At 33.5% G+C, this 113,749-nt stretch overlaps 3 protein-coding genes across 4 annotated transcripts; 1 reads left to right on the forward strand and 2 right to left on the reverse strand.

Annotated features, from left to right (window-relative positions):
• Nucleotides 1–15,344: 15,344 nt before the first annotated feature.
• Nucleotides 15,345–35,402, reverse strand: LOC145326979 (U-scoloptoxin(01)-Er1a-like). Its single transcript, XM_080170448.1, has 6 exons — nucleotides 35,335–35,402; nucleotides 34,465–34,502; nucleotides 32,181–32,239; nucleotides 26,528–26,567; nucleotides 17,432–17,559; nucleotides 15,345–16,289 (listed from the first exon to the last, which is right to left on the reverse strand). The coding sequence occupies exons 1-6, from the start codon at nucleotides 35,384–35,386 to the stop codon at nucleotides 16,223–16,225; spliced, it is 384 nt and encodes a 127-aa protein (XP_080026574.1). The 5' UTR covers nucleotides 35,387–35,402; the 3' UTR covers nucleotides 15,345–16,222.
• A 5,220-nt stretch (nucleotides 35,403–40,622) lies between these two features.
• LOC145326622 (cilia- and flagella-associated protein 58-like) lies at nucleotides 40,623–82,918 on the forward strand. Its single transcript, XM_080169992.1, has 34 exons — nucleotides 40,623–40,652; nucleotides 48,926–49,003; nucleotides 49,371–49,454; nucleotides 49,885–49,944; nucleotides 50,724–50,779; nucleotides 52,559–52,628; nucleotides 52,915–52,983; nucleotides 54,235–54,372; nucleotides 56,110–56,121; nucleotides 58,149–58,210; nucleotides 58,504–58,570; nucleotides 61,889–61,977; nucleotides 62,362–62,443; nucleotides 63,088–63,196; nucleotides 64,254–64,401; nucleotides 64,900–65,029; nucleotides 66,430–66,468; nucleotides 66,992–67,066; nucleotides 69,448–69,554; nucleotides 70,839–70,949; nucleotides 72,518–72,589; nucleotides 73,146–73,260; nucleotides 73,802–73,891; nucleotides 74,654–74,725; nucleotides 75,040–75,097; nucleotides 75,443–75,522; nucleotides 75,791–75,870; nucleotides 76,207–76,353; nucleotides 76,900–77,032; nucleotides 77,868–77,941; nucleotides 78,460–78,580; nucleotides 79,111–79,253; nucleotides 79,711–79,752; nucleotides 82,010–82,918. The coding sequence occupies exons 1-34, from the start codon at nucleotides 40,623–40,625 to the stop codon at nucleotides 82,083–82,085; spliced, it is 2,919 nt and encodes a 972-aa protein (XP_080026118.1). The 3' UTR covers nucleotides 82,086–82,918.
• Nucleotides 82,919–99,855: 16,937 nt separating this feature from the next.
• LOC145325587 (uncharacterized) lies at nucleotides 99,856–106,720 on the reverse strand. 2 transcript variants are annotated; one of them, XM_080168556.1, is made up of 11 exons: nucleotides 106,655–106,720; nucleotides 106,089–106,217; nucleotides 104,649–104,728; nucleotides 104,061–104,120; nucleotides 103,525–103,586; nucleotides 103,216–103,285; nucleotides 102,303–102,355; nucleotides 101,879–101,906; nucleotides 101,243–101,319; nucleotides 100,468–100,504; nucleotides 99,856–100,230 (listed from the first exon to the last, which is right to left on the reverse strand). In XM_080168556.1, the coding sequence occupies exons 1-11, from the start codon at nucleotides 106,717–106,719 to the stop codon at nucleotides 100,151–100,153; spliced, it is 741 nt and encodes a 246-aa protein (XP_080024682.1). In that variant the 5' UTR covers nucleotide 106,720; the 3' UTR covers nucleotides 99,856–100,150. The 2 variants fall into 2 exon arrangements, with proteins under 2 accessions (XP_080024682.1, XP_080024681.1); XM_080168555.1 differs by having other exon boundaries at nucleotides 101,879–101,924.
• Between the last annotated feature and the right edge of the window lie 7,029 nt (nucleotides 106,721–113,749).

Consider the following 113,749-nt stretch of genomic DNA (forward strand, 5'->3'; position numbering starts at 1 on the left):
GACGCAGTGGTATGTTGACGTTCATACGATTTTGCTAAAATTAAATCTTGGGGCAGCATCCCTTTTGGGCCGTTTAATTACAACGAAGACCCAGACCTTATATAGTATTTCCCCTAAAATTCCAACATATGCAGACCACACACTCTTTGATTGTACGGCATTTGGCTTTAAGTTAGTTGCTCCAACTTTGAGCTATGGCTTTCCCTCTGTTTTACGCATCTCGAAAAGAAATTGGTATTCAAAAATCAATAGTTTAGGGAATATTTAATAACTATATTGAGGTAGGGTACTGTATCCCACCTGCCCAAAAAATTTTTCATTTTAAAACTTAAATAGAAAATATTGTAGCTATGAATGAAGGCTACAGCTGGATGGTATTTTAAGAATGCATGTAAACATGGTTAAAACAATCATTCTTATGCCAACTAAAATTACACCACAAACTTTTAGTATCCTTGGGGCTTTCATTTAACATACCTAATGAGCACAGACCCCTTCCTCACTTACTTTTGAAATAAATTGAAAATGGGGGGGGGGGTATTTTTTTCTCTATTCTTAATATTTACAGTGGGTCTAACTCAGCGTTGTGATACATGGTATTCAAATAAATCTAAGTATAAAATAGTAAAGTTGGATAAGACAATATTCTTGTGATATATGGTATTCAAATAAATCAAAGTATAAAATAGTAAAGTTACATAAGACAATATTCTTGTGATATATGGTATTCAAATAAATCAAAGTAAAAATTAATAAAGTTGCATTAGACAATATTTATGTGATAAATGGTATTCAAATTAATTACAGTTTAAAATAGTAAAGTTACATAAGACAATATTCATGTGATATATGGTATTCAAATAAATCAAAGTATAAAATAGTAAAGTTACATAAGACAATATTCCTGTGATATAAGGTATTCAAATAAATCAAAGTATAAAATAATAAAGTTATATTAGACAATAAATATTCCTGTGATATATGGTATTCAAATAAATCAAAGTATAAAATAGTAAAGTTGGATAAGACAATATTCACGTGATATATGGTATTCAAATAAATCAAAGTATAAAATAGTAAAGTTATATAAGACAATATTCTTGTGATATATGGTATACAAATAAATCAAAGTATAAAATAGTAAAGTTACAAAGGACAATATTCTTGTGATATATGGTATTCAAATAAATCAAAGTATAAAATAGTAAAGTTACAAAGGACAATATTCTTGTGATATATGGTATTCAAATAAATCAAAGTATAAAATAATAAAGTTACATAAGACAATGTTCTTGTGATATATGGTATTCAAATAAATCAAAGTATAAAATAGTAAAGTTACAAATGACAACATTCTTGTGATATATGGTATTCAAATAAATCAAAGTGTCTTAATGGAATGGGGAAGGGAGTCGCCAACAAAAAGTGTTTCTACATCCATGCAAAAATTTACACATGGCAAAACTTAAAGTAAAATGACAATTATCATATTATGGCTTTGAAACCGATTAATATTCGCTGGATTAGAACCGGTTATCAGCCTTAGGACCATCGGGACTAACAAAACTGGTTTCAATCTTAAAACTGTTCATTTTAATATCTCCGGAAAGCTGTCTATAATACTATGCAATAAATAACTATGATGAAATTACTCTTTGAGTTTTCAGTACTCGATTACTTGAATAAAATCATAGAAAATTAGCTTCTATTGAAAATATCATCCAGCTAAATGTATGAACACTTGCAAAGCGCCATGCAAAATCTGCCACTCGTTTATTTTTGCACACAATGCACACTGGTCCGAAAACGGAGATTTGGGTCAACAATTCGTTTTTAGCCGTATTTTGGCCAATTTTGATGCCCAATACGGCAAAATGGGGGTTTTAGGGGCCAGGGAGTCCATTTATGAAAAAAAGTATATGACCTCGAAGATCAAAGACCGTTAAAATGACCTTTAAAGTCTGATTTTTGCCGTTCTCGAGGTTTTATTGGACATTTAGGACGGGAAGGAGTTGTCAAATCAAGAAGACTCTGAAATACTTTTTTGTAAACAATTGCTTTGGCTAAATATCATGTGAAGTAAAAATTTTTGTAAGTACAACCAGTTTTTCACTAGCTGCAAATTTCAAATTTGCGCGTTTTTAATTTTTAATATCTTGATTATTTTATCTAAATTTTCTTGATTTAATCCATTTAGAAAATATTATATTTTAAATCATTGTTATTTCATCTTACTAAAGGCTAATAAAATTAGAGCATATTTTATAAGGATGCGTTTGTTTGGGTGTGTGTTTGAATGTGTGTGTGTTTCTCCTCACTCTACGCTACGACATAAACAAGGCGCGGGTGCATACAGACACAAACACACACACACATGAAGACTTATAAAGAGTAGGCTGAAAGAATAATATCAATTATATGAATATAAAACAATAAAATTGACATTTAGAAATTTATTTTAACTAATCTACATGAAATATAACAGATTTTTATACTATTTAGCTTTTTCGTATGTTTTCATTTTGTTTCTCAGATATTACTCCGCAAAAATAGATCCTTCCCCCCTCTACGCGTTCGGAATAATTTTAAATTACAACATCGATGAAATTTAATCGATCTAATAGTTTTTAAGATATTGCACAAAACGAACAAAATCGGATGCCATATATATCGTGAAATATGAAGCCAATTACAATATCAACAAATTCTCTTTAATAAACATGCGCGACACTCAGAGAATACTCAATAAGAAAATTTTGCCAAACTTTCCCTTATCTTAAAAACAGAGAAAAAAACCACATTTTTGCATTTTGTACCATTTTTTGTGTTATAAATAATTTTTGAACTTATATAGGACTTATTTTAGTTGGACAATTTCCAACATGCGGATATTTGATTTTATCAGATTTAAGCAAGTATAGCCAATTTAACAATGTCAATAATACGTTCTTAGATTTTAGAGTTCTGCAGCTTTGGCCCAAAATTATTTCAAAAAACATATTATCAACATGGGTTGATATTTAAAATAAAGGTGGCCCAGGATGTCTTTGAAGGCTAGCAGGTCAACTCTTGTCTAAATTGATGGGTAGGAAAAATTGAATTGTTGACCTGTCCAGACTTTTAATGTTGTTGTTACAGCTGGTACGTCAATCGTGTGATATAAATTGAAAGAGCAAAATTAACAGAGCTGGATCTTTAAATCATTTTAGTGGTGAGCCGAATTTCAGCCAATCACAGCGCGGCATTTCACAAAATGCTGTGCTCTCATTGGTGGAAAGTTGGCTCACCACTAAATTGATTTAAAGATCCAGCTCAGGTTTAATTGAGTTTAAATTTTTCTATTTCTCCCTATCTTTCTGGGCGGTTTCCCTCAAAGTGCCTGGTAAACACAGAACCCCCACCCCTCTAAAATTGCACTACCAATGTCCTAACTGTGCCTGATTTAGGTGAAGGTTTTCCCCCTCTAACCATGTATTTCGTGGATCGGACAAAGCAGCAGTAGGAACTATTTTTCACGTCTTTGGTTATGACACTGTGCTGGGCCAAGATTCGAACCTATTACCTTCCCAACAACGAGCATGTCAAGACACAAATGCGGGTCATGGGTCGTCTTTGCTACTGAAATTTTAACAAGAATGACAACATCCATTACAAAAAATAATCATGGAATGGACAACATAAATATTTAGTCATACAGCAGCTGTTTAGTTCTCAGAACAAAAAAAAAAGAGAGAAAATGCAAAAACTCCAAGAAAACCACAAAGTTAAAAAAAATCAATGTATTGATTTAATGCGGATATGTCATAAGAATCTTTACTAAAAATTTCGGCTGTCTATCTTAAATAACAACCAAGAACATATTATTCCCACAAAGCGTTACGGACTGACTGACAGACAACGTGAATTATAGAGTAGCTTCGCTATTAAAATGTTAGTAATGGATGGATATTGCAAATTAGAAAGTGTTTTTATATTATTTGCATATTGAGCATCTTACATGTATTATATTTATCATGGAGAAAAGAATAGATTTATTGCGCTAGATGGGCTCTGCAAGATTTTTGTTTACACTTAGATATGATTTATTTTAATAATACGAAATTAAACGGTATAATGTTCCTAATTTTAGCTTTTTAAAAGAAATTTTACTCATTATAGCAGAATTCTAACGTCTATATAGTCTTTAGGAAACATAAAACCATCCCAAGACTTATATCTAAAAAAGAATAGCTTAAAACCATTACAAGACCCATGTGAAGCTTTCCTGAAAAATAGTAAAAAATAATAGACTTCTCGCACCAAAATGTGTACAGTTTTCAACCAATAATATTGACGGATTGTTCCTTTACTGTCTTCTTATTAGTTTAATTTACAGATTAGGGAAATAAATCTATTGTATTTATTGTAAGAAGGGTCGGACAGACACTAATTATAGAGCAAATATAAATAAAGGTTAATTTATTCTCGTATTCATTTGAATCCGGTGGATAGGAATCGGTTCTCATCCATACGAAAAAACTATGTCTAGCATCGTATTATATCCAGCTTTCTACGAATATAAAATGTACAAACTGGTTTTAATCTTATAATTGTACATTCTATATCCGCGGAAAGCAGTTTATAATACGATGAAAGAAATAACTATTCCTAAAATTCTGTATATGTACATTTAAATTGCAGGTTGATACACATCGAATGTTTTATTTTATTGTTATTAATCGCCTCGTATTACAGACAGCTTTCCGCAGATATTAACATGAAAAATTAGATTTTAAAATAAATAAACCAGTTATGTTAGTCCCAGGGGCCGAAAACCTGGGCTGACAAAACTGGTATTAATTTTATTTTGATATTTAAAATTGTCTGTAATTCGATGCTATACCTGATTTTTCAGTATGGCTGAGAACCGGTTCTTATCCAGCGGATATCAATCGGTTTCGAAGACATACTGGAAAAAGATTGACAACATCCATAAGTAGCAAAGCACAAAAAAATGATAATGGACAAACGGACAAAATAGGTTAGTTATAGTGAAGATTTTCAGTCAAATACCTTTGAAGGTATTCTAACATATCTACATGTATCTGTCTGTTTGCTGCAAAGGATCTCGCTAACCACAGAACTGACATGATTCTCTTTTACAGAGAAGCTTCTAAGATCTAGATAAGGTTTATAACTATTTTGGGGATGGGGGGATGGACCACAGAAAGAAAATTATCTAATATAAAAAATATGATCATTTTGCTTTTAAAACTAAAATTCCCCATTCTCAAAGAGTCTCTAGGTGCATAGCAACTAGATGTTGAATAATTTATGAAAGTAAATATGTTACAACCTCAAATAGCACATAGCATATACCAGTTATGAAAGTGAATATGTTACAATCTCAAATAGCACATAGCATATACCAGTTATGAAAGTGAATATGTTACAACCTAAAATAGCACATACAAGTTATGAAAGTGAATATGTTACAACTTCAAATAGCACAAAGCATATATCAGTTATGAAAGTGAATATGTTACAACCTAAAATAGCACATAGCATATACCAGTAATGAAAGTGAATATGTTACAACCTGAAATAGCACATAGCATATACCAGTTGCAATTACTCATTCTCGCATGCACAAATAAATATGTTCATTTGTTCCTGCTTAAATTGCTACCAGAACAACATTCCTTTAATTTAAAATATAAACACAAAAATAAAATTATTATATAAGGAAGGATGACATGATTTAATTAGCAGTTGATTGATAAACTGACAAAGTAAGTTATAAAGCAGATGTTTAGAGGTCACAAATTTGAAAGAGAGAATCACGAAACCTTAGATACATATAAAAATATGTCTTTAGTAGCATGACCGATAGACAGACTGATCTAGTAAATTTTATCATAGGATCTGTGTATTTTGAATAGCAGCTGAGAAATTCACCGAATCACCATTACCCTATCACGTTTGATGGATTGACAAATTATAAACAAACCTCCCAATAAAAAGAACTAGTTGCTCAATGCTTAACCACTAGGATGGGGGGAGGTCAAGAAACAACTCTGATGTATTTATAAAGCTCCCCTGAACAGGGGCGTCCAAGCTTTTTTTGTTGGGGGGGGGAAACAATTTTAGAAGGGGGGGGGGGGTAATTTGTTTTTGGGGAGGGTAAAATGGCGAAGCGCGCCGCAAATTTTTTTACCCTCCCAAAAACGAATCACCCCCCCCCCCCTTCTAAAATTTACCAAACGGGTAAAATTCGTTTGGGGGGGGGGGGGTTAATCCCCACTTTACCCCCCCCCCCCCTGGAAGACTATGCCCCTGAAATGTAAAATCAATTCTGGCCAGCCTTTTCTAAGATCCGTAGCTTCAGACAAAAAAAAAACTATTATCGCATAGTTAGAATAAACCTATGAAATTATGTGTCTTCAAAAGGCTGAAATTTTAGCTGTACTAAGTGAACGTACGAAATAAAAAGTATATAAAAATGCATCAAAAAGACGAAGAGAAGAGATTGCAAGTTTTAAAATGGATAAAACTTTTAGAAGATTTTATTCTAAGAGTTTTCACGGATTTTTTCGCAGAGCAGCTACTCTATACGATAGAGTTTCAAAGCCTGGTATGTCTGTTGTAAAGACGGAAAATTACCCAAGGAAAAAGGGACAAGAAAATAGCCGATAAATTGATGTACCTCTCAAATGATGATACCAATTAATTATATTTAATAAAAGTCCCCAAAGTTGTTGAGCCAACGAATAAGAATCCCAAATGATGATTAAATAATTACTCCCTTTTAGAAATTTTGAACCAACTACCTAATGAAATTCACATCCCAAAGTCTTAAAGCCAACGGATAAGATATAACGTAGCGTTAGGTACCAGTGTAATTTACAGTCCAATGTCAAAGTATTCTACCACGGGAAAGACCTTTTCAATCATGGATTCCAAACCGATTAATATCCGCTGTATTAGAATCAGTTTTAAGCCATACTGAAAAATCATGTATCGTATCGTACTATATCCAGTTTTCTACGAGTATTAAAACAGAAATCACAATATCAATACCAGTTATGTTAGCCCGGGCCTTCGGGTTAACTGGTTTTAATCCTGAAATTTTTAAATTTCAATATCCGGGGAAAACTGTCTATGATACGATGCGATATATAACCTATAAGTCCTTTTCTTTTTGTCTAAAATCTATTCTCAAAAGTTTGATACAAATATCATTAGTCAAGTGTCCTTTGTGAAAAGGAAAAAATCAAAGGCTTTGATATTTTATGCAATATTCTCAATGTACTTACACACAGGCAGAGATAAAGATGCTACAATGCAATTATCTCTCTGGAAATGAGGCTTTGGGTTCGAGTCCCCTCAACGCAACTTATTTCTAAAAGCGAAGCTTTTCTATAATTAAGGGTGGTCCGTACGTACGCCCGTCCATCCGTGACGGATAGCTTTTTTCGTTAATTTAGGCATGTTAGAATTGTCCTATCGATTTCAAACTTTGCATGGTGATTCCTTTAGTAGTTAGGTACGATTTAGAACGTAGCAACTCTTGAATCATTACCAGAATGACCGTTCGTCCATTTTAAATATATTGATTCTTTACTTTTTTAACAACAAGTTTTTATGCGATCCAATTATCCTATTTATCTGATTTTTGGTATATTGATTCCTGCGACAACAAAGTACAATATTATAAGCAAAGCAACTCTATAATCTAGTCCTAAAAATGAAAGTATTTCCACAAACATTACCCTGTATCAAGCAGTTTTTAAACAAATTTACTTAAAATTTTGCTTTGACTCCCATACATTTATATAATGATTATTCAGTTCTGACACTATACAAGTGTTAATGTCCATTTGTCCTACTGTTTCAGTGCTACGCTTTTATGGATGTTGTCATCGTCAATGCTTCTATTTGGAACCAACCAATTCAACTCAATAATTAAGTGAATAAAGTTTTTGAGCCTACGAATAGGGACAGGTACCAGTGTAATTTACTGTCAAATATCCCATATAAGTTTACCTCACTTGAATAAGTCTTCTTGTGTTTGCCCTTGAAGCGCCTAGTTGAACACAGAATACGTACCCCTTACCCTTTTTGAAAAATTTTTCAAAAATAAGGGACGGGGGGGGGTTGGGAGTTTTTCATTTGTTTGTTTATTTCTTTAGGTCAGGAAAGGTTAGGATATATTAGGTACTGGGTAGTCCTGCAAGGTTATGGCCCTCGCAAAAGTTTGGCTTTTTTAAATAAGGGGAGAGGGTTTCAGTGCCCGATAGGCGCCAAACATTCCTAATTGTTTTAAAGAACGTGTCCTAACTTTTGAGATTTTTTGTTTACCCATTTGTGACGAGCAATCAAAGTTCAAAAAGTAAGGTGTCAAATCAAAGATCTTACTATTTTTGTTCATAATGGCAATTTTCTTCTTTTTTGTTGCGTTTTAGTACCTTAAAACCAACTTAATTTTTTTTAAACTTAAGAGACTTCAAAAATAAGAGGTCTACAAAAAAAAACGATTGCATATCTAAATTCTATGGATAATTTTACATCTACTACTTACTAAAAGCACTGACTAGCTATTTTTAAAAATAACACAAAAGTTAGGACACGTTCTTTTTTAGAACAAATGTTCTTGTCCTTCTATCTTAAAATTTGTATGAAAGAAAAAGAAATTGTTAATGTGAAAAGGTCAAACACTTTTAAAGCCATATTTCAAAGCAATCGCTATTTATGTATGGTGCTAAATATAATTTTTAGGATGAAAAAAAAATCAAAAAATTTAAGGCTAAAATTAAAACTTGCTTGGTCTGAATTTTCAAATCAACTAATTTTTTCTTTATGCCTAACCCCTGAGGAGGATCTTAACCCTGCAGGACCTTACCTTGCGGGGCTTCCCTGTTCTCAATATAACCTAATTTTACCTGAGGTATGAAACAAACACATGAAAACTTTATTTTAATTTTTAGAAAATAAATGTGGAATTTATGTGCTCCACTGGGCACTTTAAAGGGACCCGCGAGCCAACTCTCCAACCCCCCCCCCCCCTTAAAAAAGTGTTTTCTTAATTTTTTACATTAAGTAGCCAATCTTTCAATAACGTTTAGCCTTTTGTGTTTTGACCATTTTGGAAACACGTTGCTTTTTTCGAATGTAATCATTCCTGATTTTAATTAATATTTTTGAAAATAATAGGGGGTATTTTTGTTTATTCCTTATCCATGCGGTGGAACTTAACCCTTCGGGGCAACGCAAAGCCTAATTTTCCTTACCTAAAAAAGAATAGCTCCTTATTTTCAATTTATTTCAAATATAAGAGGGAGGGGGGTTCTCTGCTTTAAAAGGCACTTTACGGTAAAACGCCAACTAATATGTATATAATGGATGCATTTGAAAGAGTTTTATCTTTTGTATTTGTTTAATTTCTATGCTAATAAGGTTTACAATCATACATACCAATTGTTCCCACGGATATAGAGGGATAGCACAATAGCCAATAATTTGATGTACATCCCCAATAATGATACCTCTTCTGTAGATTACAGTTAGTGGTGGAAACGTTTGAATGATCAACTAAATGAACCAACCAATCAAAATTCAATATAAGTCTTCAAGATTGTTGAGCCAACGAATAAGAAAACGTTACTATAAAACTTAAACAGTCCAATGTAAACAAACATTACCATAAACAATATGTCCCCTCCCTTCCTGAATTGTTGCAGTTTTATGCTTAAGCTTAACAACTTAAAAGTTTTAAAGGAAGCCTGCAAGAAATAAGCCGTTCTAACTGCTGAAAGTATACCCAATACCCCAAATTTGAAGCTTTCAGCTTCAATAACAAAAAGTTATAGAAATTTAAAATGACATTTTAATTTTTATGTAGATTGAAAGGCGTTATCCTCTTTATTTTTTCCAATTTTGTAAGGTTAGGTTTTAGGCTAGGGAGCCGAGCGCTGCGGCCAGAGTTCAATGTATAGATTAGATGGCAATATGTCATAGGAATCTTCCCTAAAAAATTCAGCTGTCTGTCTTGAATAGGAGCCGAGGAAATCACGTTTCCTCCAATTCATTAATTACGGACAGACGAAAGGACGGACGGACAGACGGAAGGACGGACGGACAGACAGAAGGACGGACGGACATTCGAAATTATAGAGTATAGCTTCGCTACTAAAAAGCCAGGTGTCAAATTAAAGATCTTACTATTTTTGTTCATAATGGCAATTTTCTTCTTTTTTGTTGCGTTTTAGTACCTTATAACCAACTTAATTTAAAAAAAAACTTAAATTATTTAAAAAATAAAAGGTCTACAAAAAAAAACGATTGCATATCTAAATTCTATGGATCATTTTACATCTACTACTTACTAAAAGCACCGACTAGCTATTTTTAAAATAAATCACAAAAGTTAGGACACGTTCTTTACTACGAAGATTCTTTTAATTGATGAACATCAGCTTTACTATTTTTTTTGTTTATCTGAATATGAAAGTAAGGGAATGGGTTTCAAACCCTGTGCACGAATCTGTGTATTAATGAATGGAGTTTCTCGTATTCATTCGAAACCGATTGATATCCGGTGGATTAGAACCGGATCTCATCCATACGAAAAAACTATATCTAGTCTCGAATTATATCCAGTTTTCTACGAATATAAAAATGTACAATCACAAGATTAAAACCAGTTTTTTAAGACCATGCCTTCGGCATCTTGGGACTAAAAAAACTGGTTTTAATCTTATAATTGAACATTTTATATCCACGGAAAGCTGTTAATATTATAATATGATGCGAGAAATAACTAATATTTGTATTTTATTATTCATTTGTTATTTATTTTTGAATTTTTAGACCATGCCTTCGGCATCTCGGGACTAAAAATCTGGTTTCAATCTTATAATTGTACATTTTATATCCGGGGAAAGATGTTTGAAATAATGTGTGAAATAATTATTAATATATAGTATTTTATAATTCATTTCATATTTTTACGCTTTGTAAAATTCTTTTTTTATGTTGTAATCCTTGTTTCTATTCAAATGGTTTTTTTATACTTAGTGTTGTGTTATCTAATTTTGCTACCTTAATAAAACATAACCTTGTAAAATTTGTAATTGTTGAACCTTCATTTAATACAACCTTGTTACCTTGTGAAGAACCTAACTGTTCAACCTGTATATAAGGTAACCTTGTAAAATTGCTAATTGGTCTCTCTTCATATATTACAACCTTGTAAAATTCCTAAAAGGTCTACCTTCATAAAATATAACCTTGTAATAAATGTAAAATTCCTAATTGTTCAACCTTTATATAATATAACCTTGTGCCTAGACTGTAGATATAACCCAGCATGTGAAATCAAACACTTAGCAGACAAATTTCAAGGACATCATACTATAAAATAAAAAATCATATGTTAAGTCGTGTTCTTCAAGTGAAGCCTTCATACACTGAATTTTTTAAAAACCGCCGTTTAATGAAATTTTATAAGCTTAAATTTCAAACAATCTTATTTGCATTCTTATCACTATGTTTTGTAGTTGGGTTTAGAGTTTTAAAAAGATTTTTTTTCTTTTTTTTTAGGGGGGGGGGGGCATTTTGTATTGGGAGAATGAAGAAATCCTCCTCCAAAATAATTTTAAAACCTTCCCTGAACATATAAGAGGCTTCATTGTAAAGGAGAACCATATCGGTTCAGCGGTACCGAGATCCTTCGCTTCAGACAAAAAAAAACCTTACTACTTTGTATAACAGGACAATATTTCTAGACTTTTAGGAAAGTATCTTAAGCATAAAAAGAATCATCTCTAAAAGGTCTAACTACATGTGAGGTCTTTTCAGGAATAAAGAGATATGATAATGGACAATACATTATTCCTTCGCAATTGTTTTAAGTATGTGGGGGAGGGGGGGGGGAGATATTGATAGAGGGGAGAATTTATTCCCCAAATTTTTCTAATAACGTTTTCTTATTTGTTGGCTTAACAACTTTGGGGACTTTAGTGAATTTTGATTGGTTGATTCATTAAGTTTATTGATCAAATGTTTTAAATACTAATTTTGTGTATCATCATTAGGGATGTAAATCAATTTATCGGCCATTGTCTTATCCCTTTAGATCTTTGGGAGGAAGTGAAGATTATTTTAAGTTTCATTGTCCACTCCCTCCTTTCTTCCTGTGTCTTCTTAGCTGATAGCCTGATATCTAGTTGCCGAATGTGTACGCAGTTTCCTGAGTGTTTCCCCATCCTAGCTCAATATTTACTACTAGCTAAAAAAGCTTCAAACTTTAAAAAAAATATCAAAATTTGAAAAATTCAAATTTATAATGTATAAATCGTTTATACATTCAAATTTAGATTTTTTGAGGGAAGTTTGAAGATTTTTAGCTAGTAGTAAATATTGAGCTAGGATGAGGAAACACTCAGGAAACTGCGTACACATTCGGCAACTAATTCGGAGGTCATCTCTTAGCTAGATAACATTAACCATTAAGTGTTTTCATAAAACCAATGAAAATTCTGTGCAAATTTGGCTAAACCTCTATATGTTTTATTCTATAGTATGTTCTTAGACAACAAAGGCAAGAATTGTATAGATACTGTAGGATTAGATGACAGTATATTATTTATTCTGGATTATAAGCTAAGAATAGTTATTTCTCGCATCGTATTATAAACGGCTTTCCGTGGATATAGAATGTACAATTATAAGATTAAAACTAGTTTTTTTAGCCCCGAGGTGCCGAAGGCACCAACTAAAAAACTGATTGTACATTTTTATATTCGTAGAAAGTTGGATATGATACGATGCTAGACATAGTTTTTCGTATGGATGAGAACCGTTCCCTATCCACCGGATTCAAATGAATACGAGAAAAATCTTAGACAATATTGAACATAACAAAAACACAAAAACAAATATGACAATATCCATGTATAGTGAAACAAACAAGTCAGAAAAGTATATACGAGTTATTTAAAGGCCTAACAAAAAGTACGGTCTTGATAATGTATAAATCAATTTCCGAACCAGCAGTATTGACTGATAGAAGGGCATAACTATGTAGATTATTTGCAGGAAAATGTCTTCAATGGCAGAAATCTCGTTTAAACGTAAAACGTTTCTACCGCGGAAAGATAAATGTAATATGGAAATGCATTTAAAACTATACAGTAACTTTGCTAATAATATCGCAATTGTAAAAGCATAAAGCGTTTCTGTTCATTCATAAAAATATATGGTGTCAAAAGCTGTATTGGGTTTTACTGGTTCATTTAATGACTATGGCTGGCGGGGTGACAGTTTAGGGATCTTAAGGAATAAGGCAATGAGCTTAGATAGTATGATAAACAACCCTGATTAAGGTAAACAAAATTACCCTTTCTGATGATTTAAAGTTTGGAGAATGCTAGTGTGTACCTAATGTTTTTAAGGCAACGATGGAGATTTTTTTTAGATTTTGGGTACCATAATAATTTACAGTTCAATTCCTCTATTTCTAGCTTTAACAATTTTGTATTGGTTTAAGATAAAAACTAACAACCTAATTAGTCAAAATAATAGTCTTGTTAATTCTCCGAACCCCCCCGGGAGATAAGTATAGCACTATAAAGCCCCCCGGGGAGTTAACGACATGTTGCAAAACTTTGCATGTCATAAATTCACATTAATTTCAATTAAGTTTGCATAGCATATACCAGGATGTGCAAACGTTTTCGCAAAAGTGTCATACTTGCTAAAGTGATAATTCTGCAGATATCCCGAGAGAGAGAGAGGGGAGAATGGGCTGTTTATTATACTAGTCCCCAAAGTTTTATAATAAGTTTTCATATTTGTTGGCCTAACAACTTTGGGTACTTTGAATGAATTTTAATTGGTTGGTTTATTAAGTTGAGTGTCCAAACGTTTGAACCAATAATTGTAATAAAAAAGGGTAATTGTTTGTATAATAACTGGAGATGTACATAAATTTTTCGGAAATTGGATTAAATTCCTTTAGATATTATTCCAGATATCGCATTAGCAAAGATTAAAAAAAATTTTTTATGTGTTTCAAAAAGCAAGTATTTTAAATTTATGTTTGTGTGCAAATTTTTGCAGTTATAATCATTTGCAGAAAAGATTAAACACTATTAGCAAATACCACCTAACTAGCTAAACAAAACAAGGATAACATTATCCATAAAAAGATGATATATCATCTACTATATTTTTTTTATCTAACATTTATCTAATATTTCGAAATTTAGGACAGTTTTACATTCCCTTAAAGTACTAAGCGAGCACAAAAATAAATAGAAAAACAAACGGGTTGGAATATTCCTTCATCCCCCTTATTGTCAATTTTATCATTTAAAAAAAGAGGAAAGGGGTGCTTACTTTCACTTTAAGGTGAAGCACCCTAAACTTGCTTGACTTGTGGTCATACGGACGTTAAAATATTCCATTGTTACAGAGAGGTTTCGCTTCCCATAAAAAAGGTCTATTAATAATTTATGCTCATCTAAAAAAAGTTGCCTCTCACGGATTCATGGCTGGGATCTAAAGGGATAAGACAATTGCCGATAAATTGATGTACATCTCGTTCATCTCAAATGCATCTAAAAGTCCCTGAAAATATTAAGCTAACAAATATGAACATGTTATTATAAAACATTGGGGACTAGTGTATTTAACTGCCCAATATCCCCTCCATCTATGGATTTAATGCGTATTCATTGTTAAGTGGGAACTTCTTTGAAATGCTATTTTAAAATACTAACTATTTTATTCTATTTAGGTTATCTTCATAATAGGTCCCGTGATGGTTTTAGGCTATATCATCTATAGAGTTAAGTCTTTCGGTGGTTTTAAGCTATTTTTCTATCCCCTTTCCAAATAGAGCCCCTATAATCTACTTGCAGCTACGCACCTAGAGACCTCTATAAACATTTAAGGTTTGACTAAAGATTCAATCTTAAAAGTAAAAAAGTTTTTGACTTATATTCCAACATCTTGTGGAGGTTGATGTACTCTTCTGAACTATATTCCATAGAACTATGTGAAGCTTCAATGTAAAGGAGAACCATATATGTATATATACACATAGACATCCTGTTACTTTTATGTGAGCAGCTGTGTATTTTTTATTGCCATTAAGATCTTGCAAAAACCATGTGAGCTCTGTTTTGATTTATAAATAAGATTAATAAAATTCATTTAAAATTAAATAACATTTATTAATAAATAACAAAAATAGTAAATATAACATAAATAGATAAACAAATAATTGCATTTTAAAGACTAGAAATCATTTGAATTTGACTTTAAAGGTTGTATTGATAAAATAATAATTATAAATAAATAATTCATAATACATAATACATGAGAAAATTGGTTTTAAAAAGCTACTCTATAATTGAATTTGTCTGTTTGTCTGTCCGTAAAAATAAGTTTATATTTTTTTGCTGCTTTTTAAGATTACTGCTGATATTTTTTTCAAAGAACATACTGTATACAACTGACTTAGACCATTGGTCTGTTGGTCATTCTACAAAAGTTTCATAATTTTCAATTTTATCTATGATATAATTTTTTTAAATGACTACATAACATTTGCTTTATGACTCATAGATATCCATAATTCAAGATAAAATTTATTGAGATTTTAAAGGCAGATACTTTTAATTATAGAATAGCTTTGCTAAGATAACGATAAAAGAAATAAATAACAAATGAGACTCAAATATTTCAGTCTTAGTCGACTAGGATAAATGCTCTTGAGATTTCTTATGGTTTCAAATAGTAAAATGGTAGAAATGATATTTACAGCTAGGGCATTGAATGAATTAAAGTGTATTAGTAGAGATTATTTTAAAAAAATTTAATAGATCTTTGTTTAATAAATATATGATTCCCTCCCCCCCTACTTGAATATATGGGGGTTATTTTTTGTCAAAGTAATATATGTTGTTTTACTCTTGGCTGGGTTAGTTTATACAAGGTACAGTTTAACCCCGCATGTTTTGGGCCCTGATGGTTTACGACCCACAGGGCTAGCTGGGGCATAATTATTTCTATGTTGATTAAAAAAATAAGATAAACATTAAAAAAATATTATAGACACTTAATCTACTTTCCACAATAATTCATTTTTATACCTTACTGATAATTTACAATTTAGTTAACAAAAAGTGGCATTGTTGATTACAATTATGATAATTTCTGCATATATTTTTTTGCATTAATGCCTTTTCTTTTTCTTTTCCTTGGGAGGGTCTTCTTTGTAGGTTAAATCATTCAAATAATACCTAAAATTTGAAGTTTATTATCGATTTTGCCTAGTAGATCTAGAAATCCTCATTTAAAGATTAGTAAATCTTATTAATAATTTTAAAGACTATGCCAAACAAAAAGACTGTTGAGTCTAAAATGCTTAGACTGCAATTTATTTCATATACATAAATTATAGACTGCATAAATACTGTAGGGTTTATATAAACTGTTTAGAGATACTAGTTTTTTAAGGTAACAACCAAACGGGTGTACGTCTATTACCAACCAATATACAGTGTGTTTTTTTTATGAGAACTTTTTTGAAAGCAATTTTACCCCACTTATAGTTATCAGAATTTAATGATTAATGGCTCATTTTCTTCGTTTTTTAAGGCAATTAATAGAACAACAAAAAAATATTTCAGTTTTTATTTAAAAAGTACAGTATAATCTAAAATTCAAAACTTAGGTGTCAACATCTAAAAATGGTTTTAGTGCATTTTTCTTATGCTCAAATAATCAACCTTTTGCAAGAATGGCTGCTAAACACTTCAAAGTTGAGATATAGAGCTAAAAATGTATACAGATACTATTAGGGACATGTACTAGAACATATTAAAGTTTGAAGGTCATATCTCAACCAGGGAGGGAGTACTGGCCCCTAAAAGTCGACTACAGAAAATCCATTTTTTAAAGAAAAATGCGCTAAAACCATTTTTATATGTTGACACCTAAGTTTTGAAACTTAGATTTTACTGTACTTTTTAAATAAAAACTGAAACATTTTTTTGTTGTTCTATTAATTGCCTTAAAAAACAAAGAAAATAAGCCATTAATCATTAAATTCTGATAACTATAAGTGGGGTAAAATTGCTTTCAAAAAAGTTCTCATAAAAAAAAACACACTGTACATTGAGGATTGGGATATTGGACTATTTTCACACTAGTACCAAAAGTTTTATATCCACATTTATTATTGATTGGCTTAAAAACCTAAATTAAAATTTTATTGGTTGATTTATTAACCAGCAGTATTCAAAGGTTTCAACCAATATTTATATCCTACAGAATGGGTAATTTTATTTATCATCATTGGAGGTTTAAATCAATTTATTGTCAATTGTCTTTTTATCCCTTAAGATCCCTGACCAAAACAGCAATTAAAATGTCGTCTTACCAGTCAGGAGAAGCCTCACAGTTGACATTGTAGTTCCAGTCACAGACGCGGTATTTCTGGTTAAAACTGGTTTCATTGCCGCACATGTACGGGATCCTTCGGCCATCTTCATCACACAGGTGGAATATCTAAAAGAAAAATAAAGAAAAAGCGGGAAAACATACATGTGACAACTATGGACGTACTTACATTTTTAGGACTTGAGTATAGAGTTGCTTCTCTTATAATATTGTACTTTGTTGTCCCAGGAATCAATATACCAAAACTCAGCTCAAACGGATAATTAGATGACATAAGAATTTGTTGTTAAAAAGTAGAAAATTCAACGTGTTTAAAATGGACGTACGGACAATCTGGTAATGATTATAGAGTTGCTACGCTTTCTAAATCGTACCTAACTACTACAGGAATCACCATGCAAAGTTTGAAATCGATAGAACAATTATAACATGCCTAAATTAACGAAAAAAGCTGTACGTACGGACCGACCCTTATTATAGAAAAGCTTCGCTTTTATAAACTGAAATAAATTCTGAGAGGATAATACCGATTTTTAAAACCCAATGTGGGTATTGAAACTTTGTCAAAATTCGTTCATGGGCGTTAGTATTTGTTTGTCTATGTATGAGAGAGGGTGTTTATTATTGTTCTCTAAGAGTTGAAGGGATTTTGCCCAATGTCATATTTTGCTATCTAAAAACACGGAAACCCTGACAAAGATGAACTTTAGATGCAATAGTGCCAGGGACAAGGATTTGCCAACGAAGAAAAAATTATTGTGCCTCCAGATTTTCTACAGGCTAAATTACTATTTCTTTAGGCCATAGTTTTATTTATATCAATTATTAACAGATTTTTGTGCAATATTATGCATTACTAATCGATATATTATTACTTGGATGTTTCACCAGATTTTCATGATACTCGCAGCTAACTAAAGTAACGATACATCCCCTTTACACCATTCCCTCCCCCCCCCCACCTTGATGAACGAACTGACCAATAAATAATGTCCATGTTACCAACCTAAATTAACGTCAAATTTTCCCCTGTATTATATTTATCTTCTATATCATTAGGTTATGCTTGGCTTTAAAACCGGATTTTTTCCCAGGAACCATATCCCTGATCCCTGTAAAGATGTCCTCTCCTCTTATGTGTTGCTGCACGAATTATTTCTGTTGATAGAAAAAGATTAAACACCACACATATCACTTCAAAACAAGAACGGATTTTTTATTCCTGGATCTTACATCAGATTATCATGTACTCTAATAAAGTAAAACTTGTTGCTGGATAAAATAACGATACCCCCCCCCCCCATCTACGTCCTTAACCCATCCCCTCTCCTCCTACTGGAGGAACGAACCAGTAATGATTGTCCATGTTGAAATATTGAAATATTGATCGAATTGGATTCTTCACCCATAATAGCTTATAATAAGCATAGAAAAAAAATAAGATTAAATATTGAACTAAAAACTTTGTTCCTTTATCTCATACCTTTTCTATGACTAAAAAGCTAATTGAATTCACAAGTTAGGACTCATGACCTATATTAACCTTATACAAATTATAACACAATCCTATTTATTTACATTTTGGAAACAGGGATTGGGTAACAGGAAAAAATCTTTGTTCTCCAACTTTTCTCAGTTAAAACTTGTCTATAATCCTCGAGTCAATCGGCGACTAAGGGGCAAGTTTTTTTTTGAAGTTTTACATTCGGATCATGGAAAGAAAACAAAGTCATTCCTAAATTAGGACAGAAGTCACCTTCCTAGGAAGGACATAAGTAGCCTTCCTTAAGTGAGAATTTGTTAGATGAAGGGCATAACATGCCTCCCTTAACAAAGATTTTGCAAGATTGAGGACATAAGTAGCCTCCCTTCACCTCACAAAACCTAGCTTTTTGATCCTTCACATAGCAAAATCTTGCAAAAAATTGGTTTTTGGTCATTCACATAGCAAAATATTGGAAAACTTAGCTTTTCTGTCCTTCACATAGCTAATTCTTGCAAAACATAACAAATTCTTACAAAACATAGCAAATTCTTACAAAACATTGCAAATTCTTACAAAACATAGCAAATTCTTGCAAAACATAGCAAATTCTTACAAAACATAGCAAATTCTTGCAAAACATAGCAAATTCTTACAAAACATAGCAAATTCTTGCAAAACATTGCAAATTCTTACAAAACATAGCAAATTCTTGCAAAACATAGCAAATTCTTGCAAAACATTGCAAATTCTTACAAAACATAGCAAATTCTTGCAAAACATAGCAAATTCTTACAAAACATAGCAAATTCTTGCAAAACAAAGCAAATTCTTACAAAACATAGCAAATTCTTGGAAAACTTAGCTTTTCTGTCCTTCACATAGCTAATTCTTGCAAAACATAACAAATTCTTACAAAAAATAGCAAATTCTTGCAAAACATAGCAAATTCTTACAAAACATAGCAAATTCTTACAAAACATAGCAAATTCTTGCAAAACATAGCAAATTCATACAATGAGGGTCCCAAACTCAAAAACAAATTTTCAGTGCGATCCGACCACCGGTTCTCGAGATACGGTGACCTGGTGTCCTTGGTACCAACGGTAAGATTTGGGAAATGGTTCGAATCCTTAGTAAATTTGGCTAAGTCCAAAAATGTTTTGACACTTAGAATATTTTCGACCTGGTGTCCTCTCAGTAGGTACGCTTGGTGTCACCTGGGTATTTTTTCTTCAAAAATTTGACTAAGTGTCAAAATATTTTTGGACTTGGCCAAATTTACTAAGGATTCGAACCATTTCCCAAATCTTAGAGTCGGTACCAAGGACACCAGGTCACCGTATCTCAAGAACCAGTGGTCGGATCGCGCTGAAAATTCGTCTTTGAGTTTGGGACCCTTATTGCAAGAATTTGCTATGTTTTGTAAGAATTTGCTATGTTTTGCAAGAATTTGCTATGTTTTGTAAGAATTTGCTATGTTTTGCAAGAATTTGCTATGTTTTGTAAGAATTTGCAATGTTTTGCAAGAATTTCCTATGTTTTGTAAGAATTTGCTATGTTTTGCAAGAATTTGCTATGTTTTGTAAGAATTTGCAATGTTTTGCAAGAATTTGCTATGTTTTGTAAGAATTTGCAATGTTTTGCAAGAATTTGCTATGTTTTGCAAGAATTAGCTATGTGAAGGACAGAAAAGCTAAGTTTTCCAAGATTTTTTTTTGTTTTGCAAGAATTTGCTATGTTTTGCAAGAATTTGCTATGTTTTGCAAGAATTTGCTATGTTTTGCAAGAATTTGCTATGTTTTGTAAGAATTTGCTATGTTTTGCAAGAATTTGCTATGTTTTGTAAGAATTTGCAATGTTTTGCAAGAATTTGCTATGTTTTGTAAGAATTTGTTATGTTTTGCAAGAATTAGCTATGTGAAGGACAGAAAAGCTAAGTTTTGCAAGAATTTGCTATGTTTTGCAAGAATTTGCTATGTTTTGCAAGAATTTGCAATGTTTTGCAATAATTTGCAATGTTTTGCAAGAATTTGCTATGTTTTGTAAGAATTTGCTATGTTTTGCAAGAATTAGCTATGTGAAGGACAGAAAAGCTAAGTTTTCCAAGAATTTGCTATGTTTTGCAAGAATTTGCTATGTTTTGCAAGAATTTGCTATGTTTTGCAAGAATTTGCTATGTTTTGCAAGAATTTGCTATGTTTTGTAAGAATTTGCTATGTTTTGCAAGATTTTGCTATGTGAAGGACAGAAAAGCTAAGTTTTCCAAGAATTTGCTATGTTTTGCAAGAATTTGCTATGTGAAGGACAGAAAAGCTAAGTTTTGCAAGAATTTGCTATGTTTTGCAAGAATTTGCTATGTTTTGCAAGAATTTGCTATGTTTTGCAAGAATTTGCTATGTTTTGCAAGAATTTGCTATGTTTTGCAAGAATTTGCTATGTTTTGCAAGAATTTGCTATGTTTTGCAAGAATTTGCTATGTTTTGCAAGATGAAGGACATAAGCAGCCTTCCTAATGTAAGAATTTGTCAGACAAAGGACATAAGTCACCTCCCTTAAGTTAGATTTTGTTAGATGAAGGACATAAGTAGCCTTCCTTAGATCAATTTCCAGTGACTTCTGTCCTAATTAGGAATGACTTTGTTTTCTTTCCATGATCCTTACATTCTAGTGGCAAATCAACAATTATTACTATTAGAATAAATTTATAGTACTAAAAAATCTATCCAAAGCTTTTCTCTTTATAAATAGCGCAGCTACCTTATAACCCCTTCTCCTTCTTTCTGTCCGTCTATATGTACGGCTAGTGGAAATATGTTTTTCTCGACTTCGCCCCAAGAGGTATTGGAAAATCCCTCTCCACTATAATAGTTATTTCTCGTATAGTATTATAAACGGCTTTCCGCGGATATAGAATGTACAATTATAAGATTAAAACTAGTTTTTTTAGCCCCGTGGTGCCAAAGGCACCGGCTAAAAAAACTAGTTTTAATCTTGTGATTGTACATTTCTATATTCGTAGAAAACTGGATATAATACGATGCTAGACATAGTTTTTTCGTATGGATGAGAACCGGTTCCTATCCACCGGATTCGAATGAATACGAGAAAATAGTTTTAAACCTTTCAGCCTCTTGGGGCTTTGCCCAAAGAAGTGATAGGATATATCGCTGTATTCTGTGTGTTTCATGTAATCTGCGTAAATTTTATTTAATACCCTATTTTATACTTCTCAGAAACTGAAGATTACTACAAATTACTTCACAGTAAATGTATTTTTAAAAATTAGATTTAATACCTATATTTGTGACAACCTTTATAACACAGAGACTTTAAATTTTTAACAATTATATTTAATACCTATATTAGCAACAACTTTTAATTCCTAGAAATTTTTGACAATTACATTTAAAAACTATATTTACGACAACCTTCAAAAATAGTTATTTTGCTTTTTTTTGGATTGGGATGGTTGAGTTTGATAAAAAAAAATTTTGAGTTTGGGGTTGCTTATGATGAAAAAATATTTTTAAGTAATGAAAGAATAGTTATTTCTTTCATCGTATTATAAACGGCTTTCCGCGGATATATAATTTTTAGCTCCGAGGTGCCGAAGGCACGGGCTAAAAAAAACTGGTTTTAATCTTATGATTGTACATTTTTATATTCGTAGAAAGCTGGATATAATACGATGCTAGACATAGTTTTTTTGTATGGATGAGAACTAGTTCCTATCCACCGGATTCAAATGAACCCGAGAAAAAATTTTTTATTTGAAAAGAAATAATTATTTTTTTTTTTTTTGGGGGGGGGGTTCATTGGAGCTTTGTGCCAGGTGCGGTGGTGGTTCCCTCATCCCAATTACTGGTTTTTGTTTTCAAAAAAATAAAAATAAAAAAAAATTTGGGGGATTTTTTTTGTTGATTTTTTGGGGGGTGGGGATGTCCCACCCTCCCCCTGAAAAATAGCCTAAAACCACCGCAGGACCTCTAGGCATATTCCCTGAAGAGTAGAGCCCAATCAGTTTAGCAATTACTTTTTGCTTACAAAAAAAGAAAAAAATATGTTATACTGTACGTTTACTGAAAGTTATTCTTGAAACCAAATAAGTATGTTATGCTGTCATTAAATGAAAGTTATTGTTGCAACCATATAAATATGTTATACTGTACATTTACTGAAAGTTATTCTTGAAACCATATAAATATGTTATACTGTACATTTACTGAAAGTTATTCTTGAAACCATATAAATATGTTATACTGTACATTTACTAAAAGTTATTCTTGAAACCATATAAATATGTTATACTGTACATTTACTGAAAGTTATTCTTGAAACCATATAAATATGTTATACTGTACATTTACTGAAAGTTATTCTTGAAACCATATAAATATGTTATACTGTACATTTACTGAAAGTTATTCTTGAAACCATATAAATATGTTATACTGTACATTCACTGAAAGTTATTCTTGAAACCATATAAATATGTTATACTGTGCTGTACATTTACTGAAAGTTATTCTTGAAACCAAATAAATATGTTATGCTGTACATTAAATGAAAGTTATTGTTGCAACCAAATAAATATGTTATGCTGTACATTAAATGAAAGTTCTTGTTGCAACCATATAAATATGTTATTCATAGCACATCTCTTGTCTTGGGATATACAACACTTTAACACTCTAACAAATGTAATAGGACGATTGCATCCGATTGGAATAATATTTCCAGTATGGCTTCGAAACCGATTAATATGTATTGTATTGTATTACTGACAATTTTCCACAAATACTAAAATAAAAATTTTGAAATTAAAATGATTCATAATTAAACTTAAATTTTTGCCCATAATATTTATCTACATTTGCCAATAGCCAATTAAAGGTGTATTGAATTTCACAGTGAAATATACAACACCCAATACACACAAAGACAAACACACACACACACACACACAGAGGCCTTAAAAAAGTAATTCCAAGTCTCAGCACTTACTTTTATGCTCAATATTCAAAGAGACATTCCAAAGAGATGTATGTACATATGCATCTGTTTAAATAACCAAGTTCTTCTTATCATGCAACCAAATATTAGATATATAATAAAGGTTAGAGTATAAATAGAGGGAGGCTTTATTGATACTCAAATGCCTAGTGAATAAGACCAGGTATCTAAAGGTATAAGACAATGGCCGAAAAATTGATTTACATTCCAAATAAGGATACACAAAATTAACCCATCTGTAGATTACAATTAGTGGTTGAAACGTCTAAACACTAATCTTAATGAAGTAACCAATCAGATTATAATAAAAGTCCCCAAAGTTTTTAGGTCAACAAATCAGAAAACATTATTATAATACTTTGAGGACTATCATAATAAACAGTCAGATTTCCCCTCTCTCTCTAATAAAATACCAAAAAATATATTTTTTTTAAAATTTTTGTTTGCCTCTAAACTTTCAGTCAGTCAAAAGTAAGATTTTGTTTGAATTTGTATATTTTCTTTGATGATAACATTTACACTGTCAATCAGGAAGCACTGGAATGTGTCATGTATGACATCATAAAAATATGTCTAAAAAGGAGAGTTGAGAAGTGGGAAAGGAAACCCCTAAAAAAGAGATGGATTTTGACGTATTTTTATGATGTCACACATGACCCTTTCCAGTGATTTGTTAATCAGAATATCAATGTCTAAATATAAGTTTCCTATCTGATAAATAGAACAGGGGATGTCCAATTTCAAGGCTTTTGTTAATCTAACAAGACTTTCTGAATCTTGTTTAAGGCTTATATGACTAATTCTATAGGGGTTAAAGCAAAAAGCGAAAGGCTTAAGTTCTTTTCAATAAATTATTGCATTTTCTCTAAGCCTTTTTTTTCTTTTCAGCGAAACAGCAAAAAATGTTTGCAAATTTTGGCATCAGAAATTTTTTATAACATTATGTATTTGTAATAAATGATTACCAATCTTTAATAATTTATTTGAAACCACCCATAATATATAAAAAAAAAACTTTTGGTTAATTGACTGTTTTCGTAGCAAGGCTGCTTTTTAATTCATTGTGTCTGTCCACCAACGATTTTTATCTGTTTGACATTGTATGCTTATGTCCTTCTTTCCTTTTCTTCTCCTCATTTTTTTTGTCCACCAGACACTTAACTGTTTTATTTTTGTGCATCCCTAGGTATGGATGTTGTCATCCATTATGATTTTCTATACTTTTTTTCCATAGTAGAATGTATGAAACCAAAGAAGAATTCATGATTTACTTCTCCAGAGATGGGTTCTTAAAAAAGAATGCCGCGTTTTTTTCGACATTTTTTTAGACATTGATTGATTGAATGAAGACGATATCGTTATACAGAGTATACAACTTAAGAATTCAAAATTTTAAAATTATTATTTTAGCCATTTGTATAACTAGCTTTTGTTGGTACGGCCTTCATAGAAGAAAAACAAATTATCTTCAATTCATTTTTTCTGCATATTAAATAATGGATCTTTTTAGAGCTGTATTAGACATTATACAAATGACTAAAATAATAATTTTAAAATTTTGAATTCTTAAGTTGTATACTCTGTATAACGATATCGTCTTTGTTCAATCAATCAATGTCTAAAAAATGTCAAAAAAATGCGGCATTCTTTTTTAAGAACCCATCTCAGACCAATAGTAAAATCAATCCTAACAAAAACATCCTACATGTGTCACAAAGTTGTAAAGTGTCATGCTTTGTTGTTGTATCCTCCATCACCGCCCAAGCAGATGCACACGCGCCCAAGAATGCCGCACTCAATTTTGTCGACACAAGTGTTGGCATCATCCAATCAGATTTGATTAATGATTGCGCAAGCAAGGGAAGGAAAGAATGACTTCTCAATGTTGAGTTTATGTGAATACAATAGACATGTTTTTTTTAGATTGGTTTAAATCTTAAAAAAGGTAAATTACTTTTTCTAATCAAGTACTAATGACAAATCATTTTGTGTGAATTCTGCCTTAGAAGCTGGTAAATTTTTGTTGAAAAGAGAGGTTGTAAATTAATTAAAGTCTAAAATTTATAACCTATACTTGCAAAATCTAGACTAAAATTTGTAGACTGACACTCTTTATCTATTAACTCTATAATTTTATTCTTTCTAAAAAGGATATTTTAAATGCTGCTCTATAATTTAGTTATCTAATGTATGCCAGATAAAGACACTCTTTATCTATTAACTCTATTATATGTTTCTCGCCAGACAAAAGACAAGAAACTAACACGTCGATTCATCAATAGTTTTTCACACAATTTCTAGAGAAGGAGGAGACATTGGGCTTATAATTACACTAGGCCCAAAAGTTTTATAGTAAAATTTTCTCATTCGGTGGCCTATCAACTTTGGGGACTTTTAATGAATTTTGATTGATTACTAATTGTGATCTACATAATGGGTAATTGCATCCTCGCACAAAAACTTTAATATTTAATTATGATGTATAGGCAGTAAAAAAAAATTCTGCATCTTTTATACTAAAGTTAAACCCGTGTAGAATAGCTTCACCTTTAAAAAAAAAGATTTGAATGAACTTACCATGCAATCAAACTCCAAATCCGCGTAAAAACCAATAGACCTAAAAATGTAAAAGTTAGAAATTTATCAGGTTTAAAGATAACATGAAACACTTACTTCAATTGTATACATTGTGCAATTCCTCTCTTTTTTAAAATTCCTGTTTTTTTGGCCCATTTATTGCCAACAACATACCCAACCTCCCTTTAATTAAGTTTATACCATACTGCTTAATCATCCTAGCTACCACATTTATATACCCTGAAATTAGCTACGTCTGCTAGAAGTGCACCTATTTTGCGGCATTCTGCCAAACATTAATCGGAGTTAGGTGTACACTGTACATGACTTTAATGTGATTTTTTCTTGTTGTAAAAAAAAACTTTTCTCAAAAAAATTTCCCTGTAAGTGATTCCCAAGGGAAAATAGAATTCCTCTCCAATTATATTAATATTGGAAATCAAAACCAAAGTGAAAACAAACAGAAAAATTGACATAATCGGTTATTTCGCCAATGGGGCACCAATGCCCCTCTCCCCTGAGGACAAATTCGCAAAAAAATGTATTTGTCATGCTAAGGGAGGGAGGGGACATTGAAATTTATATTTCACAGGTACCCAAAGTTTGATAACCACCTTATCTTATTCGTTGGCTTTGGGTACTATTTTGAATTTTGATTGTTGTGTCCAAACCTTTTTACCCAAAAATTTTAAAATATTTTATTCATCTTCATTGGAGATATATATCAAATTATCTTCCGTTGTCGTATCACTTTATATCCTTGCGATATGTGACTTATTTTCAGGTTGAGCTTTGGGTACCTTTATTTCTAGTGTCCAAACTTTTCAACAGATAATTTTAGATGAATTTAGTAGTGCAACGCGATTGCTTTGTAGAAATACGACTCTGCAGAGATTAGAAAATTGGAAATAGTTCCTTTCGTGGCAACACTTCTTAAGGGGCGATTCGTCGTATTTTTAAAATGGCTTTTTATAGGTGATTTTATTTTATTTTAGGTTATATTGGGTTAGGTGATTGTCCCACAGGGTTAGGCCATTAGCCCCGCAGGGGCTAGAAATAGGAGAAAAGCTACTGTGAAAAATACGTTATAATTAAAATGGGGTAGGGGGATATTAGAAGTTTTCTAGCGATATATGTCATCCAACCGGAAAATTTTATTATACATGGAAAACAAGAAAACAAACTAATTTAAGAAGAAGGGTGAATAGTTTATGTTTAAAGTGGTAGCGCAGTAACTTACATTTTTATAATTTTGAAATAATATGTGTTTTGCCTCAAAGTTCTTATAAATAACTGAACCCCTCCCTCCCCCTCTTATTTTATAATTAAATGAAAACAAAGGGCTGAAGTTTTTAAAAATGTTTTTCTAACCCTGCGGGGCTACCAGTATCCAGTACCCAAAATTTACTGAATAAACCTGGCCTAAAGTGATAAACAAAAGTGAAAAACTTCCATCCCCCCCCCCCTTGTTATTTCAATTTATTTTAAAAAAGAGGGAGGAAGGGACCGTTCTTGACTAAGCAATCAAACTAAATATTAACAGCAACTAAACAGAAGCTAACCAAAGATAAATAAAAGGCTTCCCTACAATGCTTCTTTATTTTATAAGAAAAAACTAGTCTTTTTGTGTCGGGGGAGGGGAGAAAGTATTTTTTCTTGCGGGTTGTCACCCCTTTTGTGTATTCATTTACGAATTGCATATTTAGGAGGACCAAATCGGTTCAGCGGTTAGCGAGATCCTTCGCTACAGACAAACAAGCTAACTGCTTTATATAGTAGGATGGAAGACTAATCTTTTTTTGTTGGGGGAGGGGAGAGAGTATTTTTTCCTTGTAGGTTGTCACCTCCTTTGTGTTTGCATTTACTGAAAAGTATAGCCAAATCAGTTCTTTGGTTACCTAGAACTTAACTTCAGACAGGCAGACGGACAATCTTTGTTTTACTTTGTATTTTAGACTAGTGATCAAACCTAAAGCTACTAAATTATCAAACTTTCCTGAAAGGAAAATTCGTTAGGGCCTGCCATTTCGGATATCTAATCCTGCTATATAATTGTAACTAGCGGCTCCACCCCTAACCTGCAGGGGCTTTCTTTGCCCCAAGAGGTTTGATCAACCTAACTTTTCGTATCTTAGATTTAAAAAGAAAATTAAAAAAATTTTTTTTGGGGGGGGGATTTTTTTTTTTTTTTTTTTTTTGGGGGGGGGGGGTATTTTTTATATTTTGTGGGGTGAGGAGTGTCCCACCTCCTAAGAAAATAGCTATAAACCTTACCGGGGCCTATGAGAAGCTACCATGTAAAGGAGAACCCTATTGGTTCAGCGATAAGCAAGATCATTCGGTACAAACAGACAGACAGAGAGACATCGTTCTACTTTGTATTATAGATTACTTGTTGTTTGAATTGAAAATATTTTTACAGCTTTCTACCTATCAATGAAATAAAACCCGTGTATGTTGGTTCGATAACGTATCAATACGTTGTTACTTAGACGGGGGAAACAGTAAAAACAAATCAGTGGGAAAGGAACAGCAAGGGGGATATTTCAACAGAATATAAAACTTTGTTGCATACACTCAAGGTGCCTCTCAAGTACATACTGAACGCCCCCCCCCCCCCTCTTTAAAAAAAGTAATTAACAAATAACATTATACTACTCACTACTGGCTATGCACTTTGGAGGCCTCTAGGAGCACTTAAGGTGGTGGGAGGAGTCACCCCTCACTTTCAAGTAAGACAAAAATTGAGGGGAGTGGGGACTTTTTCTAGAGGTGATTTAAAGTTGCGGTAACCACCCCTAAGATATAAGTTGTATACCTTCTAGGACCCATGAGAAGCTACATTATAAGGGAGAACCATATCGGTTAAGCGCTTAGCGAGATCCTTACCTACAGAAAAATAAAGACTACTACTTTGTATGATAGGATAATGGACAAAAGAAAAAATTATTGTAAATTAGAAAACTATTGTATTGTTATTTACAAATTACAACACATTAGAAGAAAAAATGAAGCTTAAAGTCCTCCATTGTACACCCATATAAAAAAGAGGGATAACATATATATCAGGGCTCGGCAGCCGCGCATTAACCGCGCATAAGCCTCATATTAAAACCCTCCAGTGTGATAAAAAAGATGGATCGTATGCTTGAGAACAGTTTAAGACGAAAAGTTTCAATGAAACGATTTCACTAAGGCTTACACGCGTCTGACGCGCGGCTGCCGAGTCCTGATATTTATGAATGTATGTTTACAAAATTGCACTTCTTAAGATATTTAGAAGAGGGGACATTTTTAAAGACGAAGCTTTTCTGCAACAAGTACTTTGTTTGCCTGTCTATCGACTATCCGCCAATACTATGAAACAGTTGTTAGCTACAGACATTTTTAAATTGTATTTTTTTATTTCATATAGCTTTAATATAAAAATATTTTTAAATGCAAAGCTTTTCTATAATTAGGGTAGGTCCGTCCGTACGTCCGTATGTCACTGATAGTTAGCTCTTATCGTTGATTTAAACAGGTTAGAATTGTCCTATCGCGTCCAAACTTTGCATGATGATTCCTGTAGTAGTTAGGTACAATTAAGAAATCAAGTCTATAATGGTTACTTGAATGTCCGTACGTCCATTTTTTACATGTTGATTTTTAACATTTCCAACGACTAATTTTTATGTGATAAAATTATCCGATTGTTCTGATTTTTGGAAAACTGATTCCTATAACAACGAAATACAATATTATAAGCGAAGCATCTTTATAATCAAGTCCCAAAAAGGTAAGTATATCCTTAAACAATATCCTGTGTTTAAGCAGTTTTTCAACAAATTTACTCACAATCTTCAACTTTTATTATTAATTTATAATTTACTAGCGGCTTCGCCCCTAGCCTCTAGGGGCTTTGTCCCAAGAGGTGATCAAAAAAAAATTGAGGTGAAATTCGTAAAAGGACCAAGGAAATCTTCTGCAAAAAAAATAAAGGACCTAGGAAATCTTCTGCAAAAAAAAATAAAGGACCTAGTAAATCTTCTGCAAAAAAAATTAAAGGACCTAGGAAATCTTCTGAAAAAAAAAAAAAAAAAAAAAAATAGGGGGGGGATTTTTTTGTTTTTTGGGGGGTTGGGGGTGTCCCACCCCCCAAGAAAATAGCCTAAAACCACCACAGGACCAGTAGGTATATACCCTGAAGAGTAGAATCCAATCGGTTCAGTGGTTACCGAGATCTTAAGGGACAGACAGACAGACAGACAGACAGACGGACAGACGGACAGACGGACAGACATCAAGCTACTTTGTATTATAGATATTGTGATTATTCAGTTCTTACACTCTACAAGTGAATATGTCCGTTTGTGCTACCGTTTCATAGCTTCGCTTTTATGGATGATGTCATCCTTGTTTATTTTTAGTATTGGCTTATATTATTAAACTTGCGTTATAAGCAGTGGCGTGCACAGTGAATAACTAGAGGGGTAATAACCATTAGGGGGGGGGGGTGAAAAAAGGGATCGGTGGCCCCACCCAATTTCAACTAAAAGAAAGAAGGGTGTATTCAACCCAACTGCAAGCCACTAGTTCTATGTGGTCAGTATGTTAAATGAAAATTAGCCTTTTCAATGCAATGTCCTGACTGCTGAGCATTGCTATTACTGATGTTGTCATCCTTGTTATAACAATTTATACGTTCTTCAAACTTAGGGGAATCTATATCATTTACATGCAATTGATTTTTGAAAAGCGAAGCTTTTCTATAATAACTGTACTTGTTATTATAGAGATTGTTCTTATCGTCAATTTAGGCATGTTGAATTGTCGTATCGATTTCAAACTTACCTATATTTTTATTGAAAATACGGCGACCATAATATTTAATTTGTTGTAATTATCCTATTTTTCTGATTTTGTAATATATAAAAACAAAGTAGAACGATGTCTGCCTGTCCGTCTGTCTGTCTGTCTGCCTGTCTGAAGCATAAGATCTAAGTAACCAATGCATCGATTGTGCTTAAACTAAAATTTAAAAAAGGGATTCGACTATTTTTTTTTCTTTTTAAATCTAAAATACGAAAAATTAGGTTGATCAAACCTTTTGAGGCATAGGCGTCCAAGGGGGGGGGTAATGGGGCGATTACCCCCCCCCAAACGATTTTGGGGGTGCCGTAGGCACCCCTAAAAATTTTTTTCATTTTACCCCTACCCTGGGGGTGCCGTAGGCACCCCCAACCATTTTGGAGGGGGTATTTACCCCCCCCAACCAATTTTGGGGGGGTAAATACCCCCCCCAAAATAAAAAATCTCTAATAAAAAAAAATTTTGCGCGCTTCGCGCGCATTTTTAATACTATATATTTAATAAAATTTTAATTACCCCCCCAAAAAATTTTACCCCGGGGGTAAATTTTGGGGGGGGTAAACTAAATTTACCCCTGCCAACAGATTTCAGGGGGGGTAATTACCCCCCCCAAGCAAATTTTACCCCCGGGGTAAAAATTTTGGGGGGGGTAAAAAAAATTTGCTGCGCGCTTCGCGCGCCATTTTACCCCCCCCTTACAAAAATGTTACCCCCCCCAAAATAAAAAGCTTGGACGCCCCTGTTTTGAGGCAAAGCATCTAGAGGCTAGGGGCGAAGAGGATGAATGAAAAGAGTAACTAACCTTCCAGTGCAGTCAAAATTAAATGTAACATTCACAGGAAAGTCTACCCAACGTTTCATCTAAAACAAATAGTTGAAATTAATATTATGTAAAGATGTTTTTTTTTTTTTAATAATTTTTTTTTTTGGGGGGGGGGGGGGGGCGGGTAATTTTTTTACGGGGGCTTCGCCCTATTGTGCGTAGGGGTACTCCCATTCCCTTTATTCAGTAAATTACACTGGTACCAAAAGTTTATTAACAACAAGAAAACAAAAATTTTAGGCGCTATTGAATTTGAGTGTCCAAACTTACAAAAGAAGGGGTAATTTTGTTTATCATCATTGGGGTTGTTCAATTTATCTTCTATTGTCATTTCCCTTTAGAACCCTGTTAAGAATGTTGATATGTGAAAAAGATTGAGAAGATGGAACTATTTCTTTTCCTTTTTTGGATACCGTGTACTGTCATTATAAACAGGGGTCGGAGGGAGGGGACATTGGGCTGTTTATAACACTAGTCCCCAAAGTTTTATAGTAATGTTTTTTATTAGTTGGCTTAGCAACTTTGGGGGCTTTTATAAAATTTTGATTGGTCTATTCATTAAGATTAGTGTCTAAACATTTCAACCACTAATTGTAATCTAGGGAAGGGGTAATTTTGTTTATCATGATTGGGGTATGCACATAAATTTATTGGCTGACCATTGTCTTATCCCTTTAGTTCCCTGCATTATAAAGGTACAACAATAGAGGTACAAATTACTAAGATATGTTTTATCAGAAGAAGATCTATTTTGCCTTTAACTTTTCCGTCGTTAAGATTAATCCTCCATAGATTTAAACAAAATCAAAACCTCATATAAAAGTAACAGAATGCCTATCTGTGTGTCTGTCTGTCTGTGTGTACAGAAGGATCTCGCTGAACCGATATGGGTCAGCCTTGCGTAGGTCCTGGGAAGGTCTACAACTATTTTGGGGGAGATTACCACCATCCTCCAAAGATAAGAAATCCACTCTAGAAAAAAAGGCTCAAAACGAATTTTCTCACTTTCTCTTTTAAAATAAAATTAAAATGGGGAGGGGATGACTTATTCTTCTCCCTCACCCAACCTTAAGTGTCCCTAGAGGCCTCTAGAGGCGAAGCCGCTAATATTAAATAACGCAAATAACAATTTAAGAGAAGCAGCGACTCTAAAATATTTTTATCTTGCAGCTCTGAAGTGAGCACAAAGGCACAATGCGTTTAGGACAATGGACGATAAATTTATCTTTTTACTATTTCTGGTCCTAACCAGTGTTATTCTGGAAAAGAAAGGGTTGTAAATCTAAAATAAGCAAAATATATACGAAGGAATCTCAAGGGGTAAGATAAATAAAGATTAATTGATATAAAGCCCAAATAATGATAAAAAAAACTAACCCTTCTGTGTAGATTAACATTATTGGTTTAAAAGTCTGGACACTGCTAGTTTAGAACCAACCAATCATAATTTGATAAAAGTACCCATAGTTTTTGAGTAACCGAATATAATAACATTGTTATAAGATTTTGGGTACCAGTGTAATTTAAAACCCAGTGTCCTCTCCCTTCCTGCTAAAATGAGTCACCATAGGGCTATAAACATTTAAATGCATGAAACCCAAATTTAACCAATACCAGGATAACAAAACCAAGAAAATCGCAGCTAAAAGTTATTTAAAGCGAGAATAAATATCATTTCAGCGTTTTGTCGTCAAAATAACAATCTTAAAAATATTCCAGAAGCTGAAGTAGCGATGCACAAATAAAATTAAGGATGGACAAATGTACATACAATGTGATATGACTTTTGTAGCAAGACTGACAGACTGGGTCCATGGATGCTCTTTGAAACGGTCATAATCACAAAATCACCCTGGGAAATATCTAAAGCTCATCTGAAAGGTACAGCTTATTTGAACCAGCAATTTCTGAGATCTTATTCTGTAGACAAAAAAAATTATATTTTATATTATACTAGTTCCCTCTAGGGAGATCGAAGGAAAATAGCCTGAAACCACCCAAAAACATTTTTGAAGCTTCAATGAAAATTACAATTAATTTGGTCAACCAGTTTCCGAGATGTTTAGCTTTAGCTAAAAAATCTTTTTATATACTAGTGACTGTGGCCCTTGCACCAAGGGGCTCTGTATTCTAAAGCCATCTCAAGACTTGAACGTAAAATTAGAAAAATTGCTTAATTGGTTCAGTAGTTTTCAAAATCTTAAGCTGCAGACACAAAACCTTACTACTAGGATTAAACGTGTTGATGAACAACAAATCTTACCCTGTGGTGTGGATTATCAAAATTGAAGGAAATTACACCTAGAAAAATATTTCATTTTTAGTATTTTTGTATACGTGAAAACAATTTTTGGATCAACTGCAGTTCACGGTATTATATTCCTGGTAACGAATATTTCCAAAAATCAATGAATTTTAAATTCTGCTAGCTGCCAAACGGCTGAACGTACATATCACGCCCGCACACTGTTTTAAGCGACATACGAAGGCCTACAAATAATATGGAATAGCCAAAAATCAATTATGCATAATTATCTCGCAGTGCAGAGAAATGCGCGAAAAAGACCTATTTTACGCGTTTTTTCTTGCATCATTGGATCTTGGATATTCCAGATTATTTGTAGGCCTTCTTATGCCGCTTAATATGCTGTGCGGGTATGATCTGTACGTTCAGCCGTTGAGCAGCCTTTAAAATTAATTGATTTTTGGAAATTTTCGTTACCAGGAATATTTTACCGTGAACTGCAGTTGATCCAGATTTTTTAACAATTTCAATTTATTAGATTCTTTATACGTTTTTCTTAAGGAGTGGAGTTTAGATTTTTCCCCTGTGGGGAGCCCTAAGCCTACTGGGCTACCCAGTACGCATCTACAGACATGATTAACCAACACTAAAGACTATCGCATCTGATTAAAGACAGCTTTCCGCGGAGAGTCCAAAGAAAAATTAACTAGTTTAGAGGCACCGCAGGGCCGAATTAGTGGGCAAACCAAACCTTTATTGTTAATATCATTATTCAATACAATACATCATTTTTCAGTATGGCTTAGAACCGGTTCTAATCCAGCGGATATTAATCGGTTTCCAGGCCATACTGGAAAGAAGTTTATCCACTGCGAAAACCAATTTTACCTAATAGTAAAACTCCGGATAATAAAGAGCTTACAAATATCTTATGTAACATTGTTCGATGTGAAATCATTTCTGAAAATTAAATCATTTTTAAATCTAAGGGAGTTGTATAATTCAAAGATCTAAATCTGCCATAAAAATTGTTCAAAAATTAAAATAGAGGGGAGGGAGTTAAATAACTGTATTTCTGTGGACCCTGTGCCGACTTTTAATTGGGTCTTGGAATATTAGCCAATAGCGTCGTTAAGATTAACCAAGTCAAGTCGTTACAAAAAAGCGGAAATAAATTTTCTAGCAGACGAAAAAGGACCCCATCATTGGATACAGGTAGTTGTCTGGGTGATACATTTATACTTATACATTTATTGTTCATGGAAACGTAAATTTTAGTCCACATTAATTTATTATTGGCATAGACCTTTGTTCTTACAGGACTATTTAAGTTAGGTTTTGACTCAGGAAAGCCCCACAATTTTTAAACCAAATTCAAATCATAAAGATACCTATTCCTTTTATTATTGAAAAAAAGTCTTCTTATTTACCAAAACCTTATTCAACTTTTAAAACCGAAAAATATTTTTGTAATATTTTCATAATAATTCGTGTTAGCTAAAAATGTTTACAAAAGTGCTTACAACCTTTTACATGTCTTACAAACAAAAGCAAAAAGATGTCTGTCTGAACGTTTAACACAGCAAGAAAAAGTCTGAGCATAAAAGCATCCAAAAGGGGCACCACATACACTTTTTATCAAAGCTCACGACTCATTGGAATGGTTTTAGATATACTGAAGTAACATGTAGCCTAGTGCGAAAAAACGTATATGAATATGCATGTACATATACAAATATGTATGCGTAGATATCAGGGAAGAAGGGGATAATGGGCTGTTTATTACACTAGTCCCCAAATTTTTATAATAACATTTTCTTATTCGTTGGCTTAAAAACTTTTATTGCATTTAGATTGGTTGGTTCATTAAGTTTAGTGGCCAACCGTTTCAACCACTAATACAGAATAAGTAATTTCATGTATCATTGTTGGGAATGTAGACCACCCATTGTCTTATCCCTTTAGATCCCTGTATTTAAGTAATGTTGAAGTATATGCAGGAAAGAGGAAAATACCTTATTAATTTGGGTATCATCATTGGGGATGTACATCAATTTATCGACCATTTTCTTATCCCTTTAGATCCCTGCATAAACAAATATGCATATATGTACATGATATATGTGTGAGTGTGTGTGGATGTACAAATTTGTGTGAGCTAAAAATTGTTTCACAAGGATCACTTTTGTGTACTGAGATATTTTTGTGTTTTTACACTACAAAATGTATGAGAAGTAACATTTACAAAAGAAACATAATGTCTTTTTGTTTGTAGGTTAAGATCTTGCTAACCACTTGAATGACATGGTTCATGGTTACAGTGAAGCTTTTTATAGGTCCATAGAATGTTTTTACTATTTTGGAGAAAGATACCTCCACCCAACTTAGATAAATCGGATTGAAAAAAATTACTAATCTTCCCTAAAAACTATAGACTTTGCAAAAATAGTGCAAATGTACCAAAATATATTCTTGCTATTCTATAATGTTGCTTCACTGCAAAAACCACTGCCCCCCCCCCTTTTCCCTAAAAAATCACATTGAACCCATGTCTTTCTCGTGCGCTTGGCAATAGCTTTTTTTCCACCCGCATTTCGCGCCTTGGAACGCGGCAAGCGCGCGTTCTGTACGTGCGGTGAAGCTCTTTATGGACGGATATGTCCTTTCTCATGTCTTGTCGCTGCTTTTGGCGACGTTTTGCATCTTCGTGTCTCACACTCACTAGAAAGTGTGCAGACAAAGCAACATCAAATATTTTCAGCAAAACATAAAAAGCATAGAATGAAAAAGTATACAAATACAAAAAATATGGTAGGATAGGTAATTGGACTAGGATATACGTGGATATATTGACACGGGAAAATTTATCGTCAATTTAGCTTGCTGATAATGACTAAATTTATTGGCCAGTTCGTTCATTCAGTAGGAGTCGAGCGGATGGGGTAACGTGGGTTGAGTATTACCTTATCAGAATACATGAAAGTCTGGTGCAACATCAAAGTAATAAAATACAAGAAATATTTAAAAATGACTGAGTGATAAATGACATTATATAATTTGTATTATTCCTATTTTTTTAACCTACTTGTTGGAACACCCATACAATCAACTCAATCTTGTACCATCTTCTTCCTTTGTAGGGTGTATGTCAACCCCCCCCCCCCCGTGTAACATTCCCCACCCACTCACAAACTTAAAGAAACAAACAAACATGTTGGTGAAGGAAGTTGTCGATCATAACTATTTTAGGATCTCTTAAAATTTGAATTACCCTCTCTCTTTATTCCTTTCCCTATTTTGTACGCCGTTCTTGAGTCTACAAATGTGCCAATTTGAATTTTTTTTGTTTTAAATGACATCTGTTTAATTTTCCTTTGCAATTAAGCTTTTTTTAGGTACAGGGAAGGCTTTTAGCTATTTTGGGAGAGCGTATCTCCACCCTCCCAATTTAAAATCCCCCCCCCCAAATTTTTTTTCTCAATATTTCTTATTAAAACTCAAATTAAAAAGTAGAAGGGCGGTTGACTTATCCCCCTCCAACCTTAAGAACACCTAGAGGCTTCTTGGGGGCGTTCGTTGCCCCTAGTCTAAAATAAAAGCTATGTCCTGCATTTTTTTTCAATTAGGTGTTTGATCACGAATTTCATATGATAAAAATATTTTTCTTATTTAATTGTTATCCTAATAAGATAAAAGTTGTGCTAAAAAATTGTTTTAGTAGCTATTATTATATGTTGCATTTTTAGATAAACGTGAGAATAATGATCAGAATTGGCGTATCATTTGTACTCTTTTGCGTCATTGCGTATTTTCAGATTTCTATTACCCTTCATCAAACAAACAAGCACTATTATCTTAAATAGTAGCTTCGCCCCTATCTCTAGGTCTCTGTATTTCAAGGGATAAGAAAAGGACAGAAAAATAACCTACAACCAACCCGAAACCTATATGAAGCTTCCCCCAAAAAGAAAAAGTCAATTAGTTCAGTAGTCAATGAATTCTCAAGCTTTAGACAAAAAACTTACTACGTTATTCAATAGGACTAGTGGCTGCGCCACTAGCATCTTCGAAAGCATTTTAAGAAACTTTTCGCAAAATAATAGTTATTTCTCGCATCGTATTGTAAACAGCTTTCCGCTGATATAGAATGTACAAAAACCAGTTTTTTAGCCCCGAGGTGCCGAAGGCACCGGCTAAAAAAACTGGTCTTAATCTTATGATTGTACATTTATATATTCGTAGAAAGCTGGATATAATACGATGCCAGACATAGTTTTTTCGTATGGATGAGAACCGGTTCCTATCCACCGGATTCGAATAAATACGAGAATAGTTATTTCTCGCATCGTATTATAAACGGCTATCCGCGGATATTCGTAAAAGCTGGATATAATACGATGCTAGACATAGTTTTTTCGTATGGATGAGAACCGGTTCCTATCCACCGGATTCGAATGAATACGAGAAAATAATTTATAAAAATGATCTAAATACAGGATGCATTGCATAATAAAGGACAGATTAATATTTTATTCAGGGGCATGTAGAAGGGGGTTGTATCCCTTGAAAAATTAAAGGGGGGTTAATACACCACCTTGTGGTCATTTCCTCTTCAGATACCTTTAAATCCCATGATTACATATCATGTATTAAGTAACACTTGTTATTACAACCAAAAAAAACAAAGATCTAAAATTGTGTCAGAACTTAATAAGCAGAATATTAATTTATAAGCATAAACCAAGTTGCATATGAATTTGCTGTAAAATTGCTTAAACTGAGGATACTGTTAATTGACGACATACTTAAACATATTTAGAAGTTCATTATGGGATACTTATGTATTATATCTTTTTTTCCTAGGAATCATAATTACAAAAATCAGATGAATAGGATTATAATATCATACAATACTTGTCAGTTGCTACGCTTTTTAAATTGCACATAATAGTTATAAGAATCATCCAGCAAAGTTGGAAATATATAGGACAATTCCAGCATGCACAGATTAACGATTTGAGTTATTCGTTTCAGACGGACAGACAGACAGACGTAAGTATGGACAGATAAAAAATGTAAGTAAAATATTTTGGTATAGTCCCTTTCGTGATATCGCACCATAAGGGGCGATTCTTCGTATTTTTCTTAGTAAGTTTTTTCCTATTTCTAACCCCTGCGGGGTGGATCTAACCCTGCGGGGGCAATCATCTAACCCAATATAACCTAACCTAACCTAAAATAACCTATAAAACGCCATTTTAAAAATACAACAAATCGCCCCTTAAGATGCGATGTCACGAAAGGAACTATTCCCGAATATTTTTTCTGCAGTGTAAACACAGTAACAACGGATAAAGTTACATGTTTCAGAAAGTCCAGAAGTGTATAAAAGGCCTTGAGTGTCGACCAACCAATAAAGGTATTGAGAAAGAGGGCATATATTTATCGGCAATGAAAGAACGATGGCCTTTCTACTCAAAAGATTTCCCTATAAATCACACTTGCTGGGTAGGCTTGGTCGAGCAGGCTCCATCATGTTGAGGCTAAAAGGCTGGGGCCTCAGAACTTCTGGCTTGGCGATGTTGTTGGGTTGCACAAACTCCGGCCCCAGGTGGTTGAGACTGAAGCCCAGGCCAACCCGGTTGATCCTAGCTGGAACGGTCCCAAACTGCGGCATCCCGTCGGCTCGGCCCGCTGCGTTGGGGGCGGCTGCTTGCTGCGGTGGTGCTGGGGGCGCGCTCCCTTCCATATGGGCCACTCTGCTGGGCTTTCCTGGGGGAGCACCCTTGTCTGCGGTGCGCCTGCGGCCGGCTACCTGGTCCCAGTCAGCTCTGCACTCGGCCGCCGTGTGGCCAGCATAGTGGCAACGCTCGCACTTGGCAGAACGGTCACGGCGTGGCTGGGTGCGTCTCTCCTCTAGGCTGACTTCCATAGGCGTCGGGCAGTCTCGAGCTCGGTGGCCTTTCCCTTGGCAGCGGAAACAGCGGCCTGGAACCTTGTCATCTGGAGCGACCTTCCCCATCTGGTGGAGACCCGGAGCCAAGGCGCCAATCTCCATTGGCTCCGACTCGTCGTATTGGGGCAACTGGATGCTGGCTGATCCTGTGAGCCCGTCGGTAGCGTCCACTAGGCACACACCCTCCTTCAGCTGCTTGGTAATCATTGTGACGGTGAACATGGCTCTCCGTGTGTACTCGGGTACACTGGTGATCTCATGACTCATCATTTCACGTTTCACATTAGCGTTACGAATGCCACGATTTAATTCGTCCACTAATAATTCGAGATCCTCATGGCTGTAGGCGTCCCTATACAAGGCACACTTTGTTGATATGTATGCTTGTATAGGTTCTGTCGAGTGTTGCCTGTAATCCCTAAACGCTTGTTTAAGCGTCTGGGATTCGAAGGCGGGACGAAATAACATTTCACACTCGGCCTTGACCTGTTCGTAGGTCAAGGCTTGGCCTGCCTCGCCAAACAGATGAGAAGCCATTTCCGCCGCTTGCCCTACTAGAGACAGTAAAAGGGCGTTGCGGCGGTTGAGGGAGTCATGGGGCGGCACGCGGTAAGCCGCCCATGACATCTCGAGTCTGCGGATGTGGGAACTCCAGGATTGCTTGGGCGGTCCTCTATACTCCGGCAGGTTACTCAGCATCAGCTTGCGGTACTCGGCTGGAGCCGGCTGAGGGTCATCCTGGAGCCATCCTGGGGCTTGGTCGCCTCCTGGCGCTTGCGGCTGCTCCATCGGGTCAACGGTTCAACGGCGGGACACAAGGTTATAAGGCAATATTATAAATGGTTTGTCACTTGAGGCTTTCTAGCCTAACAGCCAACACTGTTTTATCACTAGGTTGGTAGTTTAGTTACAAAGATATAACTTAGCTGTACTTATCACTAGTTTTTATTCTGAGGTTGTAGAGTAGGCTGGTAGGGGTAGATAGTTGTTGAGGGTCTGAACTGCTGTCAGGAACTGATTTGGTTTTCCCTTATCACACTATAGATAGGAGGAAGAAGCTTGTAATTCTTTATTTTCTAAAAATACCTCTGTTAGATGCTATGGAGTAGCTCCGCTCCGGTGTGTGTGTGTGTGCGTGAAATCTCCTGTCCTTGCAACGCGCTTACGCACCGTCAAATCCGCGCACACAGGTAAAACGCGCACTTATCCCTCAACTCGCTCTCTCATTGGTCCGCTTTGTCCGTTGAATTTTATGATATTTCCGCACTTCGTTGCGCGACCCGTAAATGGCGCTCTGTGTTCCCGGTCGCTAGCCCCACACCGTGGGCGGACTTAGTCAAGTGTGGGTAGGAGGGGGGAAGCGTGTGAGGGGACGGGGTAAATCCGTCCGTTCCCCCTGTGAGGAAGGGGGAGTGCTGTGGGTTTGAGGTAACTGTGTGATGAGGTAATGGTGCCCTTTCTCCTTAATCCTAGGCTTATCTGTTATGTCACCTTGATTGTATTTCCTTCAATGGAGAGTGGGCCCCTCCCCTTCCTCTGGAATAAGGGGTGTATTTTTGTTGTGCTGTAGGCTTGGGTGGTTAGATTGTTTATCAGGGCATTGTTATATTACATCTAGATTCTATTTTTGGCCTTATCACAATACATAACAGATTTGCTTACCAAACCTGTTCTATTTTTAGTTGTTATCACAATACACAACAAATCCAAGCCTGTTCTATTTTTAGTTTTATCACAATACACAACAAATTGTTTGCCAATCCTTGCTCATAAATCTATTGTTTAACCATCACACTAGGGTGGTAATCCCTACAATGTGATATAATATCTGCTTTTCTAGATGGGTGGCTGCGCTGTAGCCTCTCAGGATACTTGGAGTTGATGTAGTTTTCTCTGCTTTGGTGCACTACACTCGTATGTTGGCTCGCAGCTCGCAGCTATGTGGCGTGTTTCAGCCTATCGGCGGCAGGGAATGTCCCGTCCTGCTAGCGCCGCTGATCCAAATCCGGCTGATGGCGGCAGGGAATGTCCCGTCCTGCTAGCGCCGCTGGTTCGGATCCTGCTATCTCTTGCAGTAAAGGTTGGCCTATTTTCAGCCGTTTGCACTTATTTGGCTTGTTTCAGCCAGTCCGCAGGCCTGTTTCAGCCCTTTGAGCGCTCAATTCTCCGTTAGATGTCGGCGCTTCTCGCGGTTCTCCGTCAGGTTTCGCTGTTTCACTTCCACAACTGCCGGATGCAGAGTTAGACCTTGCTGTCCAGGGTGGGTAATTCAGGTTGCTTGTGTCAGTTTTGCCAGTTTCACTGCTGGGAGTACCTTAGCCTCAGCTGCGCGTCTGCTCTACACTTGTGGTTTGCCGTAATCTCACACAGCTGTCACCAAAAGTTGTGGTATCCGCCGAGGATAAATGGCAGACACCGGAGTTCAATTAGATTACGGCAGTGTGAACAGACGTGGACACCTTACTATAGAGAAGCTACGCTTCTCTAGCATTCACTAAATAATAATCAACATCTATTTCAGTTGTCACTTTATTGAAGGTCTAAAGAGTACTAAAGCTATATACAACAAACAATAACTACACAGATAGGAATAAATAATCATAACATAAAAGCATTATAATACATATACAATAGTCAGTTTGGGCAATAATGATCCCCCATCCCTGGAAAGGGTGGGGGAATTAACAATACAGTTTTAACCATAATAAAGCTTGTCAGATTCAATCATTAATTTTAGACATAGGGAGGGGGTCGGCAGACCCCTTCCCCAGGACTCGGGGGAGGGCCGTTGGCCCTTCCCCGAACCCCGGTCAGGGGTGCCATAGGCATGGCTCACGGTTGCCGAATACCACAATACATCTACTTTTCTAAATTAGCTTCATTTCTGTGCTTTCTTACTTTGTCAGATTCTCTTGAATAATGTACATATTATTACTTGGATGTTACACCAGATTTTCATGCTCTCTAATAAAGTAAAACTCGTAGCATGCTAAAATAACGATCACCATACATCCCTTTCTGTATAAATTTTTTGAATCTACAGGGTGCGCCACATAAAACCGGACTTTTTCTAAATTGTAAACAAATGAACATAAAATCGTCAATTTTAAAGATTTTAATAAATTTTAAAAACTGGCAAGCAAACTAGGTATATGACTATTAGATCATTGAATAAAATCGCCGCCAGCATCAATCACCGCCTCTACCCGCCTCCTCAACCGCCGGCAGTCCCAGGTCAAAATGTACCTGTACAAGCTGGCGAAGTTCTCCTTGATAGTGGCAATGAGGGAGGTCTTTGTGGTATGAGCACGTCTATTGGTGCATGCTTCAAAGTAGCTCCAGGCCCAAAAGTCCATTGAATTAAGATCGGGCTGCTGGGAGGCCACATTTCCTTAGGATTGTGAGTAACCGCAGGATCCAAATTCACCCAACTTTAAGCTACCCTTTGACACGGAGGCCTTTATTTGTACCAGAGTTGAGCTAGAACGACGTTTTATACCTTTTTGGAAATGGCATGAAGATTCAGCTAGGGTTGTCAGCGTAATTCATAGTCTAAAATGAGTTTTTAAGTTCCATATGGGTCTTTAACGCCGAGAACCGAGAAATTTTCCCGATTTTTGACGTTTTTGACATCTCTAAATCTGCCTTGTTTCACTTTGCCGGAGTACTACAGCCAAGCCATTTTAGATAGAGAGCTCTAGTCTTTTCTAGTGTCTTACGGATGTATCTAGCAGTATCCCCAGCAAGTTGCATAACTCTACCTCATCTACAGATGGGCTGAGGTCTGATTTAGTGGGCCCTAGTCGAGATTCAAGATTATATCATCAGCGCATTTCGAATCTGCCTTGTTGAACATAAGCGCGGCCAGCTCGGAGTACGAGCCCATCTTCGTCCAAAGATTTTTTTGTGCTAAAAGGTCATTACCTAAGCTTTTTATAGTGGGGTCAAACATCCTGATTGGTCCAGTAGTTTTGAGAAAGGTGTATTACAGACAAAAGAGGGGTGTTATTTTATTGTCAGGGGGGTCCACCATCCTCCATGTTCAACAAACTGAAAAGTAAAACAATATCCTTTGAATGGAATTTTTTTCACACCCCTCTTAAAATTAGATGTGTATGACTTTTTTTTACCTTGACACCCCCCTTAGCTGTTCTAGAGGGTTATATCAGGGAGGTGTTTGTCGCTCGTCTGTTTTATGTACAGATATACGGGAGGAAGTGGACAATGCACTATTAATTACAAACACGTAAAAAAGCATTTCAAGTACGTTATCGTATTCATTGGTACAAAAATTTTAGGTATTTTCATCGAATTTTAATCTAAATAAGTAGTGTCCAAAGGGGTAATTCTATTAATCATCATTAGTGATGTACACAATTCATTGTCTTGTCCCATAAGATCCCTACATAAAGCCATACAGACAGACATACAAAGTATAGAGTAGCTTCCCTATTTACAAACAATGTTTAAAGATTTATGATTAATCTGATGATAATTTACTTCTCATTACGTTGATTTATTATACAGGGAAGAACAAGGATGACATTATTTATGTCAGCCCAACATACAATTGTAATTCTTAGAATAAAGTAACAGGATGTCTGTTTGTGATTAATCTGTTGATTTACTCTTCATTACGTTGATTTATTACACAGGGAAGAACAAGAATGACATTATTTATGACAGCCCAACATACAATTGTAATTCTTAGAATAAAGTAACAGGATGTCTGTTTGTGATTAATCTGTTGATTTACTCTTCATTACGTTGATTTATTACACAGGGAAGAACAAGGATGACATTATTTATGACAGGCCAACACATATAATTGTGGTATGTCCTTAGAATAAACTAACAGGATGTCTGTTTATGATTAATCTGATGATAATTTACTCTTCATTACTTTGATTTATGTCAGGCCAACTTTACTTTACTACTTTACAACAAAACTTTGTTGCTATGTCCGAGAACAGTCATTTATCGCATCGTACTATAGACAGTTTTCCGCGGATATTAAAAAGAAAATAAATGAGACTAAATTCAGTTTTGTTAGACATAATGTGCCATAGGTCCGGTCTAACAAAACTGGTAATAGTTATATAGTTCTTATTTTGATATTTGCTGAAAATTGTCTACAATATTTTTCAGTGTGGCTGGAAACCGCTTCTAATTCAGCGGATATTTATCAGTTTCGAAGAAATACATGCAAATATAAAGCTGCCTTGAATACATTTGTTTTAATTAATTGTTAAATTTACGAACTTTAGTTTGAATAGATTATGTTTTCAAGAAAATATTTGTCCTTACTTCCACTTTCATATTCTGAGGCAACGTAATACTATTACAATGGATATACAATACGTGGAAATTATGACAGGTGAATTTTTGTCGTCAATTAAGATCGTCAATATGTTCCTCCATGGTCGGGGAGGGGATGGGGTAATATGCTAAATGGAGGGGGTTATATTAGCCATTTTAAAGAAATATTTTAGCAGGGTAGGCAAGAATCGCTTACAATATCCACGTATTCTATATCCATTACAATTACTATACAAAAGTTGTATTCCGGAGTTTTTACAATGTCACACGCAGGGCGAATTTAAAATCGCAATAAAAATCTACAAAATTGGAAGATACAGAATTCGTTTATCACAAATAAATATTGTCTGTGAGTTTTTACGCGATGGTTTCCCTCAAAGTGTATAACGAGCACAGACACCCCTTATTTTAATAAAAATTGAAAATATAGGGAGGTGGGGGATATAGGGTTTCGAAATTAGCTTAGGTTATTCTGGTTACAGGGTAGTAATCCTGCTAAGTTACGACACAGCATGAATAGGACCTGCAGGGTTAGGGCATCCGCTAAATTATGGCATAACGAAAGATTTACCAAACCCTTAATTTATTTCAAAATTAAGGGAAGGGAGGATTCTTTGCTCGCAATGCACTTTCAGGATAAGAACCGACAAAGCTATAAAGCCCTAGAAATATAAAAGATACAATATGAATTTTTTTTTAGCTATAACCAACCGTTTATTAGCTACATTTGGTGAACATATATTTGTTTATTTAGTAGTTATAGCAACGAAATAGATTCCAATATCTAAATAGTTGTTACCCAGACAGTAGTCCAACTTTTATACTTAGTGGTGGAATATCTAAATTGTTATTGCTATTAGTGCAGCTACTATGTAACTAAGTTATGTTTGTCTGTCCGACGGGAATGATTAAAGTTGTTATTAGTCAGTATAGTCTAACTTTTATACATACTTACAGTGTAGCTTTTGAATATCAAAATTGTCATTGCTATTTATTACTTATCGTGCTACTTTTCCATAAAAAATGGCATGTCCTTCGGTTCGTCTGTCTGACTGGATGTCATTAAATATCGATGTGTATCTTCTTTGTCTATTGGCAGATTTTCAAAGTTTGAAACATGGGATAAAATTATTTGAGCTATCAAATGTAAATTTCATTTTCGTAATTTTTAAAAACGTAATTTGTATAAGATTGTGGGACAGCGGAAAGTGTCATGTGTGAAGTCATAAAAATATGTCTAAAATGGAAGGATGAGAAGAAAAGTGGGAAAGGAAACCCCCTAAAAATGAGAGGGATAATAGACCCATTTTTATGACGTCACACATGACACTTTGCCTAAAATTGTCCTTTCTTATTAAGAATTGTGATAATCAGTGAAAAAAAACATACAACGATGACAATATCCATAAAAGCAAAGCTCTAAAATCAGACGGTAGGACAAACGAACATTAACATTTGTAGAGAGCAAAAACTTAATAATAATAAACAGAATTTAAGTAAACTTGTTTCAAAATTATTTACGTTAAGGACACATTGAATTATTATAGATAAGTTTTGCTTTTAAAAAAGCTAACAAAATTTTATTTTTTTTTGTGCTAAATCTGCAAATAAGGCATTACCTTTTTTAAAATTTACAGTGAAATAACAGATGAAAACATAAAATCTTCTTTTTTTATTTTTACATATAGAAGTAACAGGATGACTATGTATTCCGAAGGATCTCGCTAACCGTTGGGACAAACATGGTTCTCCTTTACAGTGAAGTTTCTCAAAGGTCCATCTGTTTTGATGGAGGGCACCTCCACTCTCCCAAAATATAACTGAGAAGGACCCCAGCCCCTAAATCTTACCCTTTTAATACTAAAATGTAAATTAGAGTGTCGATTCCCTCTATACATTAAGTGCCCCTGGAGGCTTCAAAGGGGGCGAATCAGCTAATATTTTATATTTCAGAGAAGTTAAAGCAAAGCAGTATTATAGCAACAATGGGAGAAGATAAGGAATCATAATCTATTCTCATAATATAATCGTCCTATTCATTTCAAACTTTCTTTGAAGCCATCAGACGTACGTCTATGACAATTTAACAAATACATAAGTTGCAAAGCTACTCTTTAACTTTAGACTGTTTGTATATCACATAGTCAACCAGAAAAATTATTTCAATGAATATACAATGTATAGTGCAGTTAGATTTAAGTAAAGCCTTTAATTTCGGCTAATGAACTAGATTGACGAATTTTAAAAAATATTCAATTTTATTGTATTACAAGGCATGATGTAAAATTGTAATTTATAGCATCGTATGATAGACAGCTTTCCTCGGATAGGAGAAAAAATCATAATACTAGTTTGGTAATCTCCGTGAGAATCACTAAACTGACATTGATTTATGTTTTATTTTTATATTTTACTACTCGTGGAAAATTTTCTATAATGCGAACTATACATGATATTTCAATATGGCTGAGATCCGTTTTTAATCCAGCGAATATTAATCGGTTTCAAAGCCATACTGGAAAATGGTTTCCAGGATAGTCTACCCAACAAAATTAAAATTTATTATAATGTTTATTTTCTTATGGGAATAAATAGAATCCGCATTCAATCAAAAAGTAATTATCTTGTATAGAACTGCAGTACGGGACTTAATTAAAATATAATGTATTGGTTTAGGGGGGAAGAAATGTAAACAAGAATGATCAAATCAAGTGGCTAAGCTCAAAAATCAAAGATGGCCAAACGGACAAAGTTATTTAAATACAGATTTTAAAAAATTTGAAGATAAGATATCACGAAACCTTTCTTTATGTTTTAATAATTACAGTTTTGTTGCATTACTAACAGACAAACTCAATTGGTTCAGAAGTTATTCAGACAAATAAACATTACTTCTTTATAGAAAGACATACTAAGTGAATTATAGAGTAGCTTTGCTCCTTATCTGTAATAGCAGCTTGAATGAAAATTTACTCTCTTCGACAGTAAATACTAAAATTTTAATGTATTATGTGTAATAGACTATCTATATTACTTTAAATAAAAGTTTTCATAAGTTTTTAAAATAACATTATCATAGAAGTGTTTACTGTTAACAAAATATGAAAAAATATGACACTGTAGTGTTAGCTTGTTATTGCTGTGCTATTTATTTTTGACAAAATTGTCTTGATTGTTGATGATTATGATACCCGTGACTCCCAGGAAGAAGGAGATGCTATTGGCACAGATGATGCAGCTTCTAAACCTGCAGATCAGGAACAGAAAAATAAATCTGATCAGGCAAAGTTTGATATGCATTTCATTAAATATTTATAATTAAAAATAAGTTGGTTTTAATCTACATAAAATCATATAAACCAGTGCTTTCTTTCAATATTCCTATCGAGCACTATCCTGCACCCGCCTTGTCTATTAGGAAATATAGTTAAAATAGGGGGGGGGGGTAGGGGAGTATTTTTCCTATTAATTACCCCTGCGATTGGCTCTAACCTCTGATTTTTTGAGTTTTTGGGAGGGTGATAATTTTTTTTCCAGAAGCAGTTCCTCAAACAGACAGACAGACATCATGTTACTTTATTATAAGGATTATTAGCTTATGATAGATTTTCTGTATTAAAACACATGCAACAAACTTGTTGTTTGTCAGGATAAATCTGGTGAGGGAGGAGAGAAGGATGATGAAGAGCCAGAGATTGAGAAAACTGAGGACAGGGCCAGTGAACCTGATGAGGTTAGCCTTTGTTGTAACACGTAGCGTATCCGCAAGTCTTTGGGGTGGGTGATGAGTTCGAATCCTGGCCCAAACCGAGTAATAACAACGGACAAAGATGCACATACTGCTGCTATGTCAGATGCGCGACATAAAGAGAAAAATATGGGGAATGTCTTAGCAAAAAAACAGTTTTAACTAATTACCATACCTAGTTAAGATTTCCAGACAATAATTGTGAAATCAAGGAGTTTGTTGTCTGCAATGTTCGGTATTAGTTTCTTATAACCTGCTGGACTCACTAGACAATATTAATTTCTCTAGTGCAGTGGGCACTTTATTTGTATAAACACCATACTTCCTTTATTTCCTTAGGCTTAAAATAGTCATCCCTTCACATTATACAATATACATATTACATATTACATACTATTTACATTTATTTTAACAGGAAGAAGATCAGTATAATTTCGGAGAGGATGGAGAGGATCAGTTTGAAACTATTCAGCAGGTACACCATAATTAACAAGGACGATCTATCACGTGTCGTTCTCTGTGAGCTAATTAAAAATTGTTAAAGTAAAGATTTCCGAAAAGGAAAATGAAAAGCTTTTTGACAGTAGAGAAATTGGCAATGAAAATATATTTAAAAAGAATTACAAGGATGAAAACACCCATAAGTAGCGAAGCACTAAAAATTTATGGAAGGACACAGACAAATTCAATTATAGAAAAGAATACCAGTTAATAAATGTGCAATAATTCTTAGTAATCACGAAACCTTTCTGAAATATTAATAAAAATATTTTTATTATTTATTATGTCTTTTATGCATAACAGACAATATGACAGACAAAGTAAATTATGAAATTGATGCTCATTAATACAGGGAATCTTCACGAAAAAATTTAGCTGTCTATCTTAAATAACAGGCTAGAAAATCGCATTTCCCTTATAGCGTTATGGACGGATTTGCGGACAGATAAAGTAAATTATAGAGTAGCTTCGCTATTAAAAAGGGGATTAATTAAGTAGAAAATAAGACAGAAAAGGACAGCTAGACCAACATGGAGAGAATTATTAGTTATTTATCGCATCCTATTATAGACATCTTTCCGCGGATAGGAAAATGAAAATAATATAGGAGTAATTCCAGTTTTGTTTGCCCCGAGTGACTGAAGGCCGGGTCAAACAAAACTGGTTTTTATCTTATGATGTTTCATTTTTATATGCGCGGATAGTTGACTATAATACAATACGACAAATACCTATTAGAATTAATTTATCCAGGAATTTCAAGAAGTGTTGGCTGAGCTGGCTAAAGACAAATCTATGGATGCTTTCAGGTACAAATCTTATCTTCTAGTGACCCATCCTTCTTAGTTTATTGGCAAGTTTTAAAAGTGAAAAGTAAACTTAACTATTGAATCGAGTCTTAAGCATTAAAGGCAAGGAGAACTTATATATTCAGATCATTTTCATAGCGTTGCCAAGCTATACATTATAGTATCGGAGTTACTCAATAATTTACTTTGTCAGCCTGTCCTTCCGTCTGTCCGTAACGCTTTGGGGGGAAATAATCTAGTATGAAGTGCTCCAAACGACTAAGATATTTTTTTTCTCTCTTTCTTAACATTTGCTTTCTTTTTTTGCTTCGATACTAATGAAAGTTGTCATCTTTGTTATTTTTTTTTTTACAAATTTTGTAGTAATTTGAGTAATTAAGCTCTAATTTGATTTAAAAAATTATGTCATACTGACCTACCATTTGTCAATTAAAATGTATACTGGCCTGCCATTGGTCTATTAAAATGTATACTGGCCTGCTACTGGTTATTTGCTTTGTGTATAGGTCTTTCATTGGTCATTTGTATTGTATGACGTCATTTCTTTTATAGGAACTATAAAGAGCTTCTTCCAGGGATAAGGGATAGGAAACCTGGCCATAAATTAGGTCTCGGCCTGGTTTTGAAAGGGATCATGCAACTTTTACCATTTGCCTAATTTAATGACCTTACTGGCGGACGGCTCATCAAATCACAGATGGCGGAAATTTTAGAAGCAGACAATTATAGAAAAAATAATGATTTCGTCTGCTACGAAAAAATAAATATAAATGGTGTTAGATCACATTAGTTTAATTATTAAATCTGCTTAGAGTTAAACATTAAAAAAGGGCCACATAGAAAAAACAAAAATAACGGGATTATTTTTTTGGAAAGAAGGTAGCTACGAATTTTCATTTGGTAGTTTATAAATTAGATGTTGTATTTTGAATTTTAAAAATTTAGTACGGATATGATACAACACCTTCACCATAATTTTTGTACAATACAACACAGTACAGATATATCATTACATTATAGCCAGTATAGTATCCAAAGAACTTGATAGAATGTTACCCAAGTGCATATTTATTTATTTATTTTTAATTTTAATTAGCAATGAAATTTTCAAATAAAATTTTTACTCATTAATAAAAATGCAAATAATACAAACTAAAATCTGTCTGAGGGAAACCCAACGATAGCTTTCTGACAGTTCAAATTACCAAAGTAAAAGATAAAAAATTTTGGGAGAGAAAAAACTTCATTTTAACAAAAGCTATTAATATATAGGTTTATAAAAAGTTATGTTTTTTACTTTAAACTGGCTACCTGAATTTGATTCTATACTTTATCTACACACACACGATAGCCTGATATCTAGTTGCCGAATGTGTACGCAGTTTCCTGGGTGTTTTCTCATCCTAGCTCAATATTTACTACTAGCTACAAATCTTCAAACTTCCCTTAAAAAATCAAAATTTGAATGTATAAACGATTTATACATTATAAATTTGAATTTTTTGAATTTAGATTTTTTTTTGAAGTTTGAAGCTTTTTTAGCTAGTAGTAAATATTGAGCTAGGATGAGAAAACACCCAGGAAACTGCGTACACATTCGGCAACTAGATATCAGGCTATCACACACACACACAGCTTTTTCATTAGCATTTTATACGAACCACTGCGCTATCCCAAAACTGGTTTATTAGGCTAGAAATAGGCCTAGGCTTGAAATAGGCCTGAAATAATATTTTCCTACGTTTCCCATCCCTTATCCCTGGCTTCTTCATTTTGCAGGGGTGAATATGAGAAACTATTCAACACTTTGGAGAAATCAAATAGAAATGAAAAGAGATTGAGAACTAAGGTAATATAAAATGATTCCAATAACAGCTGGGTACGATTTAAAAAGCGTAGCATTTCTATAACAGATACCAGAAAATCCGTCCAATTGAAAAATGATGATTAACTTGAACAGTATCCCGTTTCTTAATCAATTTGCAACAAATTAAAATCTAAATTTATTTAAACTTGTAAATTATTATGATGATCTGTTAAGTTCAGACACTCTACAAGTGATACTGTTCGTTTGCCTGATTTTATAGCTTCGCTACTACTGGTTGTCATCCTTGTTAATCTATGTTTTATTTTAGTGCAAAGAGTTGGTATCTGAGATAGCGCAGCATGTTTCTATGGTCGATCTGGCTAATGACCAATCTAAGGTTTGTTTTTAGACTAGGATTATTCAATCCTTATAATAAAGTAACAGGATGTTTGTGTGTTTGTATGTTTGTACCGAAGGATCTCGCAAACCGCTGAACCGATCGGGTACCCTTAACAGGGTAGCTTCTCATAGGTCCCGGGAAGGTTTATAACTATTTTCTTGAGGGGTGGGACACCCCCAACCCCTCCAAAAATTGAAAAATCCCCCCCCCAAATTTTTTTCACTTTTTATTTTAAAATCTAAAATAAGAAATTTAATTATTAAACTCGACTCTCTCCTCAAGTCCCCCTAGAGGCTTCTAGGGGCGTAACCGCTAGTCTATATATTATAGGAATGGATAAAGGATATACGTGGATATATTCACAGGAAAAAATCGTCCTAAATTTAGCATCCTATTGTGGACCTTATTTATTAGTCAGTTTGTTCATCAAGTAGGAGGGAAGGGGATGGGGGGTATCGTTATTCTAGCCAGCTGCGAATATCACTTTATTAGAGTACATGAACATCTTGTGCAACATTCAAGTTATCGATTATTTTGGGATTAGGACGGATTACCATTACCTCGTAAGGGCGTGATTCCCTTTCGATTTAAGAGAGCATCATCTACGTGTAAACATCCATCAGACAACCAGCCCTTTGATTGCACGACCTTTGTCTGAGAAGCCCTGGTTGTGCATGGTAGTGAGTTGCGCCTGTTAATGTTCCAAGGCATTCCTTCCTCCTACTCTTACTATTTATATCGCGCACCTGACATAGCAGCAGTAGAAACAAATTTTACTGTCTTTAGTTATAACGCAGTGTCGGCCCGAGATTCGAACCTATCACCTCCCCGGCGACGAGCGGATGCGATTAGGACGGATAGTCATATAATTTTATTTATTTACCCTCATTTTCCAGGGAGGTAGAGGACATTTGGGCTCATGTTTATTAAAGTTCAATAAATCAAATTTCAATAAAGGGAAAAGTAGGTTGCGGGTAAAATCTGTAAAGGTTGTGTGTTTCAAGTTAAAAACAGTAGTAGAACAAAAAAAATTTATGTTAACTTTTTATAAATTTTTTTGTCTATAGTTCTTTTCAATAAGAAATACACATAATTAGTGAATATTATCGTTCTACTAAAATTTTTAAGCCTTAAAACACACACTTTTACGGATTTTACCCGCAACCTTCTTTTCCCTTTAAGAATTTTAAGGAGGCAAACAAAACTATAATTCTAAACATTTTCTAAAACAATCCTATTTAATTGTAGGAAGATCAAAAGACGATAAAATCTCTGAAGAAAGAGATAGAGAAGGCGTGGAAGATGGTGGACACAGCCCAGGAGGGAGAGGAGAGGGCGAGGGAGACCATTGAGACCCTCAACACGGAAATTCAAAATCTTACAAAGGTATTAGGGCAGATAAATAGTAGGTTTGGACCGGATATCCAGCCATTTTCAATATCCCGCCGGATACCGGATATTGTAGCTATCTGGATACCGGATATCCGGTTTGGCCGGATATCCATCCATTTTCAATATCCCGCCGGATACCGGATATTGTAGCTATCCGGATACCGGATATCCGGCTAATTTCAAATACGGATATCCGGTTTTCTGGCTGGATATCCGGTAATTCGCCGGATATCCGGCGTTTGTCAGATACTCGACCGGAGACCAGATATCCGGCATTATAAATCAGCCGGATATCCAGTATCCGGCCAAAAAAGTATCCGGCCCAACCCTAATAAATAGTTTCTTTTCCTCAAAAAGCATCACAAGCAAAGAAACCCCTCCTATTTTGAAATAAATTGCAAATTAAGTTGGAGAGGGGGATATTATTTTTTTATTATTACCTCATGGGTGGGAGAGGGGTACACAAACCCTGCAGGGCTTTCACCTGTGGTGGCTTAAACCTTCGGGGCTACTCAGTACCTATTGTAACCTAATCTAACCTATCGAAAGCAAATACACGAAAAACTCCCCATAGGTGATTGCTAATAAAACAGAAAGATTAAAACACATCATTAACATAGGAAAATAGAAAAAAATACTTTAAAATATGAAAAATAATAAAACATTTTTCATATACCAATTTATTTTCAAATAATTAGCAGGTAAAATGTTAATAATTTTGTGTAAGTCAAACTACAAAATACATTTTTAAACACATTTCTTTTATTTATGGAGAATAAAGAAATTTACTTTATATAACAACAGGATGGCTGTTTGTCTGTCTTTGAATACCTAAAGATCTCGCTAACTAGTTTTAAACTATTTTGGGGGAGGGTTCCACCATCCTAGGAGAAATCGCCCAGAAAAAAAACTACCCACATAATTTTTTTCTCTTTTGGTTTTGAAAATGGGGTTGGAGGGGTTGCCTTCCCACCTCTAAACCTCAAGTGCCCCTAGAGGCCTTTAGGGAGCAGCCACTAGTAGTTCATAAAATACCAAATTTCTAAAAAATGGTAAGTGTTTTTATTTAAATTTTTTTTATAAAGATATTATGGGCAAATAAAAACTATTTTTCCATTAACATTTTCCACCTGTCAAAAGTAACATTTTCTTTATCGATGACATTTTAGTATGATTATGTGATAAGATGCAAATGATTATTTATCGCATCGTATTATAGTTTTTCATAGCTTATAGTATTGCTTAGATCTGGTTCTGATCCAGCGGAAATTGATATTTTATGGAGCCATCATTGAAAAAACGACTAGCAATTAAGACAGGTGGAAAATGTAAAGGTTTAATATATTTCTTCTAATTTTATCTCTGAATTGTATTTTGAGCTTTTTTTATATTAGTTACTGTAGCATTTTGTTTTGTGAATTTGGGTTATTCCCTTAAAGTGGCTGTTGAGCATTGAAACACCCCACCCCCCTTATAATTTAAATAAATTGAAAATAAGGGTAGGTAGTTTTTTACTTTATAGCAGGCTGGGTTAGGTCGCATTATGTAAAAAAAATGAAAAATTACCATACCCCTTTATTTTCAATTCATTTAAAAAAAGTGGTGGGTTTCAGTGTTCAACTTGCACTTTGAGCGAATATTATATATATATTATTTGGATGTGTGTAATTGTATGATATTATTAAAAAAAAGTCTACAAAAAATAATCTTAACTCTGTTTAAAATTGATAGAGGGCAGCACAAGTAAGTTTTTTAGTAATTTAGATTAAATATACTTTGAATATTATTACATTGTAGAGCTACATATTTACATATTATAATATTTATACCATAGTTTATATAGGTTTATGATAAAGTAACACTCATTAAAAATTTTGAATATTTGTCAAGCTAGAAGCTCTTTATAGTGCCTTTTTAAAAAATGACGTCATACAATACAATGATAGGCCAATACACAGACTAAATTATCAATAGCAGGCCAGTTTACATTTTTATTGACCAATGCTAGGCCATTCTGACGTCAGTTTAAAAGCACAACAAATTTTTCCCTGTCAGAACCACATTGTAGATTCAGATTTAAAATTTTCTATGAGTGTTTCTTAATTATCTTAGTTAAAATAAAATTATTTTTGAAATGCTAATTATTTTGAATTAATCTATGTAGATGAATGAGGATGAGGTACAAAATACAAATGATACATATACAACTATAGAGTAGCTGCGCAATACTAATAAGAATTACATAGATAGATAGATAGATTGGTAACAAAGGGACATTAAATAGTTCAGTTTTTTATATGAAACATATTTTTATACAATGTATAAGCCTTTAAAAAAGTATGATAAGATAATGGTTGACCTTAAACTTTTTCATAATGTTTACAAAAAAAATATTTTTTTTTTTATAAAATTGTAGTAGTTATTCATCGCATCGTATTATAGACAGCTTTCCGCGGATATAGGAATGAAAAATCATGAGATTAAAACCAGTTTTGTTAGCCCCGAAGGGCCAAAGGACCAGACTAATAAAACTGGTATTGATTTTATGATTTTTAATTTAATATTCGTGGAGAATAGTCTGTAATACGATGCTTTATATGATTTTTAGTATGTGGCGGATAATCGGTTCTAATCCTGCGGATATTTATCGGTTACGAAGCCTTACTGGAAAATTGTTGTTTATTGGCGAAAAAGTTTGGGTGTCAATTTATTGAAATTATCAAAAATAATAAAAAAATATAGATTTTTATCTTAGTGATTTTTAGCAACATATCAGTAATTAAAATATTAAATATTTATAAATGTTAATTGTAGTTAAAAATTCATGAAATATGCTACATAACAAAAAGTTTTGGAAAAAAAATATACTTTGATACAAAAACAAAACAAAAAGAGTTTAAAACCTGATTAAAATAAGTAAAAAATCATAAAATATTATTATGAAAAATATATATTTGTTAAAGTTTATTATGAATGAAAAAGTTAAAGTATTTAGAAACATACAAAATAAATGGATATATACAGGGTGTTTCAAGAGAAATGTCTTTTTTAAAACTTAATTATGCATTGAAAATAAAACAATTATATAAAATGCTTTTATATATTTGGAAAACTGATTCTGGAACATTTATGTTTTGATTATTTAAAAACGGTTTAGTTAAATTTCGAATTGCACAGCTTGTAATAATAGTAGAAATATGTTATGCATACCGTTAGAATTGTCATAAGCTCAAGTTTTTGGAAATGAGGACCATTCTTGTGCTATGTATAGTATAGAAGCTAAATGGTAAATTGTTCCAACTCACTTTAAACTTTTTAACCCTTTTCTCACATTTTTTTTCGTAGCTCCTAAACTACAAATAGCACAAATATAGTACTTATATTTAAAACTAGAGTTTTTGACGATTCTAACGGTATGCATAACATTTTTTTACTATTAATACAAATCGTGCAATTTGAATTTTAAAAATTGTGCGTATTTTTTCCTCAACCTTCAAACCAATAAATCTTCAAAAATAAGGCCTTTGTAAAAACCAGTTTTTAGGGCATAATTTTTGAAATAATCATTTTTAAATATTTGAAACATAAATGTACCATAACAGATTTTCTAAATATATAAAGCATTTTATATGATTCTTTTATTTTCTATGCATAATTAAGTTTTTAAAAAAAGACATTTCTCTCGAAACACCCTGCAGAATAGTTAAATACATAAAAAAACCTAATTGTAAATTTAAACAATTAATGTTTAAATTTTTTTTTAAATTCAGGTTATTGAAGAAAAAACTTTGGGGGCTGAAGACAGTAACATTAATGAATTGAGAAAACTTAGGTAAAGCTTATCACATTTTTTTTTATATGACACTTAAAGTTTAAATTGAGGATCTTAATGATAATGACAATTAATTAATGTACAGTACACCCCTAATTAAGATAAATAAAATTATTCCTCTGTAGATAAAAATTTTTGGTGTAAAAGTTTTGATACTGTTAGTCAATTAATATTTTTTTATGTCGAATATAAGAAAAATGCTGAAAATTCTGTTTATACTTATATTAGGTTTAAAAGTTTTTTTTTAAAATTCCATCTAGTTTTAAATAAGGTTATAAAATATTCTATTTTAGGGATGAATTGACACAACAACGAGATACTCTTCAGCTAGACTTGGCAGAAATAAAACAGAAATTTGAGGTAAAGATAACTCAGTTTTTTTAGAATTATACCAAATAAATAGTTATTTCCGCAGATATTAAAATGAAAATTATAACATTAAAAACTGTTTTGTTAACCCCCGAGGGGCCGAAGGCCAAGATTATCAAAACTGGTCCTAGTATTATGATTTTTATTTTAATACCTGTAAAAAACTGGCTATAATACGATATGATACATGATTTTTCATTATGGCTTAGAATCTTATCCAGTGGATAGTAATCCGTTTGGAAGCCATACTGGAAAACTTTATTATCAGTGGTAAATGTTTTTCAGGTGATATTCAGACAATTCCTATAAAATTTCCTATGGTAGCCTAGAATTAAGGTTTCTTAATAATAACTTAGGATGAACCCTAACTTTTTATAAAAATAATTTAGAATAGCATAAAAAATTTCATAATGTTAAGCAATAGTCAAAAACTAGCCAACACCCTATTTTTGCTTATTTTTTACAAACAGAATGAAAAGTCATGATGTTCTAAAAATCTAAATTATAGAAATTTAATTCCCCTTCATCCTTTCAACTGACGATGAAAACAAGAATGGTACATCAATAAAAGCGAAACTCAAAAATCAACAAATTGCTGTATGTCTCGATCGACCAGACTCTCATTAACAGTGAATTTTCATATAGGTCCTAGATGGTTTTTAGCTATTTAGGAATAATGTATCTCTAATAAGGTTCCGAGAGAAATAGCCCCTAGAAAAAAATCCCTCCCATCCCACTAAAAAATTCACCGAATTGGAGTTTGGGGTCATTAACCCCTCCCACTTTAAAGTAGCATAAGAGCCCTCAAGAGAATGTGTATATCATTACTTGGATCTTACACCAGATTTTCATGTTCTCTAATGAATTGAAAATTATAGCGGGCTAAATAGCGTTACCCACATTCAACCCACTTTAACCTATCTCCCCCCTCCTACTGGATGAACGAACTGACCAATAAGAGAATTCTATGTTAGCAACCTAAATTGACGACAGTTTTTCGCCTGTAACAATACCCACGTATATTCTACATCCCTTCTCAAGGAATTAAAAAATTTATACGTCTCTGACGTTTCGACGTACTGATGTACAAACCCTTGACAAGGAGAGGCTTTGCTGGTGGTAAATGAAATATTTTCACTGGAAAACAATTTTGTTTCTACCTACTTTCTGGCTGTTGCCAAATTGTTTCCTATTCCCTCTCTTTCAGGAATCTAAAAGGATAAGACAATTGCCGATAAATTAATGTACATCCTCAATAATGCTACACAAATTACCCCTTGTGTAAATTACAATTATTGGTTGAAACGTGTGGACATGCAACTTAATGAACCAATCATACAAAATTTAATGAAAGTCCCCAAAGTGTTTAAGCCAAAAAATAATAAAATTTATCATAAAACTTTGGGGACTAGTGTAATTAGCAGCACAATGTCCTCTCCGTCCCTGCCTTTCTTATGATGTTTTCTTCCCTATATCAAGGTCAAGACAACCAAACTCTTTTTTCCCCATAAAACACAGTGGACAAAAATATGAAAATTTGCTGCTAAGGTATACTTTCTCAAAAAATCAATGAAATATATAAAAAAACTAATTTATCTAATTATATTTTTAAATTTTTAGGTTTTCAATGATTTAAAAAAATGTTTCTTTTGCAAAAGCCTACTTAAAAAAGTATTAAAGTCCTTTAAAACATTGAGGAAACTTGAGAATTAAAACAAAAAAAGACTATGATCAAACATACATTTTACCATAGGAAAAGAACGACATACAGACCTAAAACAACAAATAAAACTTATTAAAAAGCTTCACTTCTAATTTAGTTAAACTTTCAAAAAATTTCCACTGTGCCAAAATAATATTGGCTACCAAGTTTTAAGAACCTAATTAGATTTAAGTTTGCAAGAAAACAAAACAATTTTCCCCCCAACCAACCCTTAACATTATTTTTTATTATTAAAAAAAAACTTTTTTTTTGATAATGACAATGACATGATTGTTAAAATTTGGGTCGTTTATGGAATTTATGGAAAAATATTTTTTGTAATTTAAGGGAAGTTTTTATTTGGTTTTATCTGGATTTTTTATAATAGAAATTTTGTTGTTGTAATATAATACAGTTTGACCTAAGTAAAGCCGTTAATAATCAAATATATTTGCCTGAATATATAATATACGTGGATTTTTTAACAGGGTAAAAATTGTCGTCAATTTAGGTTGCTAACCATTTAATGGCCAGTTCATTCCTTCAGTAGAAGGAGAGGGGATGGGGTAAAGGGGGTGGATCGTTATTTCAGCCAGCTACAAGTTTCATTTTTTTAGAGTTAATGATAATTTGGTGTAAGAACCATGCAATAATAAATCCATTTTTGCATAACAAAATAAGAAAGATTTCAATTATAAAAATCAAACCCTTCAATTTGGAACGTAAATTATGCATGTAAAATCCTATATTAGTTATATTACTCTGTCAATCTAACATATTTATAAAATGTAAATTTATTACTTTTTTTCAGCTTTTACGTATGTTTACATGCTTATTCATGAAATAACGAGAATACTGCCATCATATGAAATGTTATATAGTATGAAACACCTATTAGTGGTCTACTGAAGTCCTTCCACCCTTATTTTTATTTTAGATAACTATCCAGATACTTTCCTTACGGGGATCTTCTGAACTTTAATTAAATTAACCTAACTTAAGAAAAGCATTAAAATAAAATTTTTTGTTGTTTAAATTCCATATGAGAGCTAAATATTTCAACATATGAAAATAAAAAATCTTTTAAAGTTCCAACATTTTGTAAGCAGGTGAATCATAGGCTCATAGCATACCTAGTAAGAGATATAAGTTTTCCGGAATTTTAATGTAGGGAGTAGATTTGAAACCTGCATCAAATTTTAAGGATTTTTTATAAAATTCGTTTTTTGTAAAATTCTTTATCTAAAAGCGAAAATAGATTTTAAGTTAATTAATTTTGACCAATAGGATAGGTGGATTTTAAACTACCTGCGCTCTAATTGGTTGAATGATGTACGACATCCAATCAGAGCGCAGATTTTTTAAATCCACCAATCACAGATGCCAAAATTAACTAACTTAATTTGTATTTCCGCTTTTAGATAAAGAATTATACAAAAAACGAATTTTATAAAAAAAATCCTTAAAATTTGATGCAGATTTCAAATCTACTCCCTACATTAAAATTCCGGAAAACTTATATCTCTTAATACCTAGCCTAACATTTAATACTTTTGATCTAGCTAAGAGAAAATGATTACCCATTGCCTAACCTAAACTTTGTTAAGGCTAACCTTGCGGAGGTCGAGGTAATCAAAGGTGACAGGGTTAAACTTGAAAAGGAAATCGCTGATCTTCAATCCGAAGCTCAAACCAGGTAAAACTAGTTATTTACTGCATTGTATTATAGACAGCTTTCCGCGGATATTGAAAAAATATTAGATTAAACCAGTTTTGTTAGCCACGAGGCCTAACAAAAAAGGTATTAATTTTATGATTTTCATTTTAATATTCGTGGAAGGTTGCCTGTAATGCGATGCTATGCATGATTTTCAGCATGACTGAGAACCGGTTCTAATCCAGCGGATATTAATCGGCTTCGAAACCATACTACAATATTAAGTAAAAAACTTTTTAATTCTTGCTATTAAAGGAAAGCTCAATTTGTATTTTTTTTGTAACAAATCAAAAATATTTTATGTACTCATATACATACCCTAATTTAAGAAAAGCTTCCTTTCAAAATAGTTTATTATCCTAGGAATAATGAGATGAACCGAGAAATGCGAAGAAAAGAAAGAGCAGAAAGAGAGTTGAAACAGCTGAAAAATGATATATTACAGGTTAGATTTTTGGGATAATAGATTTCTAACCCAGATGGTTAATCAGATGAAAAATCCAACCATCCAACTTAAAATGGAACTTATAGCAGACGAATTTCAACTATTTATAGCTAACTTTTATGAGAAGGAAATGAAAAAGTACAAAAATGTATACAAATGTATACACGACGTACCGCGATGTGCAGCGATGTTTATCGGTGAGATCGGCAAAAAAGCATAGATTGTTGGCGGCGAGCACCGAAGTCAGCTGTTTAAGTATGTTTAGTCATAGTGGGAGTACAAATAGACGGAGGACAAAATTTTCAAAGGGCTTCGGTCTCGTTGCCACAAAAATAAAATATTCCTAAAATTGAATAAAAATAATATGACTGACTTTATGTTCTTTTTTGCATTATGATTAATTGTAATTGTTTTTCTTCTATAATCCACTTACATAAACGTTGTCATATGTATAATAATTGAATTTGAAATATACATACAATAGTTTAAGGTTAGATTTTCAAAAATCTAAATTTGTTTTCCTTGTGGACAGTACTTTTAAAGTTTTGGGGATCTAGAATTGTTGTGTATTAATTATCTGCAAGTATTTAAAAAGACTGTTTAGTCCATTTGTAAGAACTCATAGAATTAAAATACTATTTTAGAAAGAGAAAAGCTTGGAGGAACAGACGACCATTAAGAACCAACTAAACGACACCATTGCCAGCTTGGAGACTGTTGTTAAAGATCAAAAGGACATCAACAGCGGATTAGGTAAGACTAATTAAACCATTCCAGACTGTAGAAAGTTTTTCATAATGTTATAAAAAATGACGTCATACTGGCCTACTATTGGTCAATTAATATGTATACTGACCTGCCATAAGTAATTTAATCTGTGTTTGGCCTATCATTGGTTATTTGTATTGTATGACGTCATTTTTTTATAGGCACTATAAAGAGCTTCAGACTGTAAATAGTACAGAATTAAGAGAAAAGAAAATGTAATTTTTTTAATAATAGGTTTTAAATCCATCTTTAAAATCTTTGCATTGCCTAGAGAGACAACCATGGAAAAATATAATTTAATTATTTATAAGGCTATTTTAATGTCCATTTTATCAAAGTAGGATTTTTTATCCGAAAACTTACATTAGAAAGTGTTTATTTATAGCATATTATTCGATTTTTATGATACTTGGAAAAAGGGCTAAAATCAAGTAGAATTGTCGCAAAGATTTTTTTTTATATTTTAAATCATATTTATTTAGTCAATTATTTAGCAATTTTTTTCTTTATGTAGAATAACTATTCTTTAGTGAATCAAAAATTGATAAAAAATTCAGTTATATATGCAATGAAAAAAAATAAGTTATTTTGACAAAAAAATTTAAATTTTTATGTTATCATCATAAAGTAGGCAATAGGAAATTAGGTAATTTTAAAGCAATCATAATACATATAAATATAATTTAAAAATGGCGGAATACATATTTAAAATAACTTGCTTATAATAAAAAAAAGAAATATTGAAAAAAAATAATATAGTCAACTATGGATTACAAACTTTTAAAAAAGAAGAGTAATGCTTTATGATTATTCTTTTAGGTTAGGTTAATTTAGGGGGTTAGAGCACAGGGAAAGTAAATTGTGAAGAAAAAAACAGAGCGAGGGGGGGATTTTAGTTTTTTTCTTCTTCAAATTCAAGGTAGTGACAGTGAACAACAAGGTATTTTGTGTAAAAGTGGCAATTAAACTCTATCTTAAGATTCTTAAAATTGTTAATTTTGGTGAAGTGGTTTTGCTGAAGAACAAATTGTAAATAATCTAGAAAATGAACTGAGCAACCTGACCGACAAATGCAGCCGGCTGCAGCAGGACTTTGAGAACCAGCTGTCTACCTGCCAACAGCTGGATATGGAAGTGGCCAAGAAAACTACCCAGCTACATGAAAAAGAGGATACGGAGATTAAATTAAGGTAAATTAAAGGAAGGCAAGGAGGAATTAAACTGTAACCAAAGTTTAATAACCATATTAACTTATAAATATGAGGGGTAATTTGCTTATCACCTAAGGGGGAAAATATCAATTTATCGTCCATTGTCTTATCTCTTTAGATCCCTGGTTAAATTTAAAAACTATAGGGAGAGAAAATTAAGAGTCAATTTTAATTGTTAGAATCTATGTCTTAAATTACAATGCTAAATACTTACTATTGGAATTTTAATGAAACAAATGTAAAAAATATATAACTATCAAAATAATTTAAAAAGCTTTTACGAAAATTTTGCTCTTGAAGGGGAGGGGGGGGGGGGGATATTTCGGAGCCATAACTTCATAACTTCATAACGTATCACCAAGTCAAATATTTTTCAACTCTAGACCAATACAAAGCTTTCCTGAAAGTTATGGATTGTTGGTTTAAACACAAACAATTTTTCGAACATTTTCATTGCTAGAAACTTTCTAATTTTAGGACTGATATATCTAAACAATCTAAAGATATAGAAAGCCTGAAGAAGAAGATAGTGAGTTTGGATTCTGTGAAACAAGGACTGGAAAAGGATAAAGAGAGATTCAAACAAGATCTAAACAAGAAAAATAAGGTCTATTTTTTTCCATCAGTTTTATCATTTGAGGCAGCTTATAATGCCTAGAAAAAATGACGTCATACAGTAAAAATAAATAATGTTAGGCCAGTATACATTTTTAATTTGGTCAGTTACAGTATACTGGCCTATCATTGGTCATTTGTATTGTTTAAGTCATTCTTATAGGCACAATATGCTGCTTCATCAAATAAGAGTGATAATTCAACAAACATTTAATCAGGAGACATAGAACTGTAAATTACACTGATACCTAAATTATCTTATTCGTTGGCTCAAAATCTTTAGGGAAATCGATTGGTTGGTTCCAATCAGCAGTATCCAAACTATGTACAGGGTGCGCCACATAAATCCGGACTTTTTCTTATTTTTAAACAAATAAACATAAAATCGTCAATTTTAAAGATTTTATTGAATTTTAAAAACTGGGAAGCAACCTAGGTATACGACTATTAGATAATTTAATAAAATCTCCGCCAGCCTCAATCACCGCCTCTACCCACCCCCTGAACGGCCCACCGACCCTGGTCACCATGTCCCTGTTCAAGCAGGCGAAGTTCTCCATGATAGGAGCAATGAGAGAAGGTCTTTTTGGTATGGGCGCGTCTATTGGTTCATGCTTTAATGGCGCTCCAGGCCCAAAAGTCTATTGGAGTAAGATCGGGGCTGCTGGGAGGCCACATCTTCTTAAGAAGTGAGTAAAAGCAGGATCCAAATTAACCTATCTTTAAAGCTACCCTTTGACACGGCGGCTCTCATTTGGGCCACAGTTAAGCTAGAACAATGTTTTATACCATTTTAAAAATGGCACGAAGATTAAGATAGGGTTATCAGCGCAATACATAGTCTAAAACGAGTTTCAAGGTTCCATATGGGCCCCCGAAGTCAAGAACCGAGAAATTTTCAAGATTTTTGACGTTTTTGACATCTTAAAATCTACCACGATCCACTTTGTCGGAGTACTACAGCCAAGTCAGCTGGGATAGAGAACTCTAGTTTTTTCTAGTGTTTTCACTAGGTATCTGATAGTATCTCCAGCAAGTGTCATTACTCCATCTCACCTACAGATGGGCTGAGGTCAGATTTAGTAGGCTCAAGTCATAAATCCACAGTAATTTATCTGCGCAATTCGAATCTGCCTTGTTGAACATATGCGCGGCAAGCTCGGCGTACACGTCCTCCATCGTCCAAAGATTTTCATGGGCAACAAGGTCATTACCTAAGCTTTTTATAGTGGGGTCAAACGTCCTGATTGGTCAAGTAGTTTTGGCGCTATGGCCGTTTATAAAAAGTCCGGATTTATGTGGCGCACCCTGTATATAACCAGTGACTTTTATCCATAAATTTATTAAATTTATTAAATTTAAGTTTTGTTAACTTATTATAATTTGTTTTAGGAAGTAGAAGAAATGAGACATCAATCTATTGTAGACAAGGTTCGTTTTCAAACATTTAAAAGTAACAGGATGCCTGACTGTCTGTCACTGTTTGTAGCTTTATAACCACTAGACCGATATGGTTCCCCTTTACAATGGAGCTACTTTAAGGTTTACATAGTTTAAATTAATTAGCTTTGATTAAAAAAAAAATGTTCTGAAATTTGAAGTTCTAGTTTTCAAAGACATAAATACCTTTGGTGTGCTAATGATGGTGTAGATTTTTTTATATTCTATTCGACACAACAATAAAATACAAAATAAAACACATCGAAGTACATGATTATATGGTCAAAACATCCTCTAACTAATCAACCCTTTGATTGTACGACCTTTGTTTTGAGTCATATAAGTGCCTATTATGGGCAAGGAATTTTTTGGTCAATTTTAAAGGGAATGAATTTGCAAAAACACTGCCCCTGAGACGATTCCAAAATCTTTTAAGGAAATAAGAAAAATCTTAAGTAATGTTAAAAATTTCATTCTAGATGTATTGCTTATTTTAATTTATTTATATTTTTAGAAAAATCTGACAATCCTGAGCAATGAGAAGGAGGCTGTAGAACTAAGATTAGAGAGACAACAGCAAACAACAAGGGTAAGCATTTTTAGTAGGTTTGGGCCAGATATCCGGTTTGGTGGGATATCTGGCTGGATATCCGAACATTTTCAATATCTGGCACAATCTTAAGCAATAAGAAGGAGGCTGTAGAATTAGGATTAGAAAAAAAACAGCAAACAACAAGGGTAAGCAATTTTAGTAGGGTAGGGCTGGATACCCGGTTTTGTGGGATATCTGGCACAATCTAAAGCAATGAGAAGGATTCTGTAGAACTAAGATTAGAGTGACAACAGCAAACAACAAGGGAAAGCAATTTTAGTAGGATTATGCCGGATATCCGGTTTGGTGGGATATCTAACCGGATATCCTGCACAATCTTGAGCAATGAGAAAGTGGCTGTAGAACTAAGATTAGAGAGACAACAGCAAACAACAAGGGTAAGCAATTTTAGTAGGGTTATGCCGGATATCCGGTTTGGTGGGATATCTAACCGGATATCCGGCACAATCTTGAGCAATGAGAAAGTGGCTGTAGAACTAAGATTAGAGAGACAACAGCAAACAACAAGGATAAGCAGATTTCAAAATTCCAGATACTCTATAATTTGTCTATTTAAATAGTAAGCTTAATAATCCTCCTTTTTCCCCTCCTTAGAGTACTTTTCCCAATTCGGAGTACTTTTTTTTGAGGGAGGGGGGGGGGGGGGGGGTCAAACTTAGGCCGAAAGTGGTTTGCATGCCAATGGAGCCATTCACAGGTCTTTTTTCTAAATTGGGGTTCTGATCGGACATTGTCTTATACCTTTAGATTCCTGATTATTCTTGTATCAAAGCAGAATAATAATTCTCCATTTTCCCATTCCCAAATGCCCCTGATGTATTATCTATAGAATGAGAGTGTGGAGAATTTCAAAATATAATAATAATTCTCCATTGTCCTATCCCTTAAAGTCCCTGATGATTCATTATTATCCTCAGAATGAGAGTGCCAAAGTAACAAGTATGGAGAATTTCAAAATAGAATAATAATTCTCAATTGTCCTATCCCTTAAAGTCCCTGATGATTCGTTATTATCCTTAGAATGAGAGTGCCAAAGTAACAAGAGTTGAGAATTTCAAAATATAATAATAATTCTCCATTGTCCTATCCCTTAAAGTCCCTGATGATTCATTATTATCCTCAGAATGAGAGTGCCAAAGTAACAAGAGTTGAGAATTTCAAAATAGAATAATAATTCTCGATTGTCCTACCCCTTAAAGTCCCTGATGATTCGTTATTATCCTTAGAATGAGAGTGCCAAAGTAACAAGAGTTGAGAATTTCAAAATAGAATAATAATTCTCGATTGTCCTACCCCTTAAAGTCCCTGATGATTCATTATTATCCTTAGAATGAGAGTGCCAAAGTAACAAGAGTTGAGAATTTCAAAATAGAATAATAATTCTCGATTGTCCTACCCCTTAAAGTCCCTGATGATTCATTATTATCCTTAGAATGAGAGTGCCAAAGTAACAAGAGTTGAGAATTTCAAAATAGAATAATAATTCTCGATTGTCCTACCCCTTAAAGTCCCTGATGATTCATTATTATCCTTAGAATGAGAGTGCCAAAGTAACAAGAGTTGAGAATTTCAAAATAGAATAATAATTCTCGATTGTCCTACCCCTTAAAGTCCCTGATGATTCGTTATTATCCTTAGAATGAGAGTGCCAAAGTAACAAGAGTTGAGAATTTCAAAATAGAATAATAATTCTCGATTGTCCTACCCCTTAAAGTCCCTGATGATTCATTATTATCCTTAGAATGAGAGTGCCAAAGTAACAAGAGTTGAGAATTTCAAAATAGAATAATAATTCTCGATTGTCCTACCCCTTAAAGTCCCTGATGATTCATTATTATCCTCAGAATGAGAGTGCCAAAGTAACAAGAGTTGAGAATTTCAAAATAGAATAATAATTCTCGATTGTCCTATCCCTTAAAGTCCCTGATGATTCTTTATTATTATTCTCAGAATGAGAGTGCCAAAGTAACAAGTGTGGAGAATTTCAAAATAGAACAATAATTCTCCATTCCCTAATTCCCCTGATGATTCGTTATTATCCTCAGAATGAGAGTGCCAAATTAACAAGTGTGGAGAATTTCAAAATAGAATAATAATTCTCCATTGTCCTATCCCTTAAAGTCCCTGATGATTCGTTATTATCCTCAGAATGAGAGTGCCAAAGTAACAAGTGTGGAGAATTTCAAAATATAATAATAATTCTCCATTGTCCTATCCCTTAAAGTCCCTGATGATTCGTTATTATCCTTAGAATGAGAGTGCCAAAGTAACAAGTGTGGAGAATTTCAAAATAGAATAATAATTCTCCATTGTCCTATCCCTTAAAGTCCCTGATGATTCTTTATTATTATTCTCAGAATGAGAGTGCCAAAGTAACAAGTGTGGAGAATTTCAAAGCAGAATTACAACTCAAGCTAAATGATCTGAAGAACAAGGTGGAGAACCAGCGAAGATATATAGCAAGGTATTATAGTTATTAATCGCTTTCCGCGGATATAAAAATGAAAAATTGTAAGATTTAAAACCAGTTTTGTTAGCCCATAAGGGGCAATTGCCCGGCCTAACAAAAAGGATATTAATTTTATGATTTTTATTCTAATATTCGTGGGAAATTGTCTGTAATACTGTGCTATTCATGAATTTTCAGTTTGACTGAGAACCAGTTCTAAAAAAATTAACAGTTTCAAATATTAAATAGATTGACTGCACAAAAAGCGTATTTCCATATTCCTTTCTCTCAAAATGCCTAAAGAGTACAGTATTCTCCTTATAATGTAATTTTTAGTTGTGAAGCTATTTAATAATCCAATTTGTTTGTCCATACGTCTGTCAGTCCATAACGATTTTGGAGAAATATAATTTTTTTTATGAAGATTCCTTATACCAATAAGCATCCTTTGGTCTATTGGTGAAAACATATAAAAACACAAGCGAAAGGTTTCGTGATTTCCTATCCCCATTAAGTTTATTCTTTATTCTTTTATAACCACTGAACATCTATTTCCAAAGTAATTATATCCGTATTTTCATCCATGATTTTTAGGTGCTTTGCTACTTATGGATGTAAGCATTCTTGTTTGTAATTTAAATTAAATTGAATTATTATTTCTAGAGTAGAAGAGGAGAGAGATAAAGCTCTGAATGAAGGAACAACTCTAACTAAACTCTAATTATTATCTCTAGAGTAGAGGAGGAGAGAGATAAAGCTCTGAATGAAGGAACAACTCTAACTAAACTCTAATTATTATTTTTATAGTAGAAGAGGAGAGAGATAAAGCTCTGAGTGAAGGAACAACTCTAACTAAACTCTAATTATTATTTCTAGAGTAGAAGAGGAGAGAGATAAAGCTCTGAATGAAGGAACAACTCTAACTAAACTCTAATTATTATTTCTAGAGTAGAAGAGGAGAGAGATAAAGCTCTGAATGAAGGAACAACTCTAACTAAACTCTAATTATTATTTCTAGAGTAGAAGAGGAACGAGATAAAGCTCTGAATGAAGGAACAACTCTAACTAAACTCTAATTATTATTTCTAGAGTAGAAGAGGAGAGAGATAAAGCTCTGAATGAAGGAATAACTCTAACTAAACTCTAATCATCTCTAGAGTAGAAGAGGAGAGAGATAAAGCTCTGAATGAAGGAACAACTCTAACTAAACTCTAATTATTATCTCTAGAGTAGAAGAGGAGAGAGATAAAGCTCTGAATGAAGGAACAACTCTAACTAAACTCTAATTATTATTTCTAGAGTAGAAGAGGAGAGAGATAAAGCTCTTAATGAAGGAACAACTCTAACTAAACGGATAGAAAATCTTCTGGATGAAGTCAGAGATTCTGAAAATTCTCTTATTATGGCCAGGTAATATCAGCTCATTACGTAGCACAATCCGCTTGTCTTCGGGGAGGTGATATGTTCGAATCTCGGCTTAACACCGCATGATAACTAAAGACGTTCCTATTGCTGCAATGTCAGATGCGAGGCATTAATAGTTACAGTAGGTGGAATGCCTTGGCCAACACGGGCGCAACTCATTACAATGCACAGCAAAGACTTCCAGACAAAGGTCGTGCAATCAAAAAGTTGATTGTCTGTTTCGTGTTACTTATCCTAATACCCGATTAATCTGACAGAAAAGGAGAGAGATTTGGCTCCCCTTAGTTAGCCTTGGTTGTTAGATCTGACTTGAAAGTGCCATGGACAGAAGCCTCGCCCATAAGATGATTGATAGATCACATTTATTTTTACTTGAGGATTCATCCAAAAATAATTCGTGGTTTTTACACTCACGAATAAATAGTTTAAATTGTGTGAAAATATGATTTAGTCTATACAGCTGTTTTAGATATATTAGTAAGTTTAACAGACTGACTACTAACATTAAATTAAAAAATAGAGGGGGCATGAGCTATATAACTCTACCAACGAGGTGGGAACACTTTGCCGACTTTAACTTGGGTCTTAAAATATCAGCCAATAGCGTCAGAAATATAGTACAGCCTTATCGATACAAAAGTACAGAAAGCAATTTGCTAGTAGACGGAAAAGGTCCCCACTAACTGGATTATACATCTTAATTTATACATTTATTCTGATAACAGTTATTTATTTAAAGATATTAAAGCACTTTAAAAATGGCTTGAAGTAAAACTTTCAAGGTTGTCTACAAACTATTAAAAATAAATTTTCACATAAATTATACTTTTCATATTACACAATTTTACATTATTTATTATTAAAAATCAAAGCAATTATTTTGTAGTATATATTCGGTAATTTTCCTCAAAGTATATTGTCGAGCAAACCCAATCCCTCTTATTGTGAACTAAATTGAAAATAAAAAAAGGAAGGGTAGTTTTTCGTTTGTTTATTTATTACTGTAGGTCAGGTTAGGTTACATAATATTGGATACCGCAGGGTTGGAGCCTATTGCAAAGGCTGGCCATAGAAAAAGAACTCCCCCCCCCCCTAATTAAAATTATTGGATGAGGGGGGGGGGGTTAGTGCTCGTAAATATTATTGGTTAGAGGTGTACATATAGGAATGAATCATTTGTGACTAAATATAAGCAAAAATATTAGACTGCTATAAATTACTTTTTAAGTTAGTGACATATGAACTATGGCAATTTATATAGAATATTACGTAGATATTATGACAGGGGGAAAATTTACGTCAATTTAGTTTGCTAACATTGATATTACTTCTTGATCAGTTTGTTCATACAGTAGGAGGGCCGGGGAGGGGATGTGTTAAAGGGGGCGGATGAGAGGATCGTTATTTTAGCCAGCTACAAGCTTCACTGTATTATAGTACATGATAATCTGGTGTAAGATCCAATAATAATAAATCCATTTCTATGGTAAAATCCATTTCTATCCATATTGGAACAAGATTCCAGAGCTGAAATGAACCAATATTATTTTTAGAAAACAAATATCTACACTGAAGAATGACCTGAAAAGAAAAGAAAATCTGTACCATGCGGTCAGAACAGACAGGTACATCTTTCAATTTCAAAATGTTAAACTGTTAACCATTAAATGTCGGACCCCGTTCCACACCTTAATCGGTTTGGAGGGAGGGGTTTGGGGACGTTGAACATTATTTAAGTTAGATGGCTAAAATCTCTCATGCATGACCCCTTTATAATAAATATTTCTGTGTATAAGTCAGTCAGTCAGTCAATGTTATATTTCGCTACCTTCGCCCGTTTTTTTAACAACCTTTGTTTTGGTCTTTTTTATGGCTGTATATTTCTTTAATTTTTTAGAAACTAGAGAACACTATATTGAGAATATGTTTATTTTTATGTAAATTTGGTGACATAAATGCTTTGTTTAAGTTAAAACATAGTTTTTGTTCTTTACCTGGATGACCCTACCAGGTTTGTTATATTAAAAAATTCAATCCTCAGTTATGTATCAGACCCATATTTAAAAAGTCACTTAGTAATAGCTCTCTATCTTTCACACACAGAAAATGAGATAGGAAAACCGAAGAGGGGGGTGGGGTTTAAAACAAAGTTTTCGTTTTCAATGCTAAATATTTATACAGATCTCAACTGAATCGAGCAGTGACCGAGTCCCATGACGAGATAGCTGACCTCAAGGAGAAGATGAAAGTTCTGACACATCAGTTTGATCAAATGAAGGAGGAAATTGTTGCAAAGGTAATAATGGGAAGCTTTTTGCCTATAAAAAATGTCATACTGGCCAACCATTGGTCAATTAAACTGTATACTGGCCTATCATTGGTAATTTAGTCTGCGTATTAGCCTATCATTACTCAATTTTTGTTACAGGCCCTATAAAGAACTTCTGATACTGGATTCATTTAAGAATTAATCAGATGAATGCTTATAGATTTATAGATGTATGTTTTTCAATATGCCTTTCTGTAAGGCTAGTTATCTTTAGATTTCTTGGTGCTTTCCCTCAAAGTACTCACAAAGCACAGCAACCCCTCCCCCCTTATTTTTTTACATCAATAATAAGGTGGCGGGTGGCCCTAAACCTGCGGAGCCTGTACTTTAAGTACCCTAACTCTGTTGGGCTATCATCTACCTATTTTGTATAACCTAAACTGACACAAAATTCCGAAGAACTGACAAACCCCCCCCCCCCCCCCCCCATCCTATATGAATATGGCCATAGAGGGTTCCTGTGCTTGGATAGAGACTTTGAGGGAAACCGCCAAAATATTTTGTTTAGGAGCAAGATTTGATAGCAGAACAGCAGACTAAACAGAGAATATTGAAGGAGAAGGATAATGTTATGAAAGATATTGAGAAAATGCACAAGGCACAGAATTATTAACATATCATTTTATCTAGGAGCCGTGCAAGATTTAACAAATTTATTCCATTTGAATTTTTAAAAAGAGAGGGGTAGGTTTCTAGTAAAATCCGTAAAAGTGTGTGTTTTAAGGTTTAAAAATAGTAGTAGAACGATAATATTCACTAATCTGTGATTTCTTTTATTGAAAAGAACTATAGACAAATTTTTTTTAAAAAGTTAACATAAATTTTTATCGTTCTACTATTGTTATTTACTTATAACACATAACGTTTTGGGATTTTACCAGTAACCTACCCCACTCTTTATTTTTTTTGTGGCGTAATGTTGGCGTAAAACTTGTTTTGTGCAATAACTAAAGGGAAGTGGGTAAGAAGGGTGGAGTAAAGAAGGAAGTGGGTTGTGGTGAAATCTTCACTTAGAATTGTTTGTCAGAATACTGGATTAATACCTCTGGGAACGGATGATAGAAACGTAGGGCCATACCTTTATACATATTAAGTTTAGAGGCACTAACTGACAAAAACTAATGCAGACAACCAACCCTTTGATTCCAAGATTTTAGTCTGAAAGTAATTTCTGCATATTCGGACCAAGGAAACCCTCTAACTATTGATGTCACACATCTGACATAGAATGGTTTTTCTTTACAGTTAAGCTTCTCTACGGTCCACGGAAGGTTTTTGACTATTTTAAGGAGAAGAAAATTATCCCTCTCCCGTTTGTGCCCCTAGATGCTTATTTAATAATTCTGTGTGTGGCCCTAAGGACCTGAACCATGCAATCAAAGAAAAACAAATAGTGGAGAAGGAGTCGAAAAAGATGTCTGAGACCACAAGAGTAAGTATTATTCCAGTAAGACTTTGAAACCAAAAATATCCGCTGGATAAGAACCGGTTAAAGGTTTTCAGTCAAACTCAAAAATCATGTATAGCATCGTATTGCAGACAATTTCCTACAAATATGAAAATAATAGTCTTAAAATTAATAATAGTTTTATTAGCCCGGGCCTTTTTTTTTGGTTTCATGTTTTTTTTGTCTTAGAAATATCGACCATTTTTATCCATCCCCTAAATATTCATTTATTTTGTATCGTTTGTTAAACCTATTCTCGGCTATACTTTAAAATTTATTTATTATGTTTATGCTTTTAGAAATTAGAACTCGAGATTAGCAACCTGAAGATCGATCTAGAAAAGTCTACATCACATAAGGAATCAACTTTCATTTATAAATTGAAAAAAAAGGTGTAAGGGGGGGAGGGTTCAATAAAACAAGGATGACATCATCCATAATTAGCAAAGCTCTTGAATGTAAAACAAACAGGAAAGCAAGTAAAAAAATAGGGTGCTAAACAAACAGACGGGCATTGTAAGTAAGATGTCATACAAATCTCTACACAAAATTTGAGATGTTTTTTTTTATAGCAGCGAGGAAAATTGTATTTATAGATTAGCCTTCTTAAAAAAAACAGAAGGACGGACGGACATTTCGAATTATAGACTAGCTTTGCTACTAACAACAAAAATATACTTAAATGAAAATTGATAATGAAACAGGAGGTTTTAAATTCTAAACTGTCCCAGAAAAACAATGAAATAGAGGTTCTAAAAAGAAAGACTGATGTACAACAAAAGGTTACAATTAAATTCTTATATCTCTATCTTCTATTTCTCTCTCTCTCTCTCTCTTTTTAGTAATTTATCTATCTTTTATCTATGTCTTTTTTTTTTTAAGGGGGGGGGGGTTATATTTTTCTAGGAGCGATGTGTCTTCGGTGAGTGAACTTATGAGAAGCTTTACTGTAAAGCAGAAACAATTGATTAGCAATATATTAAGTACACACATAACTACACACACAGACAAACATCTGTTACTTTAAATTAGAATTGCTGTGTAATTAAGGTGCTAGAAAGAGGAGAGAACAGCTACTGTGAACAATCTGAAGATTTGAGAATACTTAAAATTGAAATTAGAAGATTAAGGTATAAAATTGTTGAAAGGGTTCGAATAGTGATAGGACAAATCCCATAAAGTTTCTAAGGATAGCCTAGGAGTTTCTTTAGTCTTACTGTTACATATTCATTTATATCTATGTATTGTTAAGGAAACTAGCCTAAAAATTTCATTGATATAGTATACGTGGGACATATTGACAGTGCAGTGGAAAATTTGTCGTCATTCATTGGTCAGTTCTTTCATTTAGTAGGATGGGATAGGGTTTCGAATTGGGGGGGTATCGTTATTTTAGCAATCTTTCACTTCATTAGAGTACTTAAAAATCTGATGCAACATCCAGGTAATAATATATCCATTAATAGGGACGAGTTGGATATGTATTCTAAAGACAGTGCCACACTAGCACAAATGAGAAAAGAAGTGCTCAAGCTGGAGAGAGAATTAATGCAAGAGAAAAACAAGAACAAACTTCTGCAAGAAGAGCTGGAAAATCCTTTAAATGTTCATAGGTGATAATAACTTAATAATTATCTATAAAATTAATGTTATTCTTAGCTCAGTGAAGCCTAAAAATTAATTAGGAGAGAGGAAGGTGATCTTCCATTTACATTTAATTAGAGAAATCCTTTTTTTTTGGGGGGGGGGGAGATGAGGGGTTTTATCTTGGTTCAATGGTTTGCAAGTCTCTTAGCTACAGACATATAGACATCTTGATACTTTTATACAAGGATAACAATTCATAACATAAAAGCTTGTTTTAGCTGCTCTACTCATCAGGAATTAATGGATAAGACAATGGCCGATAAATTAATGAACATCCCCAATAATGATACACAAAATTAGCCCTTCTGTGGATTATAATCAATCGTTAAAACGTTTGGGCACTCAACTTAACGATCCAACCAATCAAAATTTAACAGAAGTCCCCAAAGTTGTTAAGCCAACGAATAAAAAAAGTTATTATAAAACTTTGGGGACTAATGTAATTAACAGCCAAATGTCCTATACCTCCCTGACTTTGAATTAACAAACTTGAACCTGTCTAATTATTATAGGTGGCGTAGACTGGAGGGTAAAGATCCCGAGACATTGGAGTTAATACACAAGATCAACAACCTCCAGAAGAGATTAATCAGCAAGCAAGAACTTATCATTGAGAAGGATATGAAGTTTGAAGAAGTTGATAAAGTAGGCATCGTTTTTTTAAAAGCGAAGCTTTTCTATAAATAGGGTCGGTCCTTCCGTATGTCCGTCCGTACGTTTGTCCGTATGCCCGACCGTACGTCCCTCCGTACGTCTGTCCTTACGTCCGTCCGTAACGGATAGCTTTTTTCGTTAATTTAGGCATGTTAGAATTGTCTTATCGATTTCAAACTTTGCATTGTGTTTCCTTTAATAGTTAGGTACGATTTAGAAAGCGTAGCAACTCTATAATCATTACCAGAATGACCGTACGTGCATTTTAAACATGTTGATTTTTTTACTTTTTAAATAACGAATTTTGTGTGATCTAATTATCCGATTGATCTGATTTTTGGTATATTGGTTCCTGGGACAACAAAGTTAAAGTATAATGTTATAAGCGAAGCAACTCCATGATCAAGTCCTAAAAATGTAAGTATGTCCATAAACATTATCCTGTATAAAGCAGTTTTTCAACAAATTTACTTTCAATTTTTCTTCGACTCTTATACATCTATATTCTGCTTATTCAGTTTTGACACTATACTAGTGTTAATGTCCGTTTGTCCTAACGTTTTAATGCTTCGCTTATATGGATGTTGTCATCCTTGTTTTAGTAGTGAGGCTACTTTATAATTCAAAATGGCGGTATGTCAGTCCATAAGGTTATAGAGAAATTTGATATTTTTCGGCTGATATTTAAGATACATTTATTTTTTAAAAATCAAGATACCCCTTTCCAAAGAACATTTAGCAAACATTTTAATTGGTCTGTTGTTCATCGGTCATGCTTCAAAACATTTTTTTTGAAGGTTTCGTGATTTTTTATTATTTTTTTTAGTTGTACAAAGAAGCCAAACTTCAGCTATCAAGACAACCTGCCTACGATGTTTTTGATGAAATTAGAAATCTAAAGTAATAATTTTTTTGTTGGTTTCCCTCAAAATACCTTCTCAAACAAAGAACCCCCCCCAAAAAAACAAACAATTATTTTGAAATAAATTGAATAAAGTGGGGTAATTTTTCTTGTGTTTGTGTGTTACTTTAGGACAGGTTAGGTTACTTTTTTTGGGTGTGGCTAGCCCTGGTGAAATAGGACAACGCAGGTATAACCTCTGCAGGTTATCACCTCTCGCGGGGTTTAGGAAAAATAGATAAATTAGGGAAGGTGGGGGGTGGTTCTGTGATTGCTAGGCACTTTAGGGGAAAGCACCTATTTAATTAATGCTGCAAACAGTAGAATGTTTAGTCGAGTAAACGTCATTAGCAAAAATTGGTTCAGGGGAACCCAAAAATAAGACCAAATAATGTATTCCGTCCTCTTGAGGAAAATCTCATTAAATTTAAGCTGAATAATAGCAATATTGATTACTTAAGGTTTATTAATATATTTTTTGTAATAAAAAAGAAATAAAATTTTATATCTGTTTTAGAGTTGAATTAAAAAAGAGAAATAGCCAAATAATTTTACTGAACACCGCTAGTAATGTTTACAAAACTGAAACTCAAACTGCAATCCAAAATCTTGAAAATTTAAAAGAAGAATTAAATCAGGTAATTATTTGTTTAAAGGGGTAATTTTGTTAGCAAAGCTGCTCTAATACTTACTTTGTACATATGTCCGTCCGTCTGTACGGCTGAGATAAGACTTGTTTTTCTCAGATTCTATTGAAATTTTTGTTGAATATTCTAAAGACCTGAGCTGATGTAATTAGTATGGTTTTCTTATTTGTCCGTTAAAATATCAGAACCCACTGAAATGATTGAGTTTTCAAGTTTAGGTAAGATTCACATAGGTTCCGGGATGATGGTTTTAGGCTAATTATTTTTTGTTGATAATTTTAGGACTTTTTAGGTAAAATAAGTCAATGAAAGAAAAATCAACCTTTCCCATGAAAAAAATATGAAAATTAAAGCAATGACTTATTGGTCAGTTCGTTCATCCAGTAGGGGAAAGTAGGGTGGATTGGGGCGATATTATTTTAGCTTCTACAAGATAGATTTTATTAGAGAACATATAATCTGGTGTAAGATCCAAAATATAATATATCCATTTGGTTGTAGACAAATTTTTGTTCAATTAGACAAAACTGCGACTGGTAGAAATGCAACGACGGGAGAGAAAGAACAAGGAGACTATAGATAAGCTTCGCTCCATGGAGAATCTATCCACGACACACAACGACTCAACAACCCAAGAGAACGATGAAGAATTTACTGGATTGAGGTACTGAACAATCCCTGAAAATTTTTCCTCCTAGTTTAAAAATAAAAGTCCCCTTAAGTTTAAATAGAGACCTAAAAATAAAGGTTGTTAAATAAAAAGTGTCAAGAAAGCCAAATTTACTTATTGATATCGTCTAAAAAATAAGTTCTTTACAGTGAAGCTTTTCATAAGTGCTGGGAAGGTTTAAAACTTATTTTTTTGGGAAGAGTGCCCCAACCTTCCCCCTCCCCCCCAAGAGAAATAGCTCCTAGAAAACAATGAACTCCCCCCTGTTTTTTTCTTTTTAAAATTTTAATTTGAATTAGGCGTAACCCCTAGCCTTTTGGGGAGGGCTGCTGAAGAGTTCAATAAATACAGCCTAAAGCCTCCCTAAAACTTATAAAGCATGGAAAGTAAAACCCGGATTAGAAGTTTATGAAATCTCTAAAGGATAAAGAATTTGTGTCTTTTTTTTCAGAGTTCGGTCAGCGGGTGCCAGACTATTACAAACACCAAACAGGTATAGGACAACAATTTCATTGATTGATTGATTGATTGATTAGCAAAATTTTTTATTGTTTGGACCCAGAGAGGGAGGGGACATTAGGCTGTTTATCACACAAGTCCTCAAAGTTTTATGATAAGGTTTTCTTATTCATTAGCCTTACATTTTTGGGGACTTATTGAATTTGGATTTTTTAATTAAAGTTATTTGTCCAACGTTTCAAACACTAATTGTAATCTACACAAAGGGGTAATTTTGTGTATTATTATTGGAATATACATCAATTTATCGGCCATTGTCTTAAAGTCTATTAAACTTACAATTACGCGTTAACTTTGAAAATGATTTAATCGCCATTAACCTCTCACATATCATTTTCGGAAAGTATATACTTTCCGGACTCCAATCTTTATGAGGAAGGTATTTTTAGAAAGGGGAAAATGTGTAAAAAACACCCATGTAAATTAGAAAATCCGCAGAAATCATTTTTAAAAGTTATTGGCAAACATTTGCAATGTTAATTTGCAAAATTAATTTTATGCCCTAAATGACATATTCTGAAATAAATCTTTTATGAAAGTTTATTATCTTTGAGTTTAGGACATGCTTAAAACGTAAAAAATATTTTCAGTGTTACTTTTTTCGCCCTACATGTGAAAAAAGGTATTTCTCACATTTTATTATAGAAAATTGCATATAAACAAAATAATTATTTTTTTCTACAGTCAACACAAAAATTGGCATAAAATCTTTCATTTTAAATGTAAAAGTCAGATAAAGAATTCTTTTTAGAGCAAATATAGTGCAAAAAGTAACCAAGACGTTTTAGCAAAGTATGAATATCTAATGAAATAGATAATTTTAAATTTTGATATACATATCAGATAAAAATATATAAAAAAAGAGATCAAAAACTATAAAAAAAGGTATATATTTTTTTCACTCTGTCACTGAATAAAGAGCACTTTTAGGTTTGATTTTAACCAATGCAGCACTTAAACACTCATTTTTCAAGGTAAATAAACAAAATAAATGCAATTATACAATTAAGTCAGTTTAATAATACAGTAAGCCTTTTTGTAGCAATTTTTTTTTGTTGAAATTATTCTTTATTTCTATAATAAATTGTATTAAAATCTAATGATTTGAAAATTCGTAATTAAGAACTTCATTTTTACACTGTTTTGACATATAAATTACAAAGAAAAAGATTAAATCCTTTAAGTTTTAATAAAACTTTATTCATTTACATAATAAAAACATTAAAATTGTTAAAGATTAAAAAAAAAGATAAAAATAAGTAATTTTTAAAATCATTTTGTGTCGTCTTCATAAACTATTTCCCCTTTTATATTTTAGTCTGGTAGAATTCATAATTATAAATAACCTTTCTTGAGCATATATATGTTTTATTGAAATTAATTATAAGAATGTAAAACATTTTTTGATTGATTTAATATTAACAATTCACCTAACATTTTGTTATTTTACTATTTTTTGAAACTCTTTTATTCTTATTAATAATTCTATTTAAAACAAAAAGCTCATAGGGAGTTGATAACCTTTATTTCTTGCTTTGTATTCTAATCAGGTATTTTATTTGACTAAATTTTTAAAAACTATACAGCATGCATGTTTGTGTCAATAATGAAGACATTACGGGTTTTTATGTACAAAAAGTTGTTTTAAAGCAAGAAAAAAATATAATCTTTCTAGTAACTAATATACAATTTCGTAGTTTTATATATGTCTGTATTTTGATGAACTGAAATTAGTTTCCGAATGTGAACACATTTTCCTAGGTGTTTCCCAATCCTATCTTAATATTTGCTACTAGCTAAAAAACCTTCAAACTTCAAAAAAAAATCAAAATTTGAATGTATTAACGATTTATACATTATACATTCAAAGTTTTAATTTTTCAAATTTTGATTTTTTTTTTGGAAGTTTGAAGGTTTTTTAGCTAGTAGCAAATATTGAGATAGGATTGGGAAACACCTAGGAAAATGTGTTCACATTCGGAAACTAATTTCAGTTCACCTGTATTTTGGTTTCTAAAAAAAGTACTAAACCAACAAACATGCATGCCTGAAAATTAGTTTCAATATTCGTATTAAACAGGAAAAAGAAACTAAGTCGTCGTTATAATTATTGTTTGTCATTTTTGGTGTAAGGTTTTTTTTAATGAAACTTTTTTGGATCTCGTGAATTCGATTTCTGCGGATTTTCTGTGCTCTTAATATATCCCTAATCTATTTTTTTGTTAATTCAGGCGGCCGCAGCAGAATAGAAAAGGTTTCACAGGTGGCGGCTTTCATCTATCTACTACAATAGTCAAACTAGAATAATGTCTTAGAATGGATATAAAAAATACGTGGATATTATGCCAGGGGAAAAATTGTCGTCAATTTTATCTTGCTAACATGGAACTAATTTATTGGTCAATTCGTTTATCCAGTAGAAGGGGAGGGAGTGGGGAAAAGGTGGTTCATTTGGGGGTATCGTTTTTTTAGCTCGCTGCTAGTTTCTCTTTATTTACATAAAACATTTAACTCTGGTATAACATCCAAGTAATAATATATCCATTTGTGTGATACATTCTGCTTCTGCTCACTAAAGTATCGGGTACTTCAGATGCACTATCCATCCTATATATTGTGTCTTCAAGTGTCTTATAATGATAAAAAAAATTTATTAAAATCGTTGTAGTTTATGTTTTCTTTAAACTTGTAAACGAATTTTTAAAAAAAAGTTTTACCTTCTTTAAAAAAACCCAGCAATTTCATGAATTATTTTTGGTAAATTATCGTCGTCAGTTGACGGGGTTATACAAAATTATAGAGAAGCTGCGCTTCTTCAAAAAAGTGATTAATTACAACTTGTATTGTAATGTATTTTTTGTCAACAACAAGTTTTGTGGTGAATTGTCAGTATATTTTTTCATCTTTATGTGTAGTGCTTTAAAACATATTTTTTTTCTCTCGTCTGAACATTTCTTCAAAATTCGACTTCTAGTGACGAATCTCTTCTTCAAATATGGTAATACGTTAATAGTGCATATAAAGTTGTATTCAATTTTCTTTCATCGTAAAATGTTCTCTTAAATAAAATCTCCCAATAAAATCGAATTAGAATGAAATGCTCTTGGCAGGTACAGATATAACCAACAACTTAATTAATTTGGAATAATACACGGCAGCGATGTTGAAAAGAGACTATCCAAGGAAAAACACACAGCTCAATTAATTTGAAAAAAAATATATTTCATATTCTGCTGCAGGGGCGTGCAAGCTTTTTATTTTTGGGGGGTAAAATAACGCGCGAAGCTATCTTAGTATTTCCATTAAAGTAAAAGAATAGAGGGTCACGAGCTATATGTAATTTTACTTATGGGGTGAGGACCCTGTGCCGACCTTTAATTAAGTGTTTGAATATCATCCAATAGCGTCGAAAATATGTCGCTACAAAAGATCAGAAAGTGATCAGCCCAAAAAGGGCCCCTACCACTTAGGCCAGATAGTTGTCTGGATCATATATTTATTATTTTTTTAAAGACAGTACCTCCCCAAAAAAACCAGCTGATATTATAAATTTTTCTTGAATGAATATAGTTATTGGTTATATCTATGTCCTATAGTATTGTTATGTTATGTGATCTCTAATTTCTCTAAAACTATTTTTGTAGCTAGTGAATAAACTTTAAACCTTTTTTGTTGTTTATTTTTGCTAGGTATCTAAAGGGATAAGATAATAACATTTCTCGTATTCATTCGAATCCGGTGGATAGGAACCGGTTCTCATCCATACGAAAAAACTATGTCTAGCATCGTATTATATCCAGCTTTCTACGAATATAAAAATGTACAATCAAAAGATTAAAACCGCGGAAAGCCGTTTATAATACGATGCGAGAAATAACTATTACATAATATTTACATCCCTAATGATGATGCACAATATTACTCCTTCTGTAGATTATAATTAGTGGTTGAAACGTTTGGACAATCAACTAAATGAACCAACCATTCAAAATTCAATGAAAGTCCCCAAGGTTGTTAACCCAACAAATAAGAAAACGTTATCATAAGACTTTGGGGACTAGAGTAATAATGTCTCCTCCCTCCCTGGATTATAACACTTTTTTTTTATCTGAAATGTAAGAGACTTTAAGTCAGTTTTATACATTTTCTGTAACTTTATTTTATAATATTATAACGATATCTCTCTATTGGCTTCACAACTTTCCTAAGCCGTTAAAGATATGTAAGACAGACGGACACTCTGTTAGTACATGGTATAACTGAAAGTTTGAAATCTGGATATTTTAATCAAGAAAGCAGAACGACGTCTACACAAAACTGGAAAATAGAATCAGTTAAAAATTAGTTTTTTGAAGGATGATATCACAATTTTGTGCGAAAATGGGGGGAAAATTATTATTTTTTAAAATGTAAATTACACTTTCCAAATATCAATCAGTATAAAAATTACTGTGTTTGTCTGTTCAAGAAACATACATCTTTATACATTTTTGTAATTTTCTAATTTTTTTCATATTCTTTTTCAATCTCTATTTCTATGACCAATTAAAACTTGCTTTACAACATCACTTTGCCCGCCTTTCTATAAACATGTTTGAATTACTCACACTGGTGTCCTGGATAGGAAACAGGTTTTTTTTGACATACATCTCACTAGACCTATGTAGCCATGACCGGGAGACGATGACGTTTCAGTACATGACTTTCGTTAAATCACAGCTGATAATTTTTGTGGATTTTTTTGAAAATTACTTTAATACCCAAATTTTCATAGTTTTTCCCTAAAAAATCACAATTTTCTCACATTTGCAGCTTGGTTAACATAAACTTACGCAAGAAAAGTATAATAAATACAGCTGATCTAAGGACTGTGTTATCATCAATAACAAAATCTTTAAGAATCAATTGAATAATCTAAGATTTGTAGTCTAGAAATGAAATAAGAGTTATTTGAAGTAAATATTTAAATTGATGTCTAAACAGCTCATGTCATATTACATTGTTAAAACATAGTTTCAGGCTGTGAAAAGACCTCCCTCTGAGGTTCCACTAATGAATTAATACAAACATGCTTCAGAAACAGCAATGATTCTGTTCCAATTTATCCTGCTCAATATTGGTTCCTGGCTGATTTGATGTCTCAACATCAAAAAAATATCTGCTTGGGGTATAACAGATGTCCATAACCACAGTTGCCATGTTCAAAGTCATATATTACCATATATACCAGGCTACAATTGAATATACAACCATTCCCTGGTTCAAAAGACCTTGGCAGAAGGTTAATATATTTAACAAGTGGGATTGTCACTTGTAAGTGTTTGACATGAACTTGGAATCCTTGTAAGGACCAGTAAATAGCTGGTCTTGATTGAGTCTCTGCCTTTTGTACACACTGCTTGTCTTTACCACTGATTAAATGTCATAGTGAGAACCATGGAAGACACTCTTGTTCTTTGAAGCAAGAGAGTTTCAAGTGGTTCAAACTGTGTTATTTAGATGAAGTAATAGTCATAATAGTTGTGTCGGTATGTAATTCTTGTATTCCCCGGCAAGTTCGAACCCATTAATCCCTTTTTTCCTTACACCAGAATTCCCCAGAGAATGAGTGTGTTATGCGGCATTCCTAACTATCTCCGCGCGTGGCTTGTAAACAAACAAAAAAGACGCGCACTTTTCCTTTGATGATTCCCATGTGAGGAGCTACGTGAATGAAAATAATGTATTGCTTGAATATACATGCGCTCTAATCCGTGGAAGATCTCAAATAAGCCTTCCTGCTTAGTTTGACATCATATGTGGTAAGAATTTATTTTTAATTCTTGAAAACAAGCGTAGAATGGTACAATTTTATGAAGAAATTTAAATCATTAATTTTTCAACAAATAGACCATTTAACTGCTAAGTTTTGATATACGAATATTTTCCTTTATATTATTGATTATTTTATTCTAAAATTATCAATTTCTGATGCGATTTAATATGTTTCGTGCCAATTTAAAGTTTTTTAGAAAATTCATATTTTTTATTAAATTGAAATCACGCAACCTCGATGTTACAAAATAATAACCATTAATTTTATGTAATTAATTCTTATATTTTTGTTTTAGACTTACTGTTTTCATGGTAATAAATACACATTCGTAAACTTCACTATGTTGGTCATTCGGAGGGCTTCGAGATAAGATTTCGAGAACGGCTAGGCAATGGGTTCCGAAACAATGAAAACAAGACAGAACAGATGCGGCTAAGAAGAATCTGTGAAGTTTTGTGAATGTGTTGGTTGTGATACCTTACCACACATTATTATAGTCGTAATCAGTACAGTTAACTTTAGTGACAATTATGGGTCCTAAAAAGAATAAAGGTGATCAATTGGCAAAGCGGCTGCGCCCAGCTGTTGAGGCCCTAACCAGTGAACTAAATAGAGTGATGAAGTTGGTCAGTGATTCTTCAGAACTTGATGTTAGACATTTCACTAAGGAATCAATCCTTGTCCATGACAAGTTCGAGACATTCGACAGCATCATGGTCGGTTTTAGCAAGCTTGGGTTGCGAATCCAAGAGCTTGATGAGTTTAGTGACATTTATTCTGATATAGTTACTGTGCAAAAAGACTATAGTGCTTTGAAAGATGCTCTTGATGCTATAGAAGAGCTTAGTGACATTCAAAGTGTTGTTGATTTAGTTGGTGATAACTTGCCTGACCATAAGGCTGAACTATATGATCGATGTTTGGCGATTGTGAAAGTTATTAAAGGGTCATATTTTCCCTTACCTGAACCAATTATAAACACTTTGTCTGCTTTGATGAAACGATTGGCTGAGGTTAAGCTTGAACCTGTGAAGCCACCCACAACGACGGCGGGTGCCTCGACAGCATCGCCATTTGTGTCACCATTTGGCACACCACAGTTCGGCGCCGGTTCTATGTTCACGCCAGGATATATGAATCGTGTCGACGAACGTTTACTTCCCTCCTTCGACGGCCAGGAAGCAGCCTACGTAAGTTTCAAAGACAATTTTAAAAAGCTTACTGTAGGACAGGACCCGTCATATTTACAGTTATTGTTGAGCAGTGAAAAGGTCTGTAAAAATAAAGAGCTGAGACTCCAGTTAATTCAGATTCAATCGCATGAATCTCAGTGGGCTTACCTTGATGCGCGTTTCAAGTCCAAGACACGTCAGATGCTCTGCCTTTTCAACCAATGGGAGAAGAAGTCTAAACCGTCGGACTCCAACCAGATTGTGACTGTGTTAGCAGAGTTTGGTGGTGCAGTTAGCCAGCTCGAGCAGCTGACTAAAGATGATGATGATGATGAGGTTACCACAAGCCAGTGGTTGACCGTGATCCTTCTGGAGATGTTATCCAAGAAGTTGCCCCGTGATTTTCAAGATAAGCTCAACCTAGCGTTGGGCTCGATGGATGTCCCAGACGTGCCAAAGTTGTTGAAGATTATTGAGGAACAGAGGGGCGCCATTTTGATGAGGTGCTCGACTGATGTAGACACCCCCTCCAAGAAGAAAGGTAATCCTGCGGCCGCAGCTACAGCCGTAGGTAAACCTGGGTCTCCAGCTAAGACCAAGAAGAAACAGCCTTGCTCGTCGGAAGGTTGTAGTTCTGAACACTTGTTGTTTAAGTGTTCCAAGTTTAGGGATCTGTCTGTTCCTGAACGTAAGAATTTCATCAAGAAGATAGGAGCCTGTTTGTTGTGCTTGCAAAAAGGGCACAGGGTTGCTGATTGCCCCAAGGCCGACAGACTTGGCAGCTGTACCATAGACAGCTGCAACCAGCCTCATAATAGTTTAATTCATGAGTCTGTTGCTAGTGGACAAGTTGCGGCAGTTTATGAATCACAGTTGTTCAGCAAAAACAATTATATGCTGATGTTGCAGCAGCTCCCAGCATTGGCCGGCGATATGGCCGTGACCGCCCTCAGACTCACTGGTCGTATTTTTGGTGGAAGATCCCTGCAGGATGTTCAAGATGTTTATGGATCTGAGAAGATTAGAGGTTCTGACGTTGTAGCCCAGCAAGATGTGTGGAGAGATGTTCAGCAGCCACTCAGATCTGAATTTGTTTTGTATCAAGATCCTCCTTCGGTCAAATTGGAGACTTGTACTTACGTGGATGACTGTTTAAGCGGTCATAACAGTAAACCTGAAGCTGTCCAGCTGGTCCGAGAGCTGGAGCAGATGATTGAACCTGGAAATTTCAGATTTAAATCTGTTATTTATTCTGGAGATGATGTTGACAGTGTGAAAGTTTTGGGCATTGTTTGGGTCCCTAAACAGGATATATTGTTCTTACCTGTCAGAGCCAACCACGGCGCGAAGATTAAGGGTAGAAAGCTGCTGGAGGACCTGGATTTGGAGGATCTCTGGAGAAGTCTACCTGAGACGGTAACTAAACGAGAAGTTTGGAGAATCGTGCAACAATTATATGACCCAATGGGTCTTGCAGCACCATTGCTGCTTAAATCCAAGCTATGTTTGCGCTCAGTCTGCATACATGGCTGTGACTGGGATGATTCCATACCTGGAGAGTTGAGGTCAGAGTTCGTGAGCAGCCTCCAGGACCGGGCGGCACTTGGAAATGTGTCGTTCAGACGTTCGATGGTTCCTGATAAGCCATTGGGGCTTCCAATGGTTGTTGGTTTCTGTGATGCATCAAGCTCAGCCTATGCAGCCATCACCTACCTGAGATGGCCAGTTGCTGAAGGTTTTGATGTAGTTTTGTGTTGCGCCAAGTCACGTGTTGCACCAGTGAAGATAGAGTCTATACCAAGGTTAGAAATGCTTAGTTGTCTGATTTTGGCAAGGCTTGTGGATACAGTTGTCAGAGCTCTACCTTTCAGCATTTCTGGCAAAGTATTTTTTAGTGATAGCAGCTGTGCCCTGGCGCAGTTATCCAGTGACAGTGTTATGCTAAATGTTTTCAACAGTCATCGTGTTTCTGAGATACAACAGTTGACGAGCCCTGAAGATTGGAGATGGGTTCCAACCCAACACAACATCGCCGATTTGGCTACGCGAGGTTTGTGTACAATTGAGGATGTACAACCTGGATCTACATACCAGGAAGGTCCAAGCTGGTTGCGCCTGGAACAGGACCAGTGGCCCGTTAAAACGGCGGGTGAGGTTAATGCATCTATTCCTGAGAGTGAGCTAAATCCAAAGATGGCGAAGCTCAAGGTAATGTTCACACAAGCAGTGGACAATGATTTCTGGAGGTCGCTGGCAAGAAGGACCTACAGGCAGGCAAGAAGGACTGTAGCTGCAGTTATTAAGGCTGCCAACTGCTTTAAAATGTTGCTTGTCAAGAAACGTAGTGTTGCAACAAATGAGGATGGTGTTAGCAACAATGATAGTTCTAGGTATTATGAGAACTATACTTTCACAAACACTTATTTGGATTCTGTTTGTGATCTGTTTTTGACATCCTTCAACCAAGAGAAGGAGACGTGGTGCTGGTTGATGACAGCACAAGTTTGATGAAGAAGTTTAGATTGGGACGTGTTGAAGAAGTGCGCCCAGGTGGGAGGACCGTGGTTGCCAAGTATAAATTGTCAGATGACGCAGCCGCCACGAGTAACGAGACTTCCGCGAGACGACTGTTCAAGATCAATCTACCCAAAGTTTAGTATAAGTATCGTTCTTGTTTAACTTTGATTTTTTATTTTTTTTATGGTAGATTTATCAGATTTTTTCGAAAGACAAAAAACGCAATTTTTGATACAATTTCGTTTAAACTTTCAAATCGACGCAAGATTTTTTCATTTGAAATGCAAACTTAAGTTTTTTATACGTTTACGCAAGTTCTTTCAATGATTTAAGTCTTTCCGGGACCAGGGATTTTTTTCGCGGAAAATTTCCTAGGTACCTACGCAGATATAAATATTTTTATCCTTGTTGGATTGAAATTTGATATGATAAGAAATTAACAAAATGAGATTTTTTTACATCATTTAAATATTTCTTTAAGATTTATTACAATCACATAAATAATTTAATATTACATGCATATTAAAATTATTACTATTACCTTTTAACCGATGTACCTAAAGAGAAAATGCAGATTTTTTTCGCCTTGAATTAAGTAGATTCTTTGAGTATCGAAGAATTAAGCTTAATAAGACCGCTTTACGCCGTACCTAAGCTCTGTTTCCTCGGCCAGGCATGACGCAAAACGGCAAAACTAAAGCATAAGATAATTTATCTAATTTCGATTTGCTTTGATTGATGATTTTAAAAGTTTCTTGAATTATTTCATGATTCTTTTTATTTTTTGATTTGAATTAAACATCACTAATTATGTTTGTTTCAGTTGATGCAGCCCTGCGCCAGAAATCCTGTTAGAAATTATGCAGTATCAAAAGTTGTGATGGAAAGTCATAACATCCAACAGGATAGCTGGAACATGGCAATTATTAATATTTGATGGATATGTTAGTTTGTATCTTGAGGGATTCATTCTAACTGAGGCCCTTTGCCTTTAATTATGACTGTATGAATATGTATATGTTGCTTTCTTCTTAAAACAGAGAGAAATTGCAGATTCAGCATTTTAGAGAAGTTCTTTTCTTATATTGAGCTTTTGTTTTATTTTGGTAAATTTATTTTGCATATTTCAATTGCAATTTTAATTTTACGCAATTTTGATTCACGAAGATTTAAAATTATGAGATTTTAATTTTCCGAAGTTTGATGATTTTTTTACAGTCATATTTTATTTAGATTTAAGTATCTATTTTATTAAAACATGTTTAGATTTAAGGATCTTACTTATCTTATCTGAAAAATGTTTAGATGTAAGCAAGTTATTTTTCTATCGGAGAAAAATTCTAATTATTGAGAAGTTTTTTTTGCAATTTTACTTTTCTTTTCTAGCAAAAAGATTTAGTAGAAGAAATGTCATTATTTAATCTTTCTTTCTTTTGATGAAAAAAGTTTGAGTTGATTATTTAATTATCGATGCGATTTTTAGTATAAAATCATTTACCTATTTACTATCTAGGTACCTAATTGAAGTTTAGGTACTATTGATTATTAATTCATGTATTCGCAATTACATGGTCTGTAATTCTAATTTTATTGAGATTATGAGGCCATGATATAATGAGATGTGTGAGTGGTAAATGTGCATTTCATGAGTGTTGAATGCTTTTCCCAATCCTTATTCCTGTCCTTATGTGGTAGCTGAGGCGGTTTGAGTTATTGTGGTATTCGTAAGTTACCATAATTAATTTTAGGCCTTATGGCCATGACATTTTAAACTCTTGTGGTTTATGTGTTGTGAGATTGTGATTTCGTGGACACTGTCTGCACGTATATTACAAAGATGAGTATTGTGTTCGATTCCCAGTGAATAGACGGGTGTGTGTCGGTATGTAATTCTTGTATTCCCCGGCAAGTTCGAACCCATTAATCCCTTTTTTCCTTACACCAGAATTCCCCAGAGAATGAGTGTGTTATGCGGCATTCCTAACTATCTCCGCGCGTGGCTTGTAAACAAACAAAAAAGACGCGCACTTTTCCTTTGATGATTCCCATGTGAGGAGCTACGTGAATGAAAATAATGTATTGCTTGAATATACATGCGCTCTAATCCGTGGAAGATCTCAAATAAGCCTTCCTGCTTAGTTTGACATCATATGTGGTAAGAATTTATTTTTAATTCTTGAAAACAAGCGTAGAATGGTACAATTTTATGAAGAAATTTAAATCATTAATTTTTCAACAAATAGACCATTTAACTGCTAAGTTTTGATATACGAATATTTTCCTTTATATTATTGATTATTTTATTCTAAAATTATCAATTTCTGATGCGATTTAATATGTTTCGTGCCAATTTAAAGTTTTTTAGAAAATTCATATTTTTTATTAAATTGAAATCACGCAACCTCGATGTTACAAAATAATAACCATTAATTTTATGTAATTAATTCTTATATTTTTGTTTTAGACTTACTGTTTTCATGGTAATAAATACACATTCGTAAACTTCACTATGTTGGTCATTCGGAGGGCTTCGAGATAAGATTTCGAGAACGGCTAGGCAATGCGTTCCGAAACAATAGTGAACCTACAATATGATTTTAGATACATATTAAATTCTAAGCTGGATGGATAATTTGCAAGTTAGTGTATTCTAACATTGTTTTGATATGACTCATAAATGTAAGAGCAGCTAACTGACAGGAAAGTCAGCTTGAAGAAAATAATAGTAGCTTATTACTAGAGCGAGTGTGAATGCTGGTTACATGATCATAAGTGGATTTCATTCATGTGTGGGTTCCAATGGCGACTTTAAAACCCAATTCGAAAATAAAACACAGGCATGTTCTCTGTCCTAAGCAGATCAATACTACCCTTCTGAAAAGCTACCAGTAGTAAAGGGACCTAGGAAAGTGTTAAACAGGAAGACCAAAATGAAGGATTAGCAAAGCAAAAATAAAGGGCAGTTTGTCAATCAAATGGTGTTAAATTTGGAATCATAGACCCACCTGACTTTTGCATATCAATCAGCAGAATAGGTGGAAACCATGGTGAATTTCTGAGTATTAGAGAATGAGTGGACATGAGCTTTTAGCTGAAGTAACTAAGGCAAGGGAGTCTTAAAGACCATGTAGGTAGATGCATGGCAGTCTAGGCTTTCACCCATGGAAAGATATCTCATGACAGTAACTGCTTCATAGGAAACCAAAGGAAGTAAAAAAGTAAGAATGCTTGAAATTTTATTCTAAATCTTGAGGTTATCCCTTCATATGGCAAAAGTCAAGCCACAAGTTCAATAGCAAACAAATACAAAAGGACAGGGATGGTTACTTCAATGTCATGAAACATGGATATAGAAGTTTAACATGTGGATTGATAGGAGAGAATGTTTTTGTGAAAGCAATTTGAGGTCAAAAACATTATGTTGTTTAGTCACAGGCAAAGTCAGATAGATTGAAATTTTAAATCATGTTACAGCCATATGAAAGCCTATGGACGCCAGCAGCAGTTCTGACGTGCAAATTTATTGTTGAACATTAATTCAAAATAATTAACTTTTACTCAATTTCTAGACTACAAATCTTATTCCATTGATTCTTAAAGATCATGATATAGGTGATAGCACAATCTTCAGTACAGCTGTTACTTATTATACTTTTCTTGTATAAATTTAGGCTAACTAAGCAGCAAATGTGAGAAAATTTAGATTTGTTTGGGAAAAACTATGAAATTTTGGGTAAAAAAGTAATTTTCAAAAAAATCCACAAAAATGATCAGCTGTGATTTAACGAAAGTCATGTACTGATTCGTCATCGTCTCCCGGTTATGACTACATAGGTCTTGTGAGACGTATGTCAAAACAAACCTGTTTCCTATCCAGGACATCGGTGCTCAAATACACTTACATTTTTAGGACTAGATTATAGAGATGCATAGCTTAATTCAAATATTGTACATTGTTGTCCTAGGAATCATTGTTCCAATTATAATTATGTTAACAAAAAGTTAGAAATCAGAATTTTTAAAATATTCATACAGACTTTCTCACAGCTATTATGGAATTGGGACACTTTCTAATACCAAACTGTTACAGAAATCCTTATGGAAAATTTAAAATTGATAGGACAACTCTAACTTACGTACGTACGCAATTTTGCTTTCTAGATATTAACTAGCATTAAAAATTGAACACTGAAAGAAGTTTGAATTGGTGAAGTGTAAATAATTTAGTTTATTCTAGATTTAGTTTATTCTAGATTTGAGAATGGCTATGAGCAGATTATACAGTGCAGTTTTAGTTCTTTCATTTCTTAACAACAAATGCACGGTGATTTGATTTTTCTGTTTTAAAAGTAACATTATTTTTGTCTTTGTTTAACAAAGATCTAGTTAACCGCTGAACCGATATAGTTCTTTCTTTACAGTGAAGCTTCTTAAAATACTAACCCTCTATTTGTCTACATATACATTAGGGTGGGTTCATATCGGAATTAGACAAAGCAGGGATATGCAACAGATAAAATTAACCTTAAAAACATTTCTGACCGAAAAAGAATTTTAAAAAATTGAGTTTTAGAACACGACCACTTAAAAATATAATTTATTACTTATTTGTATGCAAAGACAACATTCAAAACAATTTTTCAATCAGAACTATGGCTTCATGGTGCTCCCTGGAAAGGCCTTGAGGAGCTGAATCAGGAACTTTTGTCCGTTTCAAAATATCTCGTTCCTAGCCTTAGAAATCACTAAAAAACAATTATTTTAAAGGTTTATTGAGAATTGTCCAATTTGTAGAGGTTTTTTAAATTTTCTCAGGCTAGGAACGAGATTTTTTGAAACGGACAAAAGTTCCTGACTCAGCTCCTCAAGGCATTTCCAGGGAGCACCATGAAGCCATAGTTCTGATTCAATAAATTTTTGACTCCCATTTACAAATAGCTATACAATTGAATGTCTGGTCGTCAGCGGTTTTAAGACTTAGGATTAATTTTAAATCATCCAGAGGTGTATTATATCTATACTAGTGGCTTCGCCCCTAGCCTCTAGGGGCTTCGCCCCATGAGGTAATGAAAAGTCAACCCTCCAGAATAATTTTATAGTTATATTTTCAAAAATGTTATTCTTTGCCGAATTACTCTTTGGTAAAATTAAACCCAGGTTGTGCGCCGTATGCACAAAAATTTCAATTCGTAAAAATTAAACTCAGGTTGTTCACCGTATATCTCGTACGGGGTGAGCATAAGCGAGTACCCTGTATGCGGCGCAAGCTCTGATAGTCCCACTGATTGGACCACATATACACAAAAATTGAAAACTCTCCTCTGTAAATTTTATTTAATACCTATAATTGCAACAACTTTTTAAAGATGCCAATTTTTAAAAGTTACAAAAAGCCCAAAAAAAATTTTTGGTGAAATTTTTTTTTTTTTTTTGGGGGGGGGGGTTCATGGGGGCTTCGCCCAATGGTGCAGTGGGGTTCCCCCAACCCAATTACTGGTTTTTGTTTACAAAAATAAAAAAAAATAAAAAATTTGGAAATAGGGATTTTTTATTTTTAGGGGGGTTGGGGTGTCCCACCCTCCTAGAAAATAGCCTAAAACCACCAGAGAACCAGTAGGTATATTCCCAGAAGAGTAGAGCCCAATTTGTTCAGCAGTTACTGAGATTTTACAAAAAGTGTTAAAAAAAAATTTGGGGGGGGTGGTTTTTTTTAGTTTTTGGGGGGGTTGGGGGTGTCCCACCTCCCAGGAAAATAGCTTAAAACCATCACAGAACCAGTAGGTATAATCCCTGAAGAGTAGAGCCCAATCGGTTTAGCGGTTACTGAGATCTTAAGCTTCAGACGGACAGACAGACGGACAGACGGTCAGACGGACAGACATCAAGCTACTTTGTATTATAGATAAATTGAGTGCAGATCCCCGCTATGGCCTCAGAAAAAAAATGTCCAAAATCGACCCACCCTAATATACATATGTTACTTTTTCTTTCAAAAACTAAACTTGAAAGACGATAGTCGACTTTCTATACCCGCCTTCTCTTAAGAGTATCTAGAGGATTCTAGGGTTGTAGCCGCTAGTATAATTTAAAGTAGTAAGGTTTTTGTTTGCTCGAGGCACATCCGAAATTACTGGTAGAGTTACATGATGTATTTCAGCGGAGCTTATTATGAACATTGGGATTAAGTTGAACCAAAGAAAATTCACTTTAGGGGCGCAGCTTCATAAAGTTTCGAAAAATAACCCTTTTCTACAAAAAGACTGTTATTAATTATAATTAATAATCAAAAGACAAAAAAATTTCTTTCTTAAGAAATATAGATTGGTTTCCATTGTTAGGATCTTTTTCTTCTTTTTTGTTTCTCTTTTTTTTGAGTTCTAAATGCTTCGCTACTGAAAATACTAATGCCCTTTTTAAAATCCAAAATTGTTAGACAACTCCTGTACTGAGTACACCAACTCTATCTACTTCAACTCCAGTCTCTAGTTCATCACCATTGACAATAACAGGTATATTAAGTTTTTAAAATGTAGCATGCTATTCTCAGTATGGCTTTGAAACCGAGTTATATCTGCTGGATTAGAACCAGTTCTAAGCCATACTGAAAAGTAATGTTTCGTATTGTATTATATCCAGTTTTCTACGAGTATAAAAATGTACAATCATGATATTAAAACCAATGTTGTTAAACCCGTGCCTCCGCCATCTCGGGGCTAACAAAACTGGTTTTTTATCTTATAATTGTACATTTTTATATCTGCGAAAAGCCGTTTTTAATACAATGCGATAAATAACTATTTTTAAATGTAGAAAACTATTTTCTTTCAAATGAGTATCTACTCCATAAAATTTTTGGTCTGTTAGTCTGTCTACAAGGCTCTAAAGTTCATCAAATGTGTATAGGAAATATATGTTTTCTCATCTGATCAACGGCAAACTATACTATACAACTCATTATGTCCTATTGTTTGTCTGTTATGATCACTTTTTCCTACAATTTTACTTTGCTGCTTATGGATGTTGTCATCCTTATAATTCTATTTTCTAATATTTGAATAATTTCTTGTGAAACTTTACTACAAATGGACATAACTTTCCCTGTGTTTTCATATTTAGATTATTCTACAAATGTTGAGGGTTTAACAGCACTGGAGCAAGAAAACAAAGATGTTGCAGTGCTTGAGAGTAATGGTAATTATAATAATATTTCATTGGAGTTGGATAAAGCTCTGTTTTATATAATTCTTAAGTGACAATTTTCTTATTTTGCAACTTGCCTATAACAATTTTGTTGTCCGATTTCATAAGAATTTTATAGTATATAGTTTATCTTTTTACAATTTCTAATGATACTATTTATCCAGTATGCCCAAATTCTATAAATATGCTCTCTCTCGCACAAAAAAAACTTTGTGTACTTTTCTTGATTTGCTCGTTTAAAGTAGAAGTCTACAAACTTTTCAACCAATAATTTGAGTCTACAGAAGGGGTGATTTTAGTTTAACATACGCTGACTGATACCTTATTTCGGATCATGAAAAGATAGCGAAGTAGCGGGTGTCGTCGTATTTTAACAGTAGTTTTTCATAGGTCATTTTAGGTTAGGTAATTGTTATTGATTGCCCCACATGGTTAGGAAATTGGCCCCGCAGGGTTAGAGACCCTCACAGGGGCTATAAATAGGAGGTAAACTACTGTGAAAATACGACGAAACCCGCTACTTCGTTTTCTTACCATGATCCTTTTTTTCATTTGTATAAAGATTATGATGACGAGGAAGTAGCTAGTCTCAAAGGCCCAAATGGTCGCCCATGTCCTACAGGTAAACTCATCAACTTAATAAGGACAAAAATCACGAAACCTTGCATATATGCTTTTTTCTTTGCAGCATAACTGACAGACTGACGGATCACGTAAATTACCTACTGGATGTTCATTGATCATTTGTATAGGGAATCCTAACAAAAATTTCAGCTGTCTATCTTGAATAGAAGCCAAGAAAATCACATTTCCACATCTTCCAAGGGCGGGCGGACCGACAGGCAACATGAATTATAGAGAAGTTTCACTTCTTAAAGAGGTTTTAACATTTGTTGTTTAGATCAGTTGAATTTGAATTGCCGAAAGTGTACACAGTTTCCTCGGTGTTTCCTTATCCTATCTCAATATTTATTACTAACTAAAAAAGCTTAAAAATTCCAACAAAAAAATAAAATTTTTAATGTATAAATCGTTTATACATATAAATTTAGATTTTTTCGGAGGTTTGAAGTTTTATCTAGTAATAAATATTGAGATAGGATGAGGAAACACCGGGGAAACTGTGTACACTTTCGGCAATTTAAATTCAACTGACTATTCTTTAGGATGTGTCTTTTATGGAGAAATAGATAAATGTATTAAGAACTATGCCTTTACAAATAAGATATGGTAATACTAATAAACAAATTTTTTTTTTATAGCCACAGTAAATTATTTATGCATGCACATAAAATGTTTGTACGTGCGACCCATGGATATAGAATGAAATATGAAGCTTAATGTTTTTTTTTGCATGGAATATTAGTTGCTGGTTACTTATTCAAGGAACAAGGATGACAACATCCAAAAAAGGGAAGCTCTGAAACGATAGGACAAACGAATATTAACACTTGTATAGTGTCATAACTGAATAATCGGAATATAAATGAATAAGAGTCAAAGCAAAATTGTGAGTAAATTTGTTGAAAAAACTTTTTAATACAGGATAAGGTTTATGGACATACTTACATTTTTAGGACTTGATTATAAAGTTGCTTTGCTTATGATATTGTTCTTTGTTGTCCCAGAAATCAATATACCAAAAATTAAAGCATTCGGTAATTAGATCACATAAAAATTTAATGTTGAACAAGGATGACAACATACATAAAAGCGAAGCACTGAAACAGTAGGACAAACGGACATAAACACTTATATAGTGTCAGAACTGAATAATCAGAATATAAATGTATAAGAGTCGAAGCAAAGTTGTAAGTAAATTTGTTGAAAAACTGCTTTATACAGGATTATGTTTATGGACATACTTACATTTTTAGGACTTGATTATAGAGTTGCTTCGCTAATAACATTATACTTTGTTGTCCCAGGAATCACTATACAAAAAATTAGATCAATCGGATGATTAGAACACATAAAAATTAGTTGTTAAAAAAGTAAAAAAATCAAAGTTTAAAATGGACGTACGGACATTTTGGTAATGATTATAGAGTTGCTGCTATGCTTTCTAAATCGTACCTAATTACTAAAGGAATCACCATGCAAAATTTGAAATAGATAGGACAATTCTAACATGCCTAAATTAACGAAAAAAGCTATCCGTTACGGACGGACGTACGGACGGACAGACGGACCGATCCTAATTATAGAAAAGCTTCGCATTTAAAAATAGCTCTTTAATATGCAAAAAATGTGGTAAGTATAGATAGATTCTAAATATTTTATTTTGCCAAATAGGTAAACAGTGTAGGAACAGCCCAACTATATTATTGGTTATTAAATTTAAACATTTTATCATTAAAGGGCATTTCTTAATTTCATTAAGATAATAATTCAGCCATAAATAGATGAAGGATAAATATAGCAAATTTATATCATGACCAAAAGGACATGCGAGGCTGAATATAAACAAAAATCTTTCTCTGCTAGAAATTCCTTTTCAATTTCATAATAATCCATTTTTTAGGCTTGAAAGAATTGTCGAGCTGTACAAAATTGGAAGTGAGGGTTCAGATTCCAAGTTTCACAGTTGAAACACTCCTATTTGAATCGAGAAAGACCAAATTGCTGCAAAATTGTGTCAAAAATGATCCATGTGACGTCATAAAATGAGGGAGATGAGAGGAGAAGTGGGAAAGAAAACCCCTAAAAAAGAAATGGATAATCCCTCATTTTTATGACACAATTTTGCAGCAATTTGGTATTTGTCATTTGAGTCAAGGACTTTATAAATAATGCGTCGTTTACGGGACGATTGAGAATGAAAACCTGAGTTTTTGAAATATATGTTTGGCCTGTACAAAGATGTTAGTTTGTGTTTGATAAAGTAGCCTTTGGTTGAGATGGGTAGAAATAATATTTTGTTTGTGAGTTAACCTTTTAAATATAGATATGGTTTATTTTGATAAAGTATATATTCTTCTTCATAATTATTAATTGAGAATTTGAACATTCCCTAGGGGATAGAATAAAGTAAATGCAACTAGTAAATGATAAACATATGGATGACAACAGCCATAAAAAGCGAAGCACAAAAAATAATGAAATGAAAAGACGGACAAAGTGAGTTATAGAGCAACTGTTCAGTTGTCATAACAAATAAAAGAGAGAGCATAAACAAAAAGTCAAAGAAAATCACGAAACCTTTCAAAAATCACATTTAAAATCATGGCCAACAGACAGACAAAAAATGTAGAGAATAGATGCAAATACATCAAAGGAATCTTCAATAGCTGCCGAGAAAATCACATTTTACGGACTGACTGGCGGTCATACATAGCAAATTATAGAATAGCTTTGCTACTAAGAAAAAACATTGAACAATAACATATGTATTCCTCCTCAAAAATACATACATTATACAAAATATTTAAAACATTTTCGGTTACTAATTTTCTATTATAATAGTGAGAAGCAACTCATAGTGACTAATAAAAAATGACGTCATACAATACAAATTACCAATGATAAGCCAGTATATATTTTACCACATTGGTCAATTACAATTTAAACTGGCCTATCATTTGTCATTTGTATTGCATGACGTCATTTTTTATTAGGCACTATAAGCTGCTTCTAATAGTGATAGTTCAGTGATGAATAAAACTGGTTTAAAAAAGTTTTCTGACAGGTCCAGCGGTGAAGAAGCCCGCCAGGTCGCTCAGCCATTCCTCTATATCCATTCCAATTCCTTCACAATTCACAAAATTTGAAATTATAAGCAAAGCATCAATCAAGTCTTAAAATGTAAGTTTGTCCATATTAAGGATCCTGAATATAAATAATTTTAGATTATGAAATAATGTTGAATTATTTAACAAATTGTTGTTCTTTATTTATTCATTTTTTATGTCTGGTAGCCTGATTTGTCGGTTTTCTTTTCTATGAATGTTGTCATCCTTGTTTTAATAAGAAAAAAAAATCGTACCTTGATACTCGTTTGGCTGGACTGATATCTTAACCTTCTAAAATATACAATAAAATGTCAACAAAAGTCTTTCATAGATCAGTGGGAGGGGGTGGGTGGTTGGGTTGTAAGGGGAAAAGTATCATTCCTGCTTTTTGCCTTCCATTAGGTCTTAATGGTTGCACAATTTGATCATTTTTTTATTTCATGTAAACATACAAAATAGAAAACAAAATTGTGGCTAGAGGATACGTTCAAAGTTCCTGAAGACTTGGAGAATTACAATTATTGAACACTTATATTTCATATTATTTTATATTATTACTAGTGGCTTCGCCCCTAGAGGCTTTTAGTTGCACTTTAAATGTTTGGTTTTAAAAAGATAATACGGTACCTATCTATGTTGCGTTTAAGTCTCTATACGTTATTTTTTTTTTATTTGTCTGTGATTTCTTTTGGGAGGGTGGTGGTACCCTCCCTCAAAATAGTTATAAACCTTCCCGGGACCTATTAGAAGCTACCCTGTTAAGGAGAATCCAATCGGTTCAGGGGTTAGCGAGATCCTTCGGTACAAATATACAAACACACAGACAAACATACACATAGACATCCTGTTACTTAATTATAAGGATGGGGGTGTCATGGATGTCCCATAGACCCTGGCTGCTAAGATTATGATTATCCAAAGATTCCAAATTACAGTTGTGATCAAATTTTTCAAAAATAAAACAGAAATTAATGAAAGGATTTGTCATACCCCTATTCCCCTATATTTTAGAGTTGTTCAATTTATTACCTGATTTTTCATTGCAGAATCTAACAGAAGCTTTTTTATCAAATTATTGGTCTTGGATCTTAAAAGAAGAGGTAGTCCTAAAATAAATTAAATTTTTATTCTCATAATGAAATTTACCATTGAGAACATCCATAAGAAGCGAAGCACATAAATCAACTCTTACTCTACAGGGCCGGGGTAGTCTTTTGTTAGTTTGTTTATTGAATTAGGTCAAGTTAGGTAAGATTTTATGTGGTTTTGGGTAACCCCGCAGGGTTAGGGATGGGAATAGGAACAAGGATAAAAATATCCCCTTTTTTTCAATTTCTGAAAAAAATATTAGGGCCTGGGGGTTTAGTATTTGATAGACACTTATTTGGTATGTTGACTATTGTAGTTAATAAAAAATTACGTAAAATCTAGAAAAACGCCTTTACCAATTTATGTAGAATATACAGGGGAATTTTTTTTATCAATTTATGTTGCTAATATACTGTTAATTTATTGGTCAGTTTTGTTCATTCAGTTGGAGGGAAAGGGATGGTGTAAAGGGGTTGATGGAGGAGGGGGGGGGTTGATCGTTATTTTAACCAGCTTTACTAAAGTTACATGTTAATCTGTTGTAAGATCCAAGTAATGATAAATTCATTCCTTTACCTCTTGTTTTAGCTTTGTAGTTTTTCAACTGTTCAAGCATAGCCATCTATTTTACAATTTCTATATTTTTTGATAAAAATTTTTCTATGTATTATAGATGTCATAGGCAGGTTTTAGCCTATTTAATTCTTGAATATTAAGATAGATGTTGAAAGAAAGTAATTCTATCAGGGATCTAAAGGGATAAGACAATTGCCGATAAATTGATGTACATCCACAATGTTAAAATTAACCCTTATGTAGATTACAACATGTGGTTGAAAAGTTTGGACACTCAACTTAATAAACCAACCAATCAAAATCCATTAAAAGTCTCCAAAGTTGTTAGGCCAACGAATAATAAAACATTATTATAAAACTTTGGGGACTAGTGTAATTGTCCCCCCTTACATTTAAATGTAGAAACTGTAAAATAGAGGTTTTCCTGATTTTCAAGATAACCGACCATCATATCGGGTGACACGTTCTCTGTTTCATCTGAAATACCAGAGAGATTATTACGGACCAACAGACCTTGTAAAAAAACCTTTTAAAATCGTTTGGATTTAGCTAGGTTTTAATAAGGGAGTTTTAAGTAGTTACTACAAAATAGAGCAAATCGAATAAAAAATTCGGGTACAGTCCCTTTATTGACAACGCCTCTTAGGGGGCGTTTCGTCGTATTTTCACAGTAGCTTTTGTTAGGTTATTTTAGGTTATGTTATGTTAGGTGATTGCCCCGCAGTGTTAGGCTATTGGCCCCGTAGAGTGTGAGCCCCCCGCAGGGGTTAGAAAAAGGAGAAAATTTACTGAGAAAATACGACGAAACGCCCCTTAACAAGCGTTGTCACAAAAGGACAATACCAAAAAATTCTTAGACTAGGATTTCTTACACAGCTGTTAGGGACTCTGTACGGCTTAGGAAACTCTAACTCAAACAGATATAGTTTTGTTTTTGTCCCATAAAGGGGGGGGTGGGGGTTAATGCAACCAACTCGTAATCAATGCCAAATTTCGTTATGAAACTTGGCATGAGTAATCCTTGGTAGGTTTATTTTCCCTAAATCGAATAAAAAGTTTGAAAAGTAATGGCTAACGGCTGCCGGCCACGAAAGAGAGAGTTGAGGGTGGGGAAAAGGAATAAAAATAAGATGTATGATAAAAATTACTATGAACGACAGACTGACGGACCAAGTAAGAAGTGTTCTTTTCTTGATGCTTTTTGGAAAAGGGTATGTTCTCTACTTTTAATAGTAATAATTAGGTCTAGAAAAGGATAGCAATTAATAAAGAATTCAACCTTTGATCGAATACGGATAAATATAGCCTGCATTCCATAAATTTGCTAAAGTTTGTACCTGTTGGATTCTTGGAGTCCTGGACGAGATCAGATGGCGAACGCTTCATACCAATGTCACCTTTGTTTTCCTTAAAATTTTATTTTTAATTGTCCATTTAAAAATTAAGGGGAAGGGGGGTGTGGGTAGGTCAGTGGTCAACAAGGTACTTTGTTTGACAGTGCAGATTTTTCAAATCTAAGAACTTCTTCCCATTTTTTTCTGTTGACATTTTTATCCAACTTTTCTTTTTAAAACATACTCCAAATCCAGAACAGACCACCAGACAGTAAGAATAGATTCAGTAGTTAACATTAAAAACATTAATACCTTATTAAAATTAAAGTCATTAATTTCATAATGGCGTTTCTTCAGGATCCTCTTTTTATTTCCTAAAACATTATTTATTTTATATTGTTATTGGAATATTTTATAAGCACAATTTTATATAATTCTTTATTTCTTCCTTGGACAATGGTATAAGAGAAGTATTTCTGTAACCAAGTCTGAAAATATAAGTATGTAAATAATAATTTTGTAATAAGGAATTTTATGTTCGAATTTCTAAATAATTTTAAATTAATTTTATAACTCTACAGTTAATAATGTTTTTATGTCTTACTGTCTGATTTGTAATGTTGTCATCCTTGTTTTAGTACTTATTTTTGACCAGTGGAAATGTCAGGGGCAAAATATATTTCTTTAGATAATTTATCTATAATTTCTTTAAACATATCATAAATAAACAAGGATGACACATTTGAAATCTTGCAATACAATAAAATAATAATAGCATTACAGACTGACTGATAGAAAGAAAAAGGGGATTATTGAAAAGCTTCACTGCTAATAAATATAGTATTTACCTAAAATCTTTATTCTGTTTAGACGATTTATGGTGGTATCCGCCGAAACTGTTTTCAATTCTATTTATAATAAAATACATGATCAATAAAAATTTAAGTTTGAAATTAGTTTCAGACCACTCCTAATTAGTAAACCCTATAAGCAAGCAAACTCGGTTTCTGTGATTCTCATTTTCTTATTGTAGAAAAGAGTACAACAATTTAAAATGATACATGTACTTTCAGTATGACTTGAAAATAGTTTTAAAAATTGTGGATATGAAACGGATTGAGAGCAATACTAGAATAGTCATTTATCGCATCATATTAAAGAAAGCTTTCAACGGATAGAGATATATCTTTAATTCCAATATATTAAACTAGCGGTTACGCCCCTTGAGGCCTCTATAGGGACAATTTTTTTTCGGGAGGGTGTTAATACCCTCCCCCAAAATTGTTATAAACCTTCGGTTAGCTATATCCTTTGGTTCAAACACACAGACAAACATCATGTTACTTTAGTATAAGGATATGTATTATGACATTGCAACATAAATGTCCTACTCTAAATATAAAAAAAAAAACATTTATTTTTTAAAATTTTTTTACCTTTCTCTTTTTCAATGGCAATTCTTTCCAACTCTAGGAGTTTAATTAACAGTTCCATGGTTGATATGTTGCTTGGTTGTCTTTAAAAAATTTTAATGTTCATGAACAAGGATGACAGCATCCATAAGAAGCCAAGCTGATTGCAGTAAAAATAAAAAAAATAAAATATCCTTATTGTTCAATGAAATCTTTACACAAAATTTAGATCATCACATTTAGTAGCAACCTTAAATAATCAAATTTACAAAAAGATTATTAATTTAAAAAAACAGACATAGTGAGATGTAGCGTAGATACAAATAAGTCACCTAACTATCAATCTATAATATAAAGTAGCTTGGTGTCTGTCCGTCTGTCTGTCCCTCCATCCGTCTGTCTGTCTGTCCGCCCGTCCGTCTGTCCCTTAAGATCTCGGTAACCGCTGAACCGATCGGATTCTACTCTTCAGGGTATATACCTATTGTTCTTGTGGTTGTTTTAAGCTATTTTCTTGGGGGTGGGACACCCCTACCCCCCCCCCCCCAAAAAAAAAAAAAAAAAATCCCCCTCCATTTTTTTTTAAATTTTGAATTTGATACTGGGCAGATCATTTTTTTCCCCCGAAAATTTTGAAATTGATACTGGGGCATCTCCAATTTTATTTTAATTACCTCTTGGGGCAAAGCCCCTAGAGGCTAGGGGCGAAGCCACTAGTATATATATATATATATTTTGCGTATATAATTTAAACAACTATTGGACGCAATCGTTTTTGTTTTCTTTTAAATTGTGCCATTATGTCAATGATAGGCTACTTGTGGGCATAATTGTATTCATTAATTTATTAATTCACTAGCGGCTACACCTCTAGAAGACTTAACTGTGAACTTGATAATAGGTAGGTGGGTGTCAACCCTTCTTTTTAAAATTTAAAAGATAGGTGGGTGTCAACCCTTCTTTTTAAAATTTAAAACAGATGAGCAAAATAAAATTAAAAATCAGGGTGGCGATTTTTTTTCTGTGGGCGATTTCTTTTTGGAGGGTTCTAAACGTTTCCTATCCTAAAAAAGATTTGCTATAAAGGAGAGCCATATCGGATAAGTGGTTAGCAAGATCCTTTGCTGCAGACAAACACAAAAGACAGAGAGACATCCTGTTACTTTTATGTATTCATGACTATTTCTTGAGGAAATACAAACTGTCCCAATTTTGTATAACTTTTGCGGAACATGTTCCCATTACGTCATATTTTTCATTCCCGAAAAAGGGAAGGGGGAAAGAAAAAAAAGGGAAGGGGGGAAGAAAAAAGAGATGGGAGAAAAGGGGGTTTTCCCCATCTCTTTTGAAGAGATTTTCTTCCCCCCTTCTCTTTTTCGGGAAAGAAAAATATGACGTAACTGGGACTTGTTCCGCAAAAGTTATACAAAATTGGGACAGTTTGTATTTCCTCCTATTTCTTACCCATCCTTATTTGTCTCAGGATCATTTTGTAGAATATTATTATCTCGAGGTTGGGTAGATTCATCTGTGGTGTACCTATCCCTGGTCACGCTGCTGCTGGCATCCGGCAGGAAATATTTCAGGTAATCCCTGATAGATAAAACAATAGGTGATAACTGATAACCTTCATAATTAGCGAGGCACAAAACACTCAATGGTGGATATAGGACAAAGCAAGTTACAGGTTAAATGGCACTAAAAAAAAGAGGGGGAAATAATTTAAAATAAAAATAGAAAATCGCAAAACCTACACAAAATGTGACTGACACACCGACGGACGAAATACGTTGTATATTGGATGCTTTTTGGAAAAGCAGCCAAGAAAATTATACCTTCCCAGACCGTTACAACTGACTGACGGACGATAGGACAGACAAAGTTAAAAAGAAACACAAAGACAAATTCCATAAAAGCAAAAAGATCAAGAAATCAGAAAAAAGTAGGTATTAAGAATAAAAACAGCAGTTCTGTAATAATTACACATATTTTTAGTATAATAAAATAAAAAAGTCTAAAATAAAGCTAACCTTGTAGATTGGCAGGAGTGGAATACGATTAGTAGATAGAAAAACTGTACATTATTTATTTTCATTTGTCTTAGCAAAATAACATACTATTTTACCTTTGAGAAAAAAGTTATATTTTCCCTAATCAAATTTTATTGAATTTAAAATTATAAATAAGTAATACGATAGTATTTTGTTTGTTTATTACTTCAGGTTAGGTTAGGTTAGGTTGGCTCCACAGGGTTAGGGTACCGCAGATATAAGCCCCGCAGGTGTTAGGCATATAAAGACAAAATCTACCCCTCTCCTTTTATTTTTAATTTGTTTAAATAATAAGAAGAAAGTGTGGCTTTAGTGCTCCCTAGCCAGTTGGATGGAAAGCAGGGGCATCCAAGCTTACCCTCCCCCCCCCCTTGGACGTCTTTGATGGAAAGCACCTGTAAATTACCTCTCACGAGATTGTTTAGTCCTTTGACACTGCACTGTATATAATTATTATTTGATTGATCTGTCCTGAATTTTTATTCATATTAAATTTTTTTTGTTTGTATATGATTATTTATTACCTTTATTATAATACTGTTATTATTATTACTTGTTATGTGTGTCATAAAATTAATATCTAATATCTTTTTAAAAAAATATTGCTTAATAGCTGTGCCTTAGTGATTATTGTAATCCTTGATATTTTTGTGAACAGTTTGACTTTCAAAAAGCCTTTGATAGAAAATAGGGAAAAGATATATTTAATATTTATAGATCTGTTCAAAAGACAATTTTGATTATATACTTTTTTATTAGAAGGAGTAAAAAATATAATTATATGTTATATATTATGCGATGATCAGTTTTTATATAACTTTACAGGCGGCTTCGCCCCTAGAGGCTCAAGGAGACGTGGAAGTGGACCTATCACTTGTAAAAAATAAAAAAAAATAAACAAAATTTGGTTCTGGGGGGAAGGGTGGAGTCACCTTCAGGAAAATTATTCAAAATAAAAGCGTTACAGTAAAGGAGATACATATAAGTTCAGTGGTTAGGGAGATCCTTCCCACAGACACACATTCTCTAACTTTTGTATTAGTATTGTTTAGACAAAATAGCATCAAATAATTTTAAAAATTCTTCATCAATAGAATTATTGTAGGTTTAAACTAAGCTTAATAGAACAAACTTTTAATCTCATAAAAGTAACAGGATCTCTGTCTGTGTGTACCGAAGTATCTCGCTAACTGCTGAACCGATATGGTTCTCCTTTACAATGGGAAGGTTTACAACAATGTTTTTTCTTGGGAGGTCCCCCCCCCGTCCCCCAAAAAATAAAATTAGAGAGGGCGGGAGGTTATCATTCTTTTTTTAAAACCAAAATACAAAAAGGGGGGGGGGAGGTCAAATTCAGCCCCAACCATCTTATGTAGCCCTAGAGGCCTCATAATAATTTAAGAAAGAAATATTAAGTATCAATAGTAAACGTTCTTTCCCTCCCAACAGCTAATTATAAATTACCATCTGTGACTAATAATCAATGTTTTTATACTCGAAAGTATAATTATCATAAAACTTTTAGCATGTTATTTTTTTCACATGATTAATATTATATCGATTTTGATTATATTGGTTCTTTGATTAAACAAAGATATTCAACGCCATATGCAGCGGAGTAATCCTGATTTCATGACAAAATTATTATTGATTCATTTTTTCTAATAGATAGTTCGTTTAATATATGATAGCGGATTCAACCATAAAGGGCTCTAGGGGCACTTCGACCCACCCCATCTTATTTTCGTTTTAAAAAGAAATAGTGGAGAATTTTTTTTTGTTGGGGTAGGGGATCATTTCTTGCGTGGTTCTCTCCTCTTTTAATTTGAGGTTTTAAAAAAATTATTTGCTGGGTGGGAGGGAGTGGTTGTTTTTTTCTAGGGTTGATTTCTTCTGGGAAGGGTTGTGGAACCCATCCCCAATTGATTGAATATCAAAAGTAGTAAATCTTTTGTTTATTTACAATTTATTGCTTTTTTTGGCTATAGAGAAGCTTCGCTTCTAACTGACGTGATGGATCTTCGTTGTTGATATCAAAATAATTCATTATCTTGATAGAAAAACATCATGCAAAAACTAATTATAAAATAAAAATCTAGTAGCGAATGTACTCTATGATATAATTTGTCTCTCCATTCAATAATAAGTATAGATGTATAATTCAGACAACTACAAGTGGTGGAAAACCTTTTTGTCTGCTAGCAAATAGCTTTATGTTTTTTTTGTAGGGACTTGACTGTGTTTATTTTTCCTTTCCTACACTATTTTCTGATTTCAAAACCCCTATACCATAATATATATTTTATACCCCCCAAAATTTTTACCCCGGGGGTAAAATTTGCGGGGGGGGGGGGTAATTTAAATTTTTAAAAATATTTAGTAATAAAAATGCGCGCGAAGTGCGCAAAATTTTTTGTTGTTAGAGATTTTTTATTTTCGGGGGGTATTTACTACTCTAACCCCCCCCCCCTTGGACGTCTATGTACGAAAGACATATATTTTTTTATCACCACTATAACATATGCTCTATAACTCACTTTGTCCATTTGTCCATCCAAGATTTTGTTGTTTGTGCTACTTATGACTATTGTCATCCTTGTTTTTGTACATTTATCTTCCTTCAATGACTGTCTCAATGTTTGTCAGTATATTTTGCTTATAATTTCACAAAGCTTCGATAAATGAATGTAAGTGGGTTAAGTGGTCTGTACTTCGATAATATTTAATTTGAGAGGTGGGGGAGTTTAAACTATGTGTAGAGCCAGAGATCTTAAGGGATAAGACTATAGACGATAAATTGACGTACGTACCCTATAAATAAAGACAAATAATCCCAACTGTAAATGTCTATTATTGTTTGCAAAATTTAAACACTACTAATTTGGAATAAGTCAATTAAAATTAAATGAAAGTACCCAAAGATTTTGTGAGAATGAATTATATAAACTTTGGGTACCAGTGTAATTTACAGTCCGTTCCCCTTTCTCCCCGGTTTAGAGTAATAGATTTAGAATCTTCTGTATTTATTTGTATAATTGTGGAAGTTATAAAATGTCGTCGTACTAATGAGAATTATTCAAAAATGTAATTTCCAACCTTATCCTAAATATCCCATCTTGTCCTTATAATGAAGTAACAGGATGTTTGTGTGTTTGTGTGTCTGTGTGTTTGTGTGTTTGTATGTTTGTACCGAAGGACCTCGCTAACCGCTGAACCGATCGGGTTCTCCTTAACAGGGTAGCTTCTCATTGGTCCCGGGAAGGTTTATAACTATTTTCTTGGGGGGGGGGGACACCCCCAACCCCCTCAAAAAAATGAAAAATCCCCCCCCAAAAATGTTTTTTAAAATTTTTCTTTTAAAATCTAAAATAAGAAATTGAATTATTAAATTTGACTCTCTCCTCCTCAAGTCCCCCTAGAGGCACTTGCGGAGTATACTATAAAGTAAAAGGTTGGCTCTAAATTTGTCTGTCTGTATGTATGTCTAAAAGATCTCGGAAACGTTTTATCGTAATCTCTATACTTTTATTGCCTAAACACGTTGAATTTTACAAAAGTAACCAGTACAAAACAAGGTCAAAAACATCCATAAAAGCAAAGAATCAAACAATTTAGAAAGTCAGACAACCGAACATTGACAAACATAGAACAACACACATAAATGAATATCCTATGTTACTTAACAGTTTGAAGAAAATTTCTATGTAAATCTATCAAAAAATTACTTAAAAACAAGATGGTTGATATGGACAAACTTACATTTGAAAACATGAATATAAGTAACATTATACCTGGTTAATGGTTTTAGGAATGCTTATACCAAAACTAAAGTTGACAGGATGTTAATAACATATTAAATACTGGCGGCTTCGCCCCTAGCATCTAGGGGCTTTGCCCCAAGAGATGTAATTACATCTTCTATTACCTACCCAGCGGAAAAAAATGCGAATTAATCGTAAATTTTCTTACCTACCCAGCGGAAAAATTTGCGTGAAAAAATGGCGAATTCGCAAATTTTGTAGAAAATCTTTTTAAAAATGAATTGTTGGGGGGATTTTTTTGTTTTTGGGGAGGTTGGAGTGTTCCATCCCCCAAGAAAATAGCCTAAAACCACCACAGGACGAGTAGGTATATTCCCTGAAGAGTAGAATTCGATCGGTTCAGCGGTTACCGAGATCTTAAGGAACGGACAGATAGACGGACAGACATCAAGCTACTTTGTATTATAGATTGTCTTTAAAGGACGCCTGCAAGAAATAACACACTTTAACTGCTAAAAGACTGCCACAAGAAGACCCAATACCCCAAATTATAAGTCTTCAGCTTCAATAACAAAAAAGTTCTAGGCATTTCAAAATAGCATTTTATGTACAATGGAATTTTTGAAAGATTTCCAATGCTCATAAAAGAAAAAACAATATTAAATTACGTTGCCTAGACATAATATTATAACCTTATCTTTGTCAGAAACTTAGATTGCCTGTAACTGATTACATTTTTACAATAAAAACACCACATTTCATAGTCAAAATCTATGAAAAAAATTCGATTTAAATTGCATTTTTAAACGAAAATCATAGCGGAAACAAAGGGGTAAACTAATACAAGCTTAGCTGTGATTGGTTGTTAAGCTGATTCAGCCTTCTGATTGGCTACAGTACATTCGGTACAACGCAAGTAAAACTTAATTTTTTTTAATGATTTTGACTATAAAAATGGGTATTTTTATTGTAAAAATATAATTAGTTACTGGAAACCTAAATTTATGACAAAAATAAGCTTATAATTTTGTTTCTAGGCCACGTAGTTTAATTTTAAAGTTTTCAACATGAGCATTGCAATTCTTTCAAAATTTCCATTGTACATAAAATGTCATTTTAAATGCCTAGAACTTTTTTGTTATAGAAGCTGAAGGCTTCAAATTTGGGGTATTTGGTCTACTTGTGGCAGTCTTTCAGCAGTTAAAGCGTGGTATTTCTTGCAGGCTTCCTTTAAAGAAAGCCAAAGATAAAAATTCTTTCTGATGATAAGTTTAGAGTTGCTACGCTAATTAAATTGTACCTAATTGTTACAGGAATCATCATGCATTAATTTTTGAAGTTAAAAATTTTAAAAATATCTATTCCTGCTTATTACAAACAGAATATACTCTATCATCCTTAGCAACACATTAACAACTCAATAAATATATTATTACTTAGATCTTACACAAGAATTTTATGTTCTCTGATAAAATGAAACAAGCAGCGGGCTAAAATAAGGATAACCCCTATCCACCCCCTTTACCTCATCCCCTCCCTTTCTACCGGATGAACGAATTTACGATTAAATGAGTTACGACAATTTTCCCCTGGCATAATATCCATGTATATTTTACATCCATTATGAACTCACGTGCTCAAACATAAAGTTCAAAGATTAAAAGAACAACAAAATTGAAAATTTAAATATTTACAACATTAAGAAAATAAACAAGTAAAATCTGGTTCTTTCACTTGAAGTGCCTATCAAGCACAAAAACCTAAACGCCCTGTATTTTAAAAATAAATTAGAATGGTGTGGAGGTGGGGGTTATTTTTGTTCCTTTTGTCTAACCTTTGCAGAGGAGCCCTAATCCTACGGGGCACCCTAAAACTAGTATAACCTTACCTAAGGTAAAAGCTTTATTTTACAAAAAAATTATGTTAACAATTTTCTTTATAATTTTAAAGATCAGGCCTTCACGTAAGTACTCCCGCTGGTATGACGTCACACACAGCGAGGCTTTAGGTCAGAGCGGTCAGCTGCACTTTCTCCGAATTTTTTACAATATTTTGGAAAGCTATCTTTGCTAAAAAATTTTGTACTGATATTTTAAAATGTATCTTTATGGAAAAAACCCGACCAAAAAGTGTTTTAAACAAAATTTTGACATCCAAAAAGCAAGCTTATTTTGACTTTTAAATTAGAAAAAAATATGTAAATTGAAGAAATAATTTTGTTCTCATTGATGTCATAATATGTTAGAGGTTGAAATTCTTCAAATATTTTGACTCAAGTACATATTTATAAACTACCCACGAGTTTTTTAGATTTAATATTAAGTAGGGTTGGACCGGATATCCGGTCTGGCCGGTTATCCGGCCGGATATCCGGCCATTTTCATTATCCGGCCGGATACCGGATATTAAAACTATCCGGTTACATGATATCCGGCAGATTTTTGACGCCGGATATCCGGTAAATTGCTGGATATCGAACATTGGCCAGATATCCGGCCGGAACCGGATATCCGGCATTATAAATCAGCCGGATATCCGGTATCCGGTATCCGGCCAAAAAAGTATCCGGCCCAACCCTAATATTAAGAAAATGATGAAAATGATTAATAATAAGAAAAGTAACAGGATGTTTGTCCATCTTTATGTTCTTGCTAACCGCTGAACCGATATGTTCCTTCCTTTTACAGTGAAGTTTTTTTTTAGGTCCAGGAAAGGTTTAAAGAAGATTTTGGGATAGGGTACCTTCAGTCTCCTTTAAATGGGGGGTTTCCATATTAGGAAAGCTTCACATAGATCACGAGATGGTTTAAAGCTATTTTTCTAAACTATCAAGTAATAGACCTTTAATGTCTATAGCAAAATATCTTTATTCAGTTTGAAACGAATAAGTTTTTTTTCTTAAAAACTTTTTTTTATTGGCAAATCATTATAAGAAATAAAGTTTTTGCCTTACAATGTTATTTGACAGTAATTAAAATATAAAAAAAAGCTTAGCACATAACATATTAGACCGTCAGATAAACAAACACTCAAATTATGATTAAATGCAAATTTTAAAATGGACATACAGACATTTTAGTAATGATTATAGAGTTGCAATCCTTCATAAAATTGTACCTTACTGTTACAGGAATCATCATTGATGGCTATAAATGTGTAAACATATTCATATACATTGTAATTAAGCATAACAAAAATGTACACTGTATTTGTTTGAAAAACAGGCTTAGTAGATTTAGTTGATTTTCCCCGAATTTTGTTAAGAAACTTTGCGTGTTATGAAATTTTGTCTGTGTTACGAAGTAGGGTTGCC

Source organism: Acartia tonsa, chromosome 8 (assembly GCF_053477335.1).
Source record: "Acartia tonsa isolate MP-2025a chromosome 8, ASM5347733v1, whole genome shotgun sequence".
NCBI classification, from domain to species: Eukaryota; Metazoa; Arthropoda; class Copepoda; order Calanoida; family Acartiidae; genus Acartia; species Acartia tonsa.

Bases quoted from the DNA above. Each gene is read 5' to 3' on its own strand.
- LOC145325587 (XM_080168555.1), bottom strand. From the start codon at position 106,719: ATGAAAATAAATAATGTACAGTTTTTCTATCTACTAATCGTATTCCAC. The intron at 104,121-104,648 runs GTAAAAAAATTT...TATTATAAATAG, and splicing joins TGCCATTGAAAAAGAGAAAG to AATTGAAAACAGTTTCGGCG. The intron at 101,320-101,878 runs GTAAAGGAATGA...AATTTATTTTAG, and splicing joins CTACAAAGCTAAAACAAGAG to GACTACCTCTTCTTTTAAGA.
- LOC145326979 (XM_080170448.1), bottom strand. From the start codon at position 35,386: ATGTTACATAAGATATTTGTAAGCTCTTTATTATCCGGAGTTTTACTA. The intron at 34,503-35,334 runs GTAAAATTGGTT...ATATTTTTCTAG, and splicing joins ATCCGGAGTTTTACTATTAG to GTGTAATTTCCTTCAATTTT. The intron at 17,560-26,527 runs GTAAGTTCATTC...TTTTTCTTTTAG, and splicing joins ATTTGGAGTTTGATTGCATG to ATATTCCACCTGTGTGATGA.
- LOC145326622 (XM_080169992.1), top strand. From the start codon at position 40,623: ATGGCTCTCCGTGTGTACTCGGGTACACTG. The intron at 58,571-61,888 runs GTAAAGATAACT...AACTTTGTTAAG, and splicing joins AAATAAAACAGAAATTTGAG to GCTAACCTTGCGGAGGTCGA. The intron at 67,067-69,447 runs GTAAGCATTTTT...TATTATTCTCAG, and splicing joins GACAACAGCAAACAACAAGG to AATGAGAGTGCCAAAGTAAC.